This window comes from Aotus nancymaae, unplaced genomic scaffold (assembly GCF_030222135.1).
Source record: "Aotus nancymaae isolate 86718 unplaced genomic scaffold, 86718_ANA_hifiasm-v0.15.2.pri h1tg000286l, whole genome shotgun sequence".
Taxonomy (NCBI): Eukaryota; Metazoa; Chordata; class Mammalia; order Primates; family Aotidae; genus Aotus; species Aotus nancymaae.
The window spans coordinates 469,530-612,378 of NW_026988701.1; the positions used below are offsets into that span (position 1 = coordinate 469,530).

Genomic DNA, 142,849 nt, shown 5'->3' on the forward strand with positions numbered 1-142,849 from the left:
CATGTGTGCAGGGGTCCATGTCACACCAAGACACAGAGGAAGGACAGGCCCCGTGTCCAGGGGTCCACATCACACCAGGATACAGACAGAGTTCAGGCCAGGTGTCCAGGATTCCATGTGAAACCAGGATATAGAGGGGGGAGGTCTGCGCCCACACCAGGATAAAGAGGGAGGACAGGCCCCATGTCCAGGGGTCCACATCACACCAGGATACAGACAGAAGACTGGCCAGTTGTCCAGGAGTCCATGTCACACCAGGAGATAGAGGGAGGAAGGCTGGGCCCTGTGTCCACACATCCACATCACACCAGAATACGGAGGGAGGACAGGCACCATGTGCAGGGGTGCACGTGACACCAGGACACAGTGAGAGGAAGGCTGGGCCGTGCATCCACACTTACACATCAAACCAGGACACAGGCAGCGGACAGTCTATCTTTCCAGGGGTCCGTGTCACACCAGGACACAATGAAAGGACAGGCCCCATGTCCAGGGGTCCACATCACACGAGGACAAAGAGGGAGGTCTGGCCCCGTGTCCAGGGGTCCACATCACACCAGGATACAGACGGAGGACCAGCCAGTTGTCCAGGATTCCATGTCACACCAGGACATAGAGGGAGAAAGGCTGGGCCCTGAGTTCACACGTGCACTTCACACCAGGACATAGAGGGAGGACAGGCCCTGTGTCCAGGGGTACACATTACACCCGGACACAGAGGGAGGACAGGCCCTATGTTGAGGTGTCCATGTCACACCAGGACATTAGAGAGGACAGGTCCAGTGTCCAGGGGTCCACATCACACCAGCACACAGAGGGAGGACAGGCCCCATGTCCAGGGGTCCACATCACATCAGGACAGAGAGGTAGGACAGGCCCCATGTCCAGGGGTCGACATCACCCCAGGACAGAGAGGGAGGACAGGCCCCATGTCCAGGGGTCCACATCACACTAGTACACAGAGGGAGGACTGGCCCCGTGTCCAGTTGTCCACATCACACCAGGATACAGATGGAGGACAGGCCAGGTGTCCAGGAGTCCATTTCACACCAGGATAGAAAGGAAGTAAGGCTGGGCCCTGTGTCCACACGTCCACAACACACCAAGATACAGAGGGAGGACAGCCCCCATGTCCAGGGGTCCGCATCACACTAGTACACAGAGGGAAGACAGGCCTGATATCCAGGGGTCGACATCACACGAGGACATAGAGGGAGGAAGGCTGGGCCCTGTGTCCACACATCCACATCACACCAGGAAACACAAGGAGGACAGTCGCCGTGTCAACGTGTTCACGTCACACCACGACACAGAGGGAGGAAGGCTGGGCCCTGTGTCCACACGTCCCCATCACACCAGGACACAGAGGAAGGACAGGCACTGTGTCCAGGGGTCCACCTCACACCAGGACACAGACGGGAGACAGGCCACGTGTCCAGGGGTCAACATCTCACCAGGACACAGACGGAGGACAGGCCCCGTGTTCAGGGGTCCACCTCACACCAGGACAGAGAGGGAGGACAGGCCCCGTGTCCTGGGGTCAACATCACACTAGGACACAAAGGAAGGAGAGGCCCCATGTCCAGGGGTCCGCATCACACCAGGATACAGACAGAGGACAGGACAGGTGTCCGGGAGTCCAGGTCACACACCAGGATATAGAGGGAGGACGGCTGGGCCCTGTGTTCACACGTCCACATCACACCAGGATACAGAGGGAGGACAGGCCCTATGTCCAGGGGTCCACAGCACACTAGGACATAGAGGGACGACAAGCCTCGTGTCTAGGGGTCCACGTCACACCAGGACACAGAAGGAGGAAGGCTGGACCCTGTCTTCACACATCCACATCACACCAAGATAGAGAGGGAGGACAGGCCCCATGTCCAGAGTTCCACGTCACACCAGGACACAGAGGAAGGACAGGCCCCGTGTCCAGGAGTGCACCTCACACCAGGGCACAGAGGGAGGATAGGCCCCGTGTCCAGGGGTCGACATCACACCAGGACACAGACAGCGGACAGGCCAGGTGTTCAGGGGTCCATCTCACGCCAGGACACAGAGGGAGGACAGGCCCCGTGTCCAGGGGTCCACGTGACACCAGGACACAGAGGGAGGAAGACTGGGCCGTGTGTCCACACGTCCACATCACACCAGGACAGTGAGGAAGAACAGGCCATGTATCCAGGTGTCCATGTCACACCAGGACACAGAGGAAGAACAGGCCACGTGTCCCAGGGTCCAGGTCACACCAGAGCATAGAAGGAGGAAGGCTGGAGCCTGTGTCCAGGGGTCCACATCACACCAGGACATACAGGGAGGACAGGCCACGTGTCCAGGGGTCCACATCACACTAGGATACAGAGGGAGGACAGGCCTAATGTCCAGAGGTCCACGTCACATGAGGATATAGAGGGAGGACAGGTCCCATATACAGGGGTCCACATCACACCAGGACACAGAGGGAGGACAGGCCCCATGTTGAGGGGTCCACGTCACACCATGACATAGAAGGGGAAGGCTGGGCCCTGTGTCCACATGTCCACATCACACCAGGACACAGAGGGAGGACAGGGCCCATGACCAGGTGCCCACGTCACACCGGGACTTAGAGGGAGCATTGGCACCGTGTCCAGGGTTCCACATCACACCAGGACACAGAGGGAGGACAGGCCCCATGTCCAGGGGTCCACGTCACACCATGACATAGAGGGAGGAAGGCTGGGCCCTGTGTCCACATGTCCACATCACACCAGGACACAGAGGGAGGACCGGCCCCACGTCCAGTGGTCCACATCAAACCAGGACACAGAGGGAGGAGAGGCCCCATGTCCAGGGGTCCACATCACACCAGGACTTAGAGAGAGGACAGGACCCGTGTCCAGGGTTCCACATCACACCAGGCCACAGAGGGAGGACAGGCCCCATGTCCAGAGGTCCACGTCACACCAGGAAATAGAGGGAGGACAGTCCCTGTGTCCAGTGGTCCGCATCACACCAGGACTTAGAGGGAGGACAGGCCCCGTCTCCATGGTTCCACATCACACCAGGACACAGAGGGAGGACTGGCCCCATGTCCAGGGGTCCACATTACACCAGGAAATAGAGGGAGGAAGGCTGCGCCCGGTGTCCACACCTCCACATCACAGCAGGACACACAGTGAGGACAGGCCCCATGTCCAGCGGTACACGTCACACCAGGAGATAGAGGGACGACAAGCCTCGTGCCTAGGGGTCCACGTCACACCAGGACACCGAAGGAGGAAGGCTGGACCCTGTCTTCACACATCCACATCACACCAAGATAGAGAGGGAGGACAGGCCCCATGTCCAGAGTTCCACATCACACCAGGACACACAGGGAGGACAGGCCCCATGTCCAGAGTTCCACGTCACACCAGGACACAGAGGAAGGACAGGCCCCGTGTCCAGGAGTGCATCTCACACCAGGGCACAGAGGGAGGATAGGCCCCGTGTCCAGGGGTCAACATCACACCAGGACACAGACAGCGGACAGGCCAGGTGTTCAGGGGTCCACCTCACGCCAGGACACAGAGGGAGGACAGGCCCCGTGTCCAGGGGTCCACGTGACACCAGGACACAGAGGGAGGAAGACTGGGCCGTGTGTCCACACGTCCACATCACACACACGACAGTGAGGAAGAACAGGCCATGTATCCAGGTGTCCATGTCACACCAGGACACAGAGGAAGAACAGGCCACGTGTCCCAGGGTCCAGGTCACACCAGAGCATAGAAGGAGGAAGGCTGGAGCCTGTGTCCAGGGGTCCACATCACACCAGGACATACAGGGAGGACAGGCTACGTGTCCAGGGGTCCACATCAGACTAGGATACAGAGGGAGGACAGGCCTAATGTCCAGAGGTCCACGTCACACGAGGCTATAGAGGGAGGATAGGTCCCATATACAGGGGTCCACATCACACCAGGACACACAGGGAGGACAGGCCCCATGTTGAGGGGTCCACGTCACAACATGACATAGAAGGGGAAGGCTGGGCCATGTGTCCACATGTCCACATCACACCAGGACACAGAGGGAGGACAGGCCCCATGTCCAGTGGTCCACATCACACCAGGCCACAGAGGGAGGACAGGCCCCATGTCCAGAGGTCCACGTCACACCAGGAAATAGAGGGAGGACAGTCCCTGTGTCCAGTGGTCCGCATCACACCAGGACTTAGAGGGAGGACAGGCCCCATGTCCAGTGGTCCACATCACACCAGGCCACAGAGGGAGGACTGGCCCCATGTCCAGGGGTCCACATTACACCAGGAAATAGAGGGAGGAAGGCTGCGCCCGGTGTCCACACCTCCGCATCACAGCAGGACACACAGTGAGGACAGGCCCCATGTCCAGTGGTACACGTCACACCAGGAGATAGAGGGAGAACAGGCCCCGTGTCCAGGGGTCCACATCACACCAGGACACAGAGGGAGGATAAGCCCCATGTCCAGTGGTCCCTGTCACACCATGACATAGAGGGAGGAAGGCTGGGCCCTGTGTCCACACGTCCACATCACACCAGGACACAGAGGGAGGACAGGCCCCATGTCCAGGGTTTCATGACACACCAGGACATAGAGGGAGGAAGGCTGGGCCCTGTGTCCACACGTCCACATCACACCAGGACACAGAGGGAGGACAGGCCCCACGTCCAGGTGTCAACGTCACACCAGGACATAGAGGGAAGAAGGCTGGGCTCTTTGTCCACACGTCCGTATGACACCAGGACACAGAGGGAGGACAGGCCCCATGTCCACGGGTTCATGCCACACCAAGACATAGTGGGAGGAAGGCTGGGCCCTGTCTCCACACGTCCACATCACACCAGGACACGGAGGGATGACAGGCCCCATGTCCAGGGGTCCGCGTCACACCAGGACATAGAGGGAGGAAGGCTGGGCTCTTTGTCCACACTTCCATATCACACCAGGACATAGAGGGAGGACTCTTTGTCCACACTTCCATATCACACCAGGACACAGAGGGAGGACAGACCCCATGTCCATGGGTTCACGCCACACCAGGACATAGAGGGAGGAAGGCTGGGCCCTGTGTCCACACGTCCATATCACACCAGGACACGGAGGGAGGACAGGCCCCGTGTCCAGGGGTCCACATCACACCAGGACATAGAGGGAGAAAAGGCCCCGTGTCCATTGTGGAAGACAGTGTGGCGCTTTCTCAAGGATCTAGAAATAGAAATTCCATCTGACCCAACAATCCCACTCTTGGCAATATACCCTAAAAAACTACAAATCCTTCGACTCTAAAGACACATGCACACGTATGTTCATTGCAGCCCTGTGTACCATAGCAAAGACCTGGAACCAACCCAAATGCCCCCCAATGATAGACTGGACAAAGAAACTGTGGTACATGTACCCCATGGAATACTAAGCAGCTATAAAAAACGATGAGTTCGTGTCCTTTGTAAGGACTTGGAGGAATCTGGAAACCCTCATTCTCAGCCAACTGACCCAAGAACAGAAAGCCAAGCACCGTATGTTCTCACTCATAGGTGGGTGTTGAACAACGAGAACACGTGGACTCAGGGAGAGGAGCATCACACACAGGGGACAGTTGGGGGGGGTAGGGGAGAGACAATGGTGGGTGGGGAGGGAGCCAGCCAGTGTGCCACATTCCTCTAAACAAGGTGTGAGGTGACAGCCACTGAAAACCCCAAACCCCTCCCGAGGAAAGGCCTGCAGCCCACAGCTGGAACAGAGAAGGGGAGGCCTACCTGGTCCGGGCCGGTGTCCTCGTCAGCCTTCTGGGGTGTGGTCTCAGGGTCAGGGTCCTCACCCACATCGCTATCGGCCTCGTCCTCGGGGGTGACCTTCGGGACCTGGCTGTGCAGGGCCATCTCTGGGTGCGCCCCCCGCAAAGTGGGGCTTGGGCCAGCCTCTGAGCCCTCCTCACAGTGGAAGGCTCGCAGCCCAGCCCCGTGATCCAGCTTCCTCAGTATTCGCGCTGTGCACCACTGAGGACGACTTGCGGCTTACGTCCCAGGACAAAGGGGGCATGTCCTTTCTTGACAGTCTTGGCCGGGCACGGTGGCTCACGCCTGTAATCCAAGCACTTTGGAGGCCAAGGCGGGCGGATCACCTGAGGTCGGGAGTTCAAGACCAGCTTGACCAACATGGTGAAACCACGTCTTAACACCAAAAAAAAAAGAAAAAAAGAAAAAAAGAAAGTCCTACTGTTTGAAAACGAAAACGAAGCCGCTCTCTGGCTGCCTGCCCTCCAGGAGAAGCTGCGCCCCCTCAGGCTCCAGGGCTCCGGCCGCCTGCCGGCGCGCACCTAGAAGTCTGGAGTTCGGGCCCCGCCTTAGCCGCCCCCTCCATCGCCCCGCCCCGCCCCCCCGCCCCGCCCCGCCCCGCCCCGCCCCGCCCCGCTCCGCCCCGCTCCACCGCCCCGCCCCGCTCCACCGCGCCTGCGCCCTGCTCCACCGCCCCGCCCCCCTCCACCGCGCCTGCGCGCCGCTCCACCGCCCCGCCCCGCTCCACCGCGCCTGCGCTCCGCTCCACCGCCCCGCCCCGCTCCACCGCGCCTGCGCCTCGCTGCACCGCCCCGCCCCGCTTCACTACGCCGGCGTAGTGGGCGCCGGGGCTGCAGTTGCAGGCGGTCGGGCGCAGTGCGCGGATTCGCTGCCCGCTAAGGAGCCGGCGGCGTCCGCGGCGACGGAGCGGGATCCAGCAGGCGCCTTTTGGCTCGGGCTGGGGCCGGCGGAAGCGCGAACGTGCGACGGCGGCAACCGCGGGCCTGTGGACGGCGGCCTCAGCGGCCAGCAGGTAAGGTCCGCGCGGGGCGAGCGTGGGTCGTGCAGGCCCGTGAGGGGGTGCGAGTTGCGAGCGGGCCAGGGGTGCGGCGGCCTGGCCGGGGGCGCAGGTGAGCGCGGCTTGCGCGGCGCCCGGCGGAGCATTGTTTTTCCAGCGGCGCCCGCACCGCGCCCACTGCCGGCCGGGCCGCGGCGGGGACCCGGGCGGGGCGGGCCTGGGTCTCGGGGCGGGCACGCGCTCCTTTTTCGCCGGCCCATACTCCTCCATCCCCCCATCTCCGCCGCCCCCCGCCAACATAGCCGCCACCCTCCTGTCCCCACTTTCCTGGCCGCTTTCGGCCCGTTAGCTCGCGCTTTGTTTGAAGCAGAGCTGGGAGGCCCGCGGGCTGGGGGCGGCGGCGCTGTGCAGTCGGGCGCGGGGACGGGGAGCGTTGCAGAATCCCGGGGCGGGGGGAGGGGCGGGTAGGGTCACCCTGGGGACTCGGGCCTGCCCTCGGGCCACCCTTCCTAGGCCCGGGGGATGGCCGTGGTCCTTGCAAGCTGTAGGTTGCCGGAACGCCCACCGGCCAGTCCTCGCGCCGGCGCAGCCCACTTCCTGATGCGCGGGGCGACACTTGCATGCTCTAGAGAGCCACGCACTTTTCTTCTTCTTAGTGAGTGACCTTGGATGTATTCGTCTAGGAATGAATGTGTTGACATTTGCAGTGCGGGACTGCGCGGCCCCTCTGGTTTGGCTTTCTCCAGCATCTTATTGCTTTGATTGTGCGTTCTCGATTTTACAGAGGTTTCTTTTGAGTAATGGCTTCAGTAATGTCAACCCATAGGCATTTCCAAGTTTGTTTATGCAATTGTTTTTACATTTCTCTTTTTTTTTTTTAAATTGCATTTTAGGTTTTGGGGTACATGTGAAAATCATGCAAGGCTGTTGCATAGGTGCATACGTGGCAGTGTGATTTGCTGCCTTCCTCCCCTTCACCTATGTCTGGCATTTCTCCCCATGCTATCACTCCCCAACTCCCCACCCCTCCACTGTCCCCCCCACTCCCCCGCAACAGACCCCAGTGTATAGTGCTCCCCTCCCTGTGTTCATGTGTTCCCTTTGTTCAACACCCGTCTATGAGTGAGAACATGCGATGTTTGATTTTGTGTTCTTGTGTCAGTTTGCTGAGAATGATGGTTTCCAGGTTCATCCATGTCCCTACAAAGGACGCGAACTCATCGTTTTTGATGGCTGCGTAATATTCCATGGTGCATATGTGCCACATTTTTCCTGTCCATTCTTTCATCGATGGGCATTTGGGTTGGTTCCAGGTCTTTGCTATTGTAAAGTGTGCTGCAGTGAACATTCGTGTGCATGTGTCCTTATAGTAGAACGATTTATAATCCTTTGGATAGATGCCCAGTAATGGGATTGCTGGGTCAAATGGAATTTCTATTTCTAGGTCCTTGAGGAATCGCCACACTGTCTTCCACAATGGTTGAACTAATTTACACTCCCACCAACAGTGTAAAAATGTTCCTATTTCTTCACATCCTCTCCAGCATCTGTTGTCTCCAGATTTTTTAATGATCGCCATTCTAACTGGCGTGAGATGGTATCTCAATGTAGTTTTGATTTGCATTTCTCTAATGACCAGTGATGATGAGCATTTTTTCATATGCTTGTTGGCCTCATGTATGTCTTCTTTTGTAAAGTATCTGTTCGTATCCTTCGCCCATTTTTGAATGGGCTTGTTTGTTTTTTTCTTGTAAATCTGTTTTAGCTCATTGTAAATTCTGAATATCAGCCCTTTGTCAGACGGGTAGGCTGCAAAAATTTTTTCCCATTCTGTTGGTTGCCGATTCACTCTATTGACTGTTTCTTTTGCCGTGCAGAAGCTGTGGAGTTTGATTAGGTCCCGTTTGTCTATTTTGGCTTCTGTTGCCAATGCTTTTGGTGTTTTGGTCATAAAGTCCTTGCCTACGCCTATGTCCTGAATGGTTTTGCCTAGGTTTCCTTCTAGGGTTTTTATGGTGTTAGGTCTTATGCTTAAGTCTTTACTCCATCTGGAGTCAATTTTAGTGTAAGGTGTCAGGAAGGGGTCGAGTTTCTGCTTTCTGCATATGGCTAGCCAGTTTTCCCAACACCACTTCTTGAACAGGGAATCCTTTCCCCATTGCTTGTTTTTGTCAGGTTTGTCAAAGATCAGATGATTGTAGATATGTTGTGTTGCCTCTGACGCCTCTGTTCTGTTCCATTGGTCTATATCTCTGTTTTGGTACCAGCACCATGCTGTTTTGATTACTGTAGCCTTGTAGTAGAGTTTGATGTCCGGTAGTGTGATGCCTCCCACTTTGTCCTTTTTGCTTAGAATTGACTTGGCTATGCGGGCTCTCTTTTGGTTCCATATGATGTTTAAGGTGGTTTTTTCCAGTTCTGCGAAGAAGGTCATTGGTAGCTTGATGGGGATAGCGTTGAATCTGTAAATTACTTTGGGCAGTATGGCCATTTTCATGATATTGATTCTTCCTAAGCATGAACATGGAATGTTTCTCCATCTGTTTGTGTCCTCTCTTATTTCGTTGAGCAGTGGTTTGTAGTTCTCCTTGAAGAGGTCCTTTACATTCCTTGTTAGTTGTATTCCTAGGTATTTTATTCTCTTTGTAGCAATTGTGAATGGCAGTTCGTTCTTGATTTGGCTCTCTTTAAGTCTGTTATTGGTGTATAGGAATGCCTGTGATTTTTGCACATTGATTTTGTATCCTGAGACTTTGCTGAAGTTGCTTACCAGTTTCAGGAGATTTTGGGCTGAGATGACGGGGTCTTCTAGATATACAATCATGTCGTCTGCAAATAGAGACAATTTGACTTCCTCCTTTCCTGATTGAAAACCCTTTATTTCTTTTTCTTGCCTGATTGCTCTGGCTAGAAATTCCTGTACTATATTGAATAGGAGTGGTGAGAGAGGGCATCCTTTTCCAGTGCCAGATTTCAAGGGGAATGCTTCCAGTTTTTGCCCATTCAGTATGATACTGGCTGTTGGTTTGTCGTAAATAGCTTTTATTATTTTGAGATACGTTCCGTCGATACCTAGTTAATTGAGAGTTTTTAGCTTAAAGGGCTGTTGAATTTTGTCGAAGGCCTTCTCTGCATCAATTGAGATAATCGTGTGGTTTTTGTCTTTGGTTCCGTTTATGTGGTGAATTACATTTATAGACTTGCGTATATTAAACCAGCCTTGCATCCCCGGGATGAAGCCTACTTGATCATGGTGGATAAGCTTTTTGATGTGCTGTTGCAATCGGCTTGCCAGTATTTTATTGAAGATTTTTGCATCTATGTTCATCATGGATATTGGCCTGTAGTTTCCTTTTCTTGTTGAGTCTCTGCCGGGTTTTGGTATCAGGATGATGTTGGTCTCATAAAATGATTTGGGAAGGATTCCCTCTTTTTGGATTATTTGGAATCGTTTCAGTAGGAACGGTACCAGTTCCTCTTTGTATGTCTGGTAGAATTCGGCTGTGAACCCATCTGGACCTGGGCTTTTTTTGGGTGGTAGGCTCTTAATTGCTGCCTCGACTTCAGACGACCTTGTTATTGGTCTATTCAGGGTTTCGACTTCTTCCTGGTTTAGGCTTGGGAGGAGGCAAGTGATCAGGAATTTATCCATTTCTTCCAGGTTTTCTAGTTTATGTGCATAGAGTTGTTTGTGATAATCTCTGATGATGGTTTGAATTTCTGTGGCATCTGTGGTGATATCCCCTTTATCATTTTTTATTGCATCTATTTGGTTATTCTCTCTTTTCTTTTTTTTCTTTAAATTAATCTGGCTACTGGTCTATTTTGTTGATCTTTTCAAAAAACCAGCTCCTGGATTTATTGATTTTTTTCGTAGGGTTTTTCATGTCTCTATCTCCATCAGTTCTGCTCTGATCTTATTTATTTCTTGTCTTCTGCTAGGTTTTGAGTTTTTTTGATCTTGCTCCTCTAGCTCTTTCAATTTTGACGAAAGGGTGTCAATTTTAGATCTCTCCTTTCTTCTCATGTGGGCACTTACTGCTATATATTTTCCTTGAGAGACTGCTTTAAATGTGTCCCAGAGATTCTGGTATGTGGTGTCTTCATTCTCGTTGGTTTCGAAGAGCATCTTTATTTCTGCCTTCATTTCATTGTTTATCCAGTCAACATTCAGGAGAAAGTTGTTCATTTTGCATGAGGCTGTGCGGTTCTGGGTTGGTTTCTGAATTCTGAGTTCTAACTTGATTGCACTGTGGTCCGAGAGACTGTTTGTTATGGTTTCCGTTCTTTTGTATTTTCTGAGGAGTGATTTACTTCCAATTATGTGGTCAGTTTTTGAGTAGGTGTGATGTGGTGCTGAGAAGAATGTATAGTCTGTGGATTTGGGGTGGAGAGTTCTGTAAATGTCTATTAGGTTTGCTTGTTCCAGGTCTGAGTTCAAGCCCTGGATGTCCGTGTTAATTTTCAGTCTCGTCGATCTGTCTAATATTGACAATGGTGTGTTGAAGTCTCCCACTATTATTGTGTGGGAGTCTAGATCTCTTTGTAAGTCTTTAAGAACTTGCCTTATGTATCTGGGTGCTCCTGTATTAGGTGCATATATATTTAGGATCGTTAGCTCTTCTTGTTGCATTGATCCTTTTACCGTTATGTAATGTCCTTCTTTGTCTCTTTTGATCTTTGTTGCTTTCAAGTCTATTTTGTCAGAGGTGAGAATTGCAACTCCGGCTTTTTTTTTGCTCTCCGTTTGCTTGGTAAATCTTCCTCCATCCCTTTATTTTGAGCCTTTGTGTATCCTTGCATGTGAGGTGGGTTTCCTGGATACAGCACACTGATGGGTTTTGGCTTTTTATCCAATTTGCCAGTCTGTGTCTTTTGATTGGGGCATTTAGTCCGTTTACATTTAGGGTTAATATTGTTATGTGTGAATTTGATCCTGTCATTTTGATGCTAGCTGGCTGTTTTGCCCATTGGTTGATGCAGATTCTTCATTGTGTTGATGCTCTTTACCATTTCGTGTGTTTTTGGAGTGGCTGGTACTGGTTGTTCTTTTCTATGTGTAGTGCCTCCTTGAGGAGCTCTTGTAAAGCTGGTCTGGTGGTGATGAAATCTCTGAGTACTTGCTTGTTCACAAAGGATTTTATTTTTCCTTCACTTAGGAAGCTTAGTTTGGCTGGATATGAAATTCTGGGTTGAAAGTTCTTTTCTTTAAGGACGTTGAATATCGGCCCCCACTCTCTTCTGGCCTGTAGGGTTTCTGCTGAGAGATGTGCTGTGAGTCTGATGGGCTTCCCTTTGTGGGTAACCCGACCTTTCTCTCTGGCTGCCCTTAGTATTTTCTCCTTCATTTCAACCCTGGTGAATCTGATGATTATGTGCCTTGGGGTTGCTCTTCTAGAAGAATATCTTTGTGGTGTTCTCTGTATTTCCTGGACTTGAATATTGGCCTGCCTTGCTAGGTTGGGGAAGTTTTCCTGGATAATATCCTGAAGAGTATTTTCCAGCTTGGATGCATTCTCTTCGTCACATTCAGGTACACCTATCAAACGTAGATTAGGTCTTTTCACGTAGTCCCATATTTCTTGTTGACTTTGTTCATTCCTTTTTACGCTGTTTTCTCTAATCTTGCCTTCTTGTTTTATTTCATCGAGTTGATCTTCGACCTCTGATATCCTTTCTTCTGCTTGGTCAATTCGCCTGTTGAAACTTGTGCATGCTTCGCGAAGTTCTCCTGTTGTGTTTTTCAGCTCCCATCAATTCACTCCTATTCCTCTCTAAGTTGTCCATTCTCGTTAGCATTTCGTCAAGTCTTTTTTCAAGGTTCTTAGTTTCTTTGCATTGGGTTCGAACATGTTCTTTTAGCTCGCGGAAGTTTCTTATTATCCACTTTCTGAAAGCTGATTCTGTCATTTCATCACACTCATTCTCCATCCAGTCTTGTTCCCTTGCTGGTGAGGAGTTGTGCTCCCTTGTAGGAGGAGAAGTGTTCTGGTTTCTGGTGTTTTCATCCTTTTTGCACTGGTTTCTTCCCATCTTTGTGGATTTATCCACCTATCGACTTTGTAGTTGCTGTCTTTCTGATTTTGGTAATTTTAAGTCTGCGGCAGCAGAACTCATAAACCCCTTTTTTCTTTCCCCAGGTGTTCTGTCCCAGGGAGTTAGGGCTGTATGATTTTCCGCTGTCTTGCTGCCGTTTTTCCTGCCCACAAGGTGGCAGCCTAGTCACACTGAGCCTGCAGAGGCTTCGCTGAGCTGCTGTGGGCTCCGCCCAGCTTCCCTGTGAACTTCCCTGCAGTCCTGTTTATATGGGTGTAGTTAGAACTGCTTCCGCTATGTTGGCCCGCCCCTGTAGTCTCTGTAGTGGCGGGTTGCCTTGGTTGCTGCAAATTGCCCTGGGAACTGCAGGGTGTTTCCGTAATGGAGGACGCCCCTCCTCCACAGAGCTGGACCATCCCGGGTTCAGTTGTGTTTCCCGTGGCGTGTTTTTGCCCGGGAATCTCCTGGCTTGACTCTCCGTTTCAGCTCCCCTTGCTGGCTTAGAGGGGACTCAGTCTCGCTCACTCTGCACACAGAGCTGCTGCCCTAGGGCGCAGGCCGAGCGGCCACGCCGGTCAAACCGGCGGCGCTGGCGATCCGTTGGGCTCCTCCGCCTGTGAATCTCCTGGTCTGTGGGCAGTAAAAGTCCGCTGCCCTGTGAGCCGCTGTGTCGACTGAAGCAGCGGCTCTGAGATTCGTGGCGCATTTTTGCCCGGGAATCTCCTGGCTTGACTCCCCGTTTCAGCTCCCCTTGCTGGCTTAGAGGGGACTCAGTCTCGCTCACTCTGCACATGGAGCCGCTGCCCCGGGGAGCAGGTCGAGCGGCCGCGCCGGTCAAACCAGCGGCGCTGGCGACCCGTGGGGCTCCTCCGCCTGTGAATCCCCTGGTCTGTGGGCAGTAAAAATCCATCTGGAAATGCGACGTCCACTCACCCTCTGCACTTTCTCTCGGAGCTGCAATCCTGAGTTCCTCCTAACCGGCCATCTTGGATCGATCCCTCTCTTTTTAGTTATAATTTTTGAATTAGATTCTGTGTTTTTGGAGAGATTTTCCATACGTGGTGGAAGTGTTTTTAATCTTGGTAAATATGGATTATTTGTCTATTTTATCACGTTCATCGGAAAGCTATACTGAGAACATTTCAATGTTTTAAAGGCTTTCACTCTCCGATGACTTGTGTGAAAGACGACGTACATACTAAAACGGGAATACCTGTCTTTTTTTCTGTTGGAATTTTCAGAAGGGAATTCTGTGCAATCTGAAAAGATTGATGGAGGTTACAGTAATTGCTTTCTACATCGCTTTTGTTAAGCAGTGAAAATTAGACCCACTTGGAGATTTAGACCTGGACACACTGAGTTTTTGAACACTCTCAAAGTGCAATTTGGGAAAGGGCAGGTGAAATGAGGCTTCTTCCAACCTCCCTCTTCCCTCCTCAGCTTGGTTAACAGGCAAACACCAAAATATGGTAATAGCTGGTAATTTACAGAACGTTGGTTATCACATTTGATAATTATATGTTAAGGTTGTACAATATGTGTATGTCAGAGTTAGGGGTAGTAGGTCGTAGAGTCTCATGAAAAATACAACTTGTATATAATCTTCTGAGTAGCGAGATGGTAACTGTTACGATGGTTATGAATTGTCCAGGCAGTAGGGCCGGTATATGTCTTCAGTCACGTTTTTATGCCTGCAATCCAGGAAACAGTGTAAATGGATGTTTCCTGAAACAGCCATAGTCGCCTGCCAGCATGCCCAGCTAATTTTTGTATTTTTAGTGGAGACAGGGTTTCACCATCTTGGCCAGGCTGATCTTGAACTCCTGACCTCGTGATCCACCGGCCTCAGTTTCCCAAAGTGCTGGGATTACAGGCGTGAGCTACCGTGCCTGGCCGAGATTTATCATCTCTGTGTGCTGGTAACAATTCTAGCCTTCTCTTTTAGCTACTTTGAAATATACAATCCGTATTTGCTAACATATTGCAAATACGTCGCACCATTGCACTCCAAGCCTGAGCTAACTATGGTGACCGTACTCTGCTATAGAACGTTAGAACTTACTGTTTCTAACTGTATGTTTGTACCCGTTAACCAACCTCTCTTCCTCACCCCCATCCCTTCCCAGCCTCTGAAACCTGTCATTGTATTCTTTGTTTCCATGAGGTCAACTTTTTTTTTGTTGTCGTTGTTGTTTTTAGCTCCCACATGTTTGTGAGAATGTGTGATGTTTTTCTTCCTATGGCTGGCCTGGCTTGTTTCACTTAACATAATGACCTGCAGCTTCATCCATGTTGCTGCAAACAACGTGATTTCATGGTTTTTTCTGGCTGAATAGCATTCCATGGTGTATATATGCCACGCTCTCCTTGTCTGCTCATTGTTGGATACTTGGGTTGATTCCATATCTTTGCTGTTGTCAATAGCGCTGTGATAAACATGTGAGTGTATACTGATTTGATATACCGATTTCTTTTATGTTGGTTAAATAGCCAGTAGTGGGATGGCTGGATCAAGTAGTGGTTTTGTTTTTAGTATTTTGAGAAATCTCCATACTGGTTTTCATAACGACGTTACTAATTTCCAGTCCCGCCTCAGTGTGTAAGAGTTCCCTTTCCTCCGCATCATGTCAACATCCGCTGTTTGTATTTTTAAGAATAGTTATCCTAGCTGTGGTGAGGTGGTAGGTATCTCGTTGTAGTTTTGATTGGCACTTACCTGGTGATTACTGATGTGATCATTTTTTCATATATCAGTTGGCCATTTGTATGTTTTTTGATGTCCTTTGCCCATTTTTTTAGTGGGATTATTTATTGTTTTTCATCGTTGGTTATTTGAGCTCGTTACGTATTCTGGATTTTAGTCCTTTGTCGTGAACAGTTTGCACACGTCGTTTCCCATTCAGCAGGTTGTCTCTTTGCTCTGTCGTTTGTTTCCTTTGCTGTGCAGAAGCTTATTGAAAGAGATGGATTGAGCATGGTGGCTCACGCCTGTAATCCCAGCACTTTGGGAGGCTGAAGCAGGTGGATTACCCGAGATCGGGAGTTTGAGACCAGCCCGGCCAACGTAGTGAAACCCCATGTTTACAAATAATAGAGAAAAATTAGCTGGGTGGGATGGTGGGCGTCTCCTGGTTTCAAGCAATTCTCCTGCCTCGGCCTCCCAAGTAGCTGGGACTACAGGAGCATGCCACTATGCCTGGATCATTATTTTTTTCTTTTTTTTTTTTTGGTAGGAGTTTTGCTCTTGCCGCCCAGGCTGGAGTGCAATGGCGCCATCTGGGCTCACTGCAACCTCTGCCTCCCAGGTTCAAGTGATTATCCTGCCTCAGGCTCTCGAGCAGCTGGGATTAGCCCAGCTAATTTATTTTTATTTTTATTTTTGAGGTGGAGTTTTGCTGTTGTTGCCCAGGCTTGAGTACAATGGTGCTATCCCGGCTCACTGCAACATCCACCTCTTGGGTTCAAATCTGTGTCTGCATCAATTCCACACAAGAGTTCCATCATCATATGGGAAGGGAATCATAGGTGTGGGGGCCTCCATGCAGGACCCCGCGTGCCCCGAGGCCAGCCCCTGTGACAGGCACAGCAAGGAGCATCTGCTTCCGCCAGTTGGACAAGATTCTTTCCTGACCAGAAAGCAGCAGAAGGACTTCCCCTGCTCCCCACACACCGTCGTATCCCAAACACACCTGTGTGGATGGATGCCTCGATATCTCCCCTCAGCCCAGGGCCTGAGCTCTTCCTGATGAGGGTTAAGCAGGAGTGACCGCCTCTACTCGTGTCCCTGTTGCGGGCAGCTGCCTTCTCCTCAGCTCCCACGGGGCAGAACAAGAGCCAGCCAGCTCTCAACATCCCAGGATTTTCCAGGGATGCTGATAACTAAAGCAGTCGGGGCCTTGTGAGTGGTTGGTGGGAGGGATCAGGGTCTCCTCAGCATCCGTCAGTTCCTGGAGCATCTGAAGGGGCAGCCTACGCCTGCAGGAACGCGTGGGGCTGGCCCCCGTGGGTACCCAGTGCCTGGCATCTCCCAGGCCCTCTGTACTCCCTCACAGACCCCCTCCACTGAGCAGCACAGCCCTGAGGACAGAGGCAGGAACCCGGAGAGCATTTCCAACACAACTGTGTTTATTCAGATTTACACATGAGACCTCCAAGGTATTGCTCCCCACCCCCTACCCCTAGACCCTCCCTTCCGGTTCAGCCACCCTCTCCCTCCCCTCCCTCCTGCCCCTTCCTTCCCCCACCCTCCCCCATAAAGCTAAGGCCCAGCAAGATCAGCACTGGGGGACAAGTTTTTGCTTTGAGGCACCTGATGCCCTGAGGGTCTGAGAGTTGAGAGCCCCACCCTTGGGGATTGGCACCAGAGAGCCTGCCCTGTCCCTCTACTGGCTACAATGCTGCATTCTCTTCCTCTTAGAGAGCAAGGGGTCACCCTTTCTCTTTTTAGACTGCGAGGGGCCACTCAGCCCCCAAGCCAGGGACTGCGCCCCACAGGCGCTGAGTCCAGGCCTTAAATGGGGCATCTGAACAGGGGATGGGCCTCTGAAGAGAGCTCGCTTCTTGGACTTGGTGGCAGGAGCGGATGCTGGGCTGAGGTCTCTTCTCTTTGCAGATTGGGATTGAAGAGCTCCCTGGGGTTCCCACCCTTCTAGGCTGAGAAGGCCCGAGGCTGGGACAGGGCTCTGGGACAGCTTCCAGGGCCGCAGCCTGTAGTTGGTACCCATGGCAGAAACTATGCCAGGGATTTCCCTCTCCTCCTCACTTGACCACTCAGACAGCCTGCGTGACTCCTTGACAGGAGAGGCTCCAGGGAGACCCCAGGTGTCCTTGGTCCCCACACCTGGGCAGGTGAGTCTATGGTCCTGGGGAGGAGAGTCTGGCCGGGCAGCCCTCAGCCAGCGGGAGTCCAGTCTCTCCAAAACGGCAACAGGGTTTATGGACCTGACCATCCCAGTGCGCACCCTGCCTCGTCCCGGAGGGTCCCGGGAATCCCTCTGGGGGGTGGGTCTGTGATCCTGGGAAGGAGAGTTTAGCCGGGCAGCCCTCGGCCTGTGAGAATCCAGCCTCTCCAAAAGCACAACAGGGTTTTTGGACCAGGCCATCCCAGTGCACACACTGCCTTGTCCCTGAGCGTCCCAGGCAGCCGTCTGGGGTGGGCAGGTTTCCATGCTGACCCCTTGCTGGGGGCCAGGCACATCTCTCTCTGCTCCTTGGCCCGCTGCAGACTTAGAAGAGATTGAGTCCAGCTGGGTGGTGCCATGACTAGGGACTGCCCTCTCACACGGTTCCTCCTTCAAGGATAGGAGGCGCTTCTCTGCTACCTGCGGGAGTAAAGGGAGCACTTACTGGCTCTGCCTCAAGTGTGAACAGGGCCCAGGGTGGTGAAGACCAAGGCGCTTGGGTGGCAGGCAGGGAAGCCTGAGGCGGCTGGGCTTTCTGTCAAAGACAGAGAATGTGGCTCTGCTGGGCATCCCGCTGGGCCTCACTGCAGTTTGCATCCTGACTCCCCTCCCTGGCTCCTCTCCATCTCGCTCCATCTGAACCTGCACCTCCCCACCTCGGAGTGGCTCCCCAAGAAGCCGAGCATCCCCCGCAGGGTGGGGTGGACAATCAGGTGGGGCTTATGTGCCGGGTCCCTCCTGCCCCCAGGGTACCTCCCTGCTCTACCTGGGCAAGCGTGAGTCCTTCCTCCTGCTCCAGCTCCTGGCTTAGGGCCAAGAAATCCATGTGTGGATCTGGGGAAAGCAATTCTTCCAGGAATCGGGGGTGAATGACGGCCTCCACCTGGAAACAGAAGGAAGACGGTGTTAGCTTCCCGGGCAGGGAGTAACCTGGAGCCAAGGACACCTGGAGGAGATGCAGAAAGCAGTGAGCGCCCCGTCCCCACCCTTCTGGAGCTGTCTCATATCATGGCGACCACAGCTACACACACAGACCACAGACCTGGTAGCGTACACACATGCAGACAGAGACACACAAACCACACACAGACACACAAAGAGACCCACATATGACACAGGAAAATGGACACAAGTAATTTCCACACTCCACACTCACACCCACACAGACACAGAGTAACCGATCACAGACACAAAGACACAGACACAATCACATACACAGACAGTCAAATCGATGGCAACACACACACCCCTTCACTGCGGAGGAGCTAAGGAACAGAGCTTAATTCCAAGGACCTGTGAGTGCCACCCCCTGGAATTCTGCAGACCCCAGCACTTGAGGCTAGCCCACCTTGGTGACAAAGTCTTTCTGGGAACACAGGTTGTCAGCGTAGCTCAGGACGCCTGGGTCTAGAAGCATCCCGTCCCCTTCCTGCTCCACTTCGCCCTCTTCCCATTGTCCCTCGATCTCCCTCGTGGCCCCAGCGGGAGGCCCCAGCAGCTTCTCCATGATGTCCATATACTGCTGCACCACTTCAGGGGGAATCTCCTCGGGGGCCTTGGTCTCCGCTGGCCGCTGGGGCCTGGGTGGTGGCAGGCAGGCAGGTGGGGCCTTGGGGCCAGCCTTGCTGGGAAGGTACACTGAGGCAGGGAGGGAGGAGGATGGGTATGGTGAGGGCTGCTCCTCCTGCCTGCATCACACAGGGGAGGGCAGGGCTCAGGGACCTGAAGTGGGTCCCAGCTGGGTCAGGACCACCTGAACCACAGCGCCCCTGGAAGAGACGCCACAGGAGGGGCACATGTGGGACAGCATCGTTTTGGAGGAAGCTTGGAGTCACTGATATGCTGAGTACTCCACCCGCTCATCCCTGCTTCCTGGGCAGATTGTTGAGTTTTGGAATGGCAAGGGGAGAGAGTAGCTAGGAAACCTGACCAGGTGAATACCCACTTTGTGACCACGAGCCGCCCAGCCCCCCAGCTCCCCTGAGCTGTCTTTTTGGAAGGAACAAATCCCTCTCTTGAAGGGAGGCATGGGGTGTGGGGACAGTGGCCTCCCTCGGCCTCTCTGGGCTTTGCCGTGGCTCCTGTGGGAATGTGGGAAGCCATACCTGGCTGCTTGACCACCTCAGGGGCCGACGGTCCCTGAGGTTCAAGCCTCGGCAGGGCTGGAGGAGGCAGGCACTGGGGCCCCTTCATCCACTGTGACTTCTGAATCTGCATCTCCTCAGCCTCAAACTCTAGGAACCTAGGGTGAAGAAGGTGTAGACCGTGCTGAGAGGGTCCAGGCCCTCTGCCCCCAGGACCAGGCAGCAGTCGATGGCAGGGAATGGGAAGGCATGCCTCAGGCAGGCTGTCCAGGCCCTCCCTGGGGCCCGTCCCCCAGTCCCAGAGGGAACTACTCCCAGAATTCTGGGCCCTCCCTCCCTCACCCGGCCCCTGCAGAGCCCATGGCATCAACAGGGCTTTCTGACTTAAGTCAGGGCCACGAGGCCCAGGAGGGCACCAGGGGTGGGGTTTATGGCAGAAGGCGTCCATGATGTTGCCCAGTTGCATGAGTCCTGAGGTTGGGACTGTGGGTCCCTGAAGGATAACCCGGGAAGATGAAGCGTGGGAGACCCCGGTCGGGAGGAAGTAAAAGCTGGGCGCAAAAGACAGGGCCCCTTTCGCCTGAGGCTGCCGTCTTTCTGTCTTAAAGGAAGGGACTACGAGGAGCAAAGGCGGGCAGGCCAGAGATGGGTCTCATGGTGTCCTGGACACAGGTCTCCCCTGACCCAGCGCAGGTTTCTCCAGTCCTGGCCAGGCTGGGATGGGCGAAAACTGACTTCTGGCCACTGCTGTGAAGAGAGTGCACCCCGCTCTGTCTATAGTCCCCAGCGCCCCTTCTCCCCATCCTCACAACTGGCGGTGATCTCCTTTGGGCTGTGATGCTGGCTGCTCGCTCCCTGACCCTTAGTGTCAGGCAGGGGTTGGCCCGAGGCCAAGCAGGGCGTGGCTTCCCACCAGGGCAGGATAGAGACCCCAGAGCACTCTAGGAGGGAGGAGCAGCTTCCTGAGGGAGCCAGGGGCCAAGGAGTGCCTGTGTTTGTCCACACCCTCCTCATGCTCCACACTGAGAAGCCACCATGGCCATCTGGCTTCTGTCACCCTCTGTCACCCTGCCATGTGGGCTCTGCCCCTGCACCCCAGACTCACTTACCCGCCATCTCGTAGTAGATCATCCGGTCAAAGTTGCTCGTGTGCTTCCATTCCCGCACGGCCCACCACAGTCCCTCCTCTATGGTCATGGTGGGCTTCTGCTGGGCCAGGGATCTGAGAACTGGGCTGTAAGGTGGTGCAGTCAGTCCCAGTCCATAAGCCCACCCTCCATCCTAAGCCCACCAGTCCCAACACCCGGCCCCTGTCACCCCCACACATGTCCTGTCATCTGTCCCTGTCCTGTTCTCCCCCACATGGGCAGGATATGTCCCCAAGATCAGTCATCAACACAAGCCACCGGCTGGCCTCTCCAACTGCCCCTCGAGTCCTCAGTGTTACAGTGTTGACAAATGAACTCAGTACTATGGGTGGAATGTGAGCGTCCCCAGCATTCCTGTGCTGAAGCCCTCAGCCCCGGTGTGTCAGTTCTTGGAGTTAATCAGGGTTAGAGCAGGTCATGAGGGTGGGTTCCCATCATGGCATCCGAGCCCCGATAAGGGCAGGAGGAGACACCAGGGCTCTCCCTCTCAGCCACAAGAGGACACAGCCAGAGGCAGCCCTCTCCAGCCAGGACACCAGTCGGCCGTCACCTTGATCTGGGACTTCCGACCTCTGGAAGTGGGAGACGTGAATGTGTCCTGATAAAGCACCCAGTCTATAGGATTTGTTATGGCAGAGCCCGAGCTGACTGAGACAGCGCACACACAGAATGCCCGGGGAGCGAGGGTTAATGTGCAGGTTCCAGGGCCCCAGGACTGAGCATTTAACCAGCTTCCTGGGGACTCTGGAGCAAGGCGGCCCCTGGGGACGCAGCCTCAGGGTCCTGGAGACGAGTAGAAACCAGAACCAAAGCAGAGCGGTGTCCAAGCCCACTCCACACCAAGCCTGTGAGCCTGGGGCGACTCCACTCCAAGAATCAGGGTCCCCAGTGCACCGGGACTCAGCTCCAAGGGAGAATGCAACCAGTTCCAAGATGCAGGGGCGGCAAGATTTTTTGGGACAAAGATGGGGCCTCCTTACACCTACACCCTGGGCAGGGGACTTGCCTACGGGAGTGGCCAGTGTTTTGCCGGGTGGATGTGCTCAAGCTCCCGTGGAGTACGGGTTTGCTCATCAGCGGGGGACACAGGGTCACAGAGGCACTGCAGGATGGAGAGAGGCACGACTGGGACTGAATCGACAAACTCTCAGATGCTGGCATTGCTGCCTCAGTCACCACAGTCCATGGCCCTGGGCTGCTGGGCTCGTGGTGCACTCAGAGCCATCACTGGAGCCCGTGGCTTTGGGGAACACTGTCCTAGATAGCCTAGTTCTGATAACGATAGCAGTAGGGACAGTAATCATAACAGTTATCATGTAATGTGTCCCAGCACGTGCCGGGCACTGTGCCGTGTGCCTCATGTGTGAGCTCAAGTCACCTCTTCACCATCCTCTGAATGAAGCAACGTCATCCCTTTTTCTAGAAGGGATCGAGGGCAAAGCTACAAATACCTGCCCAGTAAGGATTGGCTGGACTCACGGGACAGTGAGGGGCAGGTGAGATGAGGCCCCTGAGAGTCTGTCCTGAGCGGCAGCCAGATGAATGTTCCTGAAAATGTGCCCTTCCATAGCTCGACCCGTCGCCTTCAAGACCACCCTGCAAGCTCCCCCGAACAGCGTGACCTCCCGTCCATCCAGCAGCCTCTTTATGGGTGAGCTTCAGGGTGAGCTCCGGTGCCCCGAGGACACTCACATGAAGAAACAGGAAAGCGCTTCCGTGTTCGGACTCTGGGGAAGGTGCCTCCGGGCCAGGGGCTTGTAGTGCTGCCAGAGTCGGAAGTTCTCATACACGCTCTGGGTGTTGCAGGAGTCGTCCGGGGGAGTCTTGGCCTGGGAGGGAGCCAGGCTGCCCTCTCCATGAGCCCCTTGTGACAATGGACAAGCATTCCCTGGGGCCACGATGGGGCCCGGCTGGGGAGCAGGTGGTGGTGCTGGAGGAGGAAGGCCCTGGAACCAGCCTCCGTCACAGGCCTGGGTGACCCCAATGATGTGGACAGCCATAGCGGGCACCACAGGGGCAGCTGCCAGGGGTCGGGGAGGTGGACATGCGACTCCCTCACAGACGGCACCTGGAGCCCGCCAGACGAGGGGGTCCTGAGGTAGGGCCAAGGTCTGTGCCTGAGGAGCCTTCACAGGCCCCACTTCTGTCTTCATCTGGACAAGGACATTGGAAGCCCCGGCCCAATTGAGGCCTTGGCCATCGTGTCCTGCCACCAGAGGGGTCCTGGGAAAGGCAGACAGCACCGGAGGGCCGCCTGGGGGAACCACTGCAGTCACGAGGGGCGGCCCATCTGCTGGGCCAGGAGCAGGTGTGGCGAAGGACAGAGCCGTGAACACTGGCATGGAGGCGCCAAGGTTCTCGGTCACACCCGTTTCCAGCTCTGGGCATGCTGTGGAGACAAAGGAAAGAGGTGAATGAGCTGGGGTCTCCAGGTCCACCCTGGTCACTGGGGAATCAGGGGTGTCCTACAGCTGAGGGCATGTGACAGGGAAACTGCAGCTTGCAAGTGTCCCTGATTGTGCATCGCATGCTCTGTTCCTCCATAGGAGGGTCCCTTCACTAGAGAGCCTGGCAGTTAACCCAGATTGCACCACTGCGTTCTAGCCTGGGTGACAGAGCAAGACTCCATCTTGAAAAAGAAACAATGGAAGACAACCACCGGATGGAAATCTCTCCCAAGCCAGCACCCCGTGAACCCTGAAGATAACCCATACGCATCACACCCAGTGTGCAAGTGATTGTTCTGGCACCATGCCCAGCAAGTGCTAAACGTGGGTCAGAGTCAGGCGACACTTTCCTCAGTGCTCGGTGGTGCTGGCTGCCACTCAGGAAGCTCTGTTGCCAGGGAGCAGGTCTGAGAAGCAGTGGTGGAGTTCCCTGAGATACTGTCATTGCGCAGCCAGCAAGAGCGGCACACGATTAGAGCACAGCCAGCAAGCGGTGAGCAGTGGGGCTGTCGGGGGGTGGGGAGGTGTCTGGGGATTTTCACAGCTGCTGGTCATGTTACAGTAGGTCGTGGGACAACGAGCCCATCTCTGGTCCTTTTCCTTTGAGCTCCCAATAACTGAATAGAGTGACCAACCAAGAACCAGAGGTTCTTGGGCCACAGGCCAGGTGTGGCAAAGTTGTCTGGAGCTCATCCCTGTTCGCTAGGACTTCATGCAGTCTCCAGTCAAGGGGAACAGGGATACAGCACATGCACCTCATCAGTCAGGACACACATCCTAACTTGAATAATAATAATAATAAGAGGACCATCTTCCTATTTGTGTTCTACTCTCCTTCCTGTACTGAAAAGGAAACCAGTCTTTCCAGACCTTTCCACTGAAAACCAGCAAGAGTCCACACGTGTCCCCTGTTCATGAGGTAGTAGACATGGAATAGAGGCAAATTGTTCATCTCCACAGAAACACAAAGTGCAGAGGACAGGCCGTGAGCTAGCAGACAAGAGGAAGTGGGTCTGAAGACCTGCGCTTCCACAAGAGGACGAACAATTCAGAACAACCTGGGAAGCCCAGGCCGTGTTGCCTGAACTTCCCCACTGCCCCCACCCCTGTTAAAGCCAACAGCTACCTGAACTGACTGAGAAGCCACCTCTGGGGAGCGAGCTGAGAGGCTGCGGCAGTTACAGTAGCCCCAGGCTCGCCCACCTCGAGGCTGTCACTGCATGCTCTGTCACAGCCATCACACCCAACAGTCGTCTCTGGCTGAGACGACTTCTCCTCACTCCTCCCTAAGATCTAGAAAAGTCCAGTCCAAATCCCTCTGAACACTATGGAAGGGCACTGTCCAGGTGCCCGAAGACATAACACAGGGCTCAGGCTTGCCCGCCATCTTCATTGGGCCACCGGCACAACACGATCCCACCACTCCCTACAAACACGGTGACGTGACCCGTCCCCCTCTAGAAAGAATCAGTACATCCACTCCATCCTTTCCCCTACACGGTGTATTCCCCCAGGCATCTTGGTCCACCTCCAAGGAGCCGTCCTCCCTAACCACAGACTCAGGGTGCCATGGCCCTCTCCAGGTGTGATGTCTTTGGGGACATCCAGTGCTCCCTCCCTCCTCGACACTAGCCCTATCAACTGTCCCTGGGGCAGTGTCAAGTTTGAATTCCCAGGGATTTGAAACGCGACAGAGACTTGGATAATGCCCCTGTCCCTACAGACTCACCTCCATTTGAAGCCATCCCCTCAGGCTGGGTGCTGATCACCGCTGTCTGACAGTTTCCACAGTGAGAAAAGTCAAGAGCAGGACCCAGAGAGTGACCTACCTCAACAGATTCTCCTGAGTTCAGGTAGGTCCGGTAAAATTTGAAAGTAAAGCAGTTTAGAACTTAGGACCCCAGACATTCTGCAGAGGGGGAGGGGCAGTGCAGCAGGTACTGGAAGGGGTGGGGGACATTCTGTGAAGGGCTCCAGCCAATAGGAAAGAACTGAGGTTCCCTTCCAGCTGGAGGGCAGCAGGGCAGACTGTGTGCACCTCTTTAGGCAACTTTTTTTTTTTTTTTTTTTTTTTTTTGAGATGGAGTTTCGCTCTTGTTACCCAGGCTAGAGTGCAATGGCATGATCTCGGCTCAGCGCAACCTCCGCCTCCTGGGTTCAGGCAATTCTCCTGCCTCAGCCTCCTGAGTAGCTGGGATTACAGGCACTTGCCACCATGCCCAGCTAATTTTCTTTTTGTATTTTTAGTAGAGACGGGGTTTCACCATGTTGACCAGGATGGTCTCGATCTCTTGACCTCGTGATCCACCCACGTCGGCCTCCCAAAGTGCTGGGATTACAGGCCTGAGCCATCACACCCAGCCCCTCTTTCACCTTTTTATGTTAATAATTTTGCCACTCCTAGCCATGCATGGAGGTTCATGTCTGTAATCCCAGCATTTTGGGAGGCCGAGGCAGGTGGATCACCTGAGGTCAGAATTTCGAGACCAGCCTGACCAACACGGTGAAACCCGTCTCTATTAAAAATAGAAAAATTAGCCAGGAATGGTGGCAGGTGCCTGTAATCCCAGCTACTCGGGAGGGTGAGGCAGGAGAATCGCTTGAACCTGGAGGGTGGAGGTTGCAGGGAGCCGAGATCATGCCACTGCAATCCAGCCTGGATGAGAGAGCGAGACTCCATCTGAAGAAAATAAAAGAAACCAGCCTGTGCAATATGAGCTTTGAAGCCACGGCAACCAGCAGGGAGACGTGACAGCCCCTCTGCCCGCAGGTGCTGGACATCACGGAGCAGCTGGATGCCGGCGTGCGGTACTTACACCTGCAGATTCCGCTCATGCTGGACGGCTCTTGAGAAGAACCTGCAGTTTGTTCACATGGTATACACCATGGCACTGGTGGAGGTACGACCATGCTGAGGGGATACACGGGGAGTGCTCAGGAGGCGGCCGGCCTCCCATGGGGAACCAGACTGCCATAGGGACGGGAGGTTCCTGACCTTTAGTGGGATGACGATGTCAGCTTCAGGGCCAGACAAGAGACCAGGAGATGCTGACGTCTGCTAATCTGTTAGGAGCACTTATTTTTTTTTCCTTTGGAGATGGAGTCTCGCTCTGTCACCAAGGCTGCAATGCAGTGGCTCAATCTCGGCTCACTACAACCTCCGCCCACCAGGTTCAAGCGATTCTCCTGCCTCCGCCTCCCAAGTACCCGGGATTACAGGCACCCACCACCACACCCGGCTAATTTTCATATTTTTAATAGAGACGGGGTTTCACCAGGTTGGCCAGGCTGGTCTCGAACTCTTGACCTCAGGTGATCCGCCCGCCTCAGCCTCTCAAAATCCTGGGATTACAGGCGTGAGCCACCATACCTGGCATTCGGGGGGTTCTTGACCGATGTGAATTTCTTCATTTCTGTTTTTCTTTTTGTTTTCTTTCTATTTTTTTGAGACAGAGTCTTGCTCTGTCACCCAGGCTGGAGTGCAGTGGCGCAATCTCAGCTCACTGCAACGTCTTCCTTCCTGTTCAAGCCATTCTCCTGCCTCAGCCTCTGGAGTAGCCGGGATTATAAGCATGCACCACCATGCCCGGCTAATTTTTGTATTTTCGGTAGAGACAGGGTTTCACCATGTTGGCCAGGCTGGTCTCGAACTCCTGACCTCAGGTGATTGGCCTGCCTCGGCCTCCCAAAGTGCTGGGATGACAGGCATGAGCCACCGAGCCGGGCTGAATTGGCTCACTGCAGCCTCCTGTCTGCCGGAGGATCCACCTGTCTAAGCTTACCAACTACCTCTAGCTTGGACTAGAGGTGTGAACCACCACACCTAATTCTTTAATTCTTCTTTTTTGTAGCCATGTTGCCCAGGCTCTTTTCAAACTCTTGGACTGAAGCCAATTCTCTGGGATCGGCCTCAGCCTCCTTGCAAAGCACTGGGACTGCCACTGTTCTGGCCTCATCTTTTCTCTTTTTTTGAGACAGAGTTTTGCTCTTTTGCCCCGGCTGGAGTGCAGTGGCTTGATCTCGGCTCACTGCAACCTCCGCCTCCTGGGTTCAAGCGATTCTCCTGCCTCGGCCTGCTGAGTAGCTGGGATTACAGGTGCATACCACCATGCCTGGCTAATTTTAGTATTTTTAGTAGAAAGAGAGGTTTTGCCGTGTTGGCCAGGATGGTCTTGAACTCCTGACCTTAGGTGATCTGTCCCCGCTCGGCCTCCCAAAGCGCTGGAATGACAGGTGTGACCCACGGAGCCCAGCCTTCCTCGAGCTGTGGGACTCATGAAGGACTCTGCCCCGCCCCCTCCCTCCCCCCAGGACACGCTCCCGGAGATCTCAGAGTGGCTGGAGCAGCACCCTCGTGACGTGGTCATCCTGGCCTGCAGGAACTTCCAGGGGCTGAGTGAGGACCTGCACGACTACCTGATCTCCTGCATCAAGACCATCTTTGGGGAGATGCTGTGTCCCCGCGGGGTGAGTGACGAGGGAGAAGGATGGCCACAGGTCTCTCCCAGGGCTGGGGGATCCTCACCCTCACCCTGCATTTGCTTGCCTGGTAACCCTGGGTGTGGCTGCTGCCGTGATCCCTGCAGCAGGTGGAGTTTGGAACAACAGCAGCTCCCGGCTCTCCTGCAGGCCGACCTGGAGCTGGGAGTGGCTCCTAGTGAGAACTGCTTCCTGTGATGGGTTTAGAAATCTGCATAGCAGAGCCGGACGTGGGGGTTCACACCTGTAATCCCAGCACTTTGGGAGGCCGAGGCGGGCGGATCACAAGGTCAGGAGTTCGAGACCAGCCTGGTCGATACGGTGAAACCCTGTCTCTAAAAATACAAAAATTAGCCGGGCATGGTGGCGGGCGCCTGTAATCCCAGCTACTTGGGAGGCTGAGGCAGGAGAATTGCTTGAACCCGGGAGGCAGAGGTTGCAGAGAGCTGAGATTGTGCCACTGCACTCCAGCCTGGGCGACAGAGTGAGACTCCGTCTCAAGAAAAATCAACAAAAAAATCAGGCTAGGCGCAGTGGGTCACGCCTGTCATCCCAGCACTTTGGGAGGCTGAGGCAGGTGGATCAACTGAAGTCAGGACTTCGAGACCAGCCTGGCCAATGTGGTGAAACTCTGCCTCTTCTAAAAATACAACAATTAGTCTGGCGTGGTGGCGAGTGCCTGTAGTCCCAGCTACTTGGGAGGCTGAGGCAGGAGAATGGCTTGAACCTGGGAGGCAGAGGTTGCAGTGAGCTCAGATTGTGCCACTGCACTCCAGCTTGGGTGACAGAGCGAGACTCCATCTCAAAATACAACAAAACAGGGGGTTAGTGGAGGGATAACAGGGAGTGGGGGGATTGGGGAGGGATAGCATTAGGAGGTACCACGCCATGTGTATACCTATGTAACAATCCTGCAAGATGTGCACATGTATCCCAGAACTTAAAATAAAATTGAAAACAAAAAGGAAAAATGGCTGGGTGCGGCGAAAAAGGATATGTGAGCAGCATCTTCCTGGCTCCATGGGCACCCCCATCAGGGTCTGTGTTATTTTACCGGGGTTGCAGGCACCCGGGAGCCCAGACAGCAGCCTCAGAAGGGCTGAGACATGAGCTGACCAGCCCCCCGCTCTGCAGGCTGCAGGCCACGGTCAAGGCATCCTGAAGGCACCCAGAGAGGGTGCCCCGGCCTCCCCACAGGTCTATTCCTGGCTACATGTGTTCCCCCAACCCCCTTGTAAAAAGGTTTTAAATTTTTAAATTTTTTATTTATTTAATTATATATATATATATTTTTGAGATGGTGTTTCCCTCTGTCACCCAGGCTGGAGTGCAGTGGCGCAATCTCGGCTCACCGCAACCTCTGCCTCCCAGATTCAAGCGATTCTCCTGCCTCAGCCTCCACAGTAACTGGGATTACAGGCACCTGACGCTGGGCCTGACTAGTTTTTTGTATTTTTAGTAGAGACGAGCTTTCATCATTTTGGCCACGCTGGTCTTGACCTCCTGACCTTGTGACCCACCTGCCTCAGCCTCCTAAAGTACTGGGATTACAGGTGTGAGCCACTGCACCCGGCCATAAATTGACTTTTTGAGACCGAGTCTTCCTCTGTCACCCAGGCTGGAGTGCAGTGGTGTGATCTGGGCTCACTGCACCCTCCGCCTCCCAAGTGCAAGCTATTCTCCTTCCTCAGCCTCTTGAGTAGCTAGGACCACAGGCACCTAACCCCAATGCCGGGCTAGTTTTTTTTTTGTTTTTTTTGTTTTTTTTTCATTTTTAGTAGAGACGAGGTTTCATCGCGTTTGTCAGGTGGGTCTGGAACTCTTGAAGTGGGCCCTGTCCTCCGACTGGGTCATGCTGTGAGATTCACACCTGGACCCAGGCCCTGTCCTCCCATTGTGTCCTGGTGTGATGTGGGATCCTGGACACAGGTCCTGTCCTTTCTCTGAGTCCTGGTGTGACATTCACACCTGGAAACAGGGCATGTCCTCCCTCTGTGTCCCGATGTGATGTAGACGTGTGCACACAGGGCCCAGACTTCCTCCCTCTATATCCTGGTGTGTCGTGAAACCCTGGACATGGGGCCTGCCCTCCCTGTGTCTTGGTGTAATGTGGACCCCTGGACATGGGGCCTGTCCTCCCTCTTTGTCCTGGTGTGATGTGGACACATGTGTGGACACATGGCCCAGCCTTCCTCCCTCTATGTCCTGGTGTGACGTGAACCCGTGGACATGGGGCCTGTCCTCCCTCTGTGTCCTCGTGTGACGTGGATCCCTGGACATGGGGCCTGTCCTCCCTGTGTGACCTGGTGTGATGTGGACATGTAGAAACAGGGCCCAGCCTTCCCCTTCTATGTCCTGGTGTGATGTGGACCTCTCGACATGGGGCTTGTCCTCCCTCTGTGTCCTGTTTTGATGTCGACCCCTGGTGTGATGTCAACCCCTGGATACGGGGCCTGTCCTCCGTCTATATCCTGGTGTGATGTGGACCCCTGGACATGGGGCCTCTCCCCCCACTGTGTCCTGGTGTGATGTGAAACCCTGGACATAGGTCCTGTCCTCCCTCTATGTCCTGGTGGGACGTGGAACCCTGGACACAGATCCTGTCCTTTCTCTGTGTCCTGGTGTGACATCACACCTGGACACAGGGCCTGTCCTCACTCTGTGTCCCGGTGTGATGTCGATGTGTGGACACAGGGCCCAGCTTTCCTTCCTCTATGTCCTGGTGTCACGTGAACCCGTGGACATGGGACCTGTCCTCCCTCTGCAACCTCGTGTGATGTCGATCCCTGGTCATGGGGCCTCTCATCCCTCTGTGTCCTGGTGTGATGTGGACATGTGGAAACAGGGCCCAGCCTTCCCTTTCTATGTCTTGGTGTGATGTGGACCTCTCGACGTGGGGCTTGTCCTCCCTCTCTGTCCTAGTGTGACATGGACCCTTCGATATGGGGCTTGTCCTCCCTCTATGTCCTGGTGTGACGTGGACCCCCCGAATACAAGGCCTGTCTGCCCTCTATATCCTGGTGTGACGTGGACCCCTGGACATGGGGCCTATCCTCCCTGTGTGTCCTGGTGTGATGTGGACATGTGGACATAGGGCCCACCCTTTCTCCCTCTATGTCCTGGTTTGATGTGGACCCCTGAACACCTGGCCTGTCCTCCATCTGTGTCCTGGTGTGAGGTGGACCCCTGGACACGGGGCCTGTACTTCCTCTGTGTACTGGTGTGACATTCACAACTGGACACAGGGTCTATCCTCCCTCTGTGTCCCCATGTGATACGGACATTTGAACAGAGGGCTCAGCCTTCCTCCCTCTATGTCCTGGTGTGACGTCAACCCGTGGACATGGGGCCTGTCCTCCCTCTGTGTCCTGGTGTGATGTGAACCTGTGGACACAGGGCCCAGCCTTCCTCCCTCTATGTCTTCGTGTCACGAGGACCGCTGGACATGGGGTCTGTCCTCCCTCTATGTCCTGGTGTGACGTGGACCCCTGGACATGGGGCCTGTCCTCACTGTGTGTCTTGCTGTGATGTGGACGTCTGGACACGGCACAGCGGTCCTCCCTGTATTTCCTGGTGTGACATGCACCCCTCTACATGGAGCTTCTCCTCCCTCATGTCCTGGTGTGACGTGGACTCCTGGATACAGGGCCAGTCCTCCCTCTATATCCTGGTGTGACGTGGACCCCTCGACATGGGGCCTGTCCTCCCACTGTGTCCTGGTGTGATGTGGTACCCTGGACACAGGGCCTGTCCTCCCTCTATGTCCTGGTGTGACGTGGACCCCTGGACACAAGTCCTGGCCTTTCTCTATCTCCTGGTGTGACATTCACACGTGGACACAGGGCCTGTCTTCCCTCTGTGTCCCTGTGTGATGTGGACGTGTGGACACAGGGCCCAGCATTCCTCCCTCTATGTCCTGGTGTGACGTGAACCTGTGGACATGGGGCCTGTCCTCCCTCTGTGTCCTGGTGTGATGTGTACATGTGGAAACAGGGCCCAGCCTTCCCTTTCTATGCCCTGGTGTGATGTGGACCTCTCGACATGGGGCTTGTCCTCCCTCTGTGTCCTGGGGTGACATGGAACCCTCGATATGGGACTTGTCCTCCCTCTGTGTCCTGGTGTGACATGGACCCCTGCATACAAGGCCTCTCCTCCTCCTATATCCTGGTGTGACTTGGACCCCTGGACATGGCGCCTCTCCTCCCTCTGTGTCCTGGTGTCATGTGGACATGTGGACATAGGGCACACCCTTCCTCCCTCTATGTCCTGGTGTCATGTGGACCCCTGAAGACCTGGCCTGTCCTCCGTCTGTGTCCTGGTATGATCTGGAACCCTGAAGACCTGACCTATCCTCCGTCTGTGTCCTCGTGTGATGTGGACCCCTGGACACGGGGCCTGTACTTCCTCTGTGTACTGGTGTGACTTGTACCCCTGGACACAGGGTCTGTCCTTCCTCTGTGTCCTGGTGTGACATTCACACCAGGACACAGGGCCTGTCCTCCCTCTGTATCCTGGTGTGATGTGGACATGTGGACACAGGGCCCAGCCTTCCTCCCTCTATGTCATCGTGTCACGAAGACTGCTGGACATGGGGTCTGTCCTCCCTCTATGTCCTGGTGTGACGTGGACCCCTGGACATGGGGGCCTGTCCTCACTGTGTGTCTTGCTGTGATGTGGACATCTGGACACAGCGCCGCAGTCCTCCCTCTATTTCCTGGTGTGACGAGCACCCCTCTACATGGGGCTTCTCCTCCCTCTGTGTCCTGGTGTGATGTGGTACCCTGGACACAGGGCCTGTCCTCCCTCTATGTCCTGGTGTGACGTGGACCCCTGGACACAAGTCCTGGCCTTTCTCTATCTCCTGGTGTGACATTCACATGTGGACACAGGGCCTGTCCTCCCTCTGTGTCCCCGTGTGATATGGACGTGTGGACACAGGGCCCAGCGTTCCTCCTTCTATGTCCTGGTGTGACGTGAACGCGTGGACATGGGGCCTGTCCTCCCCCTGTGTCCTGGTGTGATGTGGACATGTGGAAACAGGGCCCAGCCTTCCCTTTCTATGTCCTGGTGTGATGTGGACCTCTCGACATGGGGCTCGTCCTCCCTCTGTGTCCTGGGGTGACGTGGAACCCTCGATATGGGACTTGTCCTCCCTCTGTGTCCTGGTGTGACGTGGACCCCTGCATACAAGGCCTGTCCTCCTTCTATATCCTGGTGTGACTTGGACCCCTGGACATGGCGCCTCTCCTCCCTCTGTGTCCTGGTGTCATGTGGACATGTGGACATAGGGCACACCCTTCCTCCCTCTATGTCCTGGTGTGATGTGGACCCCTGAAGACCTGGCCTGTCCTCCGTCTGTGTCCTGGTGTGATGTGGACCCCTGAAGACCTGGCCTGTCCTCCGTCTGTCATCGTGTGATGTGGACCCCTGGACACAGGGCCTGTACTTCCTCTGTGTACTGGTGTGACGTGTACCCCTGAACATGGGGCCTGTCCTCCCTCTGTGTCCTGGTGTGATGTGGACCCCTGGACACGGAGCCTGTTGTCCCTCTGTGTCCTGGTGTGAGGTGGACCCCTGAACACGGGGCCGGTACGTCCTCTGTGTACTGATGTGACATTCACACCTGGAGACAGGGCCTGTATTCCCTCTGTGTCCCCGTGTGGTGTGGACGTTTGGACACAGGGTCCAGCCTTCCTCCCTCTATGTCCTGGTGTGACATGAACCCGTGGACATGGGGCCTGTCCTCCCTCTGTGTCCTGATGTGATGTGGACCCTGGACACGGGGTCTTCCCTTCCTCTGTATCCTGGTGTGACACTCACGCCTGGACACAGGGCCCAGCGTTCCTCCCTCTGTGTCCTGGTGTGACGTCAACGCGTAGATATGGGGCTTGTCCTCCCTCTGTGTCCTTGTGTGACATGGACCCCTGGACATGGGGCTTGTCCTACCTCTGTGTCCTGGTCTGATGTGGACGTGTGGACACAGGGCCCAGCTTTCCTGCATATCTGTCCTGGTGTGACGTGCACCACTGGATATGGGGCCTTTCCTCCCTCTGTGTCCTGGTGTGATGTGGACGTGTGGACACAGGACCCAGCCTTCCTCCCTCTGTCATGGTGTGACGTGGACCCCTGGACACAGGGCCTGTCCTTCCTCGGTCTCCAGGTCTAACAATCACCCCTGGACACAGGGCCTGTCCTCCCTCTGTGTCCTGGTGTGATGTGGTCCCCTGGACACGGGGCCTGTCCTACCCCTATGTCCTGGTGTGACTTGGACCCCTGGATATGTGGCCTGTCCTCACTGTGTGTCTTGCTGTGATGTGAACGTGTGGACACAGGGCTCTGCCTTCCTCCGTCTCTTTCCTCGTGTGGCATGGACCCCTGGACATGGGGCCTGTCCTCCCACTGTGTCCTGGTGTGATGTGGAACCCTGAACACAGATCCTGTGCTTCCTCTGTGTCCTGGTGTGACATTCACACCTGGAAACAGGGCCTGTCCTCCCTCTGTGTCCCGGTGTGATGTGGACGTGTGCACACAGGGCCCAGACTTCCTCCCTCTATATCCTGGTGTGTCGTGAAACCCTGGACATGGGGCCTGCCCTCCCTCTGTGTCTTGGTGTGATGTGGACCCCTGGACACGGGGCCTGTCCTCCTTCTATGTCCTGGTTTGACGTGGATGCCTGGACATGGGGCCTTTCCTCCCTCTGTGTCCTGGTGTGATGTGGACGTGTGGACACATGACCCAGTGTTCCTCCCTCTATGTCCTGGTGTGACGTGAACCCGTGGACATGGGGCCTTTCCTCCCTCTCTGTCCTCGTGTGATGTGGATCCCTGGACATGGGGCCACTCCTCCCTCCGTGTCCTCGTGTGATGTGGTCCCCTGGACATGGGGCCTGTCCTTCCTCTGACTCCTGGTGTAACAATCACCCCAGGACACAGGGCCTGTCTTCCTTCTGTGTCCAGGTGTGATGTGGACGTGTGGACACAGGGCCCAGCCTTCCTGCCCCTATGTCCTGGTGTGACCTGGTCCCCTCGACATGGGGCATGTTCTTCCTCTGTGTCCTGATGTGAGGTGAACCCCTGGACACGGTGCCTGTCCTCCCTCTATGTCCTAGTGTCATGTGGACCCCTGGACATGGGGCCTGTCCTCCCTCTTTGTCCTGGTGTGATGTCGACATGTGGAAACAGGGCCCAGCCTTCCCTTTCTATGTCCTGGTGTGATGTGGAACCCTCGACATGGGGCTTGTCCTCCGTCTGTGTCCTGGTGTGATGTGGACCCCTGGATACGGGGCCTGTCCTCCCTCTATATCTTGGTGTGACGTGGACCCCTGGACATTGGGCCTATCCTCCCTCTGTGTCCTGGTGTGATGTGCACATGTGGAAAGAGGGCCCACCCTTCCTCCCTCTATGTCCTGGTGTGATGTGGACCCCTGGACACCTGGCCTGTCCTCCGTCTGTGTCCTGGTGTCATGTGGACCCCTGAACACGGGGCCTGTTCTCCCTCTGTGTCCTGGTGTGACGTGAACCCATGGACATGGGGCCGGTCCTCCCTCTGTGTCCTGGTGTGATGTGGACCTGTGGACACAGGGCCCAGCCTTCCTCCCTCTATGTCATCATGTGACGTGGACCGCTGGACATGGGGCCTGTCCTCCCTCTGTGTCCTGGTGTGATGTGGACCCCTGGACACGGGGCCTTTCCTCCCTCTATGTCCTGGTGTGACGTGGACTCCTAGACATGGGGCCTGTCCTCAGTGTGTGTGTTCCTGTGATGTGGACGTCTGGACACGGCGCAGCCGTCCTTCCTCTATTTGCTGGTGTGACGTGGACCCCTCGACATGGGGCTTGTCCTCCCTCTGTGTCCTGCTGTGACGTGGACTCCTGGTTACATGGCCAGTCCTCCCTCTATATCCTGGTGTGGTGTGGACCCCTTCACATGGGGCGTCTCCTCCCTCTGTGTCCTGGTGTGATGTTGACATGTGGACAGAGGGCCCACCCTTCTTCCCTCTATGTCCTGGTGTGATGTGGACCCCTGAAACCTGGCCTGTCCTGTGTCTGTGTCCTGGTGTGATGTGGACCCCTGGACATGGGGCCTGTCCTCCCTCTGTGTCCTGGTGTGAGGTGGACCCCTGGACACGGGGCCTGTACTTCCTCTGTGTACTGGTTTGACGTGTACCCCTGGACACAGACCCTGTCCTTCCTCTTTGTCCTGGTGTGACATTCACCCGTGTGATGTGGATGTGTGGACACAGGGCCCAGCCTTCCTCCCTCTATGTCCTGGTGTCACGTGAACCCGTGGACATGGGGCCTGTGCTCCCTCTGTGTCCTGATGTGATATGGACGTGTGGACACGGCCCAGCCTTCCTCCCTCTATGTCCTGTTGTGACATGGACTCGTGGACAACTGGCATGTCCTCCATCTGTGTCCTGATGTCATGTGGACACCTAGACATGGGGCCACTCCTCCCTCCGTGTCCTCCTGTGATGTGGTCCGCTGGACATCGGGCCAGTCCTTCCTCTGTGTCCTGGTTTGAAAAGGAACCCTTGGACACGGGGCCTGTCCTTCCTCTGTCTCCTGGTGTAACAATCACCCCTGGACACAGGGCCTGTCCTCGCTCTGTGTCCAGGTGTGATGTGGACGTGTGGACACAAGGCCCAGCATTCCTCCCCCTATGTCCTGGTGTGACCTGATCCCCTCGACAAGGGGCCTGTTCTCCCTCTGTGTCCTGGTGTGATGTGGACCCCTGGACACGGTGGCTGTCCTCCCTGAATGTCCTAGTGTGATGTGGACCCTTCGGACATGGGGCCTGTCCTCCCTCTGTGTCCTGGTGTGATGTGGACCCCTGGATATGGCACCAGTCCTCCCTCTATATCCTGGTGTGACGTGGACCCCTGGTCATGGGGTCTCACCTCCCTCTGTGTCCTGGTGTGATGTGTAAATGTGGAAAGAGGGCCCACCCTTCCTCCCTCTATGTCCTGGTGTGATGTGGACCCCTGGACACGGGCCTGTTCTCCCTCTGTGTCCTGGTGTGATGTAGACCCCTGAACACCTGGTCTGTCCTCCTTCTATGACCTGGTTTGACGTGGACGCCTGAACATGGGGCCTGTCCTCACTGTGTGTCTTGCTGTGATGTGGACGTCTGGATACGGCGCAGCCGTCCTCCCTCTATTTCCTGGTGTGACGTGGACCTCTCGACATGGGGTTTGTCCTCCCTCTGTGTCCTGGTGTCATGTCGACCCCTGGATACGGGGCCTGTCCTCCGTCTATATCCTGGTGTGATGTGGAACCCTGGACATGGGGACTGTACTCTCACTGTGTCCTGGTGTGATGTGGAACCCTGGACACAGGGCCTGTCCTCCCTCTATGCCCTGGTGTGACATGAACCTGTGGACATGGGGCCTGTTCTCCCTCTGTTTCCTCGTGGGACGTGGATCCCTGGACATGGGGCCTCTCCTCCCTCTGTGTCCTGGTGTGATGGGGACGTGTGGACACAGGGCCCAGCCTTCCTCCCTCTATGTCCTGGTGTGACGTGGACTCCTGGACACCTGGACTGTCCTCCGTCTGTGTCCTGGTGTGATGTGCACCCCTGGACATGGGGCCTCTCCTCCCTCAGTGTCCTCGTGTGATGTGGACCCCTGGACATGGGACCTGTCCTTTCTCTGTTTCCTGGTGTAACAAGGACCCCTGGACACGGGTCCTGAACTTCCTCTGTCTCCTTGTATAACAATCACCCCTGGACACTGGGCCTTTCCTCGCTCTGTGTCCTGTTGTGATGTGAAGGTGTGGACACAGGCCCGAGACTTCCTCCCTCTATATCCTGTTGTGTCATGAAACCCTGGACATGGGGCCTGTCCTCCCTCTGTTTCCTGGTGTGATGTGGACCCCTGGAAACGGGGCCTGTCCTCCCTCTAAGTCCTGGTGTGATGTGGAATGCTGCACACAGGGCCTGTCCTCCCTCCATTTCCCGGTGTGACATGGACCTCTGGACATGGGGCCTGTCCTCCCACTGTGTTCTGTTGTGATGTGGAAGCCTGGACACAGGTCCTGTCCTTCCTCTGTGTCCTGGTGTGAGATTCACAACTGCACACAGGGCCTGTCCTCCCTCCATGTCCCCGTGTGATGTGGACGTGTGGACACATGGAGCAGCCTTCCTCCCTCTATGTCCTGGTGTGACGTGAACCCGTGGACATGGGGCCTGTCCTCTCTCTGTGTCCTCGTGTGACGTGGATCCCTGGACATTTTGCCTGTCCTCCCTCTGTGTCCTGCTGTGATGTCGAAACCTGGACACGGGGCCTGTCCTCCCTCTAAGTCCTGGTGTGACGTGGACCTTTGGTAATGGGGTCTGTCCTCCGTCTGTGTCCTGGTGTGATGTGGACATGTGGACACAGGGCCCAGTCTTCCTCGCATTGTGTCCTGGTGTGATGTGGACCCCTGAACACCTGGCCTGTCCTCCGTCTGTGTCCTGGTGTGATGTGGACCCCTGGACACGGGGCCTGTCCTCCCTTTGTGTCCTAGTGTCATGTGGACACCTGTACATGCATCCTGTCGTCCCTCTGTGTCCTGGTGTGATGTGGACCACTGGACACGAGGCCTTTAGTACCTCTGGGTCCTGGTGAGATGTAGACCCCTGGACATGGGGCTTGTCCTCCCTCTGTGTCCTGGTGTTATATGGACCCCTGGACATGGGGCCTTTCCGCCCTCTGTGTCCTGGTGTGATGCGGACGTGTGGAAAGAGGCCCCAGCCTTTCTCCCTCTATATCCTGGTGTGATCTGGACCCTGGGACACGGGGCCTGTGCTTCCTCTGTGTCCTGGTGTGCCATGAACCCCTGGACTAATGGCCTCTCCTCCCTCACTGTCCTGGTGTGATGTGGACATGTGGACACACGGCCTAGGCTTTCTCCCTCTGTGTCCTGGTGTTACGTGTTCCCTTGGACATGGGGCTTGTCCTCCCTCTGTGTCCTGGTGTGACGTGGATCCCTGGACATGGGGCCTCTCCTCCTTCTGTGTTCTGGTGTGATGTGGACATGTGGTCAGAGGGCCCACCCTTCATCCCTCTATGTCCTGGTGTGGTCTGGACCCCTGAACAGCTGGCCTGTCCTCCGTCTGTGTCCTAGTGTGAGGTGCACCCCTGGACACGGGGCCTGTCCTTCCTCTGTGTCCCGGTGTGACATTCACACCGGGACACAGGACCTATCCTCCCTCTGTGTCCTGGTGTGACGTGGACCCCTGGACACGGGGCCTGCCCTCCCTGTATGTCCTGCTGTGACGTGGACCCTGGGACAGGGAACCTGTCCCCTCTCTGTGTCGTGGTCTGATGTGGACCTCTGGACACAGGGCCCAGCCATCGTCCATCTCTGTCCTGGTGTGACGTGAATCCCTGAACACGTAGCCTGTCCTCCCTCTGGGTCCTGGTGTGATGTGGACGTGTGCACACAGGACCCAGCCTTCCTCCGTCTATGTCATGGTGTGACATGGACACCTGGAAACGAGGCCTGTCCGTCCTCTGTGTCCTGGTGTAACATGGCCTGTCCTCCCTCTGTGCCCTGGTGTGATATGACAGTGTGCACACACAGCCCAGCCGTCCTCCCACTGTGTCCTGGTGTGGTGTCAAGCCCTGGACATGGAGCTTGTCTGCCCTCTGTGTTCTGGTGTCATGTGGAACCGTGGACATGGGGCCTCTCCTCCCTCTTTGTCCTGGTATGATGTGGACCTGTGGACACAGGGCCCAGCCTTCCTCCCTCTATGTCCTGGTGTGTCGTGAAACCCTGAACATGGGGCCTGTCCTCCCTCTGTATCCTGGTGTGATGTGGATGCCTGGACATGGGGTCTGTCCTCCCTCTTTGTCCTGGTGTGATGTGGACATGTGGACACAAGGCCCAGCCTTCCTCTCTCTATGTCATAGTGTGAAAAGGACCCTGGACATGGGGTCGGTCCTCCCTCTGTGTCCTGGTGTTATGTGGACCCCTGGACACGGTGCCTGTTCTCGCTCTCTGTCTTCGTGTCATGTGGACTGCTGTACATGGGGCCTGTCATCTATCTGTGTCCTGCTGTGATGTGGACGTGTGGACACAGATCCCAGCCTTCCTCCGTCTGTGTCCTGGTGTGTCCTGAAACCCTGGACATCGGGCCTGTCCTCCCTCTGTGTCCTGGTGTGATGCGGGCCCCTGGACACGGGGCCTATCCTCCCTCTATGTCCTGGTTTGATGTGGACCCCTGGACATGGAGCCTCTCCTCCCTCTGTGTCCTGGTGTATGTGGACGTGTGGACACAGTACCCAGACGTCCTCCCTCTATGTCATGGTGTGACGTGGACCCCTGGACATGGGGCCTGTCCGTCCTCTGTGTCCTGGTGTGACATGAACCCCTGGACACATGGCCTATCCTTCCTCTGCGTCCTGATGTGATGTGGCAGTGTGGACCCACGTCCCAACCTTCCTCCCACTGTGTCCTGGTGTGATTTGGCCCCCTGGACATGTGGCTTCTCCTCCCTCTGTGTCCTGGTGTGATGTGGACCCCTGGACATGGGGCCTGTCCTCCCTCTGTATCCTGGTGTGATGTGAACGTGTTGACACAGTGCCCAGCCTTTCTCCCTCTTTGTCCTGGTGTGATATGGACTCCTGGACACCTGGCCTGTTCTCCATCTGTATCCTGGTGCAATGTGGACCCCTGGACACGGGGCCTGTGATTCCTCTATCTCCCGGGATAATTATCAACCCTGAATACAGGACCTGTCCTCCCTCTGTGTCCTGGTGTGATGTCGACGTGTGGACATAGGGCCTAGCCTTCCTCCCTCTATGTCCTGGTGTGTCCTGAAACCCTGGACATGGGGCTTGTCCTCCTTCTGTGTCCTGGTGTGATGTGGACCCCTGGAGATCGGGCCTGCCCTACCTCTGTGTCTTTCTGTTACGTGGACCGCTGGACACGGGGCCTGTTCTCCCTCTGTGTCCTGGTCTAACGTGGACCCCTGGACACCGGGTCCGACCTCCTTCTATGTACTGGTGTGACCTGGACGCCTGGACATGGAGCCTATCTTCCCTCTGTGTCCTGGTGTAACCTCGACCCCTCGACATGGGGCTTGTCCTCCCTTTGTGTCCTGGTGTGATGTAGACCCCTGGACACGGGGTCTCTCCTCCCTCTATGTCCTGGTGTGAGGTGGTCCCCCGGACACGAGGCCTGTACTTTGATGTGTACCCCTGGAAACAGGGCCTGTCCTTCCTCTGTGCCATGGTGTGACATTCCCACCTGGACACAGGGCCTGTCCTCGCTCTGTGTCCCCGTGTGATATGGACGTATGGACACAGGGCCCAGCCTTCCTCCCTATGTGTCCTGGTGTGATGTGGACGTGTGATAACAGGGCCCAGCATTCCTCTCTTTATGTCCTGATGTGACCTGGACCCCTGGACATGGGGCCTGTCCTCCCTCTGTGTCCTGGTGTGATGTGATCCTGTCGACATGGGGCTTGTCCTCCCTCTGGGTCCTGGTGTGACGTCAACCCCTGGATACAGGGCCAGTCCTCCCTCTATATCCTGGTGTGACGTGGACCCCTGGACATGCGGCCTCTCCTCCCTCTATGTCCTGGTGTGATGTGGAGAGAGGGCCCACCATTCCTCTCTCTATGTCCTAGTGTGATGTGGAACCCTGAACACCTGGCCTGTCCTCCGTCTGTGTCCTGGTGTGATGTGGACACCTGCACATGGGGCCTGTCCTCCCTCTGTGTACTGGTTGAGGTGGACCCCTGGACACGGGGCCTGTACTTCCTCTGTGTACTGGTGTGATGTGTACCCCTGGAAACCGGGCCTGTCCTTTCTCTGTGTCCTGGTGTGACATTCACACCAGGACACAGGGCCTGTCCTCCCTCTGTGTCCCCGTGTGATGTGGACATGTGGACATAGGGCCCAGCCTTCCTCCCTCTATGTCCTGGTGTGACGTGAAACTCTGGACATGGACCCTGTCCTCCCTCTGAGTCCTGGTGTGATGTGGATGTGTGGACACAGGACCCAGCCTTCCTCCCTCTATGGCATGCTGTGACATGGACACCTGGACACGGGGCCTGTCCTTCCACTGTGTCCTGGACCCCTAGACATATGGCCTGTCCTCCCTCTGTGTCCTGGTGTGATGTGACAGTGTGCACACACGGCCCAGCCCTCCTCCCACTGTGTCCTGGTGTGATGTGGACCCTTGGACATGGGGCCTCTCCTCTCTCTGTGTCCTGGTGTGATGGGGACGTGTGGACACAGGGCCCAGCCTTCCTCCCTCTATGTCCTGGTGTGATGTGGACTCCTGGACACCTGGCCTGTCCTCCGTTTGTGTCCTGGTGTGATGTGGACCCCTGGACATGGGGCCAGTCCTCCCTCAGTGTCCTCGTGTGATGTGGACCCCTGGACATGGGGCCTGTCCTTCCTCAGTGTCCTGGTGTGACATGGACCCCTGGACACGGGGCCTGTCCTTCCTCTGTCTACTGGTGTAACAATCACTCCTGGACACAGGGCCTGTCCTTGCTCTGTGTCCTGGTGTGATGTGGACGTGTGGACACAGGGCCCAGACTTCCTCCCTCTATCTCCTGTTCTGTCATTAAACCCTGGACATGGGGCCTGTCCTCCCTCTGTGTCCTGGTGTGATGTGGACCCCTGGACACGGGGCCTGTCCTACCTCGGTGTCCTGGTGTGAATGTAGACCCCTGGACACATGGTCTGTCCTCCTTCTATGTCCTGGTTTGACGTGGACGCCTGGACATGGGGCCTGTCCTCCCTCTGTGTTTTGCTCTGATGTGGACGTGTGGACACAGGGCGCAGCCTTCCTCCCTTTATTTCCTGGTGGGACGTGAACCTCTGGACATGGGGCCTGTCCTCACTGTGTGTCTTGCTGTGATGTGGACGTCTGGACACCGGGTCTGTCCTCCTTCTATGTCCTGGTGTGACGTGGACATCTCGACATGGGCCCTGTCCTCCCTCTGTGTCCTGGTGTGATGTGGAAATGTGGACACAGTGCCCAGCCTTCCTCCCTGTGTGTCATGGTGTGACGAGGATCCCTGGACATGGGGCCTGTCCTCCCTCTGTGTCCTGGTGTGATGTGAAACCCTGGACACGGGGTCTGTCCTCCCTGTATGTCCTGGTGTGACGTGGACCGCTGCACATGGGGCCTGTCCTCACTGTGTGTCTGCTGTGATGTGGACATGTGGACACAGGGCCCAGCCTTCCTCCCTCTATGTCATGGTGTGATGTGGACCTCTGGACAGGGGGCCTGTCCTCCCTCTGTGTCCTGGTGTGATGTGGAAACCTGGAAATGGGGCCTGTTCTCCCTCTCTGTCCTGGTGTGATATGGACGTGTGGACAAAGAGCCCAGCCTTCCTCCCTCTATGTCCTGGTGTGACGTGTACGCCTGGACATGGAACCTGTCCTCCCTCTGTATCCTGTTGTGATGTGGACCCCTGGACACAATGCCTGTTCTCCCTCTATATCCTGGTGTGACGTGGACCCCTGGACATGGGGCCGGTCCTCCCTCTGTGTCCTGTTCTGATGTGGAGGTGTGGACACAGGACCCAGCCGTCCTCCCTCGATATCCTGGTGTGTCGTGAAACTCGGGAAATGAGGCCTGTCCTCCCTCTGTGTCCTGGTGTGATGTGGACGTGTGGACACAGGGCCCAGCCTTCCTCCCTCTGTGTCCTGGTGTGATGTGGACCCCGGACATGGAGCCTGTCCTCCCTCGGTGTCCTCGTGTGACATGGACCCCTGGACATGGAGCCTGTCCTCCCTCTGTGTCCTTGTCTGATGTGGAGGTGTGGACACAGGGCGCAACCTTCGTCCATCTCTGTCCTGGTGTGATGTTAACCCATAGACATGGAGCCTGTCCTCCCTCTGTGTCCTGGTGTGATGTGGATGTGTGGACACAGGACCCAGTCTTCCTCCATGTCATGGTGTGACATGGACACCTGGACACGGGGTCTGTCCTTCCTCGGTCTCCTGATGTAACAATCACCCCTAGACACAGGGCCTGTCCTTGCTCTGTGTCCTGTTGTGATGTGGACGTGTGGACACTGGACCCAGGCTTCCTCCCTGTATGTCCTGGTGTGACGTGGACCCCTGGACATGGGGCCTGTCCTCCCTCTGTGTCCTGGTGTCATGTGGATGTCTGGACAGAGGGCCCAGCCTTCGTCCCTCCATGTCCTCATGTGACGTGGACCCTTGGACACGGGGCCTGTCCTCCCTCTGTGTCCTGGTGTTATGTGGATGCCTGGACACGGGGCCTGTCCTTCCACTGTGTCCTGGACCCCTGGACATATATCCTGTCCTCCCTCTGTGTCCCGGTGTGATGTGGCAGTGTGGAAATGCGGCCCAGCTGTCCTCCCACTGTTTCCTGGTGTCATGTGGACCCCTGTTCATGCGGCCTCTCCTCGCTCTGTGTCCTGGTATCATGTGGACGTGTGGACACAGGGCCCTGCCTTCCTCCCTCTATGTCATCGTGTGATTAGGACTGCTTGACATGGGGCCTGTCCTCCCTCTGTGTCCTGGTGTGATGTGGACCCCTGGACATGGGTCCTGTCCTCCCTCTATATCCTGGTTTGATGTGGACCCCTGGACATGGGGCCTGTCCTCTCTCTGTGTCCTGGTGTGATGTGGACCCCTGGACACAGGGCCTGTCCTCCCTCTGTGTCCTGGTGTGAGGTGGAACCCTGGACACGGGGCCTGTACTTCCTCTGTGTACTGGTGTGACATTCACATTTGGACAAAGGGCCTGTCCTCCCTCTGTTTCCCCGTGTTATGTGGATGTGTGGACTCATGACCCAACCTTCCTCCCTCTATGCCCTGGTGTGACATGAACTCGTGGACATGGGGCCTGTACTTCCTCTGTGTCCTGGTGTGATGTGGACGTGTGGACGCATGGCCCAGCCTTCCTCCCTCTATGTCCTGGTGTGACGTGGACCCCTGGACATGGGGCCTCTCCTCCCTCTGTGTCCTGGTGTGATGTGGACCCCTGGACATGGGGCTTCTCCTCCCTCTGTGTCCTGGTGTGATGTGGACGTGTGGACAAAGGGCCCAGCCTTCCTCCCCCTATGTCCTGGTGTGACATGGACTCCTGGACACCTGACCTGTCCTCCGTCTGTGTCCTTTTTTGATGTGGACCCCTGGACATCGGCCCAGTACTCCCTCAGTGTCCTCGTGTGATGTCGACCCCTGGACATCGGGCCTCTCCTTCCTCTGTGTCTTGGTGTGACATAGTCCCCTGGACACGAGGCCTGTCCTCCCTCTGTGTCATGGTGTGATGTGGACCCCTGGACATGGGGCCTGTCCTCCCTCTATATCCTGGTGTGACGTGGGCCCCTGGATATGGGGCCTGTCCTCACTGTGTGTCTTGCTGTGATGTGGACGTCTAGACACAGGGCGCAACCTTCCTCACTGTATTTCCTGGTGTGACGTGCACCCAAGGAAATGAGGCCTGTCATCCCACTGTGTCCTGGTATGATGTGGAACCCTGGTCACGTGTCCTGTCCTTCCTCTGTGTCCTGGTGTGACATTCAAACCAGGACACAGGGCCTGTCCTCCCTCAGTGTCCCAGTATGATGTGGACGTGTGGACACAGTGCCCAGCGTTCCTCCCTGTATGTCCTGGTGTGACATGAACCCGTGGACATGGGGCCTGTCCTTCCTCTGTGTCCTGCAGTGATGTTGAAACCTGGACACAGGGCCTGTCCTCCCTCTAATTGCTGCTGTGACTTGTACCCTGGTCATGGAGCCTGTCCTCCCTCTGTGTCCTGGTGTGATGTGGATGTGTGGACACAGGACCCAGGCTTCCTCCGTCTATGCTGTGACATGGACACCTGGACATGTGGCCTGTCCTTCCACTGTGTCCTGGACCCCTGTGCATATGGCCTGTCCTCCCTCTGTGTCCTCGTGTGACGTGGACCCCTGGACATGGGGCCTGTCCTCCCTCTGTGTCCTTGTCTGATGTGGAGGTGTGAACACAGGGCGCAACCTTCGTCCATCTCTGTCCTGGTGTGACGTGAACCCAGCTGCATGTCCAGCATGGAGCCTGTCCTCCCTCTGTGTCCTGGTGTGATGTGGATTTGTGGACACAGGACCCAGCCTTCCTCTGTCTATGCTGTGACACGGACACCTAGACACATGGCCTGTCCTTCCACTGTGTCCTGGACCCCTGGACATATGGCCTGTCCTCCCTCTCTGTCCTGGTGTGATGTGGCAGTGTGCACACGCGGCCCAGCCCTCCTCCCACTGAGTCCTGGTGTGATGTGGACCCCTGGACATGGGGCTTGTCCTCCCTCTGTGTCCTGGTGTGATGTGGGCCCCTGGACATGGGGCCTGTCCTCCCTCTGTGTCCCAGTGTGATGTGGAGGTGTGGACACAGGGCCCAGCCTTCCTCCCTCTATGTCCTGGTTTGACGTGAACCCGTGAAAATGGGGCCTGTCCTCCCTCTGTGTTCTGGTGTGATGTGGACGTTTGGACAGAGGGCCCAGCCTTGCTCCCTCTATGTCCTGGTGTGACTGGGAACCCTGGACTTGGGGCCTGTCCTCCCTCTGTGTCCTGGTGTGATGTGGACCCCTGGACACGGGGCCTGTCCTACATCTGTGTCCTGGTGTGAAAGGGACCCCTGGACACAGGACTTGTTCTCCCTCTGTGTCCTGGTGTGACGTGTACCGCTGGACACCGTGCCTGTAGTCCCTCTATGTCCTGGTGTGACAGGGACGTCTGGACATGGGGCCTGTCCTTCCTCTGTCTCCTGATGTGATGTGGACGTGTGGACACAGGGCTCAGCCTCCCTACTTGTATGTCATGGTGTGACGAGGACCCCTGGACACGGGGCCTGTCCTCCTTGTAAGTCCTGGTGTGAGGTGGAAACCTGGACATGGGGCCTGTCCTCCCTCTGTGTCCTCGTGTGATGTGGACCCCTGGACATGGGGCCTGTCCTCCCTCTGTGTCCTGGTGTGAGGTGGACCCCTGGACACGGGGCCTGTACTTCCTCTGTGTACTGGTTTGACGTGTACCCCTGGACACAGGGCCTGTCCTTCCTCTGTGTCCTGGTGTGACATTCACATGAGGACACAGGGCCTGTCCTCACTCTGTGTCCCCGTGTGATGTGGATGCGTGGACACAGGGCCCAGCCTTCCTCCCTCTATGTCCTAGTGTGACATGAACCCGTGGACATGGGGCCTGTGCTCCCTCTGTGTCCTGGTGTGATGTGGACGTGTGGACACAGGGCCCAGCCTTCCTCCCTCCATGTCCTGGTGTGACGTGGACCCGTGGACATGGGGCCTGTCCTCCCTCTGTGTCCTGGTCTGTTGTGGACGTGTGGACACAGGGCCCAGCCTTCCTGCATCTCTGTCCTGGTGTAACGTGCACCACTGGACATGGAGCCTTTCCTTCCTCTGTGTCCTAGCGTTATGTGGACGTGTGGACACTGGACCCAGCCTTCCTCCCTCTGTCATGGTGTGACCTCGGCCTTTGTACATGGGGCCTCTCCTTCCTCTGTCTCCTGGTGTGATGTGGACCCCTGGACACAGGGCGTGTCCTCCCTGTATGTCCTGGTGTGACCTTCACACCTGGAAACAGGGCCTATCCTCCCTCTATGTCCTGGTGTGACATGGACCCCTGGATATGGGGCCTGTCCTCACTGTGTGTCTTGCTGTAATGTGGTCATGTGGACACAGGGCGCTGCCTTCCTCCATCTATTTCCTCTTGTGATGTGGACCCCTGGACATGGGGCCTGTCCTCCCACTGTGTCCTGGTGTGATGTGGAACGCTGGACACATGTCCTGTCCTTCCTATGTGTCCTGGTGTGACCTTCACACCTGGAAACAGGGCCTGTCCTCCCTCTGTGTCCTGGTGTGACATGGACCCCTGGATATGGGGCCTGTCCTCACTTTGAGTCTTGCTGTGATGTGGACGTGTGGACACAGGGTGTTGCCTTTCTCTGTCCATTTCCTCGTGTGACGTGGATCCCTTGACATGGGGCCTGTCCTCCCACTGTGTCCTGGTGTGATGTGGAACCCTGGACACAGGTCCTGTCCTCCCTCTGTGTCCCGGTGTGATGTGGACGTGTGGACACAGGGACCAAAGTTCCTCCCTCTATATCCTGGTGTGTCGTGAAAACCTGGACATGGGGCCTGTCCTCCATCTGTCTCCCGGTGTGATATGGACGTGTGGACATGGCCCTGCGTTCCTCCCTCTGTGTCTTGTTTTGACGTGGACTCGTGGTCAACTGGCTTGTCCTCCATCTGTGTCCTGATGTCATGTGGACCCCTGGATATGGGGCCACTCCTCCTCTGTGTCCTGGTTTGAAAAGGAACCCTTGGACATGGGGCCTGTTCTCACTCTGTCTCCTGGTGTAATGTAGACCCCTGGACACCTGGTCTGTCCTCCTTTTATGTCCTGGTTTGACGTGGACACCTGAACATGGGGCCTGTTCTCCATGTCCTGGTGTGATTTGGACCCCTGGACACGGGGCCTGTCCCCCCTCTGTGTCCTGGTGTGATGTGGACATGTGGAAACAGGGCCCAACATTCCCCTTCTATGTCCTGGTGTGATGTGGACATCTCGACATGTGGCTTGTCCTCCCTCCATGTCCTGGTGTGATGTGGACCCCTGGATACGGGGCCTGTCCTCCCTCTATATCCTGGTGTGACAGACCCCTGGACATGGGGCCTCTCCTCCCTCTGTGTCCTGGTGTGATGTGCACATGTGGAAAGAGGGCCCCCCCTTCCTCCCTCTATGTCCTTGTGTGATGTAAATCCCTGGACACCTGGCTTGTCCTCCATCTGTGTCCTGGTGTGATGTGGACCCCTGGACACGGGGCCTGTTCTCCCTCTGTGTCCTGGTGTGATGTAGACCCCTGGACACCTGGTCTGTCCTCCTTCTATGTCCTGGTTTGACGTGGATGCCTGAACATGGGGCCTGTCCTCACTGTTTGTCTTGCTGTGATGTGGACGTCTGGACACAGCGCAGCCGTCCTCCCTCTATTTCCTGGTGTGACGTGGACCTCTTGACATGGAATTTGTCCTCCCTCTGTGTCCTGGTGTCATGTCGACCCCTGGATACGGGGCCTGTCCTTCTTCTGTATCCTGGTGTGATGTGGAACCCTGGACATGGGGACTGTCCTCCCACTGTGTCCTGGTGTGACGTGGAACCCTGGACACAGGACCTGTCCTCCCTCTTTGTCCTGGTGTGACGTGAACCCGTGGACATGGGGCCTGTCCTCCCTCTGTGTCCTCATGGGACATGGATCCCTGGACATGGGACCTCTCCTCCCTCTGTGTCCTGGTGTGATGGGGACATGTGGACACAGTGCCCAGCCTTCCTCCCTCTATATCCTGGTGCGATGTGGACTCCTGGACACCTAGACTGTCCTCTGTCTGTGTCCTAGTGTGATGTGGACCCCTGGACATGGGGTCTCTCCTCCCTCAGTGTTCTCGTGTGCTGTGGACCCCTGTACATGGGACCTGTCCTTTCTCTGTGTCCTGGTGTAACTAGAACCCCTGGACACGGGGCCTGTCCTTCCTCTGTCTACTGGTATAACAATCACCCCTGGACACTGCGGCTGTCCTCGCTCTGTGTCCTGTTGTGATGCGGAGGTGTGGACACAGGGTCGAGACTTTCTCCCTCTATATCCTGTTGTGTCATGAAACCCTGGACATGGGGCCTGTCCTCCCTCTGTGTCATGGTGTGATGGGGACCCCTGGACACATGGCCTGTCCTCCCTCTGTGTCCTGGTGTGATGTGGCAGTGTGTACACACGGCCCAACCTTCATCCCACTGTGCCCTGGTGTGACGTGGAGCTGTGAACACAGGGCTTGTTCTCCTGCTGTGTCCTGGTGTGATGTGGACATGTGGACAGAGGTCCCAGCCTTCCTCCATCTATGTCCTGGTGTGACGTGGACTGCTGGTCACCTGGCCTGTCCTTCATCTGTGTCCTGCTGTAACGTGGACCCCGGACATGGGGCCAGTCCTCCCTCTGTATCTTCGTGTGATGTGGAACCCTGGATATCGGGCATGTCCTTCTTCTGTCTTCTGGTGTGATATGGACTCCTGGACATGGGGCCTATCCTTCCTGTGTCTCCTGGTGTAACAATCACCCCTAGACACAGGGCCTGTCCTCGCTCTGTGTCCTGGTGTGATGTGGACCTGTGGACACGGAGCCCAGCCTTCCTCCATCTGTGTCCTGGTGTGTCGTGAAACCCTGGACATGGGGCCTGTCCTCCCTCTGTGTCCTGGTGTGATGTAGGCCCTTTGACACAGAGCCTATCCTCCCTCTATGTCCTGGTTTGACGTGGACCCCTGGACATTGGACCTCTCGTCCCTCTGTGTCCTGGTGTGATGTGGACGTGTGGACACAGTACCCAGACTTTCTCCCTCTATGTCATGGTGTGACGTGGACCCCTGGACATGTGGCTTCTCGTCCCTCTGTGTCCTGGTGTGATGTGGACCCCTGGAAATGGGGCCTGTCCTCCCATCTCTATCCTGGTGTGATGTGGACGTGTCGACACAGGGCCCAGCCTTCCTCCCTCTTTGTCCTCGTGTGACATGGACTCCTGGACACCTGGCCTGTTCTCCCTCTGTATCCTGGTGCGATGTGGACCCCTGTACATGGGGCATGTTCTCCCTCTGTGTCCTGGTGTGATGTGGACCCCTGTACATGGGGCATGTTCTCCCTCTGTGTCCTGGTGTGATGTGGACCCGTGGACACGGGGCCTGTCCTCCCTTTGTTTTCTGGTGTGATATGGATGTGTGGACACAGGGCCCAGCCTACCTCCCTCTATGTCATGGTATAACGAGGACCCCTGGACATGGTGCCTGTCCTCCCTCTGTGTCCTGTTGTGATGTGGACCCCTGGACACGGGGCTGTCCTCCCTCTAAGTCCTGGTGTGACGTTGATCCCTGGACATGGGGCCTGTCCTGCCTCTGTGTCCTGGTCAGATGTGGACATGTAGAGACACAGCCGAGCCTTCCTCCCTCTATGTCCTGGTGTGACGTGGACCTCTGGATATTGGGCCTGTCCTCCCTCTGTGTCCTGGTGTGATGTGGACCCCTGGACATGGGGTCTATTCTACCTCTTTGTGCTGGTGTGACGTGGACCCCTGGACACGGGGCCTGTCCTCCCTCTGTGTCCTGAGGTGATGTGGATCCCTTAACATAGGACCAGTTCACCCTCTATGTCCTGGTGTGACGTGGTCCACTGGACATAGGGCCTATCTGGCCTCTGTGTCTTGGTGTGATGTGGACCTGTGGACACGGGGCCCAGCCTTCCTATCTCTATGTCCTGATGTGACGTGGACCCCTGGACATGGGGCCTGTCCTCCATCTGTGTCCTGGTGTTATGTGGACGTGTTAACACAGGGCCCAGCCTTCCTCCCTCTATGTCCTGCTGTGACGTTGACCCCTGGACATGGGGCCTGTACTCCATTTGTGGCCCGGTGTGCCGTGAACCCCAAGACACAGGGCCTGTCCTCCCTCTGTGTCCTGGTGTGATGTGGACCCCTGGACACGACGTTTTCTCCCTCTGTGTCCTGGTATAATGGGAACCCCTGGACATAGGGCCTGTCTTCTTACTGTGTCCTGGTGTGATGTGAACGAGTGGAAAGAAGTCCCAACCTTCCTCCCTCTGTGTCCTGGTGTGACGAGGACCCCTGGGCGTGGGTCCTATCCTCCCTATGTGTCCTGGTGTGATGTGGACCCCTGGACATGCGACCTGTACTCGCTCTATGTCCTGGTGTTACCTGGACTCCTGGGCATGGGGCCTGTCCTCCCTCTGTGTCCTAGTGTGATGTGGATCCCTGGACATGGAGCGTGTCCTTCCTCTATGTCTTCGTGTGACATGGACCCCTGGACACAGGGCCTGTCCTCTGTCTGTGTCCTGGTGTGATGTGGACGTTTGGAGATAATGCTCAGCCTTCGTTCCTCTAGGTCCTCTTGTGATGTGGACCGTTGGTCACGGGGCCTGTCCTCCCTCTGTGTCCTGGGGTGATGTAGACCCCTGTACACGGGGCCTATCCTCCCTCTTTGTCCTGGTGTGATGTTGGCACATGGACACAGGTCACAGCCTTCCTCCCTCTATGTCCCGGTGTGATGTGGAACCCTGGACACAGGGCCTGTCCTCCGTCTTTGTGCTGGTGTGATGTGGACCTGTGGTCACGGCACCCAGCCCCTCCTCCCCCTCTGTGTCCTGGGTCGCCGGGTGTGGGCCGTAATGCGGGCGGGGACCTCCAGTGGGCTGAGGTATGTCTCGTCCATGCCTTGGGGCTCCCTCTCTTGTGTGAGCCGAGGGTTGTGAAAGGTGCTTGAGTTAAGTGGGCTGAGTGTGGGGCACTGGAAATGCTGGGACTTCCCGGTTGACAGTGCCCTTGTGTGCTTCAAGGTGTGCTTGCCAACCCCTCCCGATGCCCGGAACGGAAGCTCTTGGTCGGGGCACTACCTTTGATGCAAAGCCCTCTTCTCCTCTGGAACATTCCTTCAGCCCATGATTGAGTTTCAAATACTGAGGACGGGGAGCACCCCCTCCAATAGCAAGAAGGGACACCAGGTGGAGATAAATGTTTATTTTATTTTATTTTATTTTATTTATTTATTTATTTATTTATTTATTTTGATTTGGAGTCTTGCTCTGTTGCCCAGGCTGGAGGGCAGTGGTGTGATCTCGGCTCACTGCAAACTTTGCCTCCCAAGCTCAAGAGATTCTCCTGCCTCAGGCTCCCAAGTATCTGGGATCACAACACCCACCACCACTCCTGTCTAAGTTTTTGTATTTTTAGTAGAGATGGGGTTTCACCATGTTGGCCAGGCTGGTCTCAAACTCCTGACCTCATGTGATCTGCCTGCCTCAGCCTCCCAAAGTGCTGGGATTACAGGTATCAGCTACTGTGCCCGGCCTGAGCTGGCTTCTTTTAAACCATCACCAATTCCATTCCCCCTCTCCTTCCTGAGAAGCAAAAAGGACCTAGAAATAGAAATTCCATTTAACCCAGCAATCCCATTACTGGGTATATATCCAAAGGATTATAAATCGTTCTACTATAAGGACACATGCACATGAATGTTCATTGCAGCACAGTTTACAATAGCAAAGACCTGGAACCAACCCAAATGCCCATCGATGATAGACCGGACAGGAAAAATGTGGCACGTATACACCATGGAATATTATGCAGCCATCAAAAACGATGAATTCACGTCCTTTGTAGGGACATGGATGAACCTGGAAACCATCATTCTCAGGAAACTGACACAAGAACACAAAATCAAACATTGCATGTTTTCACTCATAGACGGGTGTTGAACAAAGGGAACACATGGACACAGGGAGGGGAGCACTATACACTGTGGTCTGTTGGGGGGGAATGGGAGGGACCGTGGCGGGTGGGGAGTTGGGGAGAGATAGCATGGGGAGAAATGCCACATATAGGTGAAGGGGAGGAAGGCAGCAAATCACACTGCCACGTATGCACCTATGCAACAATCTTGCGTGTTTTTCACATGTACCCCAAAACCTAAAATGCAATTAAAAAAAAAAAAGGAGGCCGGGCGCGGTGGCTCAAGCCTGTAATCCCAGCACTTTGGGAGGCCAAGGCGGGTGGATCACAAGGTCAAGAGATCGAGACCATCCTGGTCAACATAGTGAAACCCCGTCTCTACTAATACAAAAAATTAGCTGGGCACGGTGGCACGTGCCTGTAATCCCAGCTACTCAGGAGGCTGAGGCAGGAGAATTGCCTGAACCCAGGAGGCGGAGGTTGCGGTGAGCCGAGATCGCGCCATTGCACTCCAGCGTGGGTAACGAGCGAAACTCCGTCTCAAAAAAAAAAAAAAAAAAAAAGGAAAGGAAAAAAGGCCAGGCATGGTGGCTCACACCTGTAATTCCAGCAGTTTGAGAGGCCGAGGTAGGCGGATCACATGAGGTCAGGAGTTCGAAACCAGCCTGACCAACATGGTGAAACCCCATCTCTACTGAAAACACAAAAATTATCCGGGTGTGGTGGCGGGCACCTGTAGTCCCAGCTTCTCGGGAGCCTGAGGCAGGAGAGTCACTTGAACCCGGGAGTGGGAGGCTGCAGTGAGGTGAGATCGCACCACTGCACTCCAGCCTGGGCGATCGAGGAAGATTCCATCTCAAAAAGAAAAAAACAAGTAACTTCTATTTCCAATATTTACGGTTCCTGAAATTGCCTCCTGACATATTTTCAGTTCGGCATAAAGGTTTCTCTGTACACAGTGAACTGTGAGGTAACAGAAAGTGTAAACAGACCAGAACCTACTCTTCTGCCGACCGCTGAGTTTCAGCCAAAGGCAGCCAAATGTTGAAACCGGGTTCAAATAAGGTAAACGCCAAGCTGCCACCAATGCGGCTGTTTCTGTGCCTGGCTTCTGCCTCCCCTCCCTCCCTCCCTCCCTCCCTTTTTTCCTTTCTCCCTTCTTCCTTCTTCCTTTTTCCTTTCCCTTCCCTTCCCTTCTTCCCTTCCCTCCCCTCCCATCCCCTCCCTTTCCCTCTCCCCCTTCCCTTCCCGGTTTCCCTTCCCTCCCGTCCCCTCCCCTCCCCTTCCCTTCCCCCTTCCCTTCCCCCTTCCCCCTTCCCTTCCCCCTTCCCTCCCCTCCGCTCTTCCCTCTCCTCCCCTTCCTTCTCCTCCCCTTTCCTCACCTCCGCTCTCCTCCACTCTCCTTCCCTCCACTTCCCTACCCTTCCCTACCCTCCACTCTCCTTCCCCCTTCCCTCCCCTCCCCTCCCCTTCCCCCTTCCCTCCCCTCCCCTTCTCCCCTTCCCACCCCTCCCCTTCTCCCCTTCCCACCCCTCCCCTTGCCCTTCCCTTCCCTCTTCTTCTCCCCTTCCCTCCATTTCCCCCTTTCCCACCCCTCCTCTCCCCTCCCCTTCCCTCCCTTCCCCTCCCTTCCCCCTTCCGCCTTCCCCTCCCCTTCTCTTCCCCCTCCCCTTCCCTCCCCTCCCCCTTCCCTCCCCTCCCCTCTACTCACCTTTCCTTTCACCCTTCCCTTCCCTGTTCCCTTCTTTCCTTCCCTGCTTCCCTCCCCTTCCCTCCCCTCCTCTCCCCTCTGCTCCCCTTTCTTTCCCCCTTCACTTCCCCGTTCCCTTCTTTCCTTTGCTTCTTTCCTTCCCTTGTTCCCCTCCCTTCCCTTCCCCTTCCATTTCTCCCTTCCCCGCTTCCCTCCCCGCTCCCCTTCCCTTATCCCCCCAACTTCCTTTCCTTTCCTGAGATGGAGATTCTCTCGTCACCCAGGCTGGAGTGCAGTGGCACAATGTCAGCTCACGGCAACCTCCACCTCCTGGATTCAAGGAATTCTCCTGCCTCAGCCTCCCGAGTAGCTGGGATCACAGGCACATGCCACCACACCCGGCTAATTTTTGTATTTTTAGTAGAGACGGGGTTTCATGATATTGGTCAGTCTGGTCTCGCAGTCCTGACCTCAGGTGATCCGCCTACCTCAGCCTCCCAAAGTGCTCGGATGACAAGTGTGAATCAGACCTTGCCCAGCCTCAGAGCAAGCTTTTATCCAGGTAGCCAGCTTCAGAGAGGATAGATGGGAAAGATTTCTTATCAGACTTCAGGTCTGTGTTGATGTGAGTGCTGTGTTTTTCATATAATGTGCTTGCTGGACCTACAGAATGACGCTCGGCCCCTACCCCACTTCCCACCATGGCGGGAACCAGTCTTTCAGGCTGTAGAGTGCCCTGCTCAAGGAGGCAGTCCATTCAGATGGTTGGGGAGCCTTTCAATTTTAATTTTGGTTTACAGGTTCTGTAGATTATGCAAAAGGTAGATTAAGGAGAGCAAAACAGGCCAGGTGCGGTGGCTCAGGCCTGTAACCCCAGCACTTTGGGAGGCTGAGGCAGGCGGGTCACCTGAGGTCAGCAGCTCAAGACCCATCTGACCAACATAGTGAAGCCCCGTGTCTACTAAAAAATACAAAAATTGGGCCAGACGTGGTGGCTCACACCTGTAATCCAAGCACTTTGCAGGCCAAAGCGGGTGGATCACCTGAGGTTGTGAGTTCAAGATCAGCCTGACCGACATGGTGAAACCCCGTCTTCAAAGACAAAAAAAAAATACAAAAATTGACACAGCGTCGTGGCTCACTCCTGTAATCCCATCACTTTGGGAGGTTGAGGCATGTGGATCACCTGAGGTCAGGAGTTTGAGACCAGCCTGGCCAAGATGATGAAACCCCGTCTCTACTGAAAACACAAAAATCAGCCGGGCATGGTGGCGGGCACCTGTAGTCCCAGCTACTCAGGAGGCTGAGGCAGGAGAATCGCTTGAACCCGGGAGGCGGAGGCTGTGGTGAGCCGAGACTGTGCCACTGCGCTCCAGCCTGGGCGACAAGAGCAAAAGTCTGTCTCAAAAAAAAAAAAAAGGAAAAAAATGAGCAAGGTTTGGCACGGTGGCTCACGCCTGTAATCCCAGCAATCTGGGAGGCCAAGGCGGGTGAATCACTTGAGGTCAGGAGTTTGAGACCAGCCTGGCCAATATGGCAAAACCCCGTCTCTACTAAAAATACAAAATTAGCCGGGCGTGGTGCCGGGCCCCTGTATTCCCAGCTACTCAGGAGGCTGAGGCAGGAGAATCACTTGGACCCAGGAGCCAGAGGATGCAGTGAGCCAAGATCGTGCCAATGCACTCCAGCCTGGGCTACAGAGTAAAACTCTGTCTTAAAAAAACAAGAAAAAAAAACCCCAGCTCACAGGTTGGGCAAAGGAGCAGGCTTTTGTCAACCTGGTCTCTTGCCCTTACCCAGGAATAAGGTTACACAGTTTAGAAATGCGGTTTTTTTTGTTTGTTTGTTTGTTTTTGAGACGGAGTTTCAGTCTTGTCGCCCAGGCTGGAGTGCAATGCCGCAATCTCAGCTCACTGCATCCTCTGCCTCCCAGGTTTAAGCGATTCAGTTCTCCTGCCTCAGCCTCCCGAGTAGCTGGGATTACAGGCATGTGCCACCACACCCAACTTATTTTTTGTATTTTTGCCAGAGACGGGGTTTCACCATGTTGGTCAGGCTGGTCTCAAACTCCTGACCTCAGATGGTCCGCCCGCCTCAGCCTCCCAAGGTGCCGGGATGACAGGCATGAGCCACCGTGCCCGGCCTAGAAATAAGCCTTAAAAGCCACTGAGAGAACTTGGCCTTAACCTTCTGCTGACTTTGCTGTCTTCTGGTCTTGGAGTGAGCTCAGCTGGCCAACACAGGGACAGGGGAACCTACCTACCCCTGGGGGAGCTCCTTCAAGCACAGCCTGCAGCCCCCTTCGCCCTGCCCCCACAGAGATTCTGGCTCAGCATATCTACATGGACCCTCAAAATTTTCATTTCCAATTATGCAGCGACCCAATTTTCACAATCACTGGTCAGTGTCAACACTCTCTATAAGCCTCATAACAAATGTCACAGACTTTGTGCCGAACACAACAGCATTCTTCTCTGTCTCCCACATGGGGATTCGGACGTGGGCATCTTTGGGGCCATTATTCTGTCTCCCACATGGGGATTAGGACGAGGACATCTTGGGGGCCATGATTCTCTCTCCTTCATGGGGATTAGGATGTGGACATCTTTGGGGACATTATTCTGTCTCCCACATGGGGATTAGGACGTGGACATCTTTGTGCAATCATTCGGTCTCCCACATGGGATTAGGACGTGGACATCTTTGGGGTCATTATTCTGTCTCCCACATGGGGATTAGGACGTGGACATCTGGGGCCATTATTCTGTCTCCCACATGGGGATTAGGATGTGGGCATCTTTGTGCCATTATTCTGTCTCCCACATGGGGATTAGGACTTGGACATCTCTGGGGCCATTATTTTGTCCCCACATGGGGATTAGGATGTGGCCATCTTTGGGGCCATTATTCCTGAGATCTGAGCCTCTAACCATGTGAATAAGAGGGGTAAACGGGCGGGTGGAGGCGGGTGGTTGTGTGATGTCTCCACCTACTCACTGTTCCAGGAGGGCTGTTTGTGGGCGGCATCAACCTCACCGAGAACCTGCAGTACATCCTGGTGCACCCATCAGAGTCCCCGGAGAAGATGATGATGCCCAACCTGCTGTGCCTGCGGTTGTGGGTCTGGGAGCAGTGCCTGAGGCCGGGGTCCCACTGCACCAACGTCATCACGGGAGACTTCATCGGCGAGGACAGCTTTGTCAGCGATGTCATCACACTCGACCAGAAGCTGCTGTGGTGCTGACAGGGACCCTTCCTAAGTCTGGGACACGGCGGCTGCAGGTTCACCCCCGACGTCCCAAGTATTGTGCCTTATGTGTGGGCCAGATATCGGTGATCAGGGGACCCATCCTATGCCTTCTCTTTCTTTTTGTTAAGAAATAGAGATGGGATCTTGCTGTGCTGGCCAGGCTGGTCTCTATGGGGTCTTGACCTCCTAGCCTAAAGTAATCCTCCCAGCTCAGCCTCCCAAAGTGATGGGATGACTTTTTTCTGTATTCTTCCTGCTGTGGTGACTGCAGCCCTCACAGACCCCGAGAAAGACGGCCCTCCCACAAGTCACTAATTGCTAAACCCAATAACAATGCCCTTGGGAGCTGGCCTCCCCTGTGCAAGCCAGCATCCCCTCGGCTAGTTCCCACACACCAAGCCAGTATTTCCTTTTTTGAGACAGAGTCTCTGTCGCCCACGCTGGAGTGCGGTGGCGCGATCTCAGCTCACCGAAACCTCCACCTCCTGGGTTCAAGTGATTCTCCCCCCGCAGCCTCCCAAGTAGCTGGGATTACAGGCACCTGCCACCACCACACCTGGCTAATTTTTGTATTTTTCACCACGTTGGCCAGGCTGGTTTTGAACTCCTCACGTCAGGTGATCCGCTTGCCTCAGCCTCCCAAATGTTGGGATTAGAGGCGTGAGCGACCGCGCCCAGCTTGATATTTCTTGCAATTATTTTTAGGGACAGGGTCTTGCTCTGTTGCCCAGGCTGGAGTGCAGTGGTGCAGTGATAGCTCGCTTCGCCTCAACCTCCTGGGGTCAAGTGATCCTCTCCCCTCAGCCTCCCGAGTAGCTGGGACTACAGGTGCACACCCCCACACCCAGCAGATGTTTGTAATTTTGGTAGAGATGGGGTTTCACCATGTTGCAGAGTCTGGTTTCAAATTCCTGGGCTCCAGGGAACCTGCTGTCTTACCTTTCAGAGTTGCTAGGACCACAGGTGTGCACCACCACGCCCAGCTTATTTTATTTTTCTGTAGAGACATGGTCTGGCTATGTTGTCCAGGTTGGTCTCAAACTCCTAGGCTCAGGTAATCCTCCCACCTCAACCTCCCATGGAAGCCAGGACCTCAGGTGTCAGCCAGCAAGCCCAGCTAATTATATTTTTTTTGTAGAGACGGGGTCTGGCTCTGTTGCTCAGCCTGGAGTGCAGTGACACAATCACAGCTCCGTGTAACCTTCAACTCCTGAGCTAGCAATCCCCCCACCTCAGCTTCCCAAGTAGCTGGGACTGTAGGTGTAAACCACCATGCCCAGGTAATTATTACTATTATTATGTTTGAGATGGAGTCTTATCCTGTTGCCCAGGCTGGAGTGCAGTGGTGCAATCTCGGCTCACTGCAACCCCCGCCTCCTGGGTTCAAGCGATTCTGGTGCGTCAGGCTCCCAAGCAGCTGGGATTACAGGTGCCCACAATCATGCCCGGAGTACTTTTTGTGTTTTTAGTAGAGATGGCATTTCTTTTTAAAATTTATTTATTTTTCAGACGGAGTCTTGCTCTGTCGCCCAGGCTGGAGTGCAATGGCATGATCTCCACTCAGCAACCTCCGCCTTCCGGGTTCAAGCAATTCTCCTGCCTCAGCTACTCCAGAGTAGCTGTAATCACAGGTGTGCACCACCATGCCCAGCTAATTTTTTTGTTTAGTAGAGATGAGATTTCACTATATTGGCCAGGCTGGTCTCTAACTCCTGACCTTGTTATCCACCCGCCTCGGCCTCCCAAAGTGCTGGGATTAGAGGTGTGAGCCACCGCACCCGGTGAAATGCAGTTTCACCATGTTGCGTCAGCTGGTCTCGAACTCCTGACCTCAGGGGATCCACCCGCGTCAGCCTCCCAAAGTGATGGGTTCACAGTCATGAGTCACCACACCTGGCCTCAACCCAATTATTTTCCTGGCCTGAAATCATTCCTTGTTGGGTATGAGGCTACTGAAGCCTGCCCCGTAGAGCAGAGTGCACAGAACTGTTCATAGGCACGAACCCCGAGCTGTGACCCAGCCTTGCTTCCGCATCATGTGGAAATCCCTTGAAGGCTGTTCCTGTGCTGATTTCTGCCTCCCTGGCCAGACCCAGGCTCCCCTCATGCCCTGTGTGGGTGGCAGCCTCTTCTCTCGGGAATGGTCCGGAAGAATTTGTTCTTTTTACGGCCCCTCTGTGCTGGCCATAGTCACCTCTGTGAATTAAAGTCCTATGCATACCCGCTTTCACACACAGATCCTGGAAATACCTCATTTTGTTTTCTTCTGTTTTTTGAGATGGAGTTTCACTTTTGTTGCCCAGGCTGGAGTACAGTGGCGCGATCTCAGCTCACTGCAGCCTCCGCCTCCCGGGTTCAAGTGATTCTCCTGCCTCAGCCTCCCGAGTAGCTGAGGTTACAGTCACACGTCACCGTGCCTGGTTAACTTTTTATTTGTATTTTTATTTATGTTTTGAGATGGAATTTCACTCTTGTTGCCCAGGCTGGAGTGCCGTGGCATGATCTCGGCTAACTGCAACGTCCACCTCCCAGGTTCTAGCAATTCTCCTGCCTCGGCCTCTGGAGTAGCTGGGATTGCAGGCATCTGCCGCTGCACAGCTAATTTTTAAAATTTTTAATAGAGATGGGGTTTCACTACGTTGGCCGGGCTGGTCTCGAACTCCTGACTTCAAGTGATCTGCCCGCCTCAGTCTCCCAAAGTGCTGGGATGATGGGCGTGAGCTTCTGCATCCTGCCTAGACCTCATTTTCTACCTGTCGCCTGTCAGAGTTGGTGGCTCAAGGTCTCGGGCAGTCAGTGGGTACCCACCGCCATTTTTATTCCCGCTTCCCGCGGAAGTGTGGCATTTCTTTCACAGTATAACCACAGACATCAGAGCTTCTCAGGATGGTCTTCATAATGGTGATTTAGCCCACGTTGGAATAGGTTCTCTTTGGGACCTCATGATTCATTTTCCAAAAGAAATCTCGCTTCTGTTTTTGCTACCTGGTCGCCATGGAGAAATGGTGTCCAAAATCTAGAAAGATGCACTTGTGGCCAGGTGTGGTGGCTCATACCTGTCATCCCAGCACTTTCGGAGGCCGAGGCGGGTGGATCACCTGAGATCGGGAGTTTGAGATCAGCCTGACCAACGTGGAGAAACCCCATCTCTACTAAACATACAAAAAAATTAGTTGGGTGTGGTGGCAGGTGCCTGTAATCCCAGCTACTTGGGAGGCTGAGGCAGGAGAATGACTTGAACCCGGGAGGCGGAGGTTGTGGTGAGCTGAGATTGCATTACTGGACTCCAGCCTGGGCAACAAGAGTAAAACTCCTTTTAAAAAATAAAAACACACACAAAGAAAGACGCACTCATCAGCTGTACCCACGGCTACCTCACCCCATGACTAGGCTGCACAGAGATGAATGAAGTTACAGGCAGTTTCCCCGACTTCCATCGGCTCCGAATCCCTATCCTAAAACGCTGGGGTCTGTCTCAGCAGCTCTTCCACACAATCATGGAATTCATACAGATCATTTAAATAAATGAACGAGATTAAAGTCAAATGTGTGTATGAATTTTATTACCACATATGCAGCCAAGGAATATTTGGTTTTCATGACAGGACACGGGAGGCATCTTTAGAAAATGTTCATTCAGGCCGGTCGCAGTGGCTCATCCTTGTAATCACAGCACTTTGGGAGACTGAGGCGGGTGGATCATGAGGTCAGGAGTTCGAGGCCAGCCTGGCCAGCATGATGAAACCCCATCTTTACTAAAAATACAAAAGAATGAGCTGGGCATGGTGGCAGGCACTTGTAATCCCAGCTACTTGGGAGGCAGAGGCAGGAGAATCACTTGAACCCGGGAGGCGGAGGTTACGGTGAGCTGAGATTGCACCACTGCACTCCAGCCTGGATGACAGAATGAGACTCTGTCTTTAAAAAAAAAAAAAAAAAAATCTAGGCGTTGTGGCTCATGCTTGTAATCCCAGCACTTTGGGAGGCCGAGGTGGGTGGATCATCAGGTCCAGAATTCAAGACCAGTCTGGCCAACATGGTGAAACCCGTCTCTACTGAAAATAACAACAATTAGCTGGGCATGGTGGTGGGTGCCTGTAGTCCCAGCTACTGGGGAGGCTGAGGCAGACAATTGCTTGAACCCAGTAGGTGCAGCTTACAGTGAGCCGAGATCGTACCACCACACTCCAGCCTGGGAGACAGAGCGAGACTCTGTCAAAAAAAAAAAAAGTTAATTCATTGGGCATCTTTTTCAGGTCATACAGTTTTTTAAAAAAATTAAGGTATGAGGCTGGGCATGGTGGCTCATGCCTGTAATCCCAGCACTTTGGGAGGCCGAGGCAGGCGGATCACCTGAGGTCAGGAGTTCAAGACCAGCCTGGCCAACATGGTGAAACCCCATCTTTAGTATAAATACAAAAATTAGATGGGGGTGGTGGTGGGCACCTGTTATCCCAGCTACTCGGGAGGCTGAGGCAGGAGAATTGAATTGTTCAAACCCCAGAGGCAGAGGTTGCAGTGAGCTGAGATCGCACCACTGCACTCCAGCCTGGGTGACAGAGCCAGACTCTGCCCTCCCCACCAAAAAAAAAAAAAAAACAAGAGAGCCAAGCATGGTGGCTCATCCCTATAATCCCAACACTTGAGCCGGGTGTGGTGGCTCACGCCTGTAATCTCAGCACTTTAGGAGGCTGAGGCAGGTGGATCAAGAGGTCAAGAGATCAAGACCATCCTGGCCAACATGGTGAAACCCCGTCTGTACTAAAAATACAAAAAAAATTAGCTGTGCATGGTGGTGGATGCCTGTATTCCCAGCTACTCGGGAGGCTGAGGCAGAAGAATCACTTGAACCCAGGAGGCAGAGGTTGCAGTGAGCTGAGATTGTGCCACTGCACGCCAGCCTGGGCGACAGAGCAAGACTCTGTCTTGAAAAAAAAAAAAAAAATCCCAGCACTCTGGGAGGCCGAGGTGGTAGGATCATGAGGTCGGGAGTTCGAGACCATCCTGGCCAACATGGTGAAACACCGTCTCTACTAAAAATAGAAAAATTAGCCAGGCATGGTGGCAGGCACCTGTAATCTCAGCTACTTGGGAGGCAGAGGTTGCAGTGAGCTGAGATTGCACCACTGCACTGCAGCCTGGGTGACAGAGCAAGACTCTGTCTAAAAAAAAAATTAAGAAAAAGTTAGGTGTATCATGAATGTGTGTGTATGTGGATGCTAGTTTATTTTCTCACTATGATAAAATTACAAAATAAAAAAGAAAAGCTTAGCACAAACCATTCATTGATCAGAGCTGTTTTTGTTTTTTGAGACAGTCTTGCCCCAGGCTGGAGCGCAGTGGCGCGATCTCGGCTCACTGCAACCTCCACCTCCAGGACTCAAGCGATTCTCCCGCCTCAGCCTTCTGAGTAGCTGGGACTACAGGCACGAACCACCACAGGTGGCTAATTTTTTGTATTTTAGTAAAGAGGTTTCACGATATTGCCCAGGCTGGTCTCAAACTCTTGAGCTCAATCGATCCACCTGCCTCAGCCTCTCAAAATGTTGGGATTATATGTGTGAGCCACTGTGCCCGTGAGCCACAGCCCCTGGCCAGCTTTCTATCTTTCCTCCTGGTTTTTTTTTTTTTTTTTTTTTTTTTTTTTTTTTGTACATAGGGTCTTGCTCTGTTGCCCAGGCTGGAATGCAATGACTCAATCTCAGCTCACTGTTACCTCCACCTCCCAGGTTCCAGCCATTCTCCTGGGTCAGCCTCCTGAGTAGCTGGGATTAAAGACGCCCACCACCAGGCCTGGCTGATTTTTGTATTTGTCATGGAGATGGAGTTTCACCATGTTGGCCGGGCTGGTCTCGAACACCTGACCTCAAGCGATCCACCTGCCTCGGCCTCTCAAAATGTTGGATTACAGGCGTCAGCCATTGCGTGTGATGTAATTTTTTATTTTTTGTAGAGATGAGGATCCCACTCTATTGCCCAGGCTGGCTTCAAAGTCCTGAGCTCAGGTGATCCCTCTGCCTCGGCCTCCCTAATTCTCGGGGTTACAGGTGTCAGCTTCTGTGTCCAGCTGGAGAATCACTTGAACCCCGGAGGTGGAGGTTGCAGTGAGCTGAGATTGGTCACTGCACTCCAGCCTGGACAACAAAGTGAGACTCCACCTCAAAAAAAAAAAAAAAAAAAAAAAGCTTACCCCAAAGCATTCATTGATCAGAGCTTTCTGTCGTTCAGGCTGGAGTGCAGTTCTGTGACCTCAGCTCATTACAACCTCTGCCTCCCAGGTTCAAGTGACTCTCGTGCCTCAGCCTCCAGAGTAGCTGGGATTACAGGCATGCACCACCACGCCTGGCAAATTTTTATATTGTTAGTAGAGATGGGGTTTCACTGTGTTGGCCAGGCTGGTCTCGAACTCCTAACCTCAGGTTTTCTGCCCACGTCGGGGTTCCAAAGTCTTGGGATGACAGGCGTAAGCCACCGTATCCAGCTGGAGCCTGCTTTCTTATTGGTAGGGAGTCCTATAGCGTTTGAGCGTCGGTGAGTACAGATTAGGCGCCTGTTGTATGCACACTGACTCCACAGTACACATTTGCTGCGAACTCATTCAGAAATTTCTCACCTTGTCTCTGCATCGTAAAGCTTTTGGGGACTCCACAGGTCCTTCTGCACCCTAAAGGAGCCCTTTCTGAGCCAGAGACAGGCCACCAGAACACCATCCCCTCTCCCACGCCAGGAGGCTGCCGCTCACCTGAGCTGGGCCCCCGGCCAGCCGGACACGGAGGGGGAGGACCTGTCTCCCCGTGGCCTTCAACACCGCTGCATCGAGCTCAGCCTTCAGCTCCTGGAGTCCGTGCCCCAGCAGGGCAGACATGGGCACGACGTTCGGTTCCGTGGGGTGGTAGCTGCAAGGGTGGGGAGGCCACAGAGTCCGCTCAGCCTCAGGGCCACAGGCCGGCAGAAAGCAGGGGTCCCAGAGTCAGCCACCCGTGGGGCACAGCCTGGGGAAGCTCCTGGTGTCCTGAGTGTCACTGCTGAGGTTCAGATGAGGAGAGGGGGCATCTCCCCATGTGGCTTGAGCACATGCAGGGAAAGGAGATGTTTGTGAAAAGCAGGGTCACCAGGAGTGAGCTGCCCACGAGACACGGGCTCGGGCAGCAACCTCTGCCTCCTGGGTTCAACCATTCTCCCTGCGTCAGCCTGTGTGCCAGCGGTCAGCAGTTCACACGAGGGCAGGGTCTCCAGCGCCTGCAGGGGAAGGCGTGAGACGAGTGTGGGTGCCAGGGCCGGACTCACCCGGGCACCGGGTCCACCTTGTTGTGAACCTGCAGCATGGAGTCCAGGAGCGGGGTGGGCAGCCGCAGCCTGTGCAGCATGGACACGACGCTGGCTTTCTGGAGCTCCGCCTTGGGGTGGCTGACGTCCCTCATGTGCAGGATCAGATCCTACAAGTGCCGGGCATGCAGTCAGAGCCCTAACCCCACCAAGCTTGCAGGCAGGCCCGGGAGAGGGGTTCCCACGAGTTCCCAAGGCCAGCGTGGGGGTGGGAGCTACCCCCATGTACAGGCCCTCGGACACCCCAGGATGGGGGTGCTGGGTTTACACTGGACGGAGCCCCACCCAACTCCACATACCTCACCTCCCGCAGCACAGGTGACAAGTCTGCACCCCCAGACCCACAAACAAGGTGGTGTCACAAATGACCACTCAGCCGCCACATGCCAGCCACTGCTTCCTCATTCAGTGCTTTGGGTGGCTTCATCCCACTGTGAAATCGTTTTACTTTTTTCTTGAGACAGAGTTTCGCTCTTGTCCCCCAGGCTGGAGTGTGACGGCACGATCTCAGCTCACTGCAACCTCCGCTTCCTGGGTTCAAGTGATTCTCCTGCCTCAGCCTCCCCAGTAGGTGGTATTACAGGCGCCTGCCACCATGCCCGGCCAATTTTTGTATTTTTAGCAGAGACAAGGTTTCACCATGTTGGCCAGGCTGGTCTCGAACCCCTGACCTCAAATGATCCACCCGCCTCGGCCTCCCAAAGTGCTGGGATGACAGGCGTGAGCTGCTGCTCCCGGCCCTGTGTATATGGGCTCATCACGGTGGCTGAGTGTGGGTGACACTGGGGCCACTGCTCAGCCTCGGCCCCAGGGTCAAGGGATGCTTGTGGGACACTAAGTCTGAGGCCGAGGAGACAGTTGTTATTCTGCCCCGAGTGGTGCGGGTGTCCCAGAGCCTGGCCCCTGGTCTGAGTGGGCGTCCGAGGGCTTGGCCCCTTGGCTGATGGGGTGTCTCAGAGATGGTCCCTGGTCTCAGTGGGTGTCTGAGAACCTGGCCAGTGGGCTGAGTGGGCGTCCGAGGGCTGGTCCTTGGTCCAAGTGGGGTCTGAGACCCCGGCCTCTCTCATTGGCTGTCTGAGACCCCGGCCCCTGGTCTGAGTGGGTGTCTGAGACCCCAGCCCGTCTCAATGGGTGTCCAAGACCCCGGCCCGTGGTCCGAGTGGGTGTCTGAGACCTCAGCCTCTGTCTCAGTGGGTGTCCACAGCCACCCGCAGCCCTGACTCACCGAGTGGGCCACATCTTCCAGGGTGGCAGAGAAGGACTCGATGAGGCCATGTGGCAGCTGGGACAAGAACCCGACGGCATCCATGTATAGGACGGTCAGGCGTGAGGGCAGCGCCCCCACGTGGGCTGTAACGTCTAGCGTGGCAAACAGCTGGTCCCGCGGCTGCAAGTCAGTGTCTCCCGTCAGTGCCTTCATCAGCATGGTCTTCCTTCGGAGGGCATGGAGATCAGGGGCTCAGGCGGAGCCACACCTGGGTCCTCAGAGTGGAGACCACAGCACCCTCTTGGGCAGCGGCACCCCGGGTGCCAGGTCCCTGAGCTCCCCAGGCACCCCTGGGCCACACACGACATGCAGGACTAAGCCACTGTGGCTGCTCTCAGGCCGGATGCAGCAGGGCCACTGTGTAGACACAGGGGAGCTGGTGGTGTAGACAGGTGAACATGAGATGGTGTGGATGGGAAGATGGTGTAGATGGAGGGAGGTGGTGGTGTAGAAGCGTGGGTGTGTGGATGGGGTGGTGGTGCTGTGGATGGGAGGATGGGGTACATGGCATTGTCACCACAGCTGCTGTACCCACCATGCAGACCACGGGATCCCCTTTCCCTGGGTGAGTCCTCACCACAGCTGGTGTATGCACCACGGGGAGCCCCCTCCCCGTGCAAGTCCTCACCACAGCTGGTGTACCACACACAGAGACCATGGAACCCCTTCCCTGGGCACATGGTCACTTCAGCTGGTGTACCCCACCAAGAGACCATGGGACCCCCTCCCCTGGGTGCATGCTCACTGCAGTTGGTGTACCCCACCTTGGAGACCATGGGGAACTCACGTCTTGCACGCTGCCGCCACAGCAGGTGCCTCTTCTTCTGAAGCCCGTCCAGGGCCTTCCTCATCTTGGCCTCCTTGTCTTTGAGGAGACGCTGCTGCACCTGCATGAACGATTCTCCTAAAAACACACAAGACAGGGCGGTGAGCCAGGCCGGGAAAGGCGTGGGAGCGGGAGGTGCCACTGAGGGTCTACAGGGGCTGCTCCTCCTGCTGCAGCATTTAGGGGCCCTGCCGCGTTCCCGGCAGTGGCCCCAACACTCCCTTTCCCTGAGAAAGGGCTGCGCTCAGCCGGGCGCGGTGGCTCACACCTGTCATCTGGCACTTTGGGAGGCCGAGGTGGGCGGATCATGAGGACAGGAGTTCGAGAGCAGCCTGGCCAATATGGTGAAACCCCATCTTTACTAAAAATACAAAAATTAGCCAGGTGTGGTGGTGGGCGCCTGTAATCCCCGCTACGCGGGAGGCTGAGGCGGGAGAATCGCTTGAACCCGAGAGGTGGAGCTTTCAGTGAGCTGAGATCATGCCACTGCACTCCAGCCTGGGCCAGAGCCAGACTGCATCTCAAAAAGAAAAAGTCTTGAGCACTACGGAGGCTTCTAAGTGGGGCACAGCCGGGATGTCATCGTGAGGGGCTCAATGGGGCTCCTTTGGCATCCTAAGTCCCAGAACCTGGGAATGGGACCTGATTTGTAAATACCCTCTTTGTACGAAATCAAGACATCATCCTAGGTTAGGGTTGGGCCTGAATGCAAAGATCCATGTCCTTCTTAAAAGGTAGAGGCTGGAGTGATGTGGCCACAAGCCAGGGATACCTGGCGCCCCCAGGAGCTGGGAGAGGCAGAAGGAGCCTCTGGAGGCTTTTGGTCTCCAGGATGGGTGTGCACAGATTCCTGCTGTTTCAATCCACACTTTGTGGCTACTTATGTCAGCAATACCTCACAGAACCACCACCATCTCCTGTCTCCACAGACGTAACAAGGAGACGGAGCCCCCAGCCGGCCCCCACCCTGTCGGAATCCTTCAGGGCAGCTGCTGACAACCACGTTCTCAGGATGTCCTGGGGTGCTGCACCCAGCCAGAGTGACCTGACCCCATGATGTAGCGGGAGCTGGATCCTCCTCAGTGAAGGGGGTCAATGTTCCTTTTCAGGTTCGACCTGGCATGGGAACAGGAGGGGTTCACTCTGCAGGGAAGCTCTCTCCCTCCCAGCAGAGGTCGAGGTGAAGGTGAAGGAGGCCGCAAGCCCAGGACACCTGGAGACCCCAGAAGCTGGGAGAAGCAGGAAGGGTCCTCCCCGAGAGCTTCTGGAGGGAACTGGATGATTCCATTTTAATGGGTTAAATAGTGATGCCCAAAATAGAGGTTTATGTCTTGTTTCGCACGACCTGTGAATGGGACGTTATTTAGAAATAAGGTGTCTGCAAATGTAATTAGTTAAGGATCTTGAGATGAGGTCACCCTGGATTAGGATAAGTCTTAAATCCAATGACAGGTGTCCTTCTAGGAGACAGAAGGGGAGGGCCGGGCGCAGTGGCACGCACCTGTAATCCCAGCACCTTGGGAGGCCAAGGCAGGTGGATCATGAGGTCAGGAGATCAAACCATCCTGGCCAAGGAGATCAAAATATCCTGGCCAACATGGTGAAACCTCGTCTCTACTAAAATATAAAAAAACTAGCTGGGCTTGGTTGTGGGCACCTGTAGTTCCAGCTACCTGGGAGACTGAGGCAGGAGAATCGCTTGAATCTGGGAGGTGGAGGTTGTGCTGAGCTGAGATCCAGCCACTGCACTGCAGCCTGGGTGACTGGGCAAGACTCTGTCTCAAAAAAAAAAAAAAAAATTGTAGACACACACAGAGGAGAAGTCCACGTGGAGACGGAGGCAGAGACTGGCGTGATGTGGCCACAAGCCAGGGACACCTGGCACCCCCAGGAGCTGGGAGAGGCAGGAAGGATCCTCCCCGAGAGCTTCTGGAGGTAACTGGATGATTCCATTTTACTGGGTTAAATAGTGACGCCCCAAATAGATGTTTATGTCTTGTTCCCCAGGACCTGTGAATGGGACGTTATTTAGAAATAAGGTCTCTGCAAATGAAATTAGTTAAGGATCTTGAGATGAGGTCACGCTGGATTAGGGACAGTCTTAAATCCAATGACAAATGTCCTTCTAGGAGACAGAAGGGGAGACTCAGACAAAGAGGAGGAGCCTACGTGGATTTGGAGGCGGACACTGGAGTGATGCGGCCGCAAGCCAGGGACACCTGGCGCCCCCAGGAGCTGGGAGAGGCAGGAAGGAGCCTCCAGAGAGAAGTGGATACAACTGTAGTGGATTGTCAACAGTAGCCCCCAGAAAGATCGGTCCACATCCTAAAGCCCAGAACCTGTGAATTAGTGGGGCCTCTGGGCAGAAGGGAGGAGCTGGTGTTGGGGTCCCACTGGGTGTGTAGCTCATGCATTGTGAGTGAGGAGTGTCCCAGGCCGAGGGGACCTACCTAGTGGGGAGTGGGGTGGGGTGGGGAGAGAGTGCTCCCACAGTGCTTTTCTTACTCTCATATACCCCCAGAACCACCAAACACGTGAGTACAGAATGGAGGGGCTGCGGGGTGGGCGTGATGGTTGGCCTGGGCGTCCCGAGGTACCTGAGGAGCGGGATCTCTGCCAGGGCCATCTGCAGCCAGGCCTCCTCCATGCAGGCGTTGCAGCGGAAAATGTGCAGGATGATGGTAAAGCAGTCAAACACCTCCACGCCCGAGGCGGCTTCCAGTTCTTTCTAGAGAAGGAGAGAGTGAGCTGGGCCTGGCGACTCACACCTGCAACCCCAGCACTTTGGGAGGCCAAGGCAGGTGGATCACCTGAGGTCAGGACTTCGAGACCAGCCTGGCCAAAATACTGAAAACCTGTCTCTACTAAAAATACAAAAATTAGCTGGGTGTGTTGGTGGGCACCTGTCATCCCAACTACTCAGGAGGCTGAGGCAGCTGAATTGCTTGAACCTGGGAGGTAGAGGTTGCAGTGGGCCGAGATCATGGTGACACTGCCCTCCAGCTTGAGTGACAGAGTCAGATTCTGTCAAAAAAAAAGAAAAGGAGAGAGCAAATGAGAAGCCAGAGGGGAAGGCCAGGCCCTAGTGGCCAGCCTCACAGGGAGGAGGACATTCCATCACGCCTTAAAGCCACTATCACCCCATCTGGCCCCTGCCTGGCGGGACGCTCTAGCATCCACTCGTTCACCGCGTGGAGCGTGGGAGGAAACAAAGCAAAGCCACATTCTGGAATACCTTGGTTGGGGCAGCCATCCTCTCCACATTCAGGAAGACGCATGTGATGTCCGGAGATTGTCAGATCCTCTCTAAAGGAAAGGGAGTCTCGTCAGTGGCCATCCGTCCAGACCTGTGGACTGCGGGATGAGCCATGAGGCCCTTTGTGGGGTGCGCCGTGGAGGGCACGGTTCACAGACATCCCTGACCTGAGCACCAGACCCAGGATCCAGGAAATCAGCATTGGAGCGATGTCTCTAGGGGTGTGTGTTTCATGTACACAGACGTGTACACGGTGAACACATCCTGGCGGAGACACACACACAAGGTAAACACATCCCAACAGGGACACACACATCTCACACACACGCACGCATGGTAAATGCATCCCAGTGGAGACACACACATACACACACACGGGGAACACATCGCAGTTGGGACACACACACACAGTGAACACATCGTGACATGGACAGACACAAACACATGGTGAACACATCCCAGTGTGGAGACACACACACACACGGAGAACACATTCCAGTTGGGACACGCACACATACATGGGGAACATATCCCAGTGGGGACACCCACACACCCCTCACACAGTGAACACATTGTGACATGAACAGAGACACATGGTGAACACATCCCAGTGGGGACACACACACAAGGTGAACACATCCCAGTTGGGACACACACACTCACACAGTGAACACATCCCCGTGGGGGAGACAACCCCCACACACACACTGTGGACACATTGCAGTGGGGATGCCCACACACACACAGGGTGAACACATCCCTGTGGGGAGACACACACACACACACGGTGAACACATCCCTGTGGGGAGACACACACACGGAGGACACATTGCAGTGGGGGCACACACACATGGTGAACACCTCCCTGTGGGGAGACAGACACACACACACGGTGAACACATCCCTGTGGGGAGACACACACACACGGAGGACACATTGCAGTGAGGACACACACACATGGTGAACACCTCCCTGTGGGGACACACACACACACACGGTGAACACATCCCGACAGGGACAGACACATGTATACACACGCACGCACACACACACACACACAGAGTGAAAACATCGTGACAGGGACAGACACAGAGTCCCGGTGGACACATCCCAGTGGGGACACACATACACGGTGAACACATGGTGGGCCAGACACACACAGAAACATGGTGAACACATCCCAGCCCCGATGAGATGCCGAGATGCCTCTGAATCAGGCACAGAAGCAGACTCCCACCTCGGCTAGTTAGTAAGTTAGTTAGCAGTAGTAGTAGCAGTTAGTAGGGTCTTACCCACTCTGCACTGTCAGCCGGATGGTCAAAAACTTGGAAGCACAAGGGCCCCCACACAGGACCCCACGCTAAGAGAGTGCATGGAGGAGGGACACAGGTCTAGCCTCCCACCCCTCCAGCTCCTATTTATGTGGGCTCCCAGCTCACCTGGACCACCCACTCATGGGCCCACTTCCCCTCTGTCCCAGCGAGACCCCTTTCCTTCCACACGTCTGAGTTGAATGTTCTCGGGAGCAACAGATGGGAAAGGAGGTTTGGGGAGGGAGCAGGTGTGGACGGACTCACCTGTCAGGTGCTCAAAGTTCCCTCTGCCAAAGACAAGCTTCTTCTCTGGCGTTCTGGTGGACACGACCATCGTCTGCACCATGGACCAGCCGTCCAGAATGTGCACCAGTACTGTGGCCTTTGCTACCTGTCACTCAGCTCTGGGGACACAAGGGCCACCTTGAGGGACGCTTCCTTTTGGGGTAGATCCAGGGCCCCAACCACACCTGCCCGGCGTGTCCTTCTCCTGGCCTTGACCGTAGGGCCTCTAAGTAGGAATCTGGCCAGGGAAGGATGCTGGAGCCACCATGGGACATGAGGACTCCCCAACCTGCCTTATATAGGATTTGGGGTCCAGGTGGACACAGCAGGGAACTAGGGAGCTAGGGGTGCTCAGGGATAACTCAGGAACCACAGGCAGGGTTAGGGGGAGGAAATGCAGGAGGTCTGGGTGCCGTTCTGAGCAGTTTGGGGCTTCCACTGTCCCAAGAGTTGCCCATTTTGGAAAACACCCTTGAAGGAGAACCGCTCTTCGGCTACAGGGGCTTCCAAGGGAGATGTCAACAGTCTTGAGACTCTGGCACCTGCAGTGACTTAGGGATTTGGATTTCCTCCTGGAGAGTGGGGCAGGGGACTGGACACAGATGGTCTGCTAGACACCCTCCCTTCCCTGACCCCAAAAACACTGTGCCTACCTTGAACCCAGGGCAAGAATAACGGGTTCTCATCGCCAAGACACGGCCCGGCCTGGCCTGGCCCACCCCACCCCACCCCACCTAACCCCAGGGGCTTCTCCCCATAAGCTCCGCCCCAGCCCTTTTCACCCCATAGGCTCCTCTCCCCAAAGCCCTGCCCATGCACCTCCACCTACGAAATCCTCCCCTCAGAGCCCCGCCCCTTCAGAGCCATGCTCTTGCATCTCCACCCATCAGATCCTCTCCTCAGAGCATCGCCCCTTGAAGCCTCGCCCACTACACCACTTGTGATCTTCCCCTCAGAGCCCCCGCCCCTGCGTCTCCACCTGAGTGTCTTCCATCAGAGCCCCGTCCCTGAATCTCCACCTATGAGATTGTCCCCTCAGCGCCCAGCCCCTGAGTCTCCACCAATGAGACCCTCCCTGCAGGGGCCCTCCCGCAGAGTGCCAGCTCCTGTTTCTCCCCTGCAACCCCCCGCTGTGTACACCTCACTTCATGTGCAGCTTCCCAGGGCCCCACTTGACATCGGGGTGGACCAGACACACGCGCTGGGTCCCCGCCGGCAGCAGAGGCTCCCTCTGCAGCAGATCCTCCTCTGCGTCCTCATCCGCTTCTTCCGGCTCCTCCTCGTCCTCTCCCGGGCAGCTTCGGCCTCCGTCCGCCCACAGGCCGCACCCTCGGCCCCATGGCCCCTCCAGATTCCCGGGGACCCCACGGCCGAAAGCAGCGAGACCATGGATCAGAGCTCTATGCAGAGGGGAGGTGGGTGCCCTGCCCGGGTCTCACAGGCTGCATCCTGCTGTCAGGCTGTCCTCTCATCTGTACTCCAGGTCTGCTTTCAGGCTCACTCGAGAGTGTTTGTGGAAGTCAGTTACTGAGTTTGTAGGACTGAGGTCCCCCAGGACACCTCCAAAGACAATTAGCAACCAGGGTCCCTCCTTCCCTCCATGCCGGCTGGGAAGGCTCCCTCTTTGCACCACGGAGGAATCTTAAGTAACATTTTATAGTCATGGGAGTGACTCCCACACCATTTGCCACAGAACAGAACCTATCCCTCATCCACACTCGAGGGAAAGGATTATACCGCAGAGTTAGGAGGGGAACTTGGAGGCCACCCTGAAACTCTGCCAAACACACTTCTCTTCTGCACTACCAGGACCTCCAGAGTGACCTGGCTTGGAGGCTGGTCTTGCACTGTTTGCTCTGCTGTTTGCACCCTGAGAATCCTCACCATGGAGGGCCAGGTACAGCTGACCTACAGAGGGTAGACCCAGGCCGCACTCCTTCCCACAGAGTGTGAGGGACCCAGGCCACCCTCCTTCCCACAGAGGGTGAGGGACCCAGGCTGCCCTCCTTCCCACAGAGGGTAAGGAACCAGGCTGCCCTCCTTCCCGCAGAAGGTAAAGGACCCAGGCCACCCTCCTTCCTGCAGAGGGTGAGGGACCCAAGTCGCCCTCCTTCCCCTAGGACACACGCTACACATGGCCAGCCCTGGATCATGTGACAGCCATTGGCTAGCATCCTTTAAACGCGGGAGGTAGGGGTGGTTTCCGTAATTGTAAATGAAGATCTCAACCAAAGGTCATGCAATCGCTCCAACCATCTTCTACAACCAAATCCCCACCAGCAGCATTAGTGCTGTGGCCATAAACTTCTCTGACAAGGGCCTGAGACCTGATTCCCTCCCCTTCAGAGACACAATTTGTCGTGACTGCACAGAACAACCCTTTCTCCTGTTCGTGCATGTGACCAAGTGAGGGAAGAGGAGGTTGTTCCTGCAGCCACAGTGAACAGTGTAGAGACTTCTTACAAAGCTAGGCACGGTCTCACCTAGTATCCAGCAATCATGCCATGGCTATTTACCCAACTGATGTGAAAATGTATGTCCATACAAAAAAACTGCATCCAGATGTTGTGAGCAGCTTTATTTACACTCACCCAAAACTGGAAGCGACGAAGATGCCCTTTAGTAGGTGAGTGGCTAAAGAAACGAACACTTCATGTGATGGAATATGATTCAGCAATAAACAGAATAGTTATCAAGCTGCACAAAGACATGGATACATCCTACATGCATAGCACTAAGTGAAAGAAGTCCCTCAAAAGAAACTGGAGAAGAGTTGCTTCCGGCAGGAGTGTGGCTTAACAAATAGGAAGCCCCTATTTGTGTATTCTGGAATCGCACAGTTAAGTGAGTGGACGCTGATGGTGGGAGCCTTTTTCTCAGTGCTAGAGAGGAAGTTCACAGATAAGCAAGAGGAGGAGGCTGGAAGGATCCATGTGGGCATGGGTTAGTGGAGGAGACGTTGGTAGGAACTCAGGTCTAGTTTAATGCAAACGTAGATGGATACACATAGAGATGTTTACATGTATCCATACGCGACTTCTTTGATGCACAGCCATTTCCTTGCTCTGTCAGCTGAGAGGGCCTAGAAGCAATGACACCCCAGTAGCCGTGAGCACACCTAGCACCCTGATCTTGGTTTCTGCCATTCTTCAACTCTAAAGGAGCCAGAGCTCCTGGGAGAAATGGCTGCGTCTTGGGCTGGGTCAGGAAATAGGCTAGATGAGGCTGGAGCATATCCTTGTGCTGGAAAGTAAGGACGTGCCCCACAAATCCCGATGACAGGCTGTGTCCCAGGGGCACAGAAGCCAACTGAAAGCTCCCTGTGGCCAGAGTGGAACCATTTCAGCAAACTGTAATAAATAATGTAGTAGTGGATTATAACCCAAAGTACAAAATAAATATGCATGAGTCCACACCAATGTAAATAAACTGTTGAATAAATGAAGAACAATAGGCAAGGCTCCCATGTCCCTAAATTCTAAATAATTTCCATAGATATGCTACCTCAAGGAAATGGAGCATAACCCCCCACTCCTCAAGTGCTGGCTGCACATGCTGATTTCCTTCCAAGGAATATAAAAAGGGAATGGGGTGGGGCAGCTTATAAGCAGAAACAACACGCAGACGCAACCTCATCCTGAGGACCAAATCCAACATCAGTCAGCCATCCATCATGTGGATAGCTCGCCGCTGCCACTGTCCCAGTGTTTATGGCCCCCACAATTCACATATGCAGCCTAACCCCCATGGTGCTGATTTAGGAGGTGGGGACTTTGGAAGGCTGGAAGGTGATTCAGTCATGAGGGTGGAGCTCTTCTTAGTGGGATGAGGATGAGTGGCCTTGTAAAGGAGACCCCAGCAGGCCCCTCACCCCTCCACCCTGTGAGGACACAGCTGGACGGCACCAGCTGAGACAGCGTGTCCTCGGTCTTAACCTTCCAGCCTCCAAAACTCTGAGGAATAACTGGTTTATGAGCCTCCCAGCCTGTGGTATTTTGTCCCAGCAGCCCGAGGTAAGACTTGCTTGCCCGTGGTATGATGTGAGCGGAGGGCATTTGCCTCTGTGATCTCCTCCCCAAACCCACAACCCCAAACACGTTCCAATCCAGGGAGACTCTACAAAATACCCGATCATTACCCCTCAAACTGTCAAGGTTCTCAAAACCGAGGAAAGTCTGAGAAACTGCCAGAGCTATGGAGGCCTGGAAACACATGGCAGCTGAATGTGATGTGGTGTCCGGGTGGGATTCTGGAACACAAAAGGACATTAGGGCAAAAACAGGGGAAATGTTAATAAAGCAGAGACTTCAGTTCATACGAGGGTATCCATATCAGTCCACTAACTGCGACAGATACTCAATGCTAATGGCAGATGTAGGTAATAGGATAGCCTAGCGTAGGGTGTGTGGGAACTCAGCAACCTTCTCCCAGCTTCTCTGCGTGTCTGATGGTATTCTAAGCATGAAGGTTTAGTGCGTGTGTGCGCACACACATACACGTGTATACATACCACCCCAAGTCACAGAGTTGTGCTCTGTACCAGGCTGGCGTTTCCCTCAGTTGGTAATGACCCAGCTTTCCCCCACCCCCGGGGAAATTCCAGGAGCAGCAAGCAGGTAGGACTAAGGTGACTCACACACCTTCCCATGGCCCAGCAATCTCACCCACAGGTCACACCTGAGAGAAGAGAGGCCTGGAGGAGACCGCAGTATGAACTCATGTCCAGTTTAATGCAGTTTAATGCAGGTCCACAAAAAACACACAGGCAGGGACGATCCGAGGAGCTTTATTCTGCCTCCCTCCCTCACTCCCCGCCAGCACCCTTGGGCCCAGGAGTATTGCACCACAAGATGTCTACTTGCTCGTGTAAGGCAGGCCCAGAGATGAGCTCACCCCCTAAAGAGCAGGCCCTGCTTGTGCCAGCCATGGTCTGCCAGGCAGCTCGGTGTTAGCTGTATGAGAGGTGCAGTGCAAAGGAACCTTTGGCCTGCCCCTGCTTGGCCTAGCTCCCCAGGGAAGCAGGCACAGAGCATCTGGCCACAGCACCTCACTGGCCAGGGCACTGCCACCAATCCCTGCATGTCCCTTTCTCATGAGCAACGCTGACTCCAAGGAAGCCTTGGCCTGTGAGGACAGATGGGGGCAGAGGTAGGAAGGAGGCCCCACCTGTATCAGTAAGGCAGTCTTTCGTCATTTTAAGAAAAATTCAAAGGAATATGGCTAACTGCTAACACCTGTGTGTTGGGATAGTGTTTTTGTATGTGCCCATTTATATTTTGTACTTTCTGCATGTTGAAAATGTTTCACTTTAAAAAAGATTTTAAAACAATGGCGATTGCTAAAGTAAAAAAGGAAAAATAATTATTTTGTTACCTCACCTATTCTCCAGAAAACGTAACCTGTTCATACTCAATACTTATTTCTAAGCATTCATTTGCAATTTAATTACTGAATTTTGCATTCAACTTGCATTTATTTTTTTAAAGATGGGGTTTCACCATGATGGCCAGGCTGGTCTTGAACTCCTGACCTCAGGTGATCCACCCACCTCAACCTCTCAAAGTGCTGGGATTACAGGCGTGAGCCACCGCGCCCAGCAGCGTTTTTGTATTTAATCATTAAACGTGAAATTATATAATGTCAGCTTGCCTTTTCAAAGTGTGCACTGCAGTGGTATTTGCGGCAGTCACAGGTTGGGAAGATAGTTTTTTTTTTTTTGAGACCAATTCTGGCTCTGTAGTTTTGGAAGCAGGAAAGAAAAAGAAGTTTCCAAACCCCCAAATCATGAAGCTAAAAATAAAATTCAAGCTGGCAATTGATTAGGGCCAACCTGCCTCTTGTTCTGTTCAGTCACCCTCTGCTCACTGAGATAGATGCATATTTGATTGCCTCCTTTGGAAAGGCTCATCAGAAACTCAAAAGAGTTTCTCCCTCCGGCTTCCAGTCTTCCTTCTGTTGTTCCAGCTGTCCCGCTTTTCCTGACCGAATCATGTTCACCTTGCATATTCATGTCTCTTGTCTCCCTAGAACATATAAAACTGAGATGGGCCCCGACCACCCTGGGCACCTGTGGTCAGGACCTTCTGAGGCTGGGTCACGGGTGTGTGTCATGACTCGGTGAAATAAAACTTTCTAGATTAACTGAGACCTGTCTCATATTCTCGGGGCTCACAGGGGTCACGGCGGGGGTTGCTGGGTCCGAGGACGATGTCCATAGGGTGAATTCTTAATTTTTCTTTTTTTCAGACAGAGTCTTGTGCTGTTGACCAGGCTGGAGTGCAGTGACAAGATCTCGGCTCACTGCAACCTCTTGGCTAATTTTGGTATTTTTAGTAGAGATGGGGTTTCACTATGTTGGCCAGGCTGGTCTCGAACTCCTGACCTCAGGTGATCCGGCCTCCTCGGCCTCCCAAGGTGCTGGGATTACAGGTGCGAGCCACCGTGCCCGGCTGGGTGGATTCTTTCAAACACACCCAGAAGCCACTGCATGCATTCCTGGTCTCAGCAGACTTGAATTCATGGAATCCGTGGTGAGCCCTCTGCTGTCCCTGTGACACTCTGCCCTCCTCTAAATGTCCACCAGGTGTCCTCGAGGCCCTTTGCGAGCAGACCTCAGCCTCCACCAGCACAGAGCATTTCATCTCCACCTCCCTGCGCCCCAGTAAAAGACGTAAACCACCAGGTGCAGTGGCTCACACCTGTCATCCCAGCAGTTTGGGAGGCTGAAGCAGGCAGATCATGAGGTCAGGAGTTCCAGACCAGCCTGGCCAGCATGGTGAAACCCCGTCTCGAATAAAAATACAGACATTGCCCGTGCATGGTGTCAGGTGCCTGTCATCCCAGCTGAGGCAGGGGAATCGCTTGAACCTGGGAAGTGGAGGTGACAGTGAGCCGAGATCACATCACTGCACTCCCGCCTGGGCAACAAGAGTGAGACTCCATCTCAAAAACAAAAAAGGACGTGAAGCAACATCAACAGCTTCAGGTCAGGCCTTACTGCTGGGGTGGCCCCAGGCCCCGTGGAAGTTCTTGCCAGAGACTTTCCAAAATAATTTGCTGTTTGTTCCAGCCAAGGCCAAGACACCACCTACCCCACCACCCTCTCCCAGAGCGTTTACAGAAAGGTGCTAAAGTCGAGTCCTTCCTCCAACCCTTTGAGACGTTTTTCAGCTGAGGCATGTCTGAAAGCCTCTCCTCTGAGTTGGGCCTCCTGGGAGCACAGCATGCTTTGATGTCTTGGGCTCCCAGATGCCTGCCTCTGGAATTACACCAAGAAAACCTTTAACTCCTTCTTTGCCAACTGTGCCAAGCGTCCTTCTTTGAAATTCCCACTCAGCCATGCATGAATCCAGGGTGAGGTCAGGGCACACTAGATCCTCATCCTTCTTGCTGATTAAAATCTGTTCTTGGCCAGGCATGGTGGCCCACGCCTGTCATCCCAGTACTTTGGGAGGTCGAGGTAGGCAGATCACCTGAGGTCAGGACTGCGAGACCAGACTGAGCAATATCATGAAACCCTGTCTCTACTAAAAATACAAAAATTAGCTGGGTGCGGTGGCACGTGCCTGTGATTCCAGCTACTCGGGAGGCTGAGGCAGGAGAATTCCTTGAAACTGGGAGGTGGAGGCTGCCATGAGCTGGCATTGTACCACTGCACTCCAGCCTGGATGACAAGAGAGAATCTCCATCTCAGGAAAGCAAAGGAAGTTGAGGGGAGAAGGGAAGGGAAGGGGGGAGGGAAGGGGGGAAGGGAGGGGAAGAAGCGAAGGAAAGAAGCAAAGCAAAGAAGGGAACGGGGAAGTGAAGGGGGAAGGAAAGCGGAGCAGAGGGGAGGGGACGGGAGGGAAGGGGGACGGGAGGGGAGGGAAGCAGGGAAGGAAAAAAGAACAGGGAAGGAAGAGTGAGTAGAGGGGAGGGGAGGGGAGGGAGGGGAAGGGGGAAGGGGGAAAGGGAGGGGAGGTGAGGGAAGGGAACGAAAGAGGACAGGAGGGAACGGAGGAAGAGGAGGGAAGGGGAGAGGAGGGAAGGGGAGAAGAGGGAAGCGAAGGAGAAGGGGAGGGAAAGGGGAAGGGGAAGAAAGGGGAGGGGAGGGAAGGGGGAAGGGAAGGGGGAATGGGAGGGGATGGGAGGGAAGAGAAGCCGAGAAGGGAAGGAGGAGAAGAAAAGGGAGGGGATGGGAGGGGAGGGAAGGGAAGAAGGGAAGGGAAGTGAAAGGAAAAAAGAAGGAAGAAGGGAGAAAGGAAAAAAGGGAGGGAGGGAGGGGATGCAGAAGCCAGGCACAGAAACAGCCGCATTGTTGGCAGCTTGGCGTTTACCTTATTTGAACCCGGTTTCAACATTTGGCTGCCTTTGGCTGAAACTCAGCGGTAGGTAGAAGAGTAGGTTCTGGTCTATTTACACTTTGTTACCTCACAGTTCACTGTGTACAGAGAAATCTTTAGGGCGAACTGAAAATATGTCAGGAGGCAATTTCAGGAACCGTAAATGTTTCTTGTTTTTTTCTTTTTGAGATGTGATCTTGCTCCGTCGCCCAGGCTGGAGTGCAGTGGTGCGATCTCAACTCACTGCAGCGTCTGCCTCCCGGGTTCAAGCGACTCTCCTGCCTCAGCCTCCCGAGAAGCAGGGATTACAGGCGCCTGCCACCATACCCAGATAATTTTTGTGTTTTCAGTAGAGATGGGGTTTCACCATGTTGGTCAGGCTGGTTTCGAACTCCTGACCTCATGTGATCTCCCTACCTCGGCCTCCCAAAGTGCTGGAATTACAGGTGTGAGCCACCATGCCTGGCCTTTTTTCCTTTCCTTTTTTTTTAATTGCATTTTAGGTTTTGGGGTATATGTGAAAAACATGCAAAATTGTTGCATAGGTGCATACGTGGCAGTGTGATTTGCTGCCTTCCTCCCCTTCACCTATATGTGGCACTTCTCCCCATCCTCTCTCTCTCCAACTCCCCACCCCCCGCTGTCCCCCCAATCCCCTCCAACAGACCCCAGTGTATAGTGCTCCCCTCTCTGTGTCCACATGTTCCCTTTGTTCAACACCCGTCTATGAGTGAGAACATTTGATGTTTGATTTTGTGTTCTTGTGTCAGTTTGCTGAGAATGATGGTTTCCAGGTTCATCCATGTCCCTACAAAGGATGCGAACTCACCGATTTTGATGGCTGCATAATATTCCATGGTGTATATGTGCCACATTTTTCCTGTCCGGTCTATCATCGATGGGCATTTGGGTTGGTTCCAGGTCATTGCTATTGTAAACTGTGCTGCAATGAACATTCCTGTGCATATGTCCTTATAGTAGAACGATGTATAATCCTTTGGATATATACCCAGTAATGGGATTGCTGGGTCAAATGGAATTTCTATTTCTAGATCCTTGAGGAATCGCCACACTGTCTTCCACAATGGTTGAACTAATTTACACTCCCACCAACAGTGTAAAAGTGTTCCTATTTCTCCACATCCTCTCCAGCATCTGTTGTCTCCAGATTTTTTAATGATCACCATTCTAACTGGCGTGAGATGGTATCTCAATGCAGTTTTGATTTTCCTTTTTTCTTGTTTACAGACAAGATGTCACTGTGTCACCCAGGCTAGAGTGCAGTTGTATGATCATAACTCAATGTAGCCTTGACCTCCCAGGCTCAAGTGATCCTCCCCGCTCAGCCTCCCAAGTAGCTGGGAGTACAGGAGGAGGTGTGACATCGCTGTTGCTGGTACTACAAGTGCATGCCATTATGCCCAGCTAATTTCTATTTTTTCTGTAGAGACAGGGGCTGGGTACACTACCCAGGCTGGTCTGGAACTCCTGGGCTGAAGCGATCTGCCTAGCTAGGCCTCCCGTAGTCCTAGTATTTCAATCTCTGCTTACTTGATCGGTGGAAAATGGTCATCTATTTTAATGCTGAATAGTGGTGTCTCCTCACATGCGTTTTGAGAATGCCATACAAAGCCAAGTGAGTTTCCTGCCGTATGTCTGATCAGAGGTGATTTTGGTATTCGAAGGCCTGTGTTACGATTTTGAGCATGGGGATTTGGAGCATAAATGACTAGCAGGTGGACAAGTGCAGCTGGGACCTCGGTGAGGAGCCCTCATCCCTGACTCTGCCCTTCATCCCTGACTTCCTAACTCCAGCTCAGTGCTTTATTTTATTTTAGTTAGTTAGTTTTTGAGATGGAGTTTTCCTGTGTCTCCCAGGCTGGAGTGCAGTGGCACCATCTCGGCTCAGTGCAACCTCTGCCTCCTCGGTTCAAGTGATCGTCCTGCCTCAGCCTCCCCAGCAGCTGAGATTACAGGCGCCTGCCACCATGCCTGGCTAATTTTTTATGTATCTGGTACAGATGGAGTTTCACCCTGTTGGCTAGGCTGGTCTTGAACCCGTGATCTAAAGTGATTTGCCTACTTTGCCCTCCCAAAGTGCTGGGATTACAGGACTGAGCCACTGTGCCTGTCCTATTTAGTTATCTATTTGTTTTGAGACAGAGTCTCACTCTGTCACCCAGGCTGGAGTGCAGTGCCATCACCTCGGCTCACTGCAACCTCCGCCTCCTGGGCTCAAGCGATTCTCCTGCCACAGCCTCCCGAGTAGCTGGGATTACAGGCACCCGCCAACACACCCAGCTAATTTTTTATGTTTTAAGTAGGGACGTGGTTTCACCATGTTGGTCAGGCTGGTCTTGAACTCCTGACCTTGTGATCCCAAAGTGCTGGCATTACAGGCGTGAGGCACCATGCCCAGCTTCATTTATTTATTTTTGAGACGGAGTCTCTCTGTCACCCATGCTGGAGTGCAGTGGCACAATCTCACCTCACTGCAGCCTCTGCCTCCCGGGTTGAAGCAATTCTCCTGCCTCAGCCTCCTGAGTAGCTGGGATTACAGGCACCAGTCACCAACCCTGGCCTACATTTTGTACATTCTTAGTAGAGACAAGGTTTTACCTTGTTCGCCATACTGCTCTTGAACTCCTGATTTCAAGGAATCCGCCTGCCTCGGCCTCTCAAAGTTGTCTCTTTTCTCTAGTAAAGGGGTAAGACCCACCTTTGGAGACACCAGTCCGTAGCCTTTTTGCTTCTCAGGAAGGAGAGGGGGAATGGAATTGGTGATGGTTTAAAAGAAGCCAGCTCAGGCCGGGCACAGTGGCTGACACCTGTAATCCCAGCACTTTGGGAGGCTGAGGCGGGCAGATCACATGAGGTCAGGAGTTTGAGACCAGCCTTGCCAACATAGTGAAACCCCATCTCTACTGAAAATACAAAAACTTAGGAGTGGTGGCGGGTGTTGTGATCCCAGATACTTGGGAACCTGAGGCAGGAGAATCTCTTGAGCTTGGGAGGCAAAGTTTGCAGTGAGCCGAGATCACACCACTGCTCTCCAGCCTGGGCGACAGAGCAAGACTCCATATCAAAATAAATAAATAAATAAATAAATAAATAAATAAATAAATAAATAAATAAATATTTATCTCCACCTGGTGTCCCTCCTTGCCATTGGAGGGGGTGCTCCCCGTCCTCAGTATTTGAAACTCAATCACGGGGTGATGGAATGTTCCAGTGGAGAAGAGGTCTTTGCATCACAGGTAGCGCTCTGACCAAGAGCTTCCGTACCGGGCATCGCGAGGGGTTGGCAAACGCACCTTGCGGCACACAAGGGCACTGTCAACAGGGAAGTCCGAGCATTTCCAGGGCCCCACACCCAGCCCACTTAACTCAAGCACCTTTCAAAACCCTCGGCTCACACAAGAGAGGCAGCTCCAAGGCATGGACGAGACATCCCTCAGCCGGCTGGAGGTCCCCGCCCACTGTCCGGCCCACACGCGGCGGCACAGGACACAGAGGAGGAGGAGGGGCTGGGTGCCATGACCACAGGTTCACAGCACATGAGGACAAAGACGGAGGACAGGCCCTGTGTCCAGGGTTCCAAGTCACACCAGGACATAGAGGGAAGAAAGCTGGGCCCTGTGTCCGTATGTCCACATCACACCAGGACACAGAGGGAGGACAGGCCCCGTGTCCAACGGTCCACATCACAAGAGGACATAGAGCGACGAAGGCTGGGCATTGTGTCCACACGTCCACATCACACCAGGACACAGCGAGAAGACAGGCCCTGGTTCCAGGGGTCCATGTCACACGAAGACACAGAGGAAGGACAGGCACCGTGTCCAGGGGTCCACATCACACCAGGACACAGAGGGAGGACAGGCCCCGTGTCCAGGAGTCCACATGACACCAGGACATAGAGGGAGTACAGGCCGCCTGTCCAGGGGTCCACATCACACCAGGACAAATAGGGAGGATAGGACCCACGTCCAGGTGTCCTCATCACACCAGGACATAGAGGGAGGAAGGCTGGGTCCTGTGTCCATTCGTCCACATCATACCAGGACACAGTCAGAAGACAGGCCCCGTGTCCAGGGGTTCCCATTATACCAGGACACAGAGGGAGAAAACACCCTGTGTCCAGGGGTCCACATCACACCAGGACACAGAGGGAGGACAGGCCCCATGTCTAGGGGTTCACATCACAATAGGACACAGAGAGAGTACACGCCCCATGTCCAGGGGTCAACGTCACACCAGGACAGAGAGGGAGGAAGGGTGGTCACTGTGTCCATATGTCCACATCACACCAGGATACAGAGGGAGGACATGCCCTGTGTCCAGGGGTGATTGTTACATCAGGAGACAGAGGAAGGACACTCCCCGTGTCCAGGGGTCCACATCGCACCAGGACACAGAGGAACGACAGGCTCCGTGTCTAAGAGTCCATGTCACACCATGACATAGACGGAGGAAGGCTGGGTCCTAGGTCCACACTTCCACATCACACCAGGACACAGAGGGGAGGACAGACTCCATGTTGAGGGGTTAACATCACATCAGGATAGAGATGGACGAAGGCTGGGCCCTGTGTCCACACATCCAAATCAGACCAGGACAGAGGGAGGACAGGCCCCATGGTCAGGGGTCCACGTCACACCAGGACAGAGACAGAGGACAGGCACCATGTCCAGGGGTCCACATCACACCAGGACATAGAGGGAGGAAGGCTGGGTCCTGTGTCCATTCGTCCACATCATACCAGGACACAGTCAGAAGACAGGCCCCGTGTCCAGGTGTTCCAATTATACCAGGACACAGAGGGAGAAAACACCCTGTGTCCAGGGGTCCACATCACACCAGGACACAGAGGGAGGACAGGCCCCGTGTCTAGGGGTTCACGTCACAATAGGACACAGAGAGAGTACACGCCCCATGTCCAGGGGTCAACGTCACACCAGGACAGAGAGGGAGGAAGGATGGTCACTGTGTCCATATGTCCACATCACACCAGGACACAGAGGGAGGACAGGCCCCGTGTCTAGGGGTTCACGTCACAATAGGACACAGAGAGAGTACACGCCCCATGTCCAGGGGTACACGTCACACCAGGACAGAGAGGGAGGAAGGGTGGTCACTGTGTCCATATGTCCACATCACACCAGGACACAGAGGGAGGACAGGCCCCGTGTCTAGGGGTTCACGTCACAATAGGACACAGAGAGAGTACACGCCCCATGTCCAGGGTTCCATATCACAGCAGGAGACAGAGGGAGAACTGGCCCCGTGTCCAGGGTTACACACCACACCAGGACACAGATAGACGAAAGGCCCCTTGTACAGGTGTCCATGTGACATCAGGAGACAGAGGGAGAACAAGCACCGTGTTCAGGGGTCCACATCACATCAGGACACAGAGGAAGGACAGGCCCCATGTCCAGAGGTCCTTCTCATACCATGACATAGAGGGAGGAAGGCTGGGCCCCGTGTCTACACATTCACATCACACCAGGACACAGGAGGAGGACAGGAACCATGTGCAAGCATCCAAGTCACACCAGGATATAGAGCAAGGACAGGCCCTGTGTCCAGGGGTGATTGTTACATCAGGAGACAGAGGAAGGACACTCCCCGTGTCCAGGGGTCCACATCGCACCAGGACACAGAGGAACGACAGGCTCCGTGTCTAAGAGTCCATGTCACACCATGACATAGACGGAGGAAGGCTGGGTCCTAGGTCCACACTTCCACATCACACCAGGACACAGAGGGGAGGACAGACTCCATGTCGAGGGGTTAACATCACATCAGGATAGAGATGGACGAAGGCTGGGCCCTGTGTCCACACATCCAAATGAGACCAGGACACAGAGGGAGGACAGGCCCCATGGTCAGGGGTCCACGTCACACCAGGACAGAGAGGGAGGACAGGCACCGTGTCCAGGGGTCCACATCACACCAGGACACAGAGGAGGACAGGCCCCATGTCCAGAGGTCCACATTACACGAGGACACAGAAGGACAGGCCCCATGTGGAGGGGTCCAGGTCACAACAGGACATAGAAGGAGGAAGGCTAGGCCCTGTGTCCACATGTCCATATCAAATTGGGACACAGAGGGAGGACAGGCCCCATGTCCAGAGGTCCTCATCACACCATGACATAGAGGGATGAAGGCTGGGCCCTTTGTCCACACATCCACATCACACCAGGACACAGAGGGAGGACAGGCCCTATGTCCAGGCATCCACATCACACCAGGACATAGAGGGAGGACAGGCCCAGTGTCCAGGGGCACACATCACACCCGGACAAAGAGGGAGAACAGGCCCAGTGTCCAGGGATCCAGATCACAACAGGACACATATGTAGGACAGGACCCATGTCCAGGGGTCCACATCACACCAGGACACAGAGGGAGGACAGGCTCCTTGTCCAGAGTTGCCCGTCACACCAGGCCATAGAGGAAAGATGGCTGGGCCCTGTGTCCACAAGTCCACATCAGATCAGGACTCAGAGGGAGGACAGGCCCCATGTCCATGGGTCCACGTCACACCAGGACATAGAGGGAGGACAGGCCCCGTGTCCAGGGGTCCACATCACACCAGGACACAGAGGGAGAACAGGCCCCATGTCCAGGGGTCCACGTCACACCAGAACTTAGAGGGAGGACAGGCCCCGTGTCCAGGGGTCCACATCACACCAGGACACAGAGGGAGAACAGGCCCCATGTCCAGGGGTCCACGTCACACCAGAACTTAGAGGGAGGACAGGCCCCGTGTTCAGGGGTCCATGTGACACCAGGACAGAGAGGGAGGACAGGCCGCATGTCCATAGGTCCACATCACACCAGGACACAGGGGCAGGACAAGCCCCAAGTCCAGGGCTCCACATCACAACAGGACAAAGACGGAGGAAAAGCGCTGTGTCCACGGGTCCACATCACACCAGGACAAAGAGGAAGGACAGGCTTCATGTCCAGGTGTCCACATCACACCAGGACATACAGGGAGGACACGCGCAAATTCCAGGGGTCGACATCACACCAGGACATGGAGGGAGGACAGGCCCCATGTCGACGGGTCGACGTCACACCAGGATATAGGAGGAGGCAGGCAGGGCCCTGTGTCCACATATCCACATCACACGAGGACACAGAGAGGATGTGTCCGATGTCCAGGGGTCCATGTCACACTGGGACATAGAGAGAGGAAGGCTGGGGCCTGTTTCCACACATCCACATCACACCAGGACACAGAGGGAGGACAGGGCCCATGTCCAGGGTTGCACGTGACACCAGGATATAGAGGCAGGAAGGCTGGGCCCTGCGTGACTCGTCCAAATCACACCAGGACACAGTCAGAAGACAGGTCCCGTGTCCAGGGGTTCCCATCACACCAGGACACAGAGGGGGAACAGGCCCCGTGTCCAGTGTTCCACATCACACCAGGACACAGAGGGAGGACAGGCCCCGTGTCCAGGGGTTCACGTCACACCAGGACACAGATGGAGGATAGGACCCATGTCCAGGCATCCACGTCACACCAGGACATAGAGGGAGGAAGGCTGGTCCCCATGTCCATACGTCCACATCACACCAAGACACAGAGGCCAGACAGGCCGCATGGCCAGTTGTCTATGTCACACCTGGACATAGAGGGTGGACTGGCCCCATGTCAAGGGGTCCACATCACCCCATGACACAGAGGGAGGACAGGCCCCCTGTCCAGGGGTCCACGTCACAGCAGCACACAGAAGTATGACACGCCCCGTGTCCAGGGGTCCACATCACACCATGACACAGAGGGATGACAGGCCCCATGTACAGGGGTCGACGTGACACAAGGACACAGAGGGAGGACAGGAACCATGTCCATGTCACACCAGGACACTGGTTCCACAGGAACCAGGGGTCCACATCACACCAGGACACAGACGGAGGACAGGCCCCATATCTGGGGGTCCACATCACACCAGGAAATAAGAGGGAGGAAGGCACGGCCCTGTGTCCACACGTCTACATCAGACCAGGACAAAGAGAGAGGACAGGTCCCATGTCCAGGGTTCCACGCCACATCAGGACTCAGAGGGAGGACAGGCCCCGTGTCTAGGGGTCCTCATCACACCAGGACACAGAGGGAGGGCAGGCCCCAAGTCCAGGGGTCCTCGTCACACCATGACATAGAGGGAGGAAGGCTGCGCCCTGTGTCCACACGTCTATATCACACCAGGACACAGAGGGAGGACAGGCACCGTGTCTAGGGGTCCACATCACACCAGGACACAGAGGGAGAAAAGGCCCCTTTCCCAGGTGTCCACATCATACCAGGACACAGAGGGAGGACAGGCCCCATGTCCAGGGGTCCACGCCACACCAGGACATAGAGGGAGGAAGGCTGGGCCCTGTGTCCACATGTCCAACTCACATCAGAAGACAGAGGTAGGACAGGCCCTGTGTCCAGGTGTGAATGTCACACCAGGAGACAGAGGAGGGACAGGCCCCATGTCCAGGGGTCCACATCACACCAGGACACAGACAGAGGACGGGCCTGGTGTTCAGAGGTCCACATCACACCAGGACATAGACGGAGGAAGGGTGGGCCCTCTGTTCACATGTCCACATCACACCAGGACACCGAGAGAAGGAGAGGCCCCACGTCCAGAGGTGCACGTCACACTAGGACACAGAGGGAGGACAAGCCCTGTGTCCAAGGGTGCACATAACCCCAGGACACAGAGGGAGGAAGGCTGGGCCATGTACCCACACGTCGATATCACAAAAGGACAGAGAGGGAGGACAGGCCATGTATCCAGGGGTCCATTTCACACGAGGACACAGAGGAAATACAGGCCCCATGTCCCGGGGTCCAGGTCACACCAGGACATAGAGGGAGGAAGGCTGTGGCCTGTGTCCACACGTCCGTATCACACTAGGACACAGAGGTAGGACAGTCCCCATGTCCAGGTATCCAAATCACACCAGGACATAGAGGGAGCACAGGCCCCATGTCGACGGGTGTATGTCACAGCAGGATATAGAAGGAGGAAGGCAGGGCCCTGTGTCCACATGTCCACGTCACACCAGGGCACAGAGGGAGGACAGGTCCCATGACCAAGGGTCCACGGGACACCAGGACTTAGAGGGAGGACAGGCCCCTTCTCCAGGATTCCACATCACACCAGGATACAGACGGAGGACAGCCCAGGTGTTCAGGAGTCCACGCCACAAGAGGACATAGAGGGAGAAAGGGTGGGCCCTGTGTCCACACGTCCACATCACATGAGGACACAGAGGGAGGACAGGCCCCATGTCCAGGGTTCCACATCACACCAGGACACAGAGGGAGGACAAGCCCCACGTCCAGGAGTCCACATCACATCAGGACACAGTGGGAGGATGGCTGGGCCGCGTGTGCACACTGCCCCATCACAACAGGAAACAGAGGAAGGACAGGCCGCATTTCCAGGGGTCCATGTCATACCAGGACATAGAGGGAGGAAGACCGGGTCCTGTGTCCACACGTCCACATCAGACCAGGACATAGAGGGAGGACAGGCCCCATGTCCAGTGGTCCACGTCACACCAGAACAGAGAGGAAGGAAGGCTGGGCCCTGTGTCCACACTTCCACATCAGAGCAGGACACAGAGGGAGGACAGGCCCCATGTCCACGGGTCCATGTCACACCAGGACATAGAGGGAAGACAGGCCCCGTGTCCAGGGGTCCACATCACACCAGGACACAGAGGGAGGACAGGCCCCATGTCCAGGAGTCCACGTCACACCAGAACTTATAGGGAGGACAGGCCCTGTGTCCAGGGGCCATATGACACCAGGACACAGAGGGAGGACAGGCCCCATGTCCAGGAGTCCACGTCAAACCAAGACATACAGGGAAGAAGGCTGGGCTCTGTGTCCACACGTCCACATCACATCAGGACACAGAGGCAGGACAGGCTCCAAGTCCAGGAGTCCAAATCACACCAGGACATAGAGGGAGGACAGGCCCCGTGTTCAGGGGTCCACATCACACCAGGACACAGAGGAAGGACATGTCCCGTGTCCAGTGGTCCATGTCACACCATGACATAGAGGGAGGACAGGCACCGTGTTCAGGGGTCCACATCACACCAGGACACAGAGATAGGACTTGCCCCATGTCCAGGGGTCCGCGTCACACTGGGACACAGAGGGAGGAAGGCTCGGCCCTGTGTCCACAAGTCCACATCACACCAGGACACAGAAGGACGACAGTCCCCATGTACAGGGGTCCACATGACATCAGGACACAGAGGGAGGATAGACCCCATGTCCAGGGGTCCAAATCACACCAGGACATAGAGGGAGGACAGGCCCCATGTTTACGGGTCCACGTCACACCAGGATATAGAAGAAGGAAGGCAGGGCCCTGTGTCCACATCACACCAGGACCCAGAGGGAGGACAGGCCCGAAGACCAGGGGTCCACGTGACACCAGGACTTAGAGGGAGGACAGGCCCCGTCAACAGGGTTCCACATCACACCGGGACACAGAGGGCGTACAGGCCCCATGTGCAGGGGTCCACATCTCACGAGGACACAGAGGGAGGACTGGACCCATGTCCAGGCGTCCATATCACACCAGGACACAGACAGAGGACTGGCCAGGTGTTCAGGAGTCCACGTCCCAAGAGGACATAGAGGGAGGAAGGCTGGGCCCTGTGTCCACACATCCACCTCACACCAGGACACAGAGGGAGGACAAGCCCCATGTCCAGGGTTCCACATCACACCAGGACACAGAGGGAGAACAAGCCCCGTGTCCAGGAGACCACATCACATCACGACACAGTGGAAGGACGGCTGTGCCGTGTGTGCACACTGCCAAATCACACCAGGACACAGAAGGAGGAGAGGCCATGTGTCTAGGGGTCCATTACACCAGGACACAGAGGAAGGACAGGCCGCGTGTCCAGGGGTCCATGTCCCACCATGACAGCGCGAGGAAGTCCGGGTCCTGTGTCCACACGTCCACATCACACCAGGATACAGAGGGAGGACTGGCCCCATGTCCAGGGGTCCTCGTCACAACATGACATAGAGGGAGGAAGGCTGGGCCCTGTGTCCACACGTCTATATCACAGCAGGACACAAAGGGAGGACAGGCTCCGTGTCCAGGGGTCCACACCACACGAGGACACAGAGGGAGAAAAGGCCCATTTTCCAGGGGTCCACATCACACCAGGACACAGAGGGAGTACAGGCCCCATGTCCAGGGACAACGTCACACCAGGACATGGAGGAAGGCTGGGCCCTGTGTCCACACGTCCACATCACACTAGGACACAGATGAAGGACAGGCCAGGTGACCAGCAGTCCACGTCACACCAGGACATAGAGGAAGGCTGGGACCTGTGTCCACACGTCCACATCACACCAGGACACAGTGGGAGGACAGGCCCCATGTCCAGGGGTCCACATCACGCCAGGACACAGAGGGAGAACGAGCCCTGTGTTCACGGCTCCACGTCACACCAGGACACAGTGGGATGAAGGCTCGGCCGTGTGTACACACTGCCACATCACACCAGTACACAGAGAGAGGACAGGCCATGTGTCCAGGGGTCCATGTCACCCCAGGATACAGAGGAAGGACCGGCCCTGTGTCCAGGGGTCCACGTCACACCCTAACATACAGGAAGGAAGGCCAGGTCCTGTGTCCAGAAGTCCACATCACACCAGAACACAGAGGGAGGACAAACCCCATGTCCAGGGGTCCCCGTCACACCAGGACAGAGATGGAGGAAGGCAGGGCCCTGTGTCCACACATCCACATCAGACGGGGACAAAGAGGGAGGACAGGCCCCATGTCCAGTGGTCCACGACACACCAGGACAGAGATGGAGGAAGGCAGGGCCCCGTGTCCACATGTCCACATCACACCAGGACACAGAGGGAGGACAGGCCCCGTGTACAGGGGTCCACATCACACCAGGACACAGACGGAGGTCAGGCCAGGTGTTCAGGGGTCCGCATCACAACAGGACATAGAGGGAGGAAGGCTAGGTCCTGTGTCCACATGTACACATCACAGCACGACACAGAGGAAGGACAGGCCCCTTGTCCCGGGGTCCACGTCACACCATGACATAGAGGGAGGAAGGCTGGGCCCTGTGTCCACATGTCCATATCACATCGGGACACAGAGGGAGGACAGGACCTGTGTTCAGGTGTGAATGTCACACCACGACACAGAGGAAGGACAGACCCTGTGTCCAGGGGCCACATCTCACCAGGACACAGAGGAAGGACAGGCTCTGTGTCTAGGGTTCCACCTCACACCAGGACACATAGGGAGGACAGGCCCCGTGTCCAGGGGTCCACATCACACCAGGACACACACGGAGGACAGGCCAGGTGTTCAGGGGTACACATCACACCAGGGCATAGAGGGAGGAAGGGTGGGCCCTCTGTCCACAGGTCCACATCACACCAGGACACAGAGGGAGGAGAGGTCCCATGTCCAGGGGTCCAAGTCACACCAGGACACAGAGGGAGGACAAGCGCCGTGTCCAAGGGTCCACGTAACACTAGGACACAGAAGGAGGAAGGCTGGGTCGTGTGTCCACGTGTCCATATCACTCCAGGACACGGAGCACGGGCCCCATGGCCAGGGGTCCACGTCACACCAGGACATAGAGGGAGGAAGGCTGGGCCCTGTGTCCACACGTCCACATCACAGCAGGACACAGATAGACGACAGGCCCCATGTACAGCAGTCCACGTGACACCAAGACACAGAGGGAGAACACGCACTGTGTCCAGGGGTCCACATAACACCAGGACACAGAGGGAGGACAGACCCCATGTCCAGGGGTCCTTTTCGCCCTATGACATAGAGAGAGGAAGGCTGGGCCCTGTGTCCACATGACCATATCATACCAGGACAAAGAGGGAGGACAGACCCCATGTCCAGGCATCCACATGACACCAGAACACAGAGGGAGGACAAGCTCCATGTCCAGGGCTTCACACCACACCAGGACACAGTGGGAGGATGGCTGGGCTGTTTGTGCACACTGTCATATCACACCAGGGCACAGAGGGACGACAGGCCATGTGTCCAGGGGTCCATGTCATACCAGGACACAGAGGATGGACAGGCGTCGTTTCCAGGTGTCCATGTCACACCATGACATGGGAGGCAGGCTGGGTGCTGTGTCCACACGTCCACATCACACCAGGACCCAGAGGGAGGACAGGCTACATGTCCAGGGATTCACGTCACACCAGGACAGAGATGGACGAAGGTTGGGCCCTGTGTCAACATGTCCACATCAGACCATGACACAGAGAGGGGACAGGTCACCTGTCCCGGGGTCCACGTCACAGCAGGACATACAGGGAGGGCAGGCCCCGTGTCCAGGGGTCCACGTCACACCAGGACACAGAGGGAGGATAGGCCCTGTGTCCAGGTGTGAATGTCACACCAGGAAACAGAGGAAGGACAGGCCCCTTGTCCAGGGGTCTACCTCACACTAGGACACAGACGGAGGACAGGCCAGCTCTTCAGGCGTCCAGACCACACCAGGACATAGAGGGATGAAGGGTGGGCCCTCTGACCACATGTCCACATCACACCAGAACACAGAGGGAGGACAGGCCCCATGTCCAGGGGTCCACGTCACACCAGGACACAGGAGGACAAGCCCCGTGTCCAAGGGAACACGTAACACCAGGACACAGAGGGAGAAAGCCTAGGACGTGTGTCCACACGTCCACATCACACCAGGACAGTGAGGGAGGAGAGGCCATGAGTCCAGGGGTTCATGGCACACCAGGACACAGAGGAAGCACAGGCCCCGTGTCCCGGGGTCCAGGTTACACCAGGATATAGAGGGAGAAAGGCTGGGGCCTGTTTCCACACGTCCGCATCACACCAGGACACAGAGGGTGGAAAGGCCCCATGTCTAGGGGTCCATATCACACCAGGACACAGAGGGAGGACAGGCCCCATGTCCAGGGGTCTACGTCTCACCAGGACCCTGAGGTACTAAAGGCCCCGTGTCCAGTGGTCCACATCACACCAGGACACAGAGGGACGACAGGATGCATGTACAGGTGTCCACATGACACTAGGACACAAAGGGAGGACAGGCACCGTGTCCAGGGGTCCACATCACACCAAGACACAGAGGGAGGACAGGCCCCGTGTCCAGGATCCCACATCACACCATGACATAGAGGGACGAAGGCTGGGCCCAGTGTCTACACATCCACATCACACCAGGACATAGAGGGAGCACAGGCCCCATGTCCACGTCACACCAGGACATAGAGGGAGGAAAGGCCCGGTGTCCAGGGGTCCAAATCACACCAGGACACCGAGGGAGAAAAGGCCCCATATCCTGGGGTCCACATCACATCAGGACACAGAGGTCGGACGGGCCAAGTGTCCTGGAGTCCACTTCACACCAGGACACAGTGGGAGGACAGGCCCCACGTCCAGGGGTTCACAACACACCAGGACATAGAGGGAGGAAGGCTGTGCCCTGTGTCCACATGTCCACATCACATGAGGACACAGAGGGAGGAAAGGCCCTGTGCCCAGGGGAGATTGTTACACCAGGAGAAAGAGGAAGGACAGGCCCCGTGTCCAGGGGTCCACATCACACCAGGACACAGAGGGAGGACTGGCCCCATGTCCAGGGGTCCACGTGACACCAGTACACGGAGGACAGGCACCGTGTCCAGGCGCCCACATCACAACAGGACACAGAGGGAGGAAGGGTGGGCCCTCTGTCCACAGGTCCACATCACACCAGAACACACAGGGAGGACCAGCCCCATGTCCACGGGTTCACGTCACACCAGGACATAGAGGGAGAAAGGCTGGGCCCTGTGTCCACACGTCCACATCACACTAGGACACAGATGAAGGACAGGCCAGGTGACCAGCAGTCCACGTCACACCAGGACATAGACGGAGGAAGGCTGGGACCTGTGTCCACACGTCCACATCACACCAGGACACAGTGGGAGGACAGGCCCCATGTCCAGGGGTCCACATCACGCCAGGATACAGAGGGAGAATAAGCCCTGTGTTCACGGCTCCACGTCACACCAGGACACAGTGGGATGAAGGCTCGACCGTGTGTACACACTGCCACATCACACTAGTACACAGAGAGAGGACAGGCCATGTGTCCAGGGGTCCATGTCACCCCAGGATACAGAGGAAGGACCGGCCCTTTGTCCAGGGGTCCACGTCACACCCTAACATAGAGGAAGGCAGGCCAGGTCCTGTGTCCAGAAGTCCACATCACACCAGAACACAGAGGGAGGACAAACCCCATGTCCAGGGGTCCCCGTCACACCAGGACAGAGATGGAGGAAGGCAGGGCCCTGTGTCCACACATCCACATCAGACGGGGACAAAGAGGGAGGACAGGCTCCATGTCCAGTGGTCCACGACACACCAGGACAGAGATGGAGGAAGGCAGGGCCCCGTGTCCACATGTCCACATCACACCAGGACACAGAGGGAGGACAGGCCCCGTGTACAGGGGTCCACATCACACCAGGACACAGACGGAGGTCAGGCCAGGTGTTCAGGGGTCCACATCACAACAGGACATAGAGGGAGGAAGGCTGGGCCCTGTGTCCACATGTACACATCACAGCACGACACAGAGGAAGGACAGGCCCCTTGTCCCGGGGTCCACGCCACACCATGACATAGAGGGAGGAAGGCTCGGCCCTGTTTCTACATGTCCATATCACATCGGGACACAGAGGGAGGACAGGACCTGTGTCCAGGTGTGAATGTCACACCAGGACACAGAGGAAGTGTGACATTCCTCTGGACATTCCTCTGGTGTGACATTCACACCTGGACACAGAGGAAGGACAGACCCTGTGTCCAGGGGCCACATCTCACCAGGACACAGAGGAAGGACAGGCTCTGTGTCTAGGGGTCCACCTCACACCAGGACACAGAGGGAGGACAGGCCCCATGTGCAGGGGTCCACATCACACCAGGACACACACGGAGGACAGGCCAGGTGTTCAGGGGTACACATCACACCAGGGCATAGAGGGAGGAAGGGTGGGCCCTCTGTCCACAGGTCCACATCACACCAGGACACAGAGGGAGGAGAGGCCCCATGTCCAGGGGTCCAAGTCACACCAGGACACAGAGGGAGGACAGACCCCATGTCCAGGGGTCCTTTTCACACTATGACATAGAGAGAGGAAGCCTGGGCCCTGTGTCCATATGACCATATCATACCAGGACAAAGAGGGAGGACAGAACCCATGTCCAGGCATCCACATCACACCAGGATACAGAGGTAGGACAGGCCCCATATCCAGGGTTTCACGACACACCAGGACATAGAGGGAGGAAGGCTGGGCCCTGTGTCCACAGGTCCACATCACAGCAGGAAAAAGAGAGAGGAGAGGCCCCATGTCCACGGGTCCACATGACACCAGAACACAGAGGGAGGACAAGCTCCGTGTCCAGGGCTTCACACCACACCAGGACACAGTGGGAGGATGGCTGGGCTGTTTGTGCACACTGTCATATCACACCAGAGCACAGAGAGACGACAGGCCATGTGTCCAGGGGTCCATGTCACACCAGGACACAGAGGATAGACAGGCGTCATTTCCAGATGTCCATGTCACACCATGACATAGACGGAGGAAGGCTGGCTGCTGTGTCCACACGTCCACATCACACCAGGACCCAGAGGGAGGACAGGCTACGTGTCCAGGGATTCACGTCACACCAGGACAGAGATGGACGAAGGCTGGGCCCTGTGTCAACATGTCCACATCAGACCACGACACAGAGAGGGGACAGATCCCCTGTCCCGGGGTCCACGTCACAGCAGGACATACAGGGAGGGCAGGCCCCATGTCCAGGGGTCCACGTCACACCAGGACACAGAGGGAGGATAGGCCCTGTGTCCAGTTGTGAATGTCACACCAGGAAACAGAGGAAGGACAGGCCCCTTGTCCAGGGGTCTACCTCACACTAGGACACAGACGGAGGACGGGCCAGCTCTTCAGGCGTCCAGACCACACGAGGACATAGAAGGATGAAGGGTGGGCCCTCTGACCACATGTCCACATCACACCAGAACACAGAGGGAGGACAGGCCCCATGTCCAGGGGTCCACGTCACACCAGGACACAGGAGGACAAGCCCCGTGTCCAAGGGAACACGTAACACCAGGACACAGAGGGAGAAAGCCTAGGCCGTGTGTCCACACGTCCACATCACACCAGGACAGTGAGGGAGGAGAGGCCATGAGTCCAGGGGTTCATGGCACACCAGGACACAGAGGAAGCAGAGGCCCCGTGTCCCAGGGTCCAGGTCACACCAGGATATAGAGGGAGAAAGGCTGGGGCCTGTTTCCACACGTCCGCATCACACCAGGACACAGAGGGCGGAAAGGCCCCATGTCTAGGGGTCCATATCACACCAGGACACAGAGAGAGGACAGGCCCCATGTCCAGGGGTCTACATCTCACCAGGACCCAGAGGTACTAAAGGCCCCGTGTCCAGTGGTCCACATCACACCAGGACACAGAGGGACGACAGGATGCATGTACAGGTGTCCACATGACACTAGGACACAAAGGGAGGACAGGCACCGTGTCCAGGGGTCCACATCACACCAAGACACAGAGGGAGGACAGGCCCCGTGTCCAGGATCCCACATCACACCATGACATAGAGGGACGAAGGCTGGGCCCAGTGTCTACACATCCACATCACACCAGGACATAGAGGGAGCACAGGCCCCATGTCCACGTCACACCAGGACATAGAGGGAGGAAAGGCCCGGTGTCCAGGGGTCCAAATCACACCAGGACACCGAGGGAGAAAAGGCCCCGTATCCAGGGGTCCACATCACATCAGGACACAGAGGTCGGACGGGCCAAGTGTCCTGGAGTCCACTTCACACCAGGACACAGTGGGAGGACAGGCCCCATGTCCAGGGGTTCACGACACACCAGGACATAGAGGGAGGAAGGCTGTGCCCTGTGTCCACATGTCCACATCACATGAGGACACAGAGGGAGGAAAGGCCCTGTGTCCAGGGGAGATTGTTACACCAGGAGAAAGAGGAAGGACAGGCCCCGTGTCTACGGGTCCACATCACACCAGGACACAGAGGGAGGACTGGCCCCATGTCCAGGGGTCCACATGACACCAGTACACAGAGGGAGGACAGGCACCGTGTCCAGGCGCCCACATCACACCAGGACACAGAGGGAGGAAGGGTGGGCCCTCTGTCCACAGGTCCACATCACACCAGAACACAGAGGGAGGACCAGCCCCATGTCCATGGGTTCACGTCACACCAGCACATAGAGGGAGAAAGGCTGGGCCCTGTGTCCACACATTCACATTGCACCAGAACACAGAGGGAGGACAGGCCCCATGTCCACTGGTTCACGTCACACCAGGACATAGCAGGAGGAAGGCTGGGCCCTGTGTCCACACGTCCACAACAGACCAGGACACAGTGGGAGTACAGTCCCCATGTCCAGGGTTCCACATCACAACAGGATATAGACGGAGGACAGGCCCCGTATCCAGGAGTCGACATCACACCAGGACACAGAGGGAGGACAAACCCCATGTTGATAAGTCCACGTCACACCAGGAAATAGAGGGAGGACGGCTGCGCCGTGTTCAGACGTCCACATCACAGCAAGACATGCAGTGACGACAGGCCCCATGTTCATGCGTCCACGTCAAACAAGGACATAGAAGGAGGACAGACCAGGTGTCCAGGGGTCCACATCACACCAGGACACAGAGGGAGGTGAGACCCCATGTCCAGGGGTCCACATCACATCACGACATAGAGGGAGGAAGGGTGGGCCCTCTTTCCACATGTGCACATCACACCAGGAAACAGAGGGAGGAGAGGCCCCATGTCTAGGGGTCCACGTCACACCAGGACATAGAGGGAGGACAGGCCCCGTATCCAGGGGTCCACATCACACCAGGACACAGACGGAGGACAAGCGCCATGTCGAGAGGTCCACATCACACCAGGACACAGAAGGGGAATGTTGGGCCCTGTTTCCACATGTCCACATCACACCAGGACACAGAGGGAGGACAGGCCCTGTTTCCAGGTGTGAAAGTCACACAAGGACACAGAGGAAGGACAGGACCTGTGTCCACGGTTCCACATCACACCAGGACACAGTGGGAGGACAGGCCCCATGTCGAGGGGTCCACGTCACACGAGGAAATGGACGGAGAAAGGCAGCGCCCTGTGTCCACACGTCCACATCACAGCAAGACTCACAGTGAGGACAGGCCCCATATCCAGGGGTCCACGTCACACCAGGACACAGAGGGAGGACAGGCCCTATTTCCAGGTGGGAAGGTCACACCAGGACACAGAGGAAGGACACGACCTGTGTCCAGCGTTCCACATCATACCAGGACACAGTAGGAGGACAGGCCCCATGTCCAGGGGTCCACATCACAAGAGGAAATAGACGGGGGAAGGCAGCGCCCTGTGTCCACACGTCCACATCACAGCAAGACACACAGTGAGGACAGGCCCCATATCCAGGGGTCCACGTCACACCAGGACATAGAGGGAGGACAGGCCCTGTTTCCAGGTGTGAAGGTCACACCAGGACATAGAGGGAGGACACGCCCTGTGTCCAGGGGTCCACATCACACCAGGACACAGAGGGAGGACAGGCCCTGTGTCCAGGGGTGATAGTTACACCAGGAGACAGAGGAAGGAGAGGCCCCGTGTCCAAGGGTCGACGTCACACCATGACAGAGGGAGGAAGGCTGGGTCCAGTGTCCACACGTCCACGTAACACCAGGACACAGAGGCAGGAAAGGCCCCATGTCCAGTGGTGCACGTTACACCAGGTCAGAGATGCAGGAAGGCTGGGCCCTATGTCCACACGTCCACAACAGACAAGGACACAGAGGGAGGACAGTCCCCATGTCCAGGGGTCCATGTCACAAGAGGACACAGAGGGAGGACAGGCCCCATGTCCACAGGTTCACGTCACACCAGGACATAGAGGGAGTAAGGCTGGGCCCTGTGTCCACACGTCCCCATCACACCGGGACACAGAGGGAGGATAGGCCCTGTGTCCTGGTGTCAATGACACACCAGGACACAGAGGAAGGACAGGACCTGTATCCAGGGTCCCACATCACACCAGGACACAGTGGGAGGACAGGCCCCATGTCTAGGGGTCCACGTCACACCAGGACATAGAGGGAGGAAGGCTGGGCCCTGTGTCCACACGTTCACATCACACCAGGACACAGAGGGAGCACAGACCCCATGTCCACGGGTTCATGTCACACCAGGACACAGAGGGAGGAAGGCTGGGCCCTGTGTCCACACATCCACATCACACAGGGAAACAGAGGGAGGACAGGCCCTGTGTCCAGGTGTGAATGTCACACCAGGACACAGAAGAAGGACAGGCCCTGTGTCCAGGGGTACACGTCAAACCAGTACACAGAGGAAGAACAGGCCCCGTGTCCAGGGGTCCACCTCACACCAGGACACAGAGGGAGGATAGGCCCCATGTCCAGGGGTCCACATCACACCAGGACATAGAGGGAGGAAGGCTGGGCCCTGTGTCCACACGTCCACATCACACCAGGACACAGAGGGAGGACAGGCCCCATGTCCAGGGTTTCATGAAACACCAGGACATAGATGGAGGAAGTCTGGGCCCTGTGTCCACACATCCACATCACACGGGGACACAGAGGGAGGACAGGCCCTGTGTCCAGGGGTACACATCAAACCAGTACACAGAGGAAGTACAGGCCCCGTGTCCTGGGGTCCACCTCACACCAGGACACAGAGGGAGGAAAGGCCCCATGTTCAGGGATCCACATCACACCAGGACATAGACAGGGGACAGGCCAGGTTTTCAGGGGTCCACATCACACCAGGACATAGAGGGAAGAAGGGTGGGCCCTCTGTCCACATGTCCACATCACACCAGGACACAGAGGGAGGAGAGGCCCCATGTGAAGGGGTCCACGCCACACCAGGATATACAGGGAGGACTGGCCCTGTATCCAGGGGTCCACGTCACATCAGCACACAGAGGGAGGACAAGCCCCATGTTGAGGGGTCCACGTCACACCAGCAAATACCGGGAGGACGGCTGCGCCGTGTCCAGACGTCCACATCACAGGAACACACACAGTGAGGACAGGCCCAATGTCCAGGGGTCCACGTCACACCAGGACATAGAGGGAAGACAGGCCCCGTGTCGAGGGGTCCACATCACACCAGGACACAGAGGGAGGACAGGCCCCATGTCCATGGGTTCACGTCACACCAGGACACAGAGGGAGAACAGGCCCCGTGTTCAGGGGTCCACATCACACCAGGAGACAGACGGAGGACAGGCCAGGTGTTCAGGAGTCCACATCACACCAGGACATAGAGGGAGAAAGGGTGAGCCCTATGTCCACATGTCCACATGGCACCAGGACACAGAGGGAGGAGTGACCCCATGTCCAGGGGTCTACCTCTCACCAGGATATAGAGGGAGGACAGGCCTTGTATCCAGGCGTCCACGTCATACCAGGACACAGAGGGAGGACAAGCCCCATGTCGAGAGGTCCACCTCACATCAGGATATAGAAAGGGAAGGCTGGGCCCTGTTTCCACATGTCCACATCATACCAGGACACACAGGGAGGACAGGCCCCATGTCCAGGGATCCACGTCACACGAGGACACAGAGGGAGGACACGACCCATGTCCACGGGTTCACGTCACACCAGGACATAGAGGGAGGAAAGCTGGGCCCTGTGTCCACACGTCCACATCACACCAGGACACAGAGGGAGGACAGGCCCCGTGTCCAGGCGTGCACGTCAAACCAGGACATAGAAGGAGGACAGACCAGGTGTCCGGGGTCTACATCACACCAGGACAGAGAGGGAGAACAGGCCCCGTGTCCAGGGGTCCACATCATACCAGGACACCGAGGTAGGACAGGCCCCATATCCAGGGGTCCACATCACACCAAGACACAGAGGGAGGGCAGGCCCCATGTCCAGGGTTTCATGACACACCAGGATATAGAGGGAGGAACTTTGGTCCCTGTGTCCACACGTCCACAGCACACCGGGACACAGAGGGAGGACAGGACCTGTTTCCAGGGGTGAATGTCACACCAGGACTCAGAGGAAGGACAGGACCTGTGTCCAGGGTTCCACATCACACCAGGACACAGTGGGAGGACAGGCCCCATGTCCAGGGGTCCATGTCACACGAGGAAATAGACGGAGGAAGGCAGCACCCTGTGTCCACACGTCCACATCACAGCAAGACACAGTGAGGACAGGCCCCATATCCAGGGGTCCACGTCACACCAGGACATACGAGGAGGACAGGCCCTGTGTCCAGGGGTTCACATCACACCAGGACACAGAGGGAGGACAGGCCCTGTGTCCAGGGGTGATTGTTACACCAGGAGAGAGAGGAGGGAGAGGCCTCGTGTCCAGGGGTACACATCACACTAGTACACAGAGGCAGTACAGGCCCCGTGTCCAAGGATCCACCTCACACCAGGACACAGAGGGAGGACAGGCCCCATGTCCAGGGGTCCACATCACACCAGGACACAGAGGGAAGACAGACCAGGTGTTCACGGGTCCACATCACACCAGGACATAGAGGGAGGAAGGGTGGGCCCTCTGTCCACATGTCCATATCACACCAGGACACAGAGGGATGAGAGGCCCCATGTCCTGGGGTCCACGTCACAGCAGGACACAGAGGGAGGACAGGCCCCATGTCCAGGGATCCACATCACACCAAGACACAGAGGGAGGGCAGGCCGTATGTCCACAGGTTCACGTCACACCAGGATATAGAGGGAGGAAGTCTGGCCCCTGTGTCCACACGTCCACATCACACCGGCACACAGAGGGAGGACAGGCCCTGTGTCCTGGTGTGAATCTCGCACCAGGACACAGAGGAAGGACAGGACCTGTGTCCAGGGTCCCACATCACACCAGGACACAGTGGGAGGACAGGCCCTGGGTTCAGGTGTGAATCTCACACCAGGACACAGAGGGAGGACAGGCCCCACTTCAAGAGTTCCAGACCCACCTGACAAACGCGATGAAACCTCGTCTCTACTAAAAATGAAAAAAAAAAAAAAAAAAGTGGCCCGGCATGGTATTTGGTGCCTGTGGTCCCAGCTACTCAGGAGGCTGAGGAAGGAGAATCGCTTGCACCTGGGAGGCGGAGGGTGCAGTGAGCCCAGATCACATCACTACACTCCAGCCTGGGTGACAGAGGAAGACTCGGTCTCAAAAAGGCAATTGATGGCCAGATGCAGTGGCTTACACCTGTAATCCCAGCACTTTAGGAGGCTGAGGCATGTGGGTCACAAAGTCAGGAGGTCAAGACCAGCGTGGCCAAAATGATGAAAGCTCGTCTCTACTAAAAATACAAAAATCTAGTCAGGCCCAGTGGCAGGTGCCTGTAATCCCAGTTACTGTGGCAGCTGAGGCAGGAGAATCGCTTGAATCTGGGAGGCAGAGGTTGCGGTGAGCCGAGATTGCGCCACTGCACTCCAGCCTGGGTGACAGAGGGAAACACCATCTCAAAAATATATATATATAAGTAAATAAATAAATAAAACATTTAAAAATTTAAAAACTTTTTACAAGGGGGTTGGGGGAACACATGTAGCCAGGAACAGACCTGTGGGGAGGCCGGGGCACCCTGTCTGGGTGCCTTCAGGACGCGGTGACCGTGGCCTGCAGCCTGCAGAGCGGGAGCTGGTCAGCTCACGTCTCAGCCCTTCTGAGGCTGCTGTCTGGGCTCCCGGGTGCCTGCAACCCCGGTAAAATAACACAGACCCTGACGGGGGTGATCATGGAGCCAGGAAGATGCTGCTCACATATCCTTTTTGGCCACGCCGGGCCATTTTTCCTTTTTGTTTTTAATTTTATTTTAAGTTCTGGGATACATGTGCACATCTTGCAGGATTGTTACAGAGGTATACACATGGCGTGGTATCTCCTAATGCTATCCCTCCCCAATCCCCCCACCCCGTGTTATCCCTCCCCTAACCCCCTGTTTTGTTGTATTTTGAGATGGAGTCTCGCTCTGTCACCCAAGCTGGAGTGCAGTGGCACAATCTCAGCTCACTGCAACCTCTGCCTCCCGGGTTCAAGCCATTCTCCTGCCTCAGCCTCCCAAGTAGCTAGGACTACAGGCACTCGCCACCACGCCAGACCAATTGTTTTATTTTTAGTAGAGGCAGAGTTTCACCACGTTGGCCAGGCTGGTCTCGAACTCCAGACTTCAGGTGATCCACCTGCCTCAGCCTCCCAAAGTGCTGGGATGACAGGCGTGACCCACTGCGCCCAGCCTAATTTTTTGTTGATTTTTCTTGAGACGGAGTCTCACTCTGTCACCCAGGCTGGAGTGCAGTGGCACAATCTCAGCTCACTGCAACCTCTGCCTCCCGGGTTCAAGCAATTCTCCTGCCTCAGCCTCCCAAGTAGCTGGGATTACAGGCGCCCGCCACCATGCCCGGCTAATTTTTGTATTTTTAGAGACAGGGTTTCACCGTATTGACCAGGCTGGCCTCGAACTCCTGACCTTGTGATCCGCCCGCCTCGGCCTCCCAAAGTGCTGGGATTACAGGTGTGAGCCCCCACGTCCGGCTCTGCTATGCAGATTTCTAAACCCATCACAGGAAGCAGTTCTCACTAGGAGCCACCCCCAGCTCCACGTCGGCCTGCAGGAGAGCCGGGAGCTGCTGTTGTTCCAAACTCCACCTGCTGCAGGGATCACGGCAGCAGCCACACCCGGGGGTACCAGGTAAGCAAATGCAGGGTGAGGGTGAGGATCCCCCAGCCCTGGGAGAGACCTGTGGCCATCCTTCTCCCTCGTCACTCACCCCGCGGGGACACAGCATCTCCCCAAAGATGGTCTTGATGCAGGAGATCAGGTAGTCGTGCAGGTCCTCACTCAGTCCCTGCAAGTTCCTGCAGGCCAGGATGACCACCTCACAAGGGTGCTGCTCCAGCCACTCTGAGATCTCCGGGAGCGTGTCCTGGGGGGAGGGAGGGGGCGAGGCACAGTCCTTCATGAGTCCCACAGCTCGGGGAAGGCTGGGCTCTGTGGGTCACACCTGTCATTCCAGTGCTTTGGGAGGCCAAGGCGGGCGGATCACCTGAGGTCAGGAGTTCAAGACCAGCCTGGCCAACATGGCAAAACCCCATCTATGCTAAAAACATACAAAAAAATTAGCTGGGTGTGGTGGTGGGTGCCTGTAATCCCAGCTACTTGGGAGGCTGAGTCAAGAGAATTGCTTGAACCTGGAAGGTGGAGGCTGCAGCCAGCCATGTCGGCCAGGCACGTTGGCTCATAGCTGTAATCCCGGCACTTCAGGAGGCCGAGAGGGGACAGATCACCTAAGGTCAGGAGTTCAAGACCATCCTGGCCAACACGGCAAAACCTCTGTCTCTACTAAAAATACAAAAATTAGCCGGGCATGGTGGTATGCACCAGTAATCCCAGCTACTCAGCAGGCCGAGGCAGGAGAATCGTCTGAACCCAGGAGGCGGAGGTTGCAGTGAGCCGAGATCAAGCCACTGCACTCCAGCCTGGGCAAAAGAGCAAAACTCTGTCTCAAAAAAGGAGAAAAGATGAGGCCAGAACAGTGGCAGTCCCAGTGCTTTGCGAGGAGGCTGAGGCCGATCCCAGAGAATTGGCTTCAGTCCAAGAGTTTGAAAAGAGCCTGGGCAACATGGCTACAAAAAAGAAGAATTAAAGAATTAGGTGTGGTGGTTCACACCTCTAGTCCAAGCTAGAGGTAGTTGGTAAGCTTAGACAGGTGGATCCTCCTGCAGACAGGAGGCTGCAGTGAGCCAACTCAGCCCGGCTCAGTGGCTCATGCCTGTCATCCCAGCACTTTGGGAGGCCCAGGCAGGCGAATCGCCTGAGGTCAGGAGTTCGAGACCAGCCTGACCAACATGGTGAAACCCCGTCTCTACTAAAAATACAAAAATTAGCTGGGCGTGGTGGCTGGTGCCTGTAATCCCAGCTACTTGGGAGGCTGACGCAGGAGAATCTCTTGAAGTGGGAGGCGGAGGCTGCAGTGAGCCGAGATGGCGCCATTGCACCCCAGCCTGGCAAAAGAGAAAGACTGTCTCAAAAAAACAAAAAGTCCAGGAACCCTACCAAGCTCTGGGGGGGAAGGAAGAGGTGGGCAGCGCAGGAAGGGGCCAGCGTAGGGGGCAGAGCAAGTGGAGAAAGGGGGAACTGGTCTGGGTGCTAGTGGTCACACCTACAATCCCAGCACTGTGGGAGGCCAAGGCGGGAGGACTGTGGGAGGCCAGAGGTGGGAGGACTGCATGAGCCCAGGAGCTCAAGACCCGCCTGGGCAACATGAGAAGAGCCCATCTCTACAAAAACCTGGAAAACGAGCCCAGTGTGGTGGTGTGTGCCTGCAGTCCCAGCTACTCAGGAGGCTGAGGCAGGCAGATTGCTTCAGCCCAGGAGGCTGAGGCTGCAGTGAGCTACCATTACACCACCCTATGCCAGCCTGGGTGACAGAGCAAGACCCTGTCTCAAAAAAAGCAAGCATGTGGATGTGTGCACGTGTGCATGTATGTGTGTGTGCATGAATATGTGTGTGTCTGTGTGGGTGTCTTTGCACATTTTTTTTTTTGAGATGGAGTCCTGCTCTGTCGCCAAGGCTCGAGTGCAATGGCGCCATCTCCACTCACTGCAACCTCCCCCCGCCAGGTTCAAACTATTCTCCTGCCTCAGCCTCCCAAGTAGCTGGGACTACAGGTGCGCGCCACAACACCCGGCTAATTTTTGTATTTTCAGTAGAGACGGGGTTTCGCAATGTTGGCCAGGCTGGTCTTCAACTCCCACCCTGGGGTGATCCACCTGCCTCAGCCTCCCAAAGTGCTGGGATCACAGGTGTGAGCCTTAGCTCCTGGGGTCTCTGCCCGATTCTGTGTGCACATGTGTGTCTGTCTTCATGCGTGTGTCTCTGCACACACACCTGTCTATATGCACGTGTGTGTGTGTGCAGGCATGTCTGTGTTTCTGCACAAATGTCCATTTGTCTGTGCACACCTCGACCGGAAGCCACTTCACAGGCAGACTTGTGATGTCTGGAAACTCCAGGGAATGAGTCAGATACAGCAGGTGCAGAGTAAGTGAGGGGGATGGTGTGGGACAATGCCTTTGCACCGAGGCCTCTGGGTGCCTGCCATGGTGTCACAGGGAGCCACAGGCAGGCCTTAGGACAGTGACTTCTCACGTTCAGATTTTAGAAGCCCCTCTGGCATCCAGGAACAGAACACATTGAAAAAAGCCTGGACTGGGGTCAGGGAGATAACTGACTCCGTTGTGCAAAAGACCAAGAGGGCTGGACACGGACGCTCACGCCTGTTATCCTGGCACTTTGGGAGGCCGAGGCGGGCAGATCCCCTGAGCTTAGCAGTTTGAGACCAGCTGGGTCAAGCTGGAGAAACCCCATCTCTATTAAAAATACAAATATTAGCTGGGCATGATGGCGGGCACCTGTAATCCCAGCTACTCGGGAGGCTGAGGCGGAAGAATCGCTTAAACCCGGGAGGCGGAGGTTGCAGTGAGCCGAGATGGTGCAATTGCTTTCCAGCCTGGGCAACAGAGCAAGACTCCGTCTCAAAAAAAAAAAGTGCAGACAGCCTGACAAAGCCCGGGGGACCAGAGCTAGCCAAAGTAACTGGTGAAAAATGCAGGAGGAACCCATGCAAGCTCAGAAACACACATTGGTGGAGAAGTCCCCGTAAGCCAGGTACAGTGGCTCACGCCTATAATCCTAGGACTTTGGGAGGCCAACGTGGATGGATCACGAGGTCAGGAGATCAAGACCATCCTGGCTAATACCGTAAAAACCCATCTCTACTAAAAATACAAAAAATTAGCCTGGCGTGGTGGTGCATGCTTATAATCCCAGCTACTCCAGAGGCTGAAGCAGGAGAATTGCTTGAACAGGAAGGAAGACGTTGCAGTGAGCTGAGATTGCGCCACTGTACTGCAGCCTGGGCGACAGAGCAAGACTCTGTCTCAAAAAAACAGAAGGAAAACAAAAAGAAATGAAGAAATTCACATCGGTCAAGAACCCCCCGAATGCCAGGTGTGGTGGCTCACGCCTGTAATCCCAGCATTTTGAGAGGCTGAGGCAGGCGGATCACCTGAGGTCAAGAGTTCGAGACCAGCCTGGCCAACCTGGTGAAACCCCATCTCTACTAAAAATATGAAAATTAGCCGGGTGTGGTGGTGGACGCCTGTAATCCCGGGTACTTGGGAGGGTGAGGCAGGAGAATCGCTTGAACTTGGTGGGCGGAAGTTGTAGTGAGCCGAGATTGAGCCACTGCACTCCAGCCTGGGTGACAGAGCGACACTTCATCCCCAAAAGAAAAAAATGTAAGTGCTCCTAACAGATCAGCAGACGTCAGCAACTCCTGGTCTCTTGTCTGGCCCTGAAGCTGACATCGTCATCCCACTAAAGGTCAGGAACCTCCTGTCCCCATGGCAGTCTAGTTCCCCATGGGAGGCCGGCCGCCTCCTGAGCGCTCCCCATGCATCCCCCCAGCCTGGTCGTACCTTCACCAGTGCCATGGTGTATACCATGTGAACAAACTGCAGGTTCTTCTCAGAGCCGAACAGCATGAGGGCAATCTGCAGGTCTAAGTATCGCACGCCAGCATCCAGCTGCTCCGTGATGTCCAGCACCTGTGGGCAGAAGGGCTGTCACGTCTCCCTGCTGGTTGCCGTGGCGTCAAAGCTCATATTGCACAGGCTGGTTTCTTTTATTTTCTTCAGATGGAGTCTGGCTCTCTCATCCAGGCTGGATTGCAGTGGCATGATCTCGGCTCCATGCAACCTCCACCCTCCAGGTTCAAGCGATTCTCCTGCCTCACCCTCCCGAGTAGCTGGGATTACAGGCACCTGCCACCACGCCTGGCTAATTTTTCTATTTTTAATAGAGACAGGGTTTCGCCGTGTTGGTCAGGCTGGTCTCGAACTTCTGACCTCAGGTGATCCACCTGCCTCGGCCTCCCAAAGTACTGGGATTACAGACATGAACCTCCATGCATGGCTAGGAGTGGCAAAATTATTAACATAAAAAGGTGAAAGAGGGGCTGGGTGCGACGGCTCAGGCCTGTAATCCCAGCACTTTGGGAGGCCGAGGTGGGTGGATCACGAGGTCAGAAGTTCAAGACCAGCCTGGCCAACATGAAGAAACCCCGTCTCTACAAAAATACAAAAAACAACCACGTGTGGTGGTGGATGCCTGTAATTCCAGATACTCGGGAGGCTGAGGCAGGAGAATCACTTGAACCCAGGAGGCGGAGGTTGTAGTGAGCAATGGCACTCCAGCCTGCAGACAGAGAGAGACTCCGTCTCCAAAAGAAACAAAAAAGTTGAAAGAGTGTCGTGCTATATCCTCTACACAAAATATTAATTTAAAAAGCCAAAACTGGCCGGGTACCATGACTCACGCCTGTAATCCCAGCACTTTGGGAGGCCGAGGTTGGAGGATCACCTGAGGTCAGGAGTTCGAGACCAGCCTGGGCAACAGAGCAAAACTCCGTCTGTATAAAAAAAAAAATTTTTAAATTAAAGAAAGGTAGCCAGGCAGGGCACATGCCCATAATCCCAGCTACTCAGGAGGCTGAGGCAGGAGGATCGTGTCAACTGGGAAGGTGAAGGCTGCAGTGAGCTCAGATCGCACCATGTACTCCAGCCTGGACGACAGAACAAGGCCATATTCCCAAGAAAATAAATGCAGGCTGGGTGCAGTGGCTCACATCTGTAATCCTGGCACTTTGGGAGGACGAGGCGGGTGGATCACATGAGGTCAGGAGTTCAAAATCAGCCTTGCCAACATGCTAAAACCCAATCTCTACTAAAAATACCAAAAGAATGCTAGGTGGGCATGGTGGTGGGCACCTGTAGTCCCAGCTACTCAGGAGGCTGACGTAGGAGAGAACCACTTGAACCTGGGAGGCGGAGGTTACAGTGAGCTGAGATCGTGCCATTGCACTCCCGCCTGGGGAACGGAGCAGTATTCCATCTCAGAAGAAAAATAAACAAACAAATAAAAATGCAAGAAAGAAAAGAGGCCAGGTGCCGTGGCTCATGTCTGTAATCCCAGGACCTTTGGGAGGCTGAGCTTGGTGGATCATGAGGTCAGGATTTCAAGACCAGCCTGGGCAAGATGGTGAAACTCTGTCTCTACTAAAAAATACAAAAATCAGCCGGGTGTGGTGGTGCACGCCTGCAATCCAAGCTACTTGGGAGGCTGACGCACATAACTGCTTGAACCCAGGAGGCGGAGGTTGCAGTGAGCCGAGATCGAGCCACTACACTCCAGCCTGGGCCACAGAGCGAAATTCCATCTCAAAAACGACTTAACATAATACAACGTAGCAACATGATGACCCACTCTTCTTCCTTTGGGGAGGGGGCTCTGGGTGGGCAGAGGTTCTGTGTTTAATCCTGTCTCCCTGCAAATGTGCAGCCACACTCTGCCTCCTGAGCTCCTGGGGACTCACTCAGACCTTACCTGAGTGACGGAGCATTTCAGCATCACGGGCTGCAGACCCTACCTGGGTAATGACAATATCAGCAACACTCACACCCTACCTGGGAGAGGGACCATGTCAGCATCACTGACACCCTACCTGGAAGACAGACCATGACTGCATGACTCACACCCTACCTGGGAGAGGGACCATGTCAGCATCACTCAGTCCCGACCTGGGACAGGGAGCATCACAGCATCACTAACACCCTACCTGGAAGAGGGACCATGTCAGCATCACTCACATCCTACGCACATCAGCGTCACTAACACCCTTCGTGGGAGAGTGAGCATCTCAGCATCACTCATTCCACACTTGGGACAGAAACTATGTCAGCATCACTCACACCCTACCTGGGAGAAGGACCATGTCAGTATCACTGACACCCTACCTGGGACAGGGAGCATCTCAGCACCACTGACACCCTACCTGGGGCAGGGAGCATCTCAGCATCACTCACACCCTACCTGTGAGAGGGAGCATCTCAGCATCACTGACACCCTACCTGGGACAGGGAGCATCTCAGCATCACTGAAACCCTACGTGGGACAGGGAGCATCTAAGCATCACTGACACTACCTGGGACAGGGAGAATCTCAGCATCACTGACACCCTACCTGGGACAAGGAGCATCTCAATATCACTCACACCCTACCTGGGACAGGGACCATCTCAGCATTACTCACACCCTACCTGGGAGAGGGACTGTGGCAGCATCACTCAGTCCTTTCCTGGGACAGGGAGTATCTCAATATCACTCACACCCTACCTGGGAGAGGGACTATGTCAGCATCACTCACTCCCTACCTGGCTCAGGGAGCATCTCAGCATCACTGACATCCTACCTGGGACAGGGAGCATCTCAGCATTACTCACACCCTACCTGGGAGAGGGACTATGTCAGCATCACTCACTCCCTACCTGGCTCAGGGAGCATCTCAGCATCACTGACACCCTACGTGGGACAGGGAGCATCTCAGCATCACTGACACCCTACCTGGGACATGGATCATATCAGCATCACTGACACCCTACCTGGGACATGGATCATATCAGCATCACTGACACCCTACCTGGGAGAGGGAGCATCTCAGCATCACTCACACCCTACGTGGGACAGGGACTGTGTCAGCATCACTCAGTCCCTACCTGGATCAGGGAGCATCTCAGCATCACTGACATCCTACCTGGGTCAGGGAGCATCTCAGCATCACTGACACCCTACCTGTGACAGGGAGCATCTAAGCATCACTGACACTCTACGTGGGGCAGGGATCATATCAGCAGCACTTACATCCTACCTGGGAGAGGGAGCATCTCAGCATCACTCACATCCTACCTGGGAGAGGGACTGTGTCAGCATCACTCATACCCTATCTGGGAGAGGGGCCATGTCAGCATCACTCAGTCCCTACCTGGGACAGGGAGCACATCAGTATCATGGGGTGCAGAGCCTACCTGGGTGACGGACCATTTCAGCACCACGGTGCACGTGATGCAGGGGAACGCCTTGTTGAGCAGCTGCAGCAGCCGGGACTCCTCCTGGGAAATGGGTGACTTCTTGTTGAGTCAGTACATCATGGTGTCGTAGCTCCCTGCGGGCAGAGCACATGCAGGCACGTCACCCATCAGCCCCATCCCCGCCACCTGCTGTGCATCCCTCAGCATCATGTTTACAGCGCAGGTACAGGCATGGCGGGGCTGGGTGGATGCTATCCCCAGAAACTCACGTCCACTGGAACCTCAGGACAAGACCTGTGTGGAAACAGGGTCCCCTGGGATGTCATTAAGTTCAAGTGAAGTCATGCTTGAGTAGGGCACGTCGCAAATCCAGTCACAGGTATCTATCTGAGAGACAGATAGCCTGGGCACGGTGGCTCACACCTGTAATCCCAGCACTCTGGGAGACCGAGGCAGGTGGATCACAAATTCGAGAGATTGAGACCATCCTGACCAACATGGTGAAACCCCGTCTCTATTAAAAGTACAAAAATTCGCTGGACGTGGTGGCGGGTGCCTGCAGTCCCAGCTACTCAGGGGGCTGAGGCAGGAGAATCACTTGAACCCAGGACGGGGTGGTCGCGGGGAGCTGAGATCGCACCATTGCACTGCAACCTGGGTGACAGAGCAAAACTCTGTCTCAAAAAAAAAAAAAAACAGGAGGAAACAGAGACACAGAGAAGACCTCATGAAGATGGACGCAGAGCTGGAGTGATGGGGCCACGAGCCCAGGACACCTGGAGCCCCTAGGAGCTGTGAGAGGAGGGGAACAGCCTCCCACCAGAGCCTCAGGAGGGGGTGTGGTCCTGCCCACAACTTGATGTCAGACTCCTGTATCCAGAGGTGGGAGAGAGTAAATTTCGGTCGTTTGTGGCCTCATAATGTGTGGTCACTGGTTACGGTGGCCGCAGGAAACACAGACCTTTATGGGGACCTTTGTGCAGTCTGACCAAGGGCTGGGCACCTGCATTTCCTGCCTGTGAAACATAGGCGTTATTTCTTAAATATATATATACATTTAAATACATATAAATATATGTTAAATATATGTATATGTAACATACACATATATGAATATATGTACATATAACATACAAATATATGTACGTAAATGTGGGAACATATATACATATAATATGTAAACGTGTATATAAATATGCATGCTATCGGCATATAACATGCAAATATACATATATAAACATATAAGATACATATAATTATATGTAAATAACATATGTAAATATATATACATAAACACACCTACAAATATATACATATAAATATATACAAGTATATTCGCAGAGATAGAGTCTCACTATGTTGCCCAGGCTGGTCTCAAACTCCTGGGCTCAAGTGATCCTCCCGCCTCAGCCTCCCAAAGTGCGGGGATTAGAGGTGTGAGCCACCGCGCCGGGCCTGAATGTATTTTTAATTTCTGACCCTCAATGCCTATGGTTAAAGCCCCCAGCGTAAACATTGCACAGATGGACCACACCTTCAGCTGTAGGGAAAACGTGGAAACAGTCCAGGTGTCTGTTGACGGATGAGTAGATAAACAGTGTTGTCCCCTCGTGCTGTGGAACATTACTCAGCCATGAAAAAGGAACGAGGCTCTGACATAGGCTGCAACGTGGATGAACCTTGAGGATGTTAAGAAGCCAGATATGAAAGACCACATATCCTAAGATTACATTAACATAAAATGTGGAGAACAGAGAAATCCACAGTGACACAATGTGGATTTGTGGTTGACTGAGACTGGGGTGGCAATGCGAGAATAAGGAATTATTAGTTTGAGATGGAGTTTTGCTCTTGTTGACCAGGCTGGAGTGCAATGGGGCAATCTTGGCTCATCACAACCTCCGCCTCCCGGGTTGAAGTGATTCTCCTGCCTCAGTCTCCCGAGTAGCTGGGATTACAGGCATGGGCCACCACGCCTAGTCAATTTTGTGTTTTTAGTAGAGATGGGGTTTCTCCACGTTGATCAGGCTGGTCTCGAACTCCTGACCTCAGGTGACCCACCCGCCTCAGTCTCCCAAAGTGCTGGGATGACAGGCTGGGATCCACCATGCCTGGCTGCAGGTATGCCTTTATTAGCAGCGTGAGAACAGACCCACACAGTACACACGTGTATGTGTGTATATGCGTGGGCATGTGTGTATGTGCATGTGTGGGCGTGTGCCTATGTGCACATGTGCATGTTTGTGCATACCTATGTGTGCCTGTGCATGCTATGTATTAAATGTGTGCATGTGTACATGTGTACCTGTTTATGTGTGCCTGTGTGTATACATGTGTGCATGTGTACCTGTGTGGATATACATGTGAGTACATACATGTGTATACATATGTGCTCATTCGATGCACATGTACATGTGTGTGCTTGTGTACTTATGAGCATGTGTGCATACTTGTGTGTGTGCATATGTACATGAGCACAGGCATGCATATGTGCGTGTACTTGCATGCATGTGTTCGGATACTCATGCCTATGTGCATATGTGTATGTGTATATATATATGTGTGCATATGTGCACACCTATCTGTGTGTATATACATGTGTATACATGTGTGCTCATGTGTGCATTCTTCTATGCACATGAGCCTGTGTCTGTGTGTGTATACGTGTGCATGTACATATGTGCACATGTGCATGTGTGTGCATACCTGCGTGTGTGCGTGTATACATGTGAGTACCTGTGTGCACGTGTGTATGTGTGTGCACACCCATGCCTATGTGTGTATGTATACGCGCACGTGTGCACTGTGCATATATGTGTGTCCGCATCAGCGGGCTTTGTGGGATTTCCCTATACCCAGGATTGCTCCTACAGCTGGCACCTCCACTGGGGAACACAGGGGCAATAGCCCCTGCCCCTCCCACCCTCACCTGGGATGGAGAGGTGGTGGAGGGGCACATCCCAGAGCTGGGGACACAGCGCCGACATCCAGTCCTCATTCGCATTTCTGCAGCGCAGGCCTGAGAAGCTGCTGGAAGCACTCGCCTGACCGACCATCAGAGGTGAACCCTGGGAAGCAACCTGAGGAAGAAGAAGAGGAAAAGAGGTTTTCCGTGGTGAAATTTGTGCTGTTGGCAGGCACAGTGGCTCCTGTCTGTCATCCTAGCACTTTGGGAGGCCGAGGCGGGCGGATCACGAAGCTAGGAGTTCAAGACCAGCCTGGCCAACATGTTGAAACCCCATCTCTACTAAAAATGCAAAAATTAGCCAAGTTCCTGCAGAAAGGGTACTCCCACTAGCCGTCGTGGCACGAAGAGTACAATGAACAAAGGAAAACATACACATTTCTCCCTGACACATTTGGGGTCGTCCTTACTGCTGTGTCTCATCTCCGTTGGCTGGAGCCAGACCTCACCATCTAAACTAAAACCCGACTGGCTGATAACTTAAGACTTTTCTAAACAGGTGAAAGCCATGCAGAGCAGGGACATGCCTGTGAGCACGTCCAGCACAGCTATCTCCGTTAAAATACAAGGACATAGAATGTACTACGTGCCTGTGAGCACGGCATGTCTAACAGCTACTTAGGATAGGGCTTCTAGCAAAAAGGCAAGAAGGCTTTTGAAGGAAGTGTTTAAAATGATTATTCCTAACATTTATGGATCTTTCCTAAACAAGAAACAAAACTTTGAGGAGGAATTCTTTTTTCCTTCCCACAGTTTAATTTGCAGGGCCCCGGTTGCAGAACCCAACAGTGTAGCAGAAGAGTTCTCTTTCCTTCCATGCATATGGAACCGAAAGAGAGAGAGAGGAGAGAGAGGGAGAGAGGGGAGAGAGAAAGAGAGAGAGAGAGAGACAGACAGACAGACAGAGAGAGAGAGAGAGAGAGAGAGAGAAACAGGAGGTTCAGAGCCACCCAGGGCAACCCCCACCCCAACAAGGAGTTCACAAAGCCTCTTTCCTGGGGTGACTGCAGCATGTCTCTTGCCTTCTGGGGAGCCCCCACCCTGAGATCATACATTAAACCCTCCAGCCTAGGACAGTGAAAAGGTCCCCACAGGTGATTCCGTGGGGTCTCCCAGCTGTGGGGTCTACCAGGCACGGGGGCCTAAATTCTGGGTGTGTCAGAGCCACGTAACGCACTGCCTGGGGGGGCCCAGGTCCTGCACCTCCCAGCCTGGCCCCCACAGGGGCTCCGCCTCCATCTGTTGGGGTATCGAGCCCTGGTGTGGGAAATCTCTCTGATGAAGGTTCCCAGGCTTATAAAACAAGGAAACAAGGCCAGGCACGGTGCCTCACGCCTGTAATCCCAGCACTCTGCGAGGCCGAGGCGGGCGGATCACAAGGTCAAGAGATCGAGACCAGCCTGGCCAACATGGTGAAACCCCGTCTCTAGTGAAAATACAAAAAACTTAGCTGGGCCTGGTGGTGAGCACCTGTTTTCCCAGCTACTCAGGAGGCTGAGGCAGAATTGCTTGAACCCGGGAGGCAGAAGTTTCAGTGAGCCAAGGTCACACCACTGTACTCCAGCCTGGCGCCTGGTGATGGAGTGAGACTCTGTCTCAAAAAAAAAAAAAAAAAAAAAAAAAAACCATGGAAAACACGTTTTTGTGTTTTGTTCTGTTTTGAGATGACGTCTCGCTGTGTTGCCCAGGCTGGAGTGCAGTAGCACGATCTTGGGTTCCAGCGATCCTCCTGCCTCAGCCTCCCAAGTAGCTGGGATTACAGGTGCACACCACCACACCAGGCTATATTTTCTTTTGTATTTTTAGTAGAAACGAGGTTTTGCGCCATGTTGGCCAGGCTGGTCATGAACTCGTGACCTCAGGTGATCTACCCACCTCAGCATCCCAAAGTGCTGGGATGACAGACGTGAGGCAGCGCACCTGGACAGGGTTTCTCGTTATCAGAATCCCCCTATGCCTCTGTAGCCAGGAGCTCTTTTCTTCTCCCCTCCTCCTTTCTGGCCTAATCAACTCTGCTCCTTAAAACCACTCCACCTGCGTCCCGGTCATTTCACCTAAACTTGCTCATGCTCTGACCAGCGCGTGGTATTCCTAAGCCAACAGCACCACCTAGTGGAAACAGAAATCCTCTTCATAACACACATCGCCAGTCCTCTGCCATCCCCTTCATTCCCCTCTCATACCGTTAAACGGGAGGGTCTGGCCGCGCCGTGGCTCATGCCTGTCATCCCAGCACCTTGGGAGGCCGTGGTGGGCGGATCACGAGGTCAACAGTTCGAGACCAGCCTGGCCAACATGGTGAAACCCCGTCTCTACTAAAAGTAGGAAAATTAGCCAGGCGTGGTGGCGGGCACCTGTAGACCCTGCTACTCGGGAGGCTGAGGCAGGAGAATGCCTTGAACCAGGGAGGCGGAGGTTGCAGTGAGCCGAGATTGCACCACTGCACTCCAGCCTGGGGGACAGAGTGAGATTCTGTCTCAAAATAAAATAAAAAGTGTTACAGCTCTTTTAGAATTTGTCTAGCAGCCTTTCCGTTTTTTTGCCGGAAAGCCCCTAAAAAATTTATTTAAAAAAAAATAATAAAATAAAAAAATAAAATTAAATAAGGCCAGGCATGGTAGCGCACACCTGTAATCCCAGCATTTTGTGATGCCAAGGTAGGCAGATCACCTGAGGTCGGGAGTTCAAGACCGACCTAACCAACATGGAGAAACCCGTCCCTATAAAATAAAATAAAATTAAATTAAATTAAAATAAATCAGGCTCTAAGCTACTTCTCTGATGGGAGAGCTCTGCTTTCAACAGTTAGGAGGAAGATGGCTTCTGTAGCCACATTTGAGTCTCGATATTGTCCCATCAGCAGGAAAATTGCCATTCTGTTCCTACTTTTTTTTTTCTTTCTTTCTTTCTTTCTTTTAGAGATGCAGTCTTGCTCTGTTGCCCAGGCTGGAGTGCAGTGGCGCAATCACAGCTCACTGCAACCTCTGCCTTCAGGTTCAGGCGATTCTCCTGCCTCAGCTTCCCAAGTAGCTAGGATTACAGGCACACGCAACCACGCCCAGCTAATTTTTGTATGTTTGGTAGAAAGAGCTTTCACCATGTTGGCCAGGCTGGTCTTCAACTTCCGACATCAGGTGATCCACCCATCTTGGCCTCCCATTGTGTTGGGATTACAGGCGTGAGCCACTGTGCTTGGTATTATGTAAGATTTTTAAGGACTAAATTAGCCTGTTGACAGTTTCAGATCTGAGGAATGTTCCAGATGGACCTGGGGTCTCCTCTCAGAAATGGGACCCAGAGGGGCAGGGCATAGTGGCTCACGCCTGTAATCCCAGCACTTTCAGAGGCCAAGGCCTGAGGTTAGGAGTTCAAGACCAGCCTGGCCAACATGGTGAAACTTCGTCTCTACTAAAACTACAAAATGTAGCCGGGCATCGTGGCACATGCCTGCGATCCCAGCTTCTTGGGAGGCTGAGGGAGGAGAATCATTTGAAGCCGGAAGGCGGAGGTTGCAGTGAGCTGAGATCGCGTCACCGCTTTCCAGCCTGGCTGACAGAGGGAGACCCTGTCTCCAAAAAAAAAAAAAAAAAAGAAATGGGATGTGGAGGAAGGGAAGGAGCCCCCATCTCCTAGAGAAGAGGCTCACCTCAGCAGACTTCAAACTGCAAACCCACCTTGGGCCCCAAACACAGGGGGAGTTAGGAATTGGTGCTCTTAGCTGGGTGCAGGTGCTCACGCCTGTAATGCCAGCACTTTGGGAGGTCGAGGCGGGTGGATCACGAGGTCAAGATATGGAGGCCGTCCCGGTCAACATGGTGAAACCCTGTCTCTACTAAAAATACAAAAAGAAAATTAGCTGGACGTGGTGGCGCGTGCCTGTAATCCCAGCTACTCAGGAGGCTGAGGCAGGAGAATTGCCTGAACCCAGGAGGCAGAGGTTGCAGTGAGCCGAGATCGTGCCATTGCACTTCAGCCTGGGTAACAAGAGCGAAACTCCGTCCCAAGGGAAAAAAAAAAAAAAAGTTGCCTGAAGAGGTGCACACAGTCTGCGCTGCTGCCCTCCAGCTGGAAGGGAATCTCAGTTCTTTCCTATTGGCTGGAGCCCTTCACAGAATGTCCCCCACCCCTTCCAGTACCTGCTGCACTGCCCCTCCCCCTCTGCAGAATGTCTGGGGTCCTAAGTTCTAAACTGCTTTACTTTCAAATTTTACCGGACCTACCTGACTCAGGAGAATCTGTTGAGGCAAGTCACTCTCTGGGTCCTGCTCTTGACTTTTCTCATCGTGGAAACTGTCAGACAGCGGTGATCAGCACCCAGCCTGAGGGGATGGCTTCAAATGGAGGTGAGTCTGTAGGGACAGGGGCATTATCCAAGTCTCTGTCACGTTTCAAATCCTTGGGAATTCAAATTTGACACTGCCCCAGGGACAGCTGATAGGGCTAGTGTCGAGGACGGAGGGAGCACTGGATGTCCCCAGAGACATCACACCTGGAGAGGGCCATGGCACCCTGAGTCTGTGGTTAGGGAGGACGGCTCCTTGGAGGTGGACCAAGATGCCTGGGGGAATACACCGTGTAGGGGAAAGGATGGAGTGGATGTACTGATTCTTTCTAGAGGGGGACGGGTCACGTCACCGTGTGTTTGTAGGGAGTGGTGGGATCGTGTTGTGCCGGTGGCCCAATGAAGATGGCGGGCAAGCCTGAGCCCTGCGTTATGTCTTTGGGCAGCTGGACGGTGCCCTTCCATAGTGTTCAGAGGGATTTGGACTGGACTTTTCTAGATCTTAGGGAGGAGTGAGGAGAAGTCGTCTCAGCCAGAGACGACTGTTGGGTGTGATGGCTGGGACAGAGCATGCAGTGACAGCCTCTGGGTGGGCGAGCCTGGGGCTACTGTAACTGCCGCAGCCTCTCAGCTCGCTCCCCAGAGGTGGCTTCTCAGTCAGTTCAGGTAGCTGTTGGCTTTAACAGGGGTGGGGGCAGTGGGGAAGTTCAGGCAACACGGCCTGGGCTTCCCAGGTTGTTCTGAATTGTTCGTCCTTTTGTGGAAGCGCAGGTCTTCAGACCCACTTCCTCTTGTCTGCTAGCTCACGGCCTGTCCTCTGCACTTTGTGTTTCTGTGGAGATCAACAATTTGCCTCTATTCCATGTCTACTACCTCATGAACAGGGGACAGGTGTGGACTCTTGCTGGTTCTCAGTGGAAAGGTCTGGAAAGACTGTTTTCCTTTTCAGTAGAGGAAGGAGAGTAGAACACAAATAGGAAGATGGTCCTCTTATTATTATTATTATTCAAGTTAGGATGTGTGTCCTGACTGATGAGGTGCATGTGCTGTATCCCTATTCCCCTTGACTGGAGACTGCATGAAGTCCTAGCGAACAGGGATGAGCTCCAGACAACTTTGCCACACCTGGCCTGTGGCCCAAGAACCTCTGGTTCTTGGTTGGTCACTCTATTCAGTTATTGGGAGCTCAAAGGAAAAGGACCAGAGATGGGCTCGTTGTCCCACGACCTACCGTAACATGACCAGCAGCTGTGAAAATCTCCAGACATCCCCCCTCCCCCCCGACAGCCCCACTGCTCACCGCTTGCTGGCTGTGCTCTAATCGTGTGCCGCTCTTGCTGGCTGTGCAATGACAGTATCTCAGGGAACTCCACCACTGCTTCTCAGACCTGCTCCCTGGCAACGGAGCTTCCTGAGTGGCAGCCAGGACCACTGAGCACTGAGGAAAGTGTCGCCTGACTCTGACCCATGTTTAGCACTTGCTGGGCATGGTGCCAGAACAATCACTTGCACACTGGGTGTGATGCGTATGGGTTCTCTTCAGGGCTCACAGGGTGCTGGCTTGGGAGAGATTTCCATCCAGTGGTTTTCTTTCATTGTTTCTTTTTCAAGATGGAGTCTTGCTCTGTCACACAGGCTAGAATGCAGTGGTGCAATCTGGGTTAACTGCCAGGCTCTCTAGTGAAGGGACCCTCCTACGGAGTAACAGAGCATGCGATGCACAATCAGGGACACTTGCAAGCTGCAGTTTCCCTGTCACATGCCCTCAGTTGTACGACACCCCTCTGATTCCCCAGTGACTAGGGCAGACCTGGAGACCCCAGCTCATTCACCTCTTTCCTTCATCTCCACAGCATGCCCAGAGCTGGAACCGGGTGTCACCAAGAACCCTGGCGCCTCCATGCCAGTGTTCACGGCTCTGTCCTTTGCCACACCTGCTCCTGGCCCAGCAGATGGGCCGCAACTCGTGACGGCAGTGGTTCCTCCAGGCGGCCCTCCGGTGCTGTCTGCCTTCCCCAGGACCCCTCTGGTGGCAGGACAGGATGGCCAAGGCCTCAATTGGGCCCGGGCTTCCAACGTCCTTGTCCAGATGAAGACAGAAGTGGGGCCTGTGAAGGCCCCTCAGGCACAGACCTTGGTCCTACCTCAGGCTCCCCTCGTCTGGCAGGCTCCAGGTGCCATCTGTGAGGGAGTGGCATGTCCACTTCCCTCACCCCTGGCAGCTGTCCCTGTGGTGCCCGCTATGGCTGTCCACATCATTGGGGGCACCCAGGCCTGTGACGGAGGCTGGTCCCAGGGCCTTCCTCCTCCAGCACCACCACCTGCTCCCCAGCTGGGCCCCATCATGGCTCCAGGGAATGCTCATCCATGGTCACAAGGGGTTCATGGAGAGGGCAGCCTGGCTCCCTCCCAGGCGAAGGCCCCGCCAGACAACTCCTGCAACCCCCAGAGCGTGTATGAGAACTTCCGACTCTGGCAGCACTACAAGCCCCTGGCCCGGAGGCACCTTCCCCAGAGTCCGAACACGGAAGCGCTTTCCTGTTTCTTCATGTGAGTGTCCTCGGGGCACCGGAGCTCACCCTGAAGCTCACCCATAAAGAGGCTGCTGGATGGACGGAAGGTCACGCTGTTCAGGGGAGCTTGCAGGGTAGTCTTGAAGGCGACAGGTTGAGCTATGGAAGGGCACATTTTCGGCAAAATTCATCTGGCTGCCGCTCAGGACAGACTCTCAGGGGCCTCATCTCACCTGCCCCTCACTGTCCCGTGACACGGACCTATGTCCTGGTGTGACGCGGACCCCTGGACATGGGGCCTGTCATCCCTCCGTGTCCTGGTGTGATGTGGACGTGTGGAGACAGGGCCCAGCCTTCCTCCCACCATGTCTTGGTGTGGCATGAACCCGTGGACATGGGGCCTGTCTTCCCTCTGTGTCCTGGTGTCATGCGGACGTGTGGACAAAGAGCCCAGCCTTCTTCCCTCTATGTCCTGGTGTGACGTTGACACCTGGACATGGGGCCTGTCCTCCCTCTGTGTCCTGGTGTGATGTGGACCCGTGGACATGGGGCCTTTCCTCTCTCTGTGTCCTGGTCTGATGTGGACGTGTGGACACAGGGCGCAGCCTTCATCCATCTCTGTCCTGGTGTGACGTGATCCCCTGGACATGGAGCATTTACTCCCTCTGTGTCCTGGTGTGATGTGGACGTGTGAACACAGGACCTGGCCTTCCTCCCTCTATGTCATGGTGTGACATGGACACCTGGAAACGGGGCCTGTCTTTCCTCTGTGTCCTGCTGTGACATGGACCGCTGGACACATGGCCTGTCCTCCCTCTGTGTCCTGGTGTGATGTGGCAGTGTGCACACACGGCCCAGCCGTCCTCCCACTGTGTCCTGGTGTGGACTCCTGGACACGGGGCTTCTCCTCCCTCTGTGTCCTGGTGTGATGTGGACCCCTGGACATGGGGCCTCTCCTCCCTCTGTGTCCTGGTGTGATGTGGACGTGTGGACACAGGGCCCAGCCTTCCTCCCTCTATGGACTGGTGTGACGTGGACTCCTGGACACCTGGCCTGTCCTCCGTCTGTGTCTTGTTGTGATGTAGACCCCTGGACATGGGGCCAGTCCTCCCTCAGTGTCCTCGTGTGATGTGGACCCCTGGACATGGGACCTGTCACTCCTCTGTGTCCTGGTGTGATATGGACCCCTGGACAAGGGGCCTGTCCTTCCTCTGTCTCCTGGTGTAACAATCACGCCTGGACACAGGGCCTGTCCTCGCTCTGTGTCCTCGTGTGATGTGGACGTGTGGACACAGGGCCCAGCCTTCCTCCCTCTATGTCCTGGTGTGTCATGAAACCCTGGACATGGGGCCTGTCCTCCCTCTGTGTTCTGGTGTGATGTGGACGTGTGGACACAGGGCCCAGCCTTCCTCCCTCTATGTCATGGTGTGACAGGGACCACTGGACATGGGGCTTATCCTCCCTCTGTGTCCTGCTGTGATGTGGACCCCTGGACACGGGGCCTGTTCTCCCTCTATCTCCTGGTGTGACGTGTACCGCTGGACATGGGGCCTGTCCTCACTGTGTGTCCTGCTGTGATGTGGAGGTGTGGACACCGGGCGCAGCCTTCCTCCCTCTATTTCCTGGTGTAATGTGGACCCCTGGACATGGGGCCAGTCCTCCCTCTGTGTCCTGGTGTGATGTGGAACCATGGAGACGGGGCCTGTCCTCCCTCTAAGTCCTGGTGTGATGCGGACCACTGGACACAGGGACTGTCCTCCCTCTATTTCGTGGTGTGACGTGGACCTCTGGACATGGGGCCTGTCCTCCCTCTGTGGCCTGGTGTGATATGGAACCCTGGACACGGGGCCTGTCCTCTCTCTAAGTCCTGGTGTGCTGTGGACCCCTGGACATGGGGCCTCTCCTCCCTCTGTGTCCTGGTGTGATGTGGACCACTGGACATGGGGCCTGTCCTCCCTCTGTGTCCTGGTGTGATGTGGACATGTGGACACAGGGCCCAGCCTTCCTCCCTCTATGTCATGGTGTGACGTGGACCCCTGGACACGGGGCCTGTCCTCCCTCTGTGTCCTGGTGTGATGTGGAACCCTGGACACGGTGCCTGTGCTCCCTCTAAGTCCTGGTGTGACGTGGGCACCTGGTCATGGGCCCTGTCCTCCCTCTGTGTCCTGGTGTGATGTGGACATGTGGACACAGGGCCCAGCCTTCCCCTTCTATGTCATGGTGTGACGTGGACCCCTCAACATGGGGCCTGTCCTCCCTGTGTGTCCTGGTGTGATGTGGACCCCTGTATATGGGACCTGTCCTCCCTCTATATCCTCATGTGACGTGGACCTCTGGACATTAGGCCAGTCCTCCCTCTGTATCCTAGTGTGATGTGGACCCCTGGACACGTGGCCTGTCCTCCCTGTATGTCCTGGTGTGATGTGGACCCCTGGACACAGGCTCCAGCCTTCCTCCTTCTATGCTCTGGTGTGACCTGGACCCTGGGACACGTGGCCTGTTCTTCCTCTGTGTCCTGGTGTGACATGGACACCTGGATACATGGCCTGTCCTCCCTCACTGTCCTGTGTGTGATGTGGACGTGTGGACACATGGCCCAGTCCTCCTCCCTCTGTGTCCTGGTGTTACGTGGACCCCTGGACACGGGGCCTGTCCTCCCTCTGTGTCCTGGCATGAGGTGGACCCCTGAACACCTGGCCTGTCCGCTGTCGGTGTCCTGTTGTGATGTCGACCCCTGGACACGGGGCCTATCCCCCCTCTGTGCCCTGGTGTGAGGTGCACTCCTGGACACGGGGCCTGTCCTTCCTCTGTGTCCTGGTGTGACGTGGAACTCTGGACATGGGGCCTGTCCTCCCTCTGTGTCCTCGTGTGATGTGGAACTCTGGACATGGGGCCTGTCCTCCCTCTCTATCTTGGTGTGATGTGGATGTGTGAAGACAGGGTCCAGCCTTCCTCCTTCTGTGTCCTGGTGTGACGTGGACCCCTAGACACGAGGCTTGTCGTCCCTCTATGTCCTAGTGTGCTGTGGACCCCTGGACATAGGGCCTGTCCTCCCTCTGTATCCTGGTGTGATGTGGACGTGTGAACACAGGGCCCAGCCCTCCTCCCTCTATATCCTGGTGTGACCTGGACTCCTGGACACCTGTCCTGTCCTCTGTCTGTATCCTGGTGTGATGTGGACCCCGGACACAGGGCCAGTCCTCCTTCTGTGTCCTCGTGTGATGCGTACCCCTGGACATGGGGCCTCTCCTTCCTTTGTGTCCTAGTGTGATGTCGACCCCAGGACACGGGGCCTGTCCTTCCTCTATCTCCTGGTGTAACAATCACCCCTGGACACAGGGCCTGTCCTCTCTTTCTGTCCTGGTGTGATGTGGACATGTGGACAGAGTGCCCGCTCTTCCTCCCTCTATGTCCTGGTATGATGTGGACCCCTGAATACCTGGCCTGTCCTCCATCTGTGTCCTGGTGTGATTTGTACCCCTGGACACGGTGGGGGGAGTTGGGAAGCTGAGGCAGGAGAATTGCTTGAACCCAGGAGGTGGACGTTGCAGTTTCACTTCACACCAGGACAGTTCGAGGAAGGCTGGGCCACGCATCCGCACTTCCACATCACATCAGGACACAGAAGGAGGACAATCCATGTGTCCAGGGGTTCATGTCACATCAGGAGACAGAGGAAGGACAGACCCCGTGTCCAGGGGTCCACATCACACCAGGACACAAAGGAAGGACAGACCCCACGTCCAGGGGTCCGCATCACACCAGGACATAGAGGGAGTAAGGGCCCCGTGTCCAGGGGTCCACATCACACCAGGGCACAGAGGTAAGACAGGCCTCATGTCCAGGGGTCCTGGTAACACCATGACATAGAGGGAGGAAGGCTGGGCATTGTGTCCACATGTTCACATCACACTATGACATAGAGTGAGGACAGGCCCCACGTCCAGGCATCCACGTCACACCAGGACATTGAAGGAGGACAGACCCGGTCTCCAGGGGTCCACATCACACCAGGACACAGAGGGAGAACAGGCCCCGCGTCCAGGGGTCCACATCACACCAGGACACAGAGGTAGGACAGGCCTTGTGTCCGGGGGTCCACATCACACCAGGACACCGAGGGAGGACAGGCCCCCATGTCCAGGGTTTCACGACACACCAGGACATAGAGGGAGGAAGTCTGGGCCCTGTGTCCACACGTCCACATCACACCATGACACTCAGAGAGAATAGTCCATGTGTCCAGGGGTCCATGTCACACCAGTACACAGAGGAAGGACAGGCCCCGTGTCCAGGGGTCCACATCACACCAGGATACAGACAGAGGTCAGGCCAGGTGTCCAGGATTCCATGTGAAACTAGGATATAGAGGGGGGAAGTCTGCGCCCTGTGTCCACACTTCCACATCACACCAGGATACAGAGGGAGGACAGGCCCCATGTCCAGAGGTTCACATCACACTAGGACATAGAGGGAGGACTGGCCCCATGTCCAGGGGTCCACATCACACCAGGATACAGACAGAGAACTGGCCAGTTGTCCAGGAGTCCATGTCACACCAGGACATAGAGGGAGGAAGGCTGGGCCCTGTGTCCACACATCCACATCACACCAGAATACGGAGGGAGGACAGGCCCCATGTGCAGGGGTGCACGTGACACCAGGACACAGTGAGAGGAAGGCTGGGCCGTGCGTCCACACTTACACATCAAACCAGGACACAGAGAGCGGACAGTCTATCTTTCCAGGGGTCCGTGTCACACCAGGACACAAAGAAAGGACAGGCCCCATGTCCAGGAGTCCACATCACACGAGGACAAAGAGGGAGGTCTGGCCCCATGTCCAGGGGTCCACATCACACCAGGATACAGACGGAGGACCAGCCAGTTGTCCAGGATTCCATGTCACACCAGGACATAGAGGGAGAAAGGCTGGGCCCTGAGTCCACACGTGCACTTCACACCAGGACATAGAGGGAGGACAGGCCCTGTGTCCAGGGCTACACATTACACCCGGACACAGAGGGAGGACAGGCCCCATGTTGAGGTGTCCACGTCACACCAGGACATAGAGAGAGGACAGGTCCAGTGTCCAGGGGTCCACATCACACCAGCACACAGAGGGAGAAAATGCCCCATGTCCAGGTGTCCACATCACATCAGGACAGAGAGGTAGGACAGGCCCCATGTCCAGGGGTCGACATCACGCCAGGACAGAGAGGGAGGACAGGCCCCATGTCCAGGGGTCCACATCACACTAGTACACAGAGGGAGGACTGGCCCCGTGTCCAGTGGTCCACATCACACCCGGATACAGATGGAGGACAGGCCAGGTGTCCAGGAGTCCATTTCACACCAGGATACAAAGGAAGTAAGGCTGGGCCCTGTGTCCACACGTCCACAACACACCAAGATACAGAGGGAGGACAGCCCCCATGTCCAGGGGTCCGCATCACACTAGTACACAGAGGGAAGACAGGTCTGATGTCCAGGGGTCGACGTCACACGAGGACATAGAGGGAGGAAGACTGGGCCCTGTGTCTACACATCCACATCACACCAGGAAACACAGGCAGGACAGTCCCCGTGTCAACGTGTTCACGTCACACCACGACATAGAGGGAGGAAGGCTGGGCCCTGTGTCCACACGTCCACATCACACCAGGACACAGAGGAAGGACAGGCACTGTGTCCAAGGGTCCACCTCACACCAGGACACAGACGGGGGACAGGCCCCGTGTCCAGGGGTCAACATCTCACCAGGACACAGACGGAGGACAGGCCCCGTGTTCAGGGGTCCACCTCACACCAGGACAGAGAGGGAGGACAGGCCCCGTGTCCTGGGGTCGACATCACACTAGGACACAAAGGAAGGAGAGGCCCCATGTCCAGGGGTCCGCATCACACCAGGATACAGACAGAGGACAGGACAGGTGTCCAGGAGTCCAGGGCACACCAGGCATAGAGGGAGGAAGGCTGGGCCCTGTGTTCACACGTCCACATCACACCAGGATACAGAGGGAGGAAAGGCCCTATGTCCAGGGGTCCATAGCACACTAGGACATAGAGGGACGACAAGCCTCGTGTCTAGGGGTCCACGTCACACCAGGACACAGAAGGAGGAAGGCTGGACGCTGTCTTCACACATCCACATCACACCAAGATAGAGAGGGAGGACAGGCCCCATGTCCAGAATTCCACATCACACGAGGACACAGAGGGAGGACAGGCCCCATGTCCAGAGTTCCACGTCACACCAGGACACAGAGGAAGGACAGGCCCCATGTCCAGGAGTGCACCTCACACCAGGGCACAGAGGGGGGATAGGCCCCGTGTCCAGGGGTCGACATCACACCAGGACACAGACAGCGGACAGGCCAGGTGTTCAGGGGTCCACCTCACGCCAGGACACAGAGGGAGGACAGGCCCCGTGTCCAGGGGTCCACGTAACACCAGGACACAGAGGGAGGAAGACTGGGCCGTGTGTCCACACGTCCACATCACACACACGACAGTGAGGGAGGACAGGCCATGTATCCAGGTGTCCATGTCACACCAGGACACAGAGGAAGAACAGGCCACGTGTCCCAGGGTCCAGGTCACACCAGAGCATAGAAGGAGGAAGGCTGGAGCCTGTGTCCAGGGGTCCACATCACACCAGGACATACAGGGAGGACAGGCCACGTGTCCAGGGGTCCACATCACACTAGGATACAGAGGGAGGACAGGCCTAATGTCCAGAGGTCCACGTCACATGAGGATATAGAGGGAGGACAGGTCCCATATACAGGGGTCCACATCACACCAGGACACACAGGGAGGACAGGCCCCATGTTGAGGGGTCCACGTCACACCATGACATAGAAGGGGAAGGCTGGGCCCTGTGTCCACATGTCCACATCACACCAGGACACAGAGGGAGGACAGGGCCCATGACCAGGTGCCCACGTCACACCAGGACTTAGAGGGAGCACAGGCACCGTGTCCAGGGTTCCACATCACACCAGGACACAGAGGGAGGACAGGCCCCGTGTCCAGGGGTCCACGTCACACCATGACATAGAGGGAGGAAGGCTGGGCCCTGTGTCCACATGTCCACATCACACCAGGACACAGAGGGAGGACAGGCCCCATGTCCAGTGGTCCACATCACACCAGGACACAGAGGGAGGAGAGGCCCCATGTCCAGGGGTCCACAGCACACCAGGACTTAGAGAGAGGACAGGCCCCGTGTCCAGGGTTCCATATCACACCAGGCCACAGAGGGAGGACAGGCCCCATGTCCAGAGGTCCACGTCACACCAGGAAATAGAGGGAGGACAGTCCCTGTGTCCAGTGGTCCGCATCACACCAGGACTTAGAGGGAGGACAGGCCCCGTCTCCATGGTTCCACATCACACCAGGACACAGAGGGAAGTGAGACCCCATGTCCAGGGGTCCACATTACACCAGGAAATAGAGGGAGGAAGGCTGCGCCAAGTGTCCACACCTCCACATCACAGCAGGACACACAGTGAGGACAGGCCCCATGTCCAGCGGTACACGTCACACCAGGAGATAGAGGGAGAACAGGCCCCGTGTCCAGGGGTCCACATCACAGCAGGACACAGAGGGAGGATAAGCCCCATGTCCAGTGGTCCCTGTCACACCATGACATAGAGGGAGGAAGGCTGGGCCCTGTGTCCACACGTCCACATCATACCAGGACACAGAGGGAGGACAGGCCCCATGTCCAGGGTTTCATGACACACCAGGACATAGAGGGAGGAAGGCTGGGCCCTGTGTCCACACGTCCACATCACACCAGGACACAGAGCGAGGACAGGCCCTGTGTTCAGGCGTGATTGTTACACCAGGAGACAGAGGAAGGACAGGTCCCTTGTCCAGGGGTCCATATCACACCAGGACACAGAGGAATGACAGGTCCCATGTCCAGGGGTCCACATCACACGAGGACACTGAGGGAGGACTGGCCCCATGTCCAGGGGTCTACATCACAACAAGACACAGACGGAGGACAGGCCAGGTGTCCAGGAGTCCACGTCACACCAGTCCATAGAGGGAGGAAGGCTGGGCCCTGTGTCCACACGTCCACATCACACCAGGACACAGAGGGAGGAGAGGCCCCATGTCCAGGGTTACACATCACACCAGGACACAGAGGGAGGAGAAGCCCCGTGTCCAGGGGTCCACACCAAGACACAGTGGGAGGACAGCTGGGCCGTGTGTGCACACTGCCACATCACACCAGGACACAGAGGGAGGACAGGCCATGTGTCCAGCGGTCCATGTCACAGCAGGACACAGAGGAAAGACAGGCCCCGTTTCCAGGTGTCCATGTCACACCATGACATAGAGGGAGGAAGGCCAGGTCCTGTGTTCACACGTCCACATCACACCAGGACACAGAGGGAGTAAATGCTCCATGTCCAGGGGATCACGTCACACCAGGACAGAGATGGATGAAGGCTGCGCCCTGTGTCCACACGTCCACATCAGACCAGGACACAGAGAGAGGAAAGGCCCCATGTCCAAGGGTCAAGGTCCCACCAGGGCACAGAGGGAGGACAGGCCCCGTGTCCACGGGTCCACATCACACCAGGACACAGAGGGAGGACAGTCCCCATGTCCAGGTGTCAACGTCACACCAGGACATAGAGGGAAGAAGGCTGGGCTCTTTGTCCACACGTCCGCATGACACCAGGACACAGAGGGAGGACAGGCCCCATGTCCACGGGTTCATGCCACACCAAAACATGGTGGGAGGAAGGCTGGGCCCTGTCTCCACACGTCCACATCACACCAGGACACGGAGGGATGACAGGCCCCATGTCCAGGTGTCCGCGTCACACCAGGACATAGAGGGAGGAAGGCTGGGCTCTTTGTCCACACTTCCATATCACACCAGGACATAGAGGGAGGACTCTTTGTCCACACTTCCATATCACACCAGGACACAGAGGGAGGACAGACCGCATGTCCATGGGTTCACACCACACCAGGACATAGAGGGAGGAAGGCTGGGCCCTGTGTCCACACGTCCATATCACACCAGGACACGGAGGGAGGACAGGCCCCGTGTCCAGGGGTCCACATCACACCAGGACATAGAGGGAGAAAAGGCCCCGTGTCCATTGTGGAAGACCGTGTGGCGCTTTCTCAAGGATCTAGAAATAGAAATTCCATCTGACCCAACAATCCCACTCTTGGGAATATACCCTAAAAAACTACAAATCCTTCGACTCTAAAGACACATGCACACGTATGTTCATTGCAGCCCTGTGTACCATAGCAAAGACCTGGAACCAACCCAAATGCCCACCAATGATAGACTGGACAAAGAAACTGTGGTACATGTACACCATGGAATACTAAGCAGCTATAAAAAACGATGAGTTCGTGTCCTTTGTAAGGACTTGGAGGAATCTGGAAACCATCATTCTCAGCCAACTGACCCAAGAACAGAAAGCCAAGCACCGTATGTTCTCACTCATAGGTGGGTGTTGAACAACGAGAACACGTGGACTCAGGGAGAGGAGCATCACACACAGGGGACAGTTGGGGGGGGTAGGGGAGAGACAATGGTGGGTGGGGAGGGAGCCAGCCAGTGTGCCACATTCCTCTAAACAAGGTGTGAGGTGACACCCACTGAAAACCCCAAACCCCTCCCGAGGAAAGGCCTGCAGCCCACAGCTGGAACAGAGAAGGGGAGGCCTACCTGGTCCGGGCCGGTGTCCTCGTCAGCCTTCTGGGGTGTGGTCTCAGGCTCAGGGTCCTCACCCACATCGCTATCGGCCTCGTCCTGGGGGGTGACCTTCGGGACCTGGCTGTGCAGGGCCGTCTCTGGGTGCGCCCCCCGCAAAGTGGGGCTTGGGCCAGCCTCTGAGCCCTCCTCACAGTGGAAGGCTCGCAGCCCAGCCCCGTGATCCAGCTTCCTCAGTATTCGCGCTGTGCACCACTGAGGACGACTTGCGGCTTACGTCCCAGGACAAAGGGGGCATGTCCTTTCTTGACAGTCTTGGCCGGGCACGGTGGCTCACGCCTGTAATCCAAGCACTTTGGAGGCCAAGGCGGGCGGATCACCTGAGGTCGAGAGTTCAAGACCAGCTTGACCAACATGGTGAAACCACCTCTTAACACCAAAAAAAAAAAAAAAAAAAAAAAAAAAAAAAGAAAGTCCTACTGTTTGAAAACGAAAACGAAGCCGTTCTCCGGCTGCCTGCCCTCCAGGAGAAGCTGCGCCCCCTCAGGCTCCAGGGCGCCGGCCGCTTGCCGCCGCGCATTGCCGGCGCGCACCTGGAAGTCTGGAGTTCGGGCCCCGCCTTAGCCGCCCCCTCCATCGCCCCGCCCCACCGCCCCGCCCCGCCCCGCCCCACCGCGCCTGCGCCCCGCTCCACCGCCCCGCCCCGCTTCACCGCGCCTGCGCCCCGCTCCACCGCCCCGCCCCGCTCCAGCGCGCCTGCGCCTCGCTCCACCGCCCCGCCCCGCTCCACTGCGCCGGCGTAGCGGGCGCCGGGGCTGCAGTTGCAGTCGGTCGGGCGCAGTGCGCGGTTTCGCTGCCGGCTAAGGAGCCGGCGGCGTCCGCGGCGACGGAGCGGGATCCAGCAGGCGCCTTTTGGCTCGGGCTGGGGCCGGCGGAAACGCGAACGTGCGACGGCGGCAACCGCGGGCCTGTGGACGGCGGCCTCAGCGGCCAGCAGGTAAGGTCCGCGCGGGGCGAGCGTGGGTCGTGCAGGCCCGTGAGGGGGTGCGGGTTGCGAGCGGGCCAGGGGTGCGGCGGCCTGGCCGGGGGCGCAGGTGAGTGCGGCTTGCGCGGCGCCCGGCGGAGCATTGTTTTTCCAGCGGCGCCCGCACCGCGCCCACTGCCGGCCGGTCCGCGGCGGGGACCCGGGCGGGGCGGGCCTGGGTCTCGGGGCGGGCGCGCGCTCCTTTTTCGCCGGCCCATACTCCTCCATCCCCCCATCTCCGCCGCCCCCCGCCAACGTAGCCGCCACCCTCCTGTCCCCACTTTCCTGGCCGCTTTCGGCCCGTTAGCTCGCGCTTTGTTTGAAGCAGAGCTGGGAGGCCCGCGGGCTGGGGGCGGCGGCGCTGTGCAGTCGGGCGCGGGGACGGGGAGCGTTGCAGAATCCCGGGGCGGGGGGAGGGGCGGGTAGGGTCACCCTGGGGACTCGGGCCTGCCCTCGGACCACCCTTCCTAGGCCCGGGGGATGGCCGTGGTCCTTGCAAGCTGTAGGTTGCCGGAACGCCCACCGGCCAGTCCTCGCGCCGGCGCAGCCCCCTTCCTGATGCGCGGGGCGAAACTTGCATGCTCTAGAGAGCCAGGCACTTTTCTTCTTCTTAGTGAGTGACCTTGGATGTATTCGTCTAGGAATGAATGTGTTGACATTTGCAATGCGGGACTGCGCGGCCCCTCTGGTTTGGCTTTCTCCAGCATCTTATTGCTTTGATTGTGCGTTCTCGATTTTACAGAGGTTTCTTTTGAGTAATGGCTTCAGTAATGTCAACCCATAGGCATTTCCAAGTTTGTTTATGCAATTGTTTTTACATTTCTCTTTTTTTTTTTTTAAATTGCATTTTAGGTTTTGGGGTACATGTGAAAATCATGCAAGGCTGTTGCATAGGTGCATACGTGGCAGTGTGATTTGCTGCCTTCCTCCCCTTCACCTATATCTGGCATTTCTCCCCATGCTACCACTCCCCAACTCCCCACCCCTCCACTGTCCCCCCCCACTCCCCCGCAACAGACCCCAGTGTACAGTGCTCCCCTCCCTGTGTCCACGTGTTCCCTTTGTTCAACACCCGTCTATGAGTGAGAACATGCGATGTTTGATTTTGTGTTCTTGTGTCAGTTTGCTGAGAATGATGGTTTCCAGGTTCATCCATGTCCCTACAAAGGACGCGAACTCATCGTTTTTGATGGCTGCGTAATATTCCATGGTGCATATGTGCCACATTTTTCCTGTCCATTCTATCATCGATGGGCATTTGGGTTGGTTCCAGGTCTTTGCTATTGTAAACTGTGCTGCAGTGAACGTTCGTGTGCATGTGTCCTTATAGTAGAACGATTTATAATCCTTTGGATATATGCCCGGTAATGGGATTGCTGGGTCAAATGGAATTTCTATTTCTAGGTCCTTGAGGAATCGCCACACTGTCTTCCACAACGGTTGAACTAATTTACACTCCCACCAACGGTGTAAAAGTGTTCCTATTTCTCCACATCCTCTCCAGCATCTGTTTTCTCCAGATTTTTTAATGATCGCCATTCTAACTGGCGTGAGATGGTATCTCAATGTAGTTTTGATTTGCATTTCTCTAATGACCAGTGATGATGAGCATTTTTCATATGCTTGTTGGCCTCATGTATGTCTTCTTTTGTAAAGTATCTGTTCGTATCCTTCGCCCATTTTTGAATGGGCTTGTTTGTTTTTTTCTTGTAAATCTGTTTTAGCTCATTGTAAACTCTGAATATCAGCCCTTTGTCAGACGGGTAGGCTGCAAAAATTTTTTCCCATTCTGTTGGTTGCCGATTCACTCTATTGACTGTTTCTTTCGCCGTGCGGAAGCTGTGGAGTTTGATTAGGTCCCGTTTGTCTGTTTTGGCTTCTGTTGCCAATGCTTTTGGTGTTTTGGTCATAAAGTCCTTGCCTACGCCTATGTCCTGAATGGTTTTGCCTAGGTTTCCTTCTAGGGTTTCTATGGTGTTAGGTCTTATGCTTAAGTCTTTAATCCATCTGGAGTCAATTTTAGTGTAAGGTGTCAGGAAGGGGTCGAGTTTCTGCTTTCTGCATATGGCTAGCCAGTTTTCCCAACACCACTTCTTGAACAGGGAATCCTTTCCCCATTGCTTGTTTTTATCAGGTTTGTCAAAGATCAGATGGTTGTAGATATGTTGTGTTGCCTCTGACGCCTCTGTTCTGTTCCATTGGTCTATATCTCTGTTTCGGTACCAGTACCATGCTGTTTCGATTACCGTAGCCTTGTAGTAGAGTTTGATGTCCGGTAGTGTGATGCCTCCCGCTTTGTCCTTTTTGCTTAGAATTGACTTGGCTATGCGGGCTCTCTTTTGGTTCCATATGAAGTTTAAGGTGGTTTTTTCCAGTTCTGCGAAGAAGGTCATTGGTAGCTTGATGGGGATAGCGTTGAATCTGTAAATTACTTTGGGCAGTATGGCCATTTTCACGATAGTGATTCTTCCTAAGCATGAACATGGAATGTTTCTCCATCTGTTTGTGTCCTCTCTTATTTCGTTGAGCAGTGGTTTGTAGTTCTCCTTGAAGAGGTCCTTTACATTCCTTGTTAGTTGTATTCCTAGGTATTTTATTCTCTTTGTAGCAATTGTGAATGGCAGTTCGTTCTTGATTTGGCTCTCTTTAAGTCTGTTATTGGTGTATAGGAATGCCTGTGATTTTTGCACATTGATTTTGTATCCTGAGACTTTGCTGAAGTTGCTTATCAGTTTCAGGAGATTTTGGGCTGAGATGACGGGGTCTTCTAGGTATACAATCATGTCGTCTGCAAATAGAGACAATTTGACTTCCTCCTTTCCTAATTGAATACCCTTTATTTCTTTTTCTTGCCTGATTGCTCTGGCTAGAACTTCCTGTACTATATTGAATAGGAGTGGTGAGAGAGGGCATCCTTTTCCAGTGCCAGACTTCAAGGGGAATGCTTCCAGTTTTTGCCCATTCAGTATGATATTGGCTGTTGGTTTGTCGTAAATAGCTTTTATTATTTTGAGATACGTTCCGTCGATACCTAGTTAATTGAGAGTTTTTAGCATGAAGGGCTGTTGAATTTTGTCGAAGGCCTTCTCTGCCTCAATTGAGATAATCATGTGGTTTTTGTCTTTGGTTCCGTTTATGTGGTGAATTACATTGATAGACTTGCGTATATTAAACCAGCCTTGCATCCCCGGGATGAAGCCTGCTTGATCATGGTGGATAAGCTTTTTGATGTGCTGTTGCAGTCGGCTTGCCAGTATTTTATTGAAGATTTTTGCATCTATGTTCATCATGGATATTGGCCTGTAGTTTCCTTTTCTTGTTGAGTCTCTGCCGGGTTTTGGTATCAGGATGATGTTGGTCTCATAAAATGATTTGGGAAGGATTCCCTCTTTTTGGATTATTTGGAATCGTTTCAGTAGGAATGGTACCAGTTCCTCTTTGTATGTCTGGTAGAATTCGGCTGTGAACCCATCTGGACCTGGGCGTTTTTTGGGTGGTAGGCTCTTAATTGCTGCCTCGACTTCAGACGACCTTGTTATTGGTCTATTCAGGGTTTCGACTTCTTCCTGGTTTAGGCTTGGGAGGAGGCAAGTGTCCAGGAATTTATCCATTTCTTCCAGGTTTTCTAGTTTATGTGCATAGAGTTGTTTGTGATAATCTCTGATGACGGTTTGAATTTCTGTGGCATCTGTGGTGATATCCCCTTTATCATTTTTTATTGCATCTATTTGGTTATTCTCTCTTTTCTTTTTTTTTTTTTATTAATCTGGTTACTGGTCTATTTTGTTGATCTTTTCAAAAAACCAGCTCCTGGATTTATTGATTTTTTTTTTGTAGGGTTTTTCGTGTCTCTATCTCCCATCAGTTCTGCTCTGATCTTATTTATTTCTTGTCTTCTGCTAGGTTTTGAGTTTTTTTGATCTTGCTCCTCTAGCTCTTTCAATTTTGACGATAGGGTGTCAATTTTAGATCTCTCCTTTCTTCTCATGTGGGCACTTATTGCTATATATTTTCCTCTAGAGACGGCTTTAAATGTGTCCCAGAGATTCTGGTATGTGGTGTCTTTGTTCTCGTTGGTTTCGAAGAGCATCTTTATTTCCGCCTTCATTTCGTTGTTTATCCAGTCAACATTCAGGAGAAAGTTGTTGATTTTCCATGAGGCTGTGCGGTTCTGGGTTGGTTTCTGAATTCTGAGTTCTAACTTGATTGCACTGTGGTCCGAGAGACTGTTTGTTATATGGTTTCCGTTCTTTTGTATTTGCTGAGGGGTGATTTACTTCCAATTATGTGGTCAGTTTTTGAGTAAGTGTGATGTGGTGCTGAGAAGAATGTATATTCTGTGGATCTGGGGTGGAGAGTTCTGTAAATGTCTATTAGGTTTGCTTGTTCCAGTCTGAGTTCAAGCCCTGGATGTCCTTGTTAATTTTCAGTCTCGTCGATCTGTCTAATATTGACAATGGTGTGTTGAAGTCTCCCACTATTATTGTGTGGGAGTCTAGATCTCTTTGTAAGTCTTTAAGAACTTGCCTTATGTATCTGGGTGCTCCTGTATTAGGTGCATATATATTTAGGATCGTTAGCTCTTCTTGTTGCATTGATCCTTTTACCATTATGTAATGTCCTTCTTTGTCTCTTTTGATCTTTGTTGCTTTCAAGTCTATTTTGTCAGAGGTGAGAATTGCAGCTCCGGCTTTTTTTTTGCTCTCCATTTGCTTGGTAAATCTTCCTCCATCCCTTTATTTTGAGCCTTTGTGTATCCTTGCATGTGAGGTGGGTTTCCTGGATACAGCACACTGATGGGTTTTGGCTTTTTATCCAATTTGCCAGTCTGTGTCTTTTGATTGGGGCATTTAGTCCGTTTACATTTAGGGTTAATATTGTTAGGTGTGAATTTGATCCTGTCATTTTGATGCTAGCTGGCTGTTTTGCCCACTGGTTGATGCTCTTTACCATTTCGTGTGTTTTTGGAGTGGCTGGTACTGGTTGTTCTTTTCTGTGTGTAGTGCCTCCTTGAGGAGCTCTTGTAAAGCTAGTGTGGTGGTGATGAAATCTCTGAGTACTTGCTTGTTCACAAAGGATTTTATTTTTCCTTCACTTAGGAAGCTTAGTTTGGCTGGATATGAAATTCTGGGTTGGAAGTTCTTTTCTTTAAGGATGTTGAATATCGGCCCCCACTCTCTTCTGGCCTGTAGGGTTTCTGCTGAGAGATGTGCTGTGAGTCTGATGGGCTTCCCTTTGTGGGTAACCCGACCTTTCTCTCTGGCTGCCCTTAGTATTGTCTCCTTCATTTCAACCCTGGTGAATCTGACGATTATGTGCCTTGGGGTTGCTCTTCTAGAAGAGTATGTATCTTTGTGGTGTTCTCTGTATTTCCTGGACTTGAATATTGGCCTGCCTTGCTAGGTTGGGGAAGTTTTCCTGGATAATATCCTGAAGAGCATTTTCCAGCTCGGATACATTCTCTTCATCACATTCAGGTACACCTATCAAACGTAGATTAGGTCTTTTCACATAGTCCCATATTTCTTGTTGACTTTGTTCATTCCTTTTTACGCTGTTTTCTCTAATCTTGCCTTCTTGTTTTATTTCATCGAGTTGATCTTCGACCTCTGATATCCTTTCTTCTTCTTGATCAGTTCCGCTGTTGAAACTTGTGCATGCTTCGCGAAGTTCTCGTGTTGTGTTTTTCGGCTCCCATCAGTTCACTCCTATTCCTCTCTAAGTTGTCCATTCTCGTTAGCATTTCATCAAGTCTTTTTTCAAGGTTCTTAGTTTCTTTGCATTGGGTTCGAACATGTTCTTTTAGCTCGCGGAAGTTTCTTATTATCCACTTTCTGAAAGCTGATTCTGTCATTTCATCACACTCATTCTCCATCCAGTCTTGTTCCCTTGCTGGTGAGGAGTTGTGCTCCCTTGGAGGAGGAGAGGTGTTGTGGTTTCTGGTGTTTTCATCCTTTTTGCACTGGTTTCTTCCCATCTTTGTGGATTTATCCACCTATCGACTTTGTAGTTGCTGTCTTTCTGATTTTGGTAATTTTAAGTCTGCGGCAGCAGAACTCATAAACCCCTTTTTTCTTTCCCCAGGTGTTCTGTCCCGGGGAGTTAGGGCTGTATGATTTTCCGCTGTCTTGCTGCCGTTTTTCCTGCCCACAAGGTGGCAGCCTAGTCACACTCAGCCTGCAGAGGCTTCGCTGAGCTGCTGTGGGCTCCGCCCAGCTTCCGTGTGAACTTCCCTGCAGTCCTGTTTATATGGGTGTAGTTAGAACTGCTTCCGCTATGTTGGCCCGCCCCTGTAGTGACGGAGTCTCTGTAGTGGCGGGTTGCCTTGGTTGCTGCAAATTGCCCTGGGAACTGCAGGGTGTTTCCGTAATGGAGGACGCCCCTCCTCCACAGAGCTGGACCATCCCGGGTTCAGTTGTGTTTCCCGTGGCGCGTTTTTGCCCGGGAATCTCCTGGCTTGACTCCCCGTTTCAGCTCCCCTTGCTGGCTTAGAGGGGACTCAGTCTCACTCACTCTGCACATGGAGCCGCTGCCCCGGGGAGCAGGTCGAGCGGCCGCGCCGGTCAAACCAGCGGCGCTGGCGACCCGTGGGGCTCCTCCGCCTGTGAATCCCCTGGTCTGTGGGCAGTAAAAATCCATCTGGAAATGCGGCGTCCACTCACCCTCTGCACTTTCTCTTGGAGCTGCAATCCCGAGTTCCTCCTAACCGGCCATCTTGGATCGATCCCTCTCTTTTTAGTTATAAATTTTGAATTAGATTCTGTGTTTTTGGAGAGATTTTCCATACGTGGTGGAAGTGTTTTTAATCTTGGTAAATATGGATTATTTGTCTATTTTATCACGTTCGTCGGAAAGCTATACCGAGAACATTTTGATGTTTTAAAGGCTTTCACTCTCCGATGACTTGTGTGAAAGACGACGTACATACTAAAACGGGAATGCCTGTCTTTTTTTCTATTGGAATTTTCAGGAGGGAATTCTGTGCAATCTGAAAAGATTGATGGAGGTTACAGTAATTGCTTTCTACATCGCTTTTGTTAAGCAGTGAAAATTAGACCCACTTGGAGATTTAGACCTGGACACACTGAGTTTTTGAACACTCTCGAAGTGCAATTTGGGAAAGGGCAGGTGAAATGAGGCTTCTTCCAACCTCCCACTTCCCTCCTCAGCTTGGTTAACAGGCAAACACCAAAATTTGGTAATAGCTGGTAATTTACAGAACGTTGGTTATCACATTTGATAATTATATGTTAAGGTTGTACAATATGTGTATGTCAGAGTTAGGGGTAGTAGGTCATAGAGTCTCATGAAAAATACAACTTCTATATAATCTTCTGAGTAGCGAGATGGTAAGTGTTACGACGGTTATGAATTGTCCAGGCAGTAGGGCCGGTATATGTCTTCAGTCATGTTTTTACGCCTGCAATCCAGGAAACAGTGTAAATGGATGTTTCCTGAAACAGCCATAGTCGCCTGCCAACATGCCCAGCTAATTTTTGTATTTTTAGTGGAGACAGTGTTTCACCCAACTTGGCCAGGCTGATCTTGAACTCCTGACCTCGTGATCCACCTGCCTCAGTTTCCCAAAGTGCTGGGATTACAGGCGTGAGCTACCGTGCCTGGCCGAGATTTATCATCTCTGTGTGCTGGTAACAATTCTAGCCTTCTCTTTTAGCTACTTTGAAATATACAATCCGTATTTGCTAACATATTGCAAATACGTCGCACCATTGCACTCCAAGCCTGAGCTAACTATGGTGACCGTACTCTGCTATAGAACGTTAGAACTTACTGTTTCTAACTGTATGTTTGTACCCGTTAACCAACCTCTCTTCCTCACCCCCATCCCTTCCCAGCCTCTGATACCTGTCATTGTATTCTTTGTTTCCATGAGGTCAACTTTTTTTTTGTTGTCGTTGTTGTTTTTAGCTCCCACATGTTTGTGAGAATGTGTGATGTTTTTCTTCCTATGGCTGGCCTGGCTTATTTCACTTAACATAATGACCTGCAGCTTCATCCATGTTGCTGCAAACAAGGTGATTTCATGTTTTTTTCTGGCTGAATAGCGTTCCATCGTGTATATATGCCACGCTTTCCTTGTCTGCTCATTGTTGGATACTTGGGTCGATTCCATATCTTTGCTGTTGTCAATAGCGCTGTGATAAACATGTGAGTGTATACTGATTTGATATACCGATTTCTTTTATGTTGGTTAAATAGCCAGTAGTGGGATGGCTGGATCAAGTAGTGGTTTTGTTTTTAGTATTTTGAGAAATCTCCATACTGGTTTTCATAACGACGTTACTAATTTCCAGTCCCGCCTCAGTGTGTAAGAGTTCCCTTTCCTCCGCATCATGTCAGCATCCGCTGTTTGTATTTTTAAGAATAGTTATCCTAGCTGTGGTGAGGTGGTAGGTATCTCGTTGTAGTTTTGATTGGCACTTACCTGGTGATTACTGATGTGATCATTTTTTCATATATCAGTTGGCCATTTGTATGTTTTTTGATGTCCTTTGCCCGTTTTTTAGTGGGATTATTTGTTGTTTTTCATCGTTGGTTATTTGAGCTCGTTACGTATTCTGGATTTTAGTCCTTTGTCGTGAACAGTTTGCACACGTCGTTTCCCATTCAGCAGGTTGTCTCTTTGCTCTGTCGTTTGTTTCCTTTGCTGTGCAGAAGCTTATTGAAAGAGATGGATGGAGCATGGTGGCTCACGCCTGTAATCCCAGCACTTTGGGAGGCTGAAGCGGGTGGATTACCCGAGATCGGGAGTTTGAGACCAGCCCGGCCAACGTAGTGAAACCCCATGTTTACAAATAATGGCGAAAAATTAGCTGGGTGAGATGGTGGGCGTCTCCTGGTTTCAAGCAATTCTCCTGCCTCAGCCTCCCAAGTAGCTGGGACTACAGGAGCATGCCACTATGCCTGGATCATTATTTTTTTCTTTTTTTTTTTTTTTTGGTAGGAGTTTTGCTCTTGCCGCCCAGGCTGGAGTGCAATGGCGCCATCTGGGCTCACTGCAACCTCTGCCTCCCAGGTTCAAGTGATTATCCTGCCTCAGCAGCTGGGATTAGCCCAGCTAATTTATTTTTATTTTTATTTTTGAGGTGGAGTTTTGCCGTTGTTGCCCAGGCTTGAGTACAATGGTGCTATCCCGGCTCACTGCAACATCCACCTCTTGGGTTCAAATCTGTGTCTGCATCAGTTCCACACAAGAGTTCCGTCATCATATGGGAAGGGAATCATAGGTGTGGGGGCCTCCATGCAGGACCCCGTGTGCCCCGAGGCCAGTCCCTGTGACAGCCGCAGCAAGGAGCATCTGCTTCCGCCAGTTGGACAAGATTCTTTCCTGACCAGAAACCAGCAGAAGGACTTCCCCTGCTCCCCACACACCGTCGTATCCCAAACACACCTGTGTGGACGGATGCCTCGACATCTCCCCTCGGCCCAGGGCCTGAGCTCTTCCTGATGAGGGTTAAGCAAGAGTGACCGCCTCTCCCCGTGTCCATGTTGCGGGCAGCTGCCTTCTCCTCAGCTCCCACGGGGCAGAACAAGAGCCAGCCAGCTCTCAACATCCCAGGATTTTC

The 142,849-nt window shown here is 54.8% G+C and overlaps 1 protein-coding gene, 1 long non-coding RNA gene, 1 other non-coding gene and 1 pseudogene across 4 annotated transcripts; 2 read left to right on the forward strand and 2 right to left on the reverse strand.

Annotated features, from left to right (window-relative positions):
* Positions 1 to 16,768: 16,768 nt before the first annotated feature.
* Positions 16,769 to 25,178, reverse strand: LOC135273136 (NUT family member 2G-like). Of its 2 annotated transcripts, XM_064372061.1 has the most exons (8): positions 25,148 to 25,178; positions 22,664 to 23,360; positions 20,929 to 21,057; positions 19,845 to 19,981; positions 19,088 to 19,377; positions 18,506 to 18,622; positions 17,958 to 18,159; positions 17,221 to 17,804 (listed from the first exon to the last, which is right to left on the reverse strand). In XM_064372061.1, the coding sequence occupies exons 1-8, from the start codon at positions 25,161 to 25,163 to the stop codon at positions 17,221 to 17,223; spliced, it is 2,172 nt and encodes a 723-aa protein (XP_064228131.1). In that variant the 5' UTR covers positions 25,164 to 25,178. The 2 variants fall into 2 exon arrangements, with proteins under 2 accessions (XP_064228132.1, XP_064228131.1); XM_064372062.1 differs by lacking the exons at positions 17,221 to 17,804; positions 17,958 to 18,159 and adding an exon at positions 16,769 to 16,807.
* Positions 25,179 to 27,796: 2,618 nt separating this feature from the next.
* LOC135273141 (uncharacterized) lies at positions 27,797 to 59,597 on the forward strand. The gene is made up of 2 exons (XR_010340983.1): positions 27,797 to 27,885; positions 57,833 to 59,597. It is a non-coding gene; the product is annotated as an uncharacterized LOC135273141 (long non-coding RNA).
* Positions 59,598 to 64,455: 4,858 nt separating this feature from the next.
* LOC135273145 (putative GTP-binding protein 6) lies at positions 64,456 to 84,287 on the reverse strand (annotated as a pseudogene).
* Positions 84,288 to 118,233: 33,946 nt separating this feature from the next.
* LOC135273152 (U7 small nuclear RNA) lies at positions 118,234 to 118,296 on the forward strand. Its single transcript, XR_010340984.1, has one exon. It is a non-coding gene; the product is annotated as a U7 small nuclear RNA (small nuclear RNA).
* Positions 118,297 to 142,849: the final 24,553 nt, after the last annotated feature.

Coding starts and splice junctions, on each gene's coding strand:
- LOC135273136 (XM_064372061.1), bottom strand. Junction 21,058..22,663: donor GCGCTTTCCTGTTTCTTCAT/GTGAGTGTCCTC, acceptor ACCACCTTACAG/CCCAGTTCTCAGATCCCTGG. Junction 17,805..17,957: donor CTGGGACGCTCAGGGACAAG/GCAGTGTGTGCA, acceptor CTCCGGGACGAG/GCAGGGTGCGCACTGGGATG.